The sequence below is a fragment of the Microtus oregoni genome, unplaced genomic scaffold, assembly GCF_018167655.1.
Source record: "Microtus oregoni isolate MIOR12 unplaced genomic scaffold, Mior012 000003F_ref0000135, whole genome shotgun sequence".
In the NCBI taxonomy this organism is placed as follows: domain Eukaryota; kingdom Metazoa; phylum Chordata; class Mammalia; order Rodentia; family Cricetidae; genus Microtus; species Microtus oregoni.
Genome location: NW_024543062.1, coordinates 30,533,609 through 30,666,647, shown reverse-complemented (window position 1 = coordinate 30,666,647; position 133,039 = coordinate 30,533,609). Strand labels below are relative to the sequence as shown.

At 46.2% G+C, this 133,039-nt stretch overlaps 4 protein-coding genes across 7 annotated transcripts; 2 read left to right on the top strand and 2 right to left on the bottom strand.

Moving 5' to 3' along the window:
* The first annotated feature begins 49,208 nt into the window (after positions 1-49,208).
* Positions 49,209-52,009, top strand: Pop5 (POP5 homolog, ribonuclease P/MRP subunit). The gene is made up of 5 exons (XM_041646723.1): positions 49,209-49,281; positions 49,373-49,515; positions 50,299-50,448; positions 50,627-50,710; positions 50,793-52,009. The coding sequence occupies exons 1-5, from the start codon at positions 49,262-49,264 to the stop codon at positions 50,903-50,905; spliced, it is 510 nt and encodes a 169-aa protein (XP_041502657.1). The 5' UTR covers positions 49,209-49,261; the 3' UTR covers positions 50,906-52,009.
* Positions 52,010-52,793: 784 nt separating this feature from the next.
* Rnf10 (ring finger protein 10) lies at positions 52,794-86,757 on the bottom strand. Of its 4 annotated transcripts, none has more exons than XM_041646483.1 (17): positions 86,596-86,757; positions 74,121-74,317; positions 70,308-70,507; positions 68,492-68,582; positions 66,086-66,270; positions 65,868-66,004; positions 64,378-64,538; positions 63,806-63,931; positions 63,305-63,563; positions 62,967-63,100; positions 60,892-61,009; positions 60,618-60,719; positions 59,380-59,535; positions 57,348-57,448; positions 53,555-53,612; positions 53,309-53,470; positions 52,794-52,988 (listed from the first exon to the last, which is right to left on the bottom strand). In XM_041646483.1, exons 1-17 carry the CDS (start codon positions 86,750-86,752, stop codon positions 52,915-52,917), a joined length of 2,418 nt encoding a protein of 805 aa, XP_041502417.1. In that variant the 5' UTR covers positions 86,753-86,757; the 3' UTR covers positions 52,794-52,914. The 4 variants fall into 4 exon arrangements, with proteins under 4 accessions (XP_041502417.1, XP_041502398.1, XP_041502408.1 ...); XM_041646464.1 differs by having other exon boundaries at positions 52,795-52,991; XM_041646474.1 differs by having other exon boundaries at positions 52,795-52,991; positions 63,305-63,560.
* Positions 86,758-92,062: 5,305 nt separating this feature from the next.
* On the top strand, positions 92,063-112,338 carry Coq5 (coenzyme Q5, methyltransferase). Its single transcript, XM_041646663.1, has 7 exons — positions 92,063-92,272; positions 96,381-96,530; positions 99,536-99,757; positions 104,230-104,336; positions 109,991-110,079; positions 111,411-111,522; positions 111,601-112,338. Exons 1-7 carry the CDS (start codon positions 92,071-92,073, stop codon positions 111,700-111,702), a joined length of 984 nt encoding a protein of 327 aa, XP_041502597.1. The 5' UTR covers positions 92,063-92,070; the 3' UTR covers positions 111,703-112,338.
* Positions 112,339-114,599: 2,261 nt separating this feature from the next.
* Positions 114,600-116,990, bottom strand: Dynll1 (dynein light chain LC8-type 1). The gene is made up of 3 exons (XM_041646753.1): positions 116,833-116,990; positions 116,539-116,676; positions 114,600-115,022 (listed from the first exon to the last, which is right to left on the bottom strand). The coding sequence occupies exons 2-3, from the start codon at positions 116,668-116,670 to the stop codon at positions 114,885-114,887; spliced, it is 270 nt and encodes an 89-aa protein (XP_041502687.1). The 5' UTR covers positions 116,671-116,676; positions 116,833-116,990; the 3' UTR covers positions 114,600-114,884.
* Between the last annotated feature and the right edge of the window lie 16,049 nt (positions 116,991-133,039).

Genomic DNA, 133,039 nt, shown 5'->3' with positions numbered 1-133,039 from the left:
AACCAGGATAGCCCAGGAAAGCAATTGCACAGGACCAAAGGAACAAGGAAAATTTTACAATTTGTTCCCAGTTCACTTAATATGACTTCCAGAATTGCCTCATCAAAGTGGATCAGGTTTTTTTGTTTGTTTTGAGACGGGGTTCTCTCTGTTGCCCTGGCTGACCTGGAATTCGCTGGTAGACCAGGTTGTCCTTGAACTCAGAGATCTGCTTGCCTCTGCTTCACTAGTGCTGGGATTAAAAGTGTGCACCACTACTGACCAGTATGAATGGCTCAGGTTCTTAACAACCAGTATGGAGGATTGGGGTGGGGATGAGAGGTGGGGGTGGGGGTGAGGTTGTGGGGGGCAAGAGGGGATTGCAACCCTAAAAACGCTTGGGACGTCTGATGGGAAAAACAGGGTCTACCTAACAGAACTATCCTTGGGCAGTATCTAACCTGCTCCAGACCTCAGAATAACCAGTGCTTGGAGGATTAAATACAATGTACACGCAACATAAACCTCAGGAGGTGAACTGAGCAGAATCTCTCAGCAGCCAATGAGCAGCAAAGGGCTGATTCTAAATCCCTGCCATGCCCATCACTAGCCTTTCTGAAACCTAAGCACTCCTGAGAAAGACCTCTGCCTGCCACTCATCTGAAAACCCTAAGAACCTGGTTGTCACACGATTATTAAAGCAAGTGAAATAAATCAGAACTAAGCTCATAGAACAAATGGCTGAGACATATGTATTCACAGCTCAGATAATCCTGGATGTGAGCTGGAATTAAGATTTGTGAATTTGTTAGGTATCTGATACATGTGTATGCGACCGGGTGTCTGCACATGTGCATACAGGGAAACATCTACTCAACAAGCACTGTTCCTTTGTTAAGCAGGGCAAGGGTTAGAATTTGGGCCTAGCATGTGCTGGCGAGCATTTGCCAATGCACTATGCTCCCGTTTAGACAGCTGCCAGGGAAGACATCCCTGCAAGGGGAATTTTATTTTTTATCAGAAAACAAACAAACAAACAAAAAAAAGCAAGTCATATATCCACCTGGGAAAAGAGTTTTCACAGAGGAAGAGATTCAAATGTCCTGAGAACAGAGCTTGTGCCCAAGAAGGCCAAGAGGCAGGAAGGTCTGCAGTGAGCCAGAAGTGGTGGGCAGGAAGGTGGGGGCCAGATACTTAAAGACCTTTGATCATAGGATGTCTTATCACCACGGATGGTGTCCCCATAGGTGGGGAGCGTGGAAATACGGCCGCAGGCGGGCAGGTGTTGTTTCACAGCACTAGGGAGAAGCGATGGCTGCTGGGACTGGGTGACGGTTGGTGGAGGTGGTAAAGAAGAGGTGAGGTGACCTAGCCAGGCAGGGTGCCACGTGCTTTAGCCCCAGGGCTCTGGAGGGCCAGGAGCTCAGGATTATCTGTGGCCATGCAGAGTTCAAGATGAGCTTGGGCTGCAACAAACCCTGACTCACAGCAAAACAAACAAAATGTTAACACCCAGTCCCTGTAAACTGTGCTCTGGGAACTTGCAAAAAAGAACCCCAAAACACAAAACAAACAGAAAGGAGAAAGCCAACTGTAATAGAACGGGAAGCAGGCAATTAGAGAATTACAGGCTGGGTTCTACAGAAGCTCAAAGCATGGGAGTAAGAGAAGGCTGCAGAGGAAGTGACATTTGAGTTGTGTGTCTCTGTGTCTGGGTGTGTCGTATGTGTCTGTGTGTGTCTGTGTGTGTGTCTGTATATGTGTCGTGTCTATGTCTGTGTGTGTCTGTGTATGTCTATGTGTGTGTCTGTATCTGTGTGTGTCTCTGTGTGTCTGTGTATGTATCTGTGTGTGTCTGTGTGTGTGTCTGTGTGTGTGTCTGTGTATGTATCTGTGTGTGTGTCTGTGTGTGTGTGTGTGTGTCTGTGTATGTATCTGTGTGTGTGTCTGTGTATGTATCTGTGTGTGTGTCTGTGTGTGTGTCTGTGTAAGTATCTGTGTGTGTGTCTGTGTATGTCTGTGTATGTATCTGTGTGTGTGTGTCTGTGTGTGTGTGTGTCTGTGTGTGTGTCTGCGTGTTGAAGGGCAAGTGAATGCTATCAACTGAAAAACGAGGTTCAGGGGAAGGTTGTTCCCCACAGAGGGAATAGTGTATATAGATGGCCAAGTGCTCTTGGGAAAGTTTCTGGCAACTGAGGAGGAGGGGAGAATAAAGGTTGTGACACAGGCCAGGAAAAATGGTTTGGAACCAGACCAGGAAAGACCTGGAATGTGAGACTGGAGAGTTTGTAGCTCATCTCACAGACAATGAGAATTCTTGAAGAAGCTGAGGTGGGGTGCGATGCTAGCAGAACTGCATTGTTTTCTAAGAAAACGCAGCTATTTTGGGGAAGCTAAAAAGACAAGAGGATCAGATCAGCTGGATTCATTCATCGAACAGAAGTGAGTGAGGTTTCCTGGTCTCCATCAGGGCAGATGGGGTGAACTCTGCCTGTGTCTGTCTGGAGGGCAGGGCAGACAGACAGCTTGCAGGCCAGCCTCCTCCATGTTCTTCAAAGCTAGATATACTGGCATCAGAGAGATAAAAGGATTGCGGTTCACACGGAAAAGCAGTGGGGTGGGGAAGGAAGAGGTTCAAGAGAAGGGGCTAAAGGTTTGGTGTATGACTTAGGAAAGACTCAGCTTCGGCTTTGAGACCCAGGAAGACAGTCACCTGAGCATCAGACATGACCCAAGTGTTGGTGTCTCTGGCCTGGGCTTCCATGTGGTGATGAGCAGGCCAGGTTTCACCACGCGGACAAGAAGCACAAGCAAGCTACGCTGAGGCCAAGCAGAGTCAACAGAGAGGAAGCCATGTGCTGGTTCCAGTATGCTAGAACGTTCTTCCAGGGGGTAGGGTTATATTCCAAAAGGCCAAGGAAGAACTGGAGAGATAACTCAGCCACTAAAGGCCGGTTCACACTTCTAAATGTCAAGAGTTTGGTTCCCCAAAAACTAATAAAATGTTTTCATTGAGATGTACAGAACCAATAACAGCAAAGCATTAATTCATGCCCACATTAACACATGCCCACATTAACGCATGCCCACACTAACCCATGCCCACACTAACCCATGCCCACACTAACCCATGCCCACACTAACCCATGCCCACACTAACCCATGCCCATATCAACGCATGCCCACACTAACCCATGCCCACATTAACCCATGCCCACATTAACGCATGCCCACATTAACGCATGCCCATATTAACGCATGCCCACACTAACCCATGCCCTCATTAGCGCATGCCCACACTAACCCATGCCCACATTAACACATGCCCACATTAACGCATGCCCACACTAACCCATGCCCCACATTAACACATGCCCACATTAACGCATGCCCACTGTGTAACAAGCACCGGGAATAAAATAGCAAGTGAATATCATGCATTTCTTCATAGACTTTGTATTATTTATTACATTAAAGGTTTTTTATTTACTCTATTTGTACCTGAGTACAAATGTGCCACATGTATGCAGGAGTCTGTGGAGTTCAGAAGTGGCATCAGGTCCCCTAGAACTGCAGCTATACATGGCTGTGAGCCACCATGCGGCTGCTGAGAACCAAACTTGGGTCCTCTACGAGAGCATCCAATGCTCCAAAACGCTGAGTCAGCTCTCCAGTCCCACATTTGATTTATCTGTATAAAGGGGAGTGCACACTTGATGATCAAAGGTCTCTCCCTCTACCGTGTGAGTCCGGGCCATTCAACCACTCTGTGAGGTTTGGAGGCCTTTATTTGTCTAGCCACTTTACCCACCGCTCTGTTTAGAGACAGTATCCCATACTGCAGGCCAAGCTGACCCAGGATTCCCTGAACTGCAGCCCAGGCAATTCCCCTTCCCCAGCTTCCTCTGAGCTGATATTATAATCCTGACCCACACCTCGGTTAGCTTCTTCATGGATTTTTAAAAAGTCTGAATATCAGGTAATATGAATTTAATGAAGAATTTAGTTCAGGGAAATTAGTTTAGTTTAGGGAAATTACAATATTAAGAAATGGGCAAGTGTAGATGTGGGGAAAAAATGGTTGTCTCACCAGCGGAGAGACGTAACGGGAAAAAATGGTTGTCTCACCAGCGGAGAGACGTAACGGGAAAAAATGGTTGTCTCACCAGTGGAGAGATGTAACGGAAACGCAGTTACTATAAAGCACCCTGCCTGCCATGTAGAGACCATCTTAAACTAACCCTTTGGATTAGGCATACCTCTATAGATTTGAAAGTACTTTTTTAAAAAAAAGATTTTATTTATTATACATATTATGTTTTTCCTTCATGTATGCCTGCACGCCAGAAGAGGGCACCAGATCTCATCATAGATGGTTGTGAGCCACCGTGTGGTTGCTGGGAATTGAACTCAGGACCTCTGAGCCATCTCTGCAGTCCTCAAAGTACTTTCACATGAAGCCTTGCCCCACAGGGTGTTGCCTGATGTCATTGTTAAATAATCACACGCTGCTCTGCCATTTGACTGTATAACCCGTCAGGCGAGAAGTATGCAGAAAGGAAAACTGTTCTTGGAGTTCAGGAAGGACATCTCACCATGCCAGGGCAGTGAGATGGGGACCAGGGGCTGGACCCCAGCGTCAGCCCAGAAGAAATGCATTTGACTGTCTTACAACTGGAGAGAGCCCATGAAAGAGCTTGGTAGGATGAAGGGCCGCACTCCCAGTGTGTTCATGGGTCTGTCTCTCAAGGACCTTGCTGCCGGATGATGGACAGCTAGCAGACTCCTCCGGAAACTGCTCGTGCCTGCTGGAGTCCTGCAGGCTGTCCAGCATTTCCACAGTGGACCTGGGTTGATGCTCTGTGGATGGCCCTCACCTACGCTTGCTTCTTTCTCTTGTCAGAATCACATTCTGCACGTAATCTCCCCTTGTTTCAAATCACACAAATCTCTCCGTTAGGCTTCAGAAATCTGGGATTACAAACTGTGCTCAGGACTCTCGGTCCTGTGAATTGATTGGTGAGCACAGGAGAATTTTCTCTTGGGAGGCAGAGGGGATGGTCGGTATGCCAAATAGAGGATTCCTTCTGAAAATCTGCCTTTGGTCATAAATGTTCATCACTTAAGAGGATTTCAAGATTTTCCAAGGAAAATGGAAAAGAGCGTAGCTATAAAAATGCGTATTTGGGTCAAAACCAAATGTCACACTTAAAGCCAAGCACCTCATGGCATGCAAGTCCTTCAATAAAAACCACCAAGCAAGCAGGAGCAAAAATAATTGATCCTGACAAGAACAAACTATTGGAACAGCCTAAGGACATGAACTGTGGTTTTCAAAACAATGGCAGTACAACTCATTTGTTACATGGATGAAGGAGAGATTTTTGTGTGTGTGTGTGTTTAAGCAAAAAGCTTTCTCAAATGAAAGAAATTCTGGCCGGGTGGCGCACGCCTTCAATCCCAGCACTTGGGAGGCAGAGGCAGGTGGATCTCTGTGAGTTCGAGGCCAGCCTGGTCTACAAGAGCTAGTTCCAGGACAGGCTCCAAAACCACAAGAGAAACCCTGTCTCGAAAAACCAAAAAAAAATAAAAAAAATAAAAAAAAGAAAGAAATTCTGTCCCATACAGATTATTGTTTTTCTTTTATTATATTTATTTATTTACTGTAGGGAGTGTGGAGGGCTTTGCACTTACAGACAAGCACTAGGGGAAGCCAGAACGTTAAGCGCTCACTGTTTGTTGTTTCTTCAAGGGAAGGAACACAAAACCTGTTTTCTGCCCAGAAGGCTGAAGCGGACTCGCTTTCTCGCTTGGTGACCGTGGTGACCTTGGTGTCATCTGTGTGGCCAGGGACTTTCTGGCCCACACTTGTACACTTGGTTTTCCTCAGTCAATCTATAGAACCTGTCCTTCACGGAAAGTGCCAGGTCCAGCCTCCTTTGTTCCTTTGAGATTTAGGTGGGCTTTGCTGGGCATTGAGATCATCTTCACAATAATGGTTGTCACCAGGTTTAAATATGCCTAAAACAAACAACTCCGGGTCAGACTCTCTCACTTTGAACCAAAGGGCCGGCTATAACACACAATGAGTGCATTTGCTTGCGGAGGTCAGAGGTCACGTTCTTGGAGTCGATTCTATCCAACCTGGGCAGTGGTGACGCACGCCTTTAATCCCAGCACTCAGGAGGCAGAGGCAGATGGATCTCTGTGAGTTCAAGGCCAGCCTGGTCTACAAGAGCTAGTTCCAGAACAGGCACCAAAGCTACAGAGAAACCCTATCTTGGGGCGGGGGGGGGGTGGGGGGGGGTGGGGGGTGGGGAGAGGAGCCATCTTGCTGGCCCTGGTTGTTATTTTTGTAGAAATGCCCATCTGAGCAGTGTTGTGTACAGCTCAGTGGTATAAAGGCTGCCTAGCACGCATTAGGTCCTGGTCCAATCCTCAGCGGTGTACACCTGATCTCCAGCTGTCATTGCTCACCACCTTCATTACCCTATGTTCTATTTCCCCATCCTTTCCCCTAAGGAGAATTCTTCTAACACTGTCTAGAAACCTAACATTTCCTGACTGGTTCAGGAAATGACGATCCCCAATGCCTCCCCTTCCCCCAGCCCTTTTGAGACACTATACTGCCCAGGCCAACCTGGAACTTCTTATGTGCAGGCCAGGCTAGCCTCACACTCATGATTCTCAAGTTTTAGCCCCCAGGGGCAGGAATTCCAGACACACACCACCATGTCCATCTCCTTAATTCTTCAATCCTGATGTCATATACCCCAGGGTCGAGTGGTGACACATGTGTGAGCCGTGCACAACACACAAGTCACCATTCCATCCGACAAAATGCAGCCCAGGTTCAGATGACCCTGCTGACACTCTCGTCAGGGTGGCCCCTTGCTGTGTGTCTCCCCGTCTAGTCACTATTGGACACTCAACTCCTAACACAAGGACTAACCCTAATGGCATCATGGGTACTCGTCTAATATTTATTTTATTTTATTTTTAAATATTTATTTATTTATTATGCACACAATATTCTGTCTGTGTATATGTCTGCAGGCCAGAAGAGGGCACCAGACCTCATTACAGATGGTTGTGAGCCACCATGTGGTTGCCGGGAATTGAACTCAGGACCTCTGGAAGAGCAGGCAATGCTCTTAACCACTGAGCCATCTCTCCAGCCCTTTATTTTATTTTTTTAAAGATTTGTTTATTATGTACAGTGTTCTGTCTGCGTGTATGCCTGCAGGTCAAAAGAGGGCGCCAGATCTTACTACAGATGGTTGTGAGCCACCATGTGGTTGCTAGGAATTGAGCTCAGGACCTCTGGAAGAGCAAGCAGTGCCCTTAACCACCAAGCCATCTCTCCAGGCCCCTAACATTTATTTATTTATTTATTTATGGATTTTTGAGGCAGGGTTTCTCCGTAGCTTTTGGTTCCTGTCCTGGAACTAGCTTTTGTAGTCCAGGCTGGCCTCGAACTCACAGAGATCCACCTGCCTCTGCCTCCCGAGTGCTGGGATTAAAGGTGTGTGCACCACCACCCGGCTTAACATTTCTTTTTTAAGTATAACTTATCTTTATTTTCATGTGCTTTGGTGTCTTGTCTGCATGCATGTCGGTGTGAGGCTGTCAGAAGCCCTGGAACTGGAGTTCCATGTGGGTGCTGGGAATTGAGCTGGGTCTTCTGGAAGAGCAGCCAGTATTCTAAGCCGCTGAGCCATCTCACTAGCCCTAATATTTATTTCTAAATTTATTACATTCATTTGTTTAGTGTATGTGTATACACATGCGCGTGTGCCATGGCAATGCAGAGGTCAGAGGCCAACTCCTGAGGGTCGGTTCTCTCCACCATGTGCACCTTGGGAATCCGACTTGGATTGCTTAGCTTGGCAACTGGTTTGTTTACCCTCTGAGTGAGCTCATCAACTCTCACTTAGTGCTAGAATAATAAATGAAAAGAATTAAAATGAACATGGGGAGGTAGCGCACACCTGTGATGCCAGCATCTGGGAGGTGAAGGCAGCCCGAGGTTATCCTTGAAGTTCAAAGCCAGCCAGAGCTACATGAGAGACCCTGTAAAACTGTGGTTAGTCTTAGGGGCTGAGGTGTAGCTCACCGATAGAGTGATTGCCTGCCACGCACAAAGCCCCAGAATATGTAGTCCGGGTGGAGTGGTCTATGTGTACATCTCAACATCCTTAGGTAGAGGCAGCAGAACCAGGGGTTCAAGGTCATCCTGGACAAGATGACAAGTTCCAGGCCAGCCTGGAATACCTGAGAGCCTGTCTAAAGAAAAGAAAGTTAGTCTCCTGTACTTAGATTCAGTAGAGGAGGATCAAATTCAGAAGAGAATCCTGCATAGCTATTTTCCTCCCTTTGCCTATACAAGCAGGACCCTGAGTGACCTGCCAGTCCAGATGACCTTCAAGGATCAGCCATGATTTTTGCCACAGGCAGGAGGGTTTTATATTTCAATCGCCTGTAGGTTCCATCCAAACCCAGAGTCAGCCAACAGTGCGGTCTGTGAACGGGCGGTTACATCTGTGGCCTTGGAGCGGCGCCTGGCCCTGCACCAAGCCGACAGACCTACTGGTTCTGAATGGCTGGAAACGAAGCCCACAGTGCTTCATGGAAAAGCAGGTCGGCTTGAAATTTCCTAGAACTGGGGCTTCTCGACAGACTGAAGTGTTAGCTGAGGCACCTAAAAACTCGAGGTGTGTTTACCGCTGGGCAGGGAAGCATTCCGTGTTTAAGTAGGCACAAAGCCGGGCGCCTTTGGTTGAGAGCCGGCAGGGATCGCAAGAACATCTAAACACACCGTGGTTCTGTCTGAGGGCCTAGCTGGGAGCTTCTCACCTACAGAGCATGCGAGAATTTTTCCTGAGCAGGGATGACATCACTGGTATAAGGGTGGACCCCAAGTAACTGCCCTGTCTAGGGAACAATCATTTCTACAGGATATGTCTTGCTTTGTGAGACACTTTCGAGATGTCCCTGGGCAGATCTCTCTACCCTCTGAGCTCAGGCAGCCCCATTCTTACCCTCCTTGTAATTTAACAATCTAGAACGACACAGGGACCAGGCTGAATGAAGCCTTTAGCTGAAATAGAGGAAAGCTTTGGTGTTGGTTGGGGGGTGGGGCAGAATCCAACATATTTTTCTCTGCCCTTTTTTCTTTTTATGGGCTTTCAGCGTTTTCAATTAATCTTGGAATGGTCGCTGAAGGCAAGAAGCCAGCGGTGCCTAAGGAATGAGAAGCGCAAACTGATCCCCGAGAAGCAAATGCCAGCGAGGGACCCCACGGCAGAGAGACAGATACTGAGCCTCTCTCAAGAGGCCGGCGAGGCGTGTGCGCGGGTCTCCGCATTGGCACCATCTGCCGATTCCTCAGGAGGACAGAACAACCCAGCGAGCCATGAAGATCCGATTATGTAACGCTGGAGATTGCTTGTTTTCAAAAAAGGAAACAAACGGAACAAATTGATTTGTTTGTCAAAGTCATGTCCCTAAAGGAGACCAGTCCTCCCCTCTTCCTAGAGGACCTCACGTAAGAGGGGATTCCGGGTACTCAGAAAATAGGGGACCAGGACAGGAACGGTCGGCTCAGAGGGTAAAGGCGCTCGTCCTCCGGACCAACATGGTAGAAAGAAAAAAAACCGACGTCAGCAAATTGTCCTCGGACCTCCCATGTGCACGCAGTGACAAACGCATACCCTCCCCCACGGAATAAATAAATGTATAAAAAAAATCAAGACCACAATTCATTCCATTCATAAAAACAAGGCCATTTCCAGAGCTGTGCCAGCAAATCCTTTTCTGGTTTCTCTGCTTGAAAAATAACTGTTCCCCTGCTACCTAAAGGGCACAGCCATAGGAAGGAACGTAATTGCCATTGGCCCTCAGAACTGCGGAACCTGCCCACTTTACCTGGTCTCTCTTGCTTTCATGGAAGTAACATCTAATCTTGGGATCAATGAGGTCATATTACTATTCAGAACACTGAACAAGTACTTCCAGAGAATAAAGAAGCCTTCCTTTTTTTTTTCATTAAAAAAAAAATATATATATATATACATACACACACACACACACACACATATATATATATATTGATTTTACTGAGCTATACATTTTTCTCTGCTCCCCTCCTTTTTCCCCCCTTCCCCCTCAACTCTCTCCCAAGGTCCCCATGCTCCCAATTTACTCAGGAGATCTTGTCTTTTTCTATTTCCCATGTCTTTCTGGGTCTGGGTTACCTCACTTAAAATGATGTTTTCTAGCTCCATCCATTTGCTTGAAAATTTCAAGATGTCATATTTTTTTTTCTGCTGTGTGATACACTCCTGCATTGTTGGTGGGAGTGCAAGCTGGTACAGCTCCTTAGGATATCAGTACGGCGATTTCTCAGAAAATTAGGAAACAACCTTCCTCAAGACCCAGTAATACCACTTTTGGGTATATATCCAAAGGATGCTCAATCATGCCACAAGGACATGTGCTCAACTATGTTCACAGCAGCTTTGCTTGACATAGCCAGAACCTGGAAACAACCTAAATGCCCCTCTACTGAAGAATGGATAAGGAAAATGTGGTACATTTACACAATGGAGTACTACACAGAAGAAGCCTTCCTTTTTTTAAGATTTCTTTTATTTTTAATTCTCTCTCTCTCTCTCTCTCTCTCTCTCTCTCTCTCTCTGTGTGTGTGTGTGTGTATACAACTTGCTGAAGTCAGTTCTATACTTCCATCATGGGCCAGGCACCAGCAATCTCTGGTCATCACCAGGCGTGGCAGCAACCACGTTACCCATGGAGCCACCATAGTGCCCGCCCCTCCATCATCTTTATCCAACATGGAAATTAAACCTACAGCCTGGGATCTTTTCTCTGCACTCCTCCAGCCCTCCAGATCCACCTTCCTGTTCTTCACCACTCTGCTTTCTGCCCTGAGGCCCTGCTCCCTCACCCTCCAGCTCTTGGAACAGCAGGAGGGGACTGAGCATGGACAGAGTGGAGATTAAATCCCCACAGCTGCTGCGCAGTGGTGATGTACACCTTTAATCCCAGCACTCAGGAGGCAGAGGCAGGTGGATCTCTGTGAGTTTGAGGCCAGCTTGGTCTGTCTACAAGAGCTAGTTCCAGGACAGCCAGGGCTACACAGACATGAGACAGAGAAACCCTCTCAAAAAAAAAAAAAAAAAAAAAAAAAAAAAAAAAAAAACAAAACAAAAAGCAAACAAACAGAACAACGACAAATACCCCTCAGCTCTCTTCCTAGCAAAGTGCTTCAGGTTGGTGATGTCTTAGCATAGAAGGTCACCCTTCCTCAAAGGAGCTTGGCCCCAGAACCCTCTCTTTCTGGGCTTGGGCATTGTACCTATCCTGTGGTTCCCTTGTACTCTGCCCAAACCTATTAAACCCTCCCTAATCATCCAATTTGAGAATGCCATCTGTTTCTTTCTTTTTTTCTTTTTTTTCTTTCTTTCTTTTTGTTTGTTTTGTTTTGTTTTGTTTTGTTTGGTTTGGTTTTTGGAGACAGGGTTTCTCTGTGGCTTTGGAACCTGTCCTGAAACTAGCTCTGTAGACCAGGCTGGCCTGGAACTCACAGAGATCGGCCTGTCTCTGCCTCCCGAGTGCTGGGATTGAAGGCGTGCGCCACCCGGCTGCCATCTGTTTCTTAGGTAGACCCTCTCTACACATACCGCACCACATCAACCTGTCCTAGGCTCTACGCCATGTTAAAGGGGGAAAAAAAAAGCAACACTAATAATATAGCATGCTATGGCTTTGTGTAGTTAGTTCATGCATTTACCTTTTCCCAAAGCTATAATAACAACGTAAAAAGAAAGTCTAATTCCTCTTTACAACATAATTGTGCAGTGGAGTTTGTATGAGCTAAATATAATTCAGAGAACAAGTTTTTTCCTGCCATCAGAATTCATGTTAACAGCTCTAAAGAGAAAACTCCAGAGCCTGATGCCCCTGAGTGAATATTTAATGGAAAATATGTTTCAGTATTTAAATCAATCCACCAATATTCGAGAGTCCATGTGGCCAGTGAGTTGGGTGTGTGTACGTGTGTGAGAAACAACAGACATGAACTAGGTGGGTTCAGGTCTTCTTTGTAGTAAATCAATGTACTTTCTCAGAGGTGAGTTTGAGCTGGTGAGGTGGCTCCATGGGGGAGGGCATTTGCCACCAGGCCTGACAACCTGAGTTCAACACTTGGCGGAAGGAGAGAACCTGCTCCCTCAGGCTGTTCTTTGGCCTCCACAGGCGTGCACAACACCCCAACCCACACATGCAAAGATATGTAAAAAACAAACAAACTTCAAAAAGGTGAATGCGGCAGGATGTGGTGCTAACAGGAGCACCCTCACTCTGAATCAGAAAGGGTGAAAGTTTGAGGCCTGGCTGGGTCACATACCAAGACCTTGTCTTTCAAAACAAAAACAAGTTGGGGCTGGGGAGTTGGCTCAGGAGTTAGGAAAGCTTTGAGAAGGTCCAAGTTCCCAGCACCTATGATGGATGCTCACAAAGACCTACAACTTCAGCTCCAGGGGAACCGACACCTCTGGCCTCCTCTGGCACCTGAACTCATGTGCACATACCCCGCCAACACACACATATAATTTAAAAATAATATTTTAAAAAGTTAGATGCGAATTTCATTTCCATAAATCAAACGGTATGTTTCATGATCATGAGGAAGCTTGCTATTTGCATAATAAGTTAGTAAAACAAGCACCTTTTGATGTTCTGAACCAATCAGATTGCGAGGCACATCGACTCAGTGTCCTTCCAGTGAAATTTATCTTCAGTCTGCAGGGAGGCTTGACCGCCTTCCATGCTTCTGAAATAGCAGAAATTATGGAATGGAATTTAGAGGAAAGATAAGGGAATTGCCGTTTATAGACCACACAGAAAACGCAAGGCAGTTTGCCTCTGTTAGGCACATTTAACCCTGAAAATAAACACGATTCCAGTGCTTTCTTATTTTCTACATCTGAAACATAGATGGAGAGAGAGAGAGAGAGAGAGAGAGAGAGAGAGAGAGAGAGAGGAGGAGGAGGAGAGAAAGTCAGTATGGCAAGTAGAGAAATCAAAATCCACGTTTTTCAAAGCAGAAAGCAGTGTGAAAAGATTATTCAGTGCGGGATTATCAAATTCACATCCACAGCTTCAGTGGCTTCCCACTGCTTTTGGGATCAAGTCCAGATTTCTTTATACAGCCTGGCTCCTCAAGCATCCTTACTCTCAGCTCTCAGTGTCTGCCTTGAAGGTCTGAGCGTTTCTGCCCTGCTACACAATCTCCTCCACATTCAAACTTGGATCCATCCGTGCCTTCTCCGCGCAGTTTACACGTCCTGGAGAATGTGTCCTTATGGCCAAACACCAGAGAAAGGCTTGCTGCTCTGCCTGATGGTGGCCACATGCCACCCTTCACCTCCTTGGTCCAGCTTCCTCTGGCCCCTCAAGGGCACACTGCAGAGCCTCTCAAACACAGGGAGAGTCTAAACTGGGTATGATGGTGTACATGTATAATCCCAGCATGAAGAAGGGGAAGGCAGGATGATCAGAAGTTCAAGGTCATCCTTGGCTATGCTGTCAGTTAAAGGCTAGCCTGGGTTATTTGAGACCCTGTCTCCAAAAAAATTAAATAAACAGATAAAATAAAAATAAAACATGAGAAAGTCAACAAAGCTTTCCTGGAAGATCTACAAACTCTTTCCCTCACTGGATTTTTTTGCCTTCACACATTCACACCCACACCAAACACACCCATGCATACTCACATTCACACCCACACCAAACACACCCATGCATACTCACATACACACACACACATACATACATACTCACACACACTCACACACACATACATACATACACTCACACATGAGCACACACACATACACACACACAGTGGCTCCAGGAAGGAACTTCCTGCTGAGGCCCCCGGGACAGTGGGAAGCCCCTCGGGCCTTGCACCTGTAGGTTTGTGGAGCACCTGCAGGTCACATGACGATGAAAAAAACGGTGGCTCTGCACATGCAGGACACATATGCAGTGACATTGCTTCACCTGCTCCAGGATGTCACAGCCACACAGTTGAACTGGGCCAGCTCAGGGGCAGCAGGTAGTGAGACCTTGGTGAAGGTGAGTGTGCCATGTTGAACATTGCCCACCGGATGGCATGGCCCTACACTATTCCAGTCTCACCGAATACACTACTAACACTTATGAATAGTAGGGATTGGTGAGCTCATTTTACAGAGGGGACAACTGAGGCACTTGTGGTTTTTGTTCTTGATTTTAGAGTTTATCCAAAGGTTCAGGTCACAGTGTTGTGATATCAGCTCAAATTTCTCTGCTTTTCAAATGTCTATGCAATCTGAGGCTCATATTTATAACTTCAAAAGTAATGTTCTAGTGTGGGTTGATGGCTCCATTGGTAAAAATGTTGGCTACAAAAGCCCAAGGACCTGAGATGATTCCTTGGCTTCCCTGTAAAAGCAAAAACAAAAACAACAAAAAAAATCAAACCCAAACAAAAAAACTCTTGGGCCCTGTACACCCTTGAAATCCTAGGACTGGGAGGTAGAGTCAGGCTACTGGCCAGTCAGGCTGGCTACATCAGTGGGTTCCAGGTCACTCAGTGACAACAAGATGGATGGCCCCTGAGGAGGGACACCCAAGGAATAGGAGCTCTCTCTTCCACAAGCACATACACACCTGCACACACACAAACATGCACACCTGCCTTTTAAAACAAGAAAAGAAATAAACGGCCGGGAATTGGAAAAGAAGTCAAACTCTCATTGTTTGCTGATGATATGATAGTTTACATAACTGATCCCAAAAATTCTATCAAGGAACTTCTACAACTCATAAACACTTTCAGCAATGTAGCAGGATACAAAATTAACTCAAAAAAATCAGTAGTCCTCCTGTACACAGATGATAAAAGGGCTGGGGAAGAAATCAGAGAATCAACAGCCTTCACAATAGCCACGAATAGCATAAAATATCTCGGAGTAACTCTAACCAAACAAGTGGAAAACTTGTATAACAAGAACTTTAAATCTTTGAAGAAAGAAATGGAAGAAGACATCAGAAAGTGGAAAGACCTCCCATGAGCTTGGGTAGGCAGAATTAACATAGGAAAAATGGCAATCCTGGGGGCTGGAGAGATGGCTCAGAGGTTAAGAGCACTGCCTGCTCTTCCAAAGGTCTTGAGTTCAATTCCCAGCAACCACATGGTGGATCACAACCATCTGAAATGGGGTCTGGTGCCCTCTTCTGGCCTGCAGGCATACACACAGACAGAATATTGTATACATAATGAATAAATGAATATTTTTAAAAATAATAAAAATGGCAATCCTACCAAAAGCAATCTACAGATTCAACACAATGCCCATCAAAATCCCAGCAAAATTTTTCAAAGACCTCGAAAGAATGGTACTCAACTTCATTTGGAAAAGCAAAAAACCCAGGACAGCCAAAACAATCCGGGGCAATAAAAGAACTTCTGGAGGCATCACAATCCCTGACTTCAAACTCTACTACAGAGCTACAGTACTGAAAACAGAATGGCATTGGCATAAGAACAGACAGGAGGACCAATGGAACCGAATAGAAGACATGGATATCAATCCACACATCTATGAACACCTGATATTTGATAAAGAAGCAAAAAAACATCAAATGAAAAAAGAAAGCATATTTAACAAGTGGTGCTGGCATAACTGGATATCAACATGTAGAAGAATGAAAATAGACCCATATCTATCATCATGCACAAAACTCAAGTCCAAATGGATCAAAGGCCTCAACATAAAGCTAGCCACCCTGAACCTTATAGAAGAGAAAGTGGGAAGTACGCTTGAACGCATTGGCACAGAGAACCACTTCCTAAATATAACCCCAGCAGCATAGACACTGAGAGAAACAATTAATAAATGGGACCTCCTGAAACTGAAAAACTTCTGTAAAGCAAAGGACATGGTCAACAAGACAAAACGACAGCCTACAGAATGGGAAAAGATCTTCACTAACCCCATATCAGACAGAGGTCTGATCTCCAAAATATACAAAGAACTCAAGAAATTGAACACCAAAAGATCACATAATCCAATTTTGTTTTATTTTATTTATTTTTTCGAGACAGGGTTTCTCTGTGGCTTTTTGGAGCCTGTCCTGGAACTAGCTCTGTAGACCAGGCTGGTCTCGAACTCACAGAGATCCGCCTGCCTCTGCCTCCCGAGTGCTGGGATTAAAGGCGCACGCCACCATCGCCTGGCTACATAATCCAATTTTAAAAATGGAGTATAGACCTAAACAGAGAACTCTCAACAGAGGCTGAAAGACAAGGAAATGTTCAACATCCTTAGTCATTAGAGAAATGCAAATCAAAATAACTCTGAGATTTCATCTTACACCCCTAAAAATGGCCAAGATCAAAAACACTGATGACAACTTATGCTGGAGGGTTGTGGGGAAAAGGGGGCACTCCTGCATTGCTGGTGGGAATGCAAGCTGGTAAAACCCCTTTGGATGTCAGTGTGGCAATTTCTCAGGAAATTAGGAAACAACCTTCCTCAAGACCCAGCAATACCACTTTAGGGTATATATCCAAAGAATGCTCAATCATACCACAAGGACATGTGCTCAACTATGTTCATAGCAGCTTTGTTTGTCATAGTCAGAGCCTGGAAACAACCTAAATGTCCCTAGATCGAAGAATGAATTAGAAAAATGTGATACATTTACACAATGGAATACTACACAGCAGAAAAAATGACATCTTGAATTTTTCAGGAAAATGGATGGAGCTAGAAAACATTATTTTGAGTGAGGTAACCCAGACACAGAAAGACAATTATCACATGTACTCGCTCATAGGTGGTTTTTAAACATAAAGCAAAGAAAGCCAGTCTACAAACCACAATCCCAGAGAACTTAGACAACAATGCAGACACTAAGAGAGACATAGATATAATCTACATGGGAAATAGAAAGTATAAAAAGACAAGATCTCCTGAGTAAACTGGGAGCATGGAGACCTTGGAGGAGGATTGAAGGAGGGAGGGGAGAGACAGGGAGGGAAGCAGAGAAAAACGCAGAGCTCAATAAATATCAATAAAAAAAAAAAAAGAAAGAAACGGCCAGGTGGTGGTGGTGCACGCCTTTAATCCCAGCACTCGGGAGGCAAGGCAGGCGGATCTCTGAGAGTTTGAGACCAGCCTGGTCTACAAGAGCTAGTTCCAGGATAGGCACCAAAACTACAGAGAAATTTTTTTTTTTTTTGGTTTTTCAAGACAGGGTTTCTCTGTGGTTTTGGAGCCTGTCCCAGAACTAGCTCTTGTAGACCAGGCTGGTCTCGAACTCACAGAGATCTGCCTACCTCTGCCTCCCGAGTGCTGGGATTAAAGGCGTGTGCCACCACCGCCCGGTTTACAGAGAAATCTTATCTCAAAAACACAAAAAACAAAAAACCAGAAAGAAAAGAAATAAAACTTTAACTGCCTCCCATTACTTATAAAAATCAACTTTATTTTTTTTATTTTGCTATGCAGTTGTCTCAAACACTTTTGATCCTAGCATTCAGGAGGCAGAGGCAGGAGGATCTCTGTAAGTTTGAGGCCAGCCTGGTCTATAGAGCTATTTCCAGGACAGCCAGGGCTACACAAAGAAACCCTGTCTTGTAAAAACAAAACAAAAACAACCCCCTCCAAAAAAAAAAAAACCACTGAAAATTTTTTACTTTATGTGTATGGTTGTTTGCCTGCATGTATATCTATGTAGCACATACATGCCTGGTGCCTATGGAAGCCAAAATAGGATGTCAGATCCTCTTGGGTAGAAGTTAAGATGGCTGCTAGCTACCCTCTGGTGATGGGAATCGAACCCAGGTCCTCTAAAAGAGCAACCAGTGCTCTTAATCACTGGAAAGATAAATATCTTTCCAGCCACTGAAAATTAACTTTTCCCAACACAAATGTAGTGTTGTCTAAATAAATGGCAAACACAGTGTTAGGCCTTGGGGTTTGCTTAGCTCTGTGTGACTCTGGCTGTCCGGGAACTCACCCTGTAGACCAGGCTGATCTCAAACTCAGAGATCCACCTGCCTCTGCCTCCCTAGTGCAGGGCTTAAAGGTGTGCACCACCACTGCCCAGCCAGCCAGTCTGCTGTTTGATAGGACCCAGGACCACCAGCTCAGGGAGGCAATGAGCTGGGCCTTCCCCCATCAATCACTAATTAAGAAAATGCCCCATACCCTTGTCTACAGCCTGATCTTGTGGAGGTGTTGTTTTTCTCAGTGGAGGCTCCATGTTTATGCATTTGTGTTTATGTCCGTGCAGATAACGGCAGGAGGATTCCTAGAGCTCGTCTGCCACACAGCCTAGCTGAACAGTGAGCTCCAAGTACACTGAGGAACCGTGTATCAAAAAATAAATAAAAAATAAGGTAGTGCTGTCAAGAAAGACACCAGATGTTGGCCTCCATGATACACGCATGCACAAACGTGTACACACATACACCACATACACATACATACATACAAGCATACTCAGATACATACACATGCACAAACATGTACTTACACCACATACACACACATATACACCTACACACACACAGATATATACATACATACAAACATTTTTAAAGAAGATAAATTCGGGCGGTGGTGGCGCACGCCTTTAATCCCAGCACTCGGGAGGCAGAGGCAGGCGGATCTCTGAGTTCGAGACCTGCCTGGTCTACAAGAGCTAGTTCCAGGACAGGCTCCAAAACCACAGAGAAACCCTGTCTCGAAAAACCAAAAAAATAAAATAAAATAAAAATAAATAAAAATAAAAATAAAAAAAATAAAGAAGATAAATTGGGGGCTGAAGGGTAGCTATGTGGTTAAGAGCACTGGCTGCTCTTCCAGAGGTCCCTATTGCTATTCCATCCCCAGCCCCAACATGGCAGCTCACAACCTTCTGTTACTCCAGTCTCAGGATCTGATGCCCTCTTTTGGCCACTGGGGGAACTGCATTCACACACACACACACACACACACACACACACACACACACTCTTGATTTGGATGCTGGAGGAAGGTGAGTAGAGAGGCCGAGGAAATGGGACATGCAATGCATGGTGGGATGTGATGTAGAAGGACCATGGAAGGCCTCGTGGAGAAGTCGCTGACTGTGCGAAAACCTGAAAGAGGACTGGGAGAGAAATGTCTCTGAAGGGAGAATGTCCTTGAACGAGGAAATAGAGCAAAGCTTGAGGCCATGATGTGTTCCTAGGAGGAAAAAGGAGGATGCTGGAGCAGAGGGTGAGGATGGTACAGTTGGCGGACAAGGGAGGGAACGTAGGCACTTTGTGGGCACCATAAAGACTTTGGCTCCATGACTGGACATGGTAGAATACACCTTTAGTCCCCATACTGGGAGGTAGAGGCAGGAGGATGTCTGTAAGTTTGAGGCCAGCCTGGTCTACTCAGTGAGACCTTGCTTAAAACAGAAAACAAGTCTTCGGTTTCAAAGAAGTTAGGAAACCCACAGGGAAAGCTAAGCTAGAGAATTATCTAACCAAGTAAAAGGCAGATACTATTTCTGTCCATCCACCCACCCACCCACCCATCCACCCATCTACCTATCCTCCATCTACCCACCCACACATCCACCCACCCACCCATCCATCCACCCATACATCCACCCACCCACACGTCCACCCATCCACCCATTCATCCATTCATGCCACTTAGAAGCCACCTGCCTAGGTAAGCTGGACATCCCCAGAGTGACCCTGGTCAGTTGAGTGTGTTTTCTGTGCTGCTTATGGAGCCAGAGCAGAGAGGACGGATTCTTAGCTTTTACCTTGCCCACACCTCCCTGCAGCCCTGGAGAATGGCCCCAGGTAGCTGCAGGAACCTGCAGGAGGCTTGGGAACCTGCAGGTTATAAATAGCCTCCCCTGTAGCAGGGAAGGGAACCGAGAAGCTGTGTGAGTCAGTGCTGCAGAGCCAGAGCGCCCCTCCCCTCCCCCCGCAGCTGCAGCAATGCTCCCACTGTCAGATACCCGCCTGGGACATCCCAAGGCAGGGCCTCCGTTTCTAACCATGACCCCCGCCCCCCCCCCCACTTCTTCCTTCTCCCAGGTCCTTTCTGGAGCATCAAGAAGACGACTGTCTCTTAGATCTGGGGCACACAGTGTTGTATAATATTTCAACTCAGTATCTACAGTTGGTCCTGCCTGGATTTCAGGCCCAAATTTTGACTTCTTTTTGTTTGTGCTTGTGTTTTGTTTTGTTTTGCTTTGTTTTGTTTGAGACAGGATTTCCCCTGGCTGTCCTGGAACTCACTCTGCAGAACAGGCTGGCATTGACCTCACAGAGATCCACCTGCCTCTGCCTCCGAGTGCTGGGATTAAAGGTGTGTGCCACCACTGCCCAGACTTTTTTTTTTAATTAGGGTGTGTGTGTGTGTGTGAGGTGGGGGATGCATTCTTATGTCGCAAAACACGTGTAGAGGTCAGAGGATAGTTTTTGGGAGTCTTCGCCACCCATGTAGGTTCATGGATCTAACACAGATCCTCAGGATCGGTGGTGTGTGCCTTAAATCACTGAGCTGTCCTAGCTCGGCTCTGGCAGCTCTGCAACCCTGTGACCTTCGCCTCACTCATAGGAGCCTCTTTCGGAAAATGATGATGACCTCACCTGCTCTGAGGAAGTGTATGATGTCAGAATCCAATGTGCAGCCCGACTGTGGCAGGCAGTAGCTGCCCAACTAATGGAGTAACGGCCCCTGTGCTCAGTTGTATTATAATCCAGACATAAATGACAAGAAGATAATAGCCAGGTGGTGGTGGTGCATGTCTTTAATCCCAGCACTCGGGAGGCAAAGGTAGGCGGATCTTTGTGAGTTCGAGGCCAGCCTGGTCTACAGAGTAAGTTCCAGGGTGTGCTCCAAAGTTACAGAGAAACCCTGTCTCAAAAAACTAAAAAGATAAAATAAAAGTGTCCATTGGTCCTCTCACACCTGCCTTGACCCTGAAGCACAAAATCCTGATCTCAAATATTTCCAGTCTGCTAGACGGAGTCTCACAGTCCACCATATACAGGAACATGGAAACCGAGTCTGGGAGAGAACTACATGATTTGTCTGAGGCCACACTGTACCCCAGATGGTGGAATCTGTAGTCAACAGAAAGATACAGTCATATTGCCGGAGGCCCAAAGACACAAGCAGATACTGTATGCGGAAGTGGAAGACTACAGCACAAAAGGAGTGGGTGTCTTCGGCTTCCCTGGCCGCAGCACCAGCCTGCAAGGTGAGAGGCTCCCCGCTACTCCACTATGGCCTCAAGGATTGGGTTCTGTTGTTTATTTGTTTTTTTTTTGTTTTTTTTTTTTTTGGTTTTTCAAGACAGGGTTTCTCTGTGGTTTTTTGGAGCCTGTTCTGGAACTAGCTCTGTAGACCAGGCTGGTCTCGAACTCACAGAGATCCGCCTGCCTCTGCCTCCCGAGTGCTGGGATTAAAGGCGTGCGCCACCACCGCCCGGCTGGGTTCTGTTGTTTTAAAGACAGGGTCTTCTGGAGCCCAGGCTGACCTTGAACTCATGATACAGATGAGGAACCTGGAACCTCTGATCCTCCTGCCTCCAACTTTCAGAGAACTGGATAAGGAGTGTGAACAATCTTGTCTGGTTTATGTGGTAATGGGGATAGAAGCCAGGGCTTCACTAATGCTAGGCAAGCATGCTACCAAGGGAGCTACACCCCCAGGCTTCCCATAAAGATGACTAATTCAGGCACATTGGCTCAAACCTATATTTCCAGTGCTTAAAAGGCAGAAGCTGGAAGATTGGAGAGTTTGAGGCACACGATGAAACATCTCAAGTTTTTTTTTTTTAAAGTTTATCATTTCTTTATATTTTTAATTTATTTTTATTTAGTTGTGTGTATTTGAATGTGAATGTAGGTACCCTTGGAGGCCAGAAGAGGGCGACAGAGGCCCAGGAGCTGGAGTTACAGGCAGTTCTGAGCTGCCTGATGTGAGTGCCCTGAACCAGACTCCAGCCGGAGTAATGCAAGCTCTTGCTAGCTGAGTCATCTCCCCAGCCCCCATTTCTCTGTATCTGGTGCACTGCCACTTTTCCTTTCTCAGTTATGTTGATTATTCATGAGAGTGATGTACGCGTGCCCTGAGGTGTCTATGGAAGCCAGAGGACACTTGGAGGACCATGTGGGTCACAGGGGTTTAGTGCAAGACTTTCAGCTTGGCAGGAAGTGAGCCATCAGTCTCACCCAGGGATTGTTTTTTTTTCCTATTTTTTTATTTGTGTGGTTTTTTTTTTGTTTTTTTTTTTTTTTGTTTTTTTGAGATAGGGTCTCTCTATGCAGCCCTGGTTATCTTTGAACTCTCTCTGTAGACCAGGCTGACCTTTAACTCACAGAGTTTCACCTGCCTCTACCTCCTGAGTGCTGGGATTAAAGGCTTGTGCCACCAAGCCTGGCCCATCCACATTATTTAAGGAGAAATGTTTTGGTAAGAATTTGGCTTCACTGGTTCCAATACCCTTTGCTCTTCCAGGGTTCTGTCTGGTCATTGCCCTTTCTAATCTGAACATTCCTAACGAATCCCCTTAAAGTCCCTCCACCATGTTAGAGGCCTGACGGAGTAGAAAGGTATACATTTGGGGTATCAGACGAATCTGGGTCCTCACCTGGCTCTGTCATTTTCTAGCTGTGTGACCTTGGGCCAGTACCTTCCTCTCTTTGAGCTTTGTGCAAGTCCATATTAAATAGTCCCTATTGCCTGCCACAGGACCAGGCACTATGCGGTAGGTGGTCACAGCCTCTGTCTTTGGGAACTTTTACTTTGGTGAGGGGACACACAGAGACATAACAAGCAAACATGATTTCTGAAGGGCTATGTTAATTAAAAAAAAAAAAACAATGAACAAGGGGCTGCGATTCACACTGCAGGAGAAGGGGGCTTCTTTTTTTAATAAGGCAGCCAGTGACATTTGAGCCAGGGTGTGGGGGGTGCACACTTTCAATCTCAGCATGCAGAGGTAGAAGGGGGTGTATCCCTGTAAGTCTGAGGACAGCGTGGTCTACACGGTGAGTTCTAGGACAGCCAGAGCTACACAGAGACCGTTTCAAAAAAACAGACAAAAAGTGCCCTTCATTTTGAGTGATGGGTGATAAGAGCCCGCTGTGAGGTGGGTGCAAGCCTCGGGCGCAGGATGAGTTTGGTGGTAGAACTGGGGACAGAGAGCAAGGGAGAGACGGGAGAGGTGAAGTCAGAGGATAGCTGGGGCAGATCGCACAGCTCCGGTGGCCAAGAACTTCACATCGTTGGCGCAGGGACCAGGCGGAAAGCTAGCGCAGGCCTTGGCATCGGGCGCTCAGCACACAGTAACTGTTAGGGTTGGTAATCCTCGCTCCTCTCCTCCTCCTGCCGTGGACCCTCCTGCGCTCCCCTTACCTCTCTGCCCCTCTCCTCGCCACTGTCCCTCCCTGGTGGCAGGAAAGGGATGGATCCCGGCAGCAAGGAAGCCGCATCCCCCACTCTCTCCCCTCCCTCCCGTCCTCCTCCGAAGCCTCCCACCGCAGCCCAGTGATTTTCCTGCCTCTTCACAAGGCGATTTTATTAAACATCTCGAAAAAATATTCTCTCACTCCCTCTCTCTTTATTTATAAAAATCAACTTAACACCCTGCTCCTTTGTTCTATTTGGATTCTAGAACAGCCTGGTATATATTTAGCCGAAATTCCGCTCCTTTCCCCACGGATTCCGGCTCAGCCCCGACTACAGGGGCTGCCGGAGGAGGAGGGGCAGGAGCTGGGAGGCAAAGTGGCACTCAGGGTCCGTTCCCTGCAGGCAAGGAGAGCGTCCTTCCCGTGGTGTTAGCGATCCCAAGTCCAGGCTTGGCTACCTTCTCGGCCATCCTGACCCCTCTATCCTATACAGATGTCCTCGAGGAAGAGAGAACAGGCAGAGAGCAGACGGGGTAGAAGACCTGAGCCCTGATCTGTCGGCCCCCAGCATCCACGTCCTGACCACTCTCACGGGAATTCCGGAGACGATGAGCAGGGGCCTCCCAGGACCTTAAGGTGAGCAGGAAATCTGGAACTGGACAAAGCTGAACTTGTTTTCATGGGTACACCGGCCTGTTCGTTACGCCGACCTGTTCTCTTTCTCCACCAGAACCAAACATGCGCTTGGCACATAGGAATCCACACACAATAGTGTCTACAGCTGTATGTGGGGGTTGGGGGACAGCACCGTGACATGTTGATTTTGCAAGGCCAGGCTCCATCACTAGTACAAAACAGAAGGGGGATGCAAATAAGTTGGCCTGAGCCCTAAAACTGGGAGGGGGGATGTGTTGCGAGGTCCGAAGGATCAGGGAATGGATGTAATCAAGACACATTATATATGTCTTATGAAGCTGTCAAAGAATCAGTTAAAGCTTAATAAAAGCAAACTCGGGCTGGAGAGATGGCTCAGTGGTTAAGAGCACTGCCTGCTCTTCCAAAGGTCCTGAGTTCAATTCCCAGCAACCACATGGTGGCTCCCAACCATCTGTAATGAGGTCTGGTGCCCTCTTCTGGCCTGCAGGCATACACACAAACAGAATGTTGTATACATAATAAGTAAATAAATAAATATTTAAAAAAATAAAATAAAATAAAAGCAAACTCCACAAAAGATATGCAAATAGCCAATAATCACATGTAAAGATGCTCAGATGTCCAGGTGATGAAGTACAAATTAAAATCACAAGATACTACAAATTAGAAAGGCTAAGCAAATGGGTAAACTAACTATGGTATATCCATACAGTTGAAGAGTGTTGAGCTATGAGAAGGAATCAAATGCTTATATATATCAGAATGTGGATGAGCCTCAAAAATGTATGGTTTTACCATTTGTAATGACACGTGCCTGTAATTCCAGCATCGCGGACAGAGCCAATCCTACCATATAGTGAGACCCTGTCTCAGGGGGCAAAAAAATTAGGGCCTGAGAGACAGTCCAGCAGTTATGGCACAAGCTGCTCTCATGCAGAGGAGGACCTGAGTTCAGGTTCCAGCATCCGTATCAGGTGCCTCCAGCCTCAGGGTACCCAACATCTCTGGGCTCTACAGGCACCTGCATTCATGTGCACAAACACAAATACAGGTATACACACACATATACAATTTAAAAATAAAAAAAATAAATTTTAAAAAAGAAAAAGATTAGTAGAAAAGTATTCATTATATATAGAGATATATATGAATACACATATATGACAAAGAATCTGTGGGAGTTAAGATCCCCTTTTACTTTGCCGGGTGGTGGTGGTGCATGCCTTTATCCCAGCCCTTGGGAGGCAGAGGCAGGCGGATCTCAGTGAGTTCCAGTCCAGTTAGGACTAAACAGAGAAACTCTCCGTTAGTACCTGAGACAAGGAAAACAAACTCTTAGCAGACAAGGTCTGCAAGATGGCTCCAAGAGTAAAGGTGCTTGCCACACCAGTGTGGCACCCTGAGTCCGGCTCCTTCAACCATGTAGAAGTAGAGGAGAGGACTGACTCACAAAATTGTTCACTCCCCTCCCAATCCCCCTAAACTGTGGCTTGTACACATACACACACAGTAATAATATTTTTATTTTATTGTGTATATGAGTGGTTGTCTGCATGTATGTATGCACACCTGGTATCATAGGAGGCCAGAAGAGAGTGCCACATTCCCCTGGACTAGAGTCACAGATGGCTGTGTGCCACCATGTGGGTGCTGGGAACCGAATCTGGGTCCTCTGAAAAAGCAGCCTGTGCTCTTACCCACTGAGCCATCTCTCCATCCCCATTAATCATATTTTTTTAAATTACAAACCATTTGGCCTATTAGCTCAGGCTTATTATTAACTAGCTCTTACAACTTCAATTAACCCACTTCTATTAGTTTATGTTTTGCCATGAGGCTTGTAGCTTCTTACCTCATGTCTTGCTTCTCAGATGGCTCTGACATCTCCCTCTATTCTGCCTTCTTTTTTCCATGTATCTTTGCTTGGATTGCCCACCTTGTTCTATTGTGTCTATTAGCCAAATCAGCTTCTTTATTAACCAATAGTAATAAAACGTATTCACAGCATACAGAAGGGCACCCTATATAATCTCCCCTTTTTTGTCTAATTAAAAAGGAAGATTTTAACTTTCACATAGTAAAATTCAAAGCAGGTATCAAGCAAGAATTACAGTTGTAATATTTTGTCTATTTGTATTTGACAAAATTAAAGAAAATATTCTATCATCTATTGTATCTGTCTTTGTCAGTCTAAAGTTTCATATCTAATTTATTTTTTATCATAACTAAGGAAAACTATAATTATAACTATCTAGTTTTCAACTTTATCAAAAACCCCAGAAGGGTAATATTACCTAAATAAACAGGAAGCACATTGTAAGCAATTTCAAATACTCTAGAAATGACAGAGATATCTGACTACCTGGACAGTCACCCAAAGTTTTTCTTTAACATTGGAGCATCTATCTTCAGCCTAAAGGCCTAGATTATCTGGCAGGCTTCTCAGTGATGCAGGAAATTCGAAGCTATCCAGCCTATCTTGGCAGTTTGTCAGTCATTTTCTTCTGTGTCCCACAGAATGTCTGGCAGACTCTTCCATGAAGCAGGAAATTTGAAGGACTGTCCCACCTATTTAGGCAAAATTCATCAGACGCTTTCTTTTGTGTGCAGCAGAATATCTGGCAAACACTTTCATGAAGCAAGAACCCTGAAGGACTGTCCCGTCTTATTTTGGAAAGTTCAGCAGCCATTTTCCTGTGGGTTCTGCATGTTCAGTTCATGCAGCATACTGTCAAGTGGCCCAGGAAAGAGCAGTCTCTTGCCCAAATGGATAGTCTTGAAACATTTAACACAAACTCCATAAGGAGCCTCTTCGATTCCCATCAACCTCTTGAAGCTATTGGTACCACCAGGAACAGACACATCTCATTGGTCAAACCGTCTCAGCCTAGGAGGAATCCACAGCTTCTCATCTTATTTGTCGAGGCAGTCACATCTTGCTTCTTCTGTGACTGGGTCAGGACTGGAGAGGAATGGGCTTTCCTCTTCCCAGAATTCTCCCGTTCTTGTCGACCTGCCTCTACTTCCTGTCTCTAATCATGTTTTTTGTTTTTTTAAGTAGGCAAAATGACTGAACAAACAAGAGAACAAGAAAAGATCTCAAAACCTTTAGCTGGCAGGGAAGTGCAAGTTAAAACCAAAATAAGACAGCCCTTCTCATGCTAGAATGAATTTCTCAGATGAACCAAACTTCTAAACACACAGTACTGGTGAGAATACAGGGTGTAAAAGAGCAGCTCTGTTGGGAAGACTGGCAGAGCCTCTCACAGTAAACATACACCTGTCTACGGTCCCTTGATTCTAGTCCTAGCCATTTACCTGAGACAATGGGATGTGTATTTATACAAACGCTGGCCTGTGAATTTCAGAGCTTTATTCTTTTTTAAAAATAATTTGATGTATATATGTGTGCACCTGAGCATGTATATATGTGCACCACATGCATACAGGAGCCCAGAAAGGTCGGCAGAGGGTATCAGATCCCTTGGAACTGGAGTTACAGGTGGTTGTAAGCTACCATCTGGGTGCTGGGAACTGAACCCGGGTCCTCTGTATGATTGACAAAAGCTCTGACCCCTGAGCCACCCCACTAGTCCCTCTGGCTAGTTTTTTTATTGCATTCTTGGCACAACCTTGAATCACCAGAAGAGCAGGAAACTCAACTGAAGAATTGCCCAGATCAGATCAGCCAGTGGTTTTGTCTATAAAACTTGCCCAGAACTCGCTCTGTAGACCAGGCTGTCCTTGAACTCAGGGGTCTGCTGCCTCTGCCTCTCAAGCGCTGAGATCAAAGGCGTGCCTCATAGCAGCTTGTGAAACGCTGTCTTCATTGGACATTGGTGAGAATTGAACTCCTGGTCCCTCCTGCCAATACCTACTGAGTGCTGGGATTACAAGAGCACACTGCTGCGTCTGCTGCGTCTGTTGTTGTTTTGTTTAGAAGAAGACCTTACTATGTAGCCTTGGCTGGCCTGGAACTCGCTGTGTAGATGAGGCAGGTCTCAAACTCACAGAGATCTGCCTGCCTCTACCTCCCGAATACTGAGATTTAGAATGTGAATCACCATGCCTATCCCCTGCTTTTGAGATGGGGTCTTGCTGCGTTGCTCCAGCGATCAAGCAATCTTCCTGGACGCCAGTTGTATCTGGGTCCTCAGTTTTTCAAGGTAGGTCGTGGATGGGTCCCGCTTCCTGGCCTCCAACCCCAGTGAAATGCCCTTCTCACTGAGCAGGGCTCACCTACATAACTAGTAGGACCTTGTGGAAATGACAGTCTGTAGGTTTTTAGATAAGCCCACTAGACACACCAAGATCTTGCTCTTGGATGGGTTTTTCTGTAGAAGCCAGCTCCAGGTCCTAAGGACACATGCACAGCCCTGGGGAAAACCACCAGCCTCCAGGGCAGCCAGTGTCACCCAGTCAAGCCTTTAGAACACAGACTGTCAGCCGGGCGGTGGTGGCACATGCCTTTAGTCCCGGCTCTTGGGAGGCAGGGGCTGATGGAGCTCTGAGTTTGAGGCCAGCCTGGTCTACAGAGCAAGTTCCAGGACAACCGGGTCTACACAGAGAAACAAAAGCAAATAAACAAAGGCTGGCCGAATGAAAAGTAGAAACCATGCAAGGTAATCCATGTTCTTGCTCCGGCCAGGCTCCGTACCAAAGTTAGTCCCAGTTGCTCAGGAGGCTGAAGCAGGAGGATCCATTGTGCTGAGGAGTTCAAGGTTAGCCAGGGCAGCATAGCAAGACCGTGTCTCATAAATAAGTAGCTGCCGCCGCTGCTGCTAAAAGCCATTGCATTGGGGGTAGTTTGTTCTGCAGCAGTAACGACATTAGCTAAATCACAGAGCACTTACCACGTGGTTTCTCTCGGCTGCCTGTTTGCCTGTCTAAAACCACTTCCTCCAGGTTTGGTGGCACACACCTGCACGCAGCATCGGTGGAAGCAGGTGGTAGAAGCAGGTGGCTCTCTGAGAGTGCCAGGGCAGCCAGGGCTTCATAGTGAGACCTTGTTTTAAAATAAATAGGAGCTGGAGGGTTGGCTCAACTCAACTGCTAAGAACATGCACGGCTCTTCCACGGGACCTGAGTTCAGCACCCATGTCAGCTGACTCACAACCAACTATAACTCCAGAAGGATCCATTGCCTTCAGCTTCACATGCACATCGCCTACAGACATGCACACTGAGACTGTCAGGATGGCTCAGTGGGGAAAGGAGCTTGGCACCAAGCCTGATGACTTAGAGTTTAAAACCCGGGACACTCATGTGGTGGGAGGAGAGAACTCACTCCTAAAGATTGTCCTCAGCCCTTCACATGCCCTGTGTCATGTGCAGACCAACTCACAGAGGAAGGGGATTGCTGTGAGTTCCAGGCTAGCCACAGTAACTAGTGAGACTTTGTCTCAGAATAAATAGGAGCTGGCCACACAGCTTTGAGAGGAGAGAGAAGGCCAGACTTGGTGGCACGTGCCTTTAATCCCAGCATTTGGGAGGCAGAGGCAGGCCGAGATCTCAGTGAGTTCAAGGCCAGCCTGGTCTACAAAGTGAGTTCCAGGACAGTCAGAGCTGCTACACAGAGAAATCCTGTCTTGAAAAACAAAAGAAAGAGGGAAGGAGGAAGAGAGAGAGAGAGAGAGAGAGAGGAGAATTCAATGATATTGTCCCCAGCTATGTAACAAGTTTGAGGCCAGCCAGGGCTACATAAGATCCTGAGGGTACAACACTCAAGAGGCAGAGGGAGGGGAATCTGTGAGTTTGAGGTCAGCCTAGTCTACATAACAAATTCTGGGTTAGCCAGTGTTAAATAGTGAGACCTTGTCTCAGAGGTGGGAGGAAAAAAGAGACCCTGGAGAGGAGTGGAAGAAGATAAAATGGGGGGAAAATCCCCTACTTTAGACAGGGAAGCAGATATTTAAGAGAAACAAGGAGAAAACAGCTAACTGGAACCAAGGGCAAGTTCCTGTGCTCTGCCGGTCCAGGGCACTAGCGTGAAAGCGGGACCTGATGGGACCGAGGACATCTGCCTGTCCTTCCTCCTTGACGGTTAACAGTGGCCACAGTAATACAAGACCTACTCCAGCAGACGCTGAGGTTCATCAGCCGGGCCAGAGTCAAAGCTGGTGAAGTTCTGTGCTGCAGGGATCAGCACAGCCCCGGGACACCCAGGAAGCAGCCCCGGCCTCCGTGAGAGACTCGAGTTATTTTTGAAAAGCAAGCGAGGCCTGCAGGCGGCCCTGGCAGAGCTCGGAGCTGGAAGATGGGCGAGCCAGGAGCAGAGGGAAACAGACAGACAGCTACTGCAGAACCCACGCCGGTCCCTATGACGTCAGCCCCACGCATTGTGACATAAGACAGTAGCGGTGGCGGCAGGGGATGGGGGGAGGCATCCTTGCACCCTCTTGGGTGCACTTTTATAAATTGTGGTAAGATATTCATAACCTAAAATTCATCCTTGGTAATTTTTAACAACTCCCCCCGTGAAGGGGGGTGCTGTGTGACATTGAAGACTGAGCTCTTGCTGAAACAGGGAATGTGGATGCCAGCCAAAAGTATTGGTTCGCCAAATGGTGCAGGAGGTTTTGCTCTATTGGGGAAGAATTCTTAAATCGAAGGGCAGGTCATTACTCTGGGGCAAAGCTGGGGCCAGGGATCAGGGTAGAGTTAAGGGAAGCTGGGTGGGCAAGGGAGCGGGCAGGAGGGCAGGTGCTCAGACTGGGAGCTGACGACAGCTGCAGGGGGCAGAAAGCGGCAGAACTGCTTAATGAAGCGTGCACTGTGAGGGAGAGGTGTTTGCAACTGGGCAGGAGGGTCATGGGCAGCCAGAGGGAGCCATCAAGTCCCCAAAATAACTCACCGCTTCTGCGGGAGAGGCTGGGATGAATCAAGGTGGGAATAATTCGGAAATCCAGCCAAGACTACCGGGAGCATCGGAACGGGAGGACAATTAGTGAAAGATGTATTTGCCCCCGCAAGGGGTTGTGGTCCCAGAAAACTGTGCCGAGCTAGCCGGGAGATCTTCCTTGGGTTCCATCATAAGGGCCCCAGTGGCTGGTGCGCATTCTTACTGTGTTGCCCTGTGCTGTAGCATATGGTTAAGCGTATGGGCTCAGAAGCCAGGCTGCTGAGATGTGAATCTTCTCCTTCGCCCCCCCACCCTTTGGTTTTCTGAGACAGGGTTTCTCTGTGTAGCCCTGGCTGTCCTGGAGCTCATTCTGTAGACCAGGGCTGGCCTCGAACTCAAAGATCTAAATTCAGAGACTAAAGGTGTGTGCCTCTCGCTGTGGGTTCCTTACTCCGAGCCTCTGTTTTCTCACCTGGAAAATGGGATTCAATGCATACTTGTCCCACAGGGTAGTTGAGAACAAGAAGTAGTGTTTGGTTTTTTGGTTTTTGTTGTGTTTTATTTTTTTAATTGTGAATTGGCCTATAATTCTCTTTCTTGGTTGGGTCTTTGTGTGGTTTTGGTATCAGGGTAACTGTAGCTTTATAAAAGGAATTTGGCAATGACTCTTCTGTTTCTATATTGTGAAATACATTAAGGAGTATAGGTATTAGCTCTTCTTGGAAGTTCTGGTAGAATTCTGCATTGAAACCATCTGGTCCTGGGCTTTTTTTGGAAGGGAGATTTTTGATAACAGTTTCTAGTTCTTCGCGACTAACAGGTCTGTTTAGATCATTCACCTGGTCTTGGTTTAGCTTTGGTATATGGTACTTATCTAAAAAAATGTCCATTTCTTTTGCATTTTCCAGTTTTGTGGCATACAGGCTTTTGTAGTAAGATCTAATGATTCTCTGAATTTCCTCTGTGTCTGTGGTTATGTCCCCCTTTTCATTTCTGATCTTATTTATTTGTGTGTTCTCTCTCTGTTGTTTAATTAGTTTGGATAGGGGTTTGTCAATCTTGTTGATTTTCTCCAAGAACCAACTTTTTGTTTCATTGATTCTTTGGACTTTGGATTCAAAATCACACAAAGACCCAACCAAGAAAGAGAATTACAGGCCTATATCACTCATGAATATCGACACAAAAATTCTCAATAAAATACTGGCAAACCGAATCCAAGAACACATTAGAAAAATTATCCATTATGATCAAGTAGGCTTCATCCCAGAGATGCAGGGCTGGTTCAACATATGCAAATCTATCAATGTAATCCACCATATAAATAAACTGAAAGAAAAAAACCATATGATCATTTAATTGTGAATTGACTAGTAGCTCTGGGGCAAAAGGAGTTACCTTTCTCTCTTCTTCTCTATCAGGGGAATGGACAAAGGCCTGCAGAGATGATATAGAAATGTAAGTCTTGGGGCTGGAGAGATAGCTCAGAGGTTAAGAGCACTGGCTATTCTTCTAGAGGTCCTGCGTTCAATTCCCAGCAACCACATGGTGGCTCATAGCCATTTGTAATAAGATCTGGTGCCCTCTGCATACATAATTAATAAATAAATCTTAAAAGAAAGAAATTTAAGTCTTATGTTTCCAGTTCAGTTAGATGCTCAACAGATGGTGGTGCTTGCTGTATAACCTGAGTTTGATCTCATAACCTGTAGTGGGAGGAGAGCAGAGATCCAAAAGTTGTCCTCTGCCCTGCTACTTGCATGCTGTGGTGAGCAGCAACCCCCAATTAGAATGAGAGGTGGCTGGGGAGGTGGCTCGGTGGTGAAGAGCACTTGCTGTTCTTGTAAAGGACCCATGTTTGGTTTCCAGTGCCCACCTTAAGAGCTCACAACTCCAGAGTACCAGCTCTGTGAGACACAATGCCCTCTGCTGGCCTCTGTGGCACCTGCACACATATGGTGCACATAAACTCAGGTAGGCACATAAAAGTATACATAAAGAAAAATAATAAATACATGCTTAAAAGAAATTTAGATTTTGATACAGCCTAGCTGCCCTGGCCCCTCCCCCACAGCCGCTCTCCAGGCCCTGCAGATGGCAGATCCAATAAGGACACTGGAAATGGCCTCAGGTCTCAAGTGAGACATTCAGGGCTCAGTGAGGACACTTTGCTATGGATTCACTACAGTCCTTGGTCAAAGCCTTTCATTTCTCTGAGCCTCAGTGGGAGGATTTTTTCTCTCACAGGTAGCCCGCTGAACGTGGGCTCATCTGTTCTGAGCTCTCTCTTCACCAAGTGGCCAGGTGAGTCAGATCATGAGGCTGAGCTCCAGCCCTGGCATGAGACACAGTCACCACATGCAGTAAGTATGAAAGACAGAGGTCAGCTTGGCCACATAAGCTTGCTAGTCTGCTTGGGGGGAACACCCCCCACCCTCCCACCCCCCACCCCCCACCCCCCACCCCCCCCAACCCCCGGTTTTACAAAAAGGAATCGCCTGGCCGAGCTGCTCTGACTTTGTTGGTTCCCTTGTGAGATGAGGGAATTCTTTTTCCACTCTGTTTCCCTGGCTGCTGAACAGGGGGCAGTAGCGGGAGCGCCCAACCCTGGGGCGTCTGCTTTTGTTCCCTGACTGTAGGGATCTTGGGGGTAGAGAGTGGAAGAGGGATAAACATGGAACCCAACACCAGCAGGCAGATCTTCTTCTTCCTGGGGAAGAGTTCCAAGTAGAGGGAGCGGCAAAGGCCAGGGAGTGGAGAGGCTGCAAGCAGACGGCCACAGCCTGTCGTTCTCCTCTGTGCGGGGCCCTGTCCCGAGACGGCAGAGACGGCAGAGGCGGCAGAGACGGCAGAGACGCTACTGCACAGAGCACACCAATGTCTTGTCCTCATAGGACTCTTTTTCTTTTGGAGGAAACAGAATCAAGTAATAACAACTCAACAGCAGAATAATTTCAGGATGGGAAAATTGCTCTGTGAGCAAAATCTCACATTGTTAAGACAGGGTCTCACGTAGACCAGGCTAATTTCAAACTATTATCTTGTTGAGAATGACCTTTAACTCCCATTCTGTTTCCATCTCCTAAGTGTTGGGGGGGATACAGTCATATGTCACAACACTGCTCAAAAAAAAGGTCAAATCTTTATAAAGCACATCCTGTGGACCAGTAACTGCTAACAGAAGTTAAATAATATAACTCCTTATGACAGTCCTATGTGATTCGAGGTAATATCGCCACCCTTATTTTATACCTGGGGGAATGGTGGCAGAGAGAGGTGAAGTCATTTTCCTAACGTCACACAGCCATTAAGCAGTAGAGCTGACCTTTCTACCCAGGCCATCTGGCTCCGTGTGCTGGTTGGTAGGGGCAGCATTAAGTAGGGCAATTTGTCCAGAGAGAAGTCCTGTGAAGAGGCCGGCATCTGAGCTGAGATGCAATAAGACAGGGAAGTCCAGGAGGCAGAGGGTTCCAGATGGCGAGAAAACTGGGCGCAAAGGCCCCAGGCTGAACCACAAGGAGACTAAGCTTTAGCTGTAGTGAAGACAGACAGGTTGGAAGGGGCTGGCACCAATACATGGGGGCCATGTGGCACCTCCTCCCGCCTCTAGGGCATTCTGGATCTTCCTTGCTATTCTGAGGAAAGCTCAGAAGTGTGGCCTAAGAGCTTTTGACACAGTAAGGGCCCTTTTCTCCACAGTCAGGCCAATTAAGCCCAGGACAAGCTGATCCTCTGCCCTGTACTGTTAAACAGTCTTTGTAAGCTGCATGCCCGCTGTCCAGCCTCTGCCCACAGTGCTCCCAGATGATGGCCTTGCTGTCTGGCGGGGTGGGAAGTGGCTCTGCACCCCCTCACCCGGACACAGGAACACAGAGGATTCCTAGCCAGAGACCAGTCATAGCTCAGTGAAGAGCTGCAGCCTCCCAAGACCGACCGGCCATCCCGGATGTCAGGAGGACTGGCAGGGACAAGGACTCCCTCGTGCTTTAGGCTGACCCTGCGGTTGTCTGCAACGTGGCTTCCCTTCTGTTAGTATCAGGAAAACTAAACAGAACATATGTGAGAAGGCACAGTCTGGGGGCTGAGAATGTTCTAGAGCTTATCTGGTATGTAAGATGTGATGAGCTGTGTGTCTTACTGTATATATATATATATATATATATATATATATATATATATATATGTATATATATATATATATAGAGAGAGAGAGAGAGAGAGAAATAGATATAGATAGTATCTATTTCTATATATATTATGGCTCAATTTTTTCCAGCATGCAAAGCCCCTGGCCCTTGGTCAATACCACATAATGTTAGCCAGCATTAGTATGGAATGTTCCATAAATATTTGTTGAGTAGACCCAGAACTTTCCACACAGCGCTTATCATTTATTTGATCCACAGCGCTCTTGAGGCCTCCCACTCAGCACTGTGTCTAGGGCTGAGTTCTTCTGTTTATCTTTCCCCAGGCTGTCCTAGCCGCCACCGCTTCAGCTCAGAAGGGATGGCTCCCAGCACTCAGGGGGCAGACCAAGGTGGATCTCTGTGAGTATGAAGCCAGTCTGGTCTGTATAGTAAATTCCAGACCAGCTAAGCCCGCTAGCCAGCCCTACAAAGTGAGACCTACAACAACAACATAATAATAATAATAATAATAATAATAATAATAATAGAAGAAGAAGAAGAAGAAAAAGAAGAAGAAGAAGAAGAAGAAGAAGAAGAAGAAGAAGAAGAAGAAGAAAAGAAGAAGTTGTTGTTTCAGATTTCCAAATTTTCATGAAACGTGTATATCTGTCTCGGCATAGCAGCCCACCCCTCTAATGCCAGCCCTTGGAAGGCTGAGAATATGCCTGCCTCTGCTTCCTGACTGCTGGGATTAAGGGTCTGTGCCACCACACTCAGTCCCAACTCTTTTAAAAATTAAAGGTGGGACTGGAGAAATGGCTCAGGGGTTAGGATACACTCTTCTGGTATCTAGGGGAACCCCTAGAACCTCCACAGACACATGCAAATGATTTTTCTTTTTTTTAATTAAAAGAGATCTGGCGAGATGGCTCAGTGGTTCAAATCCCTGTGACTAAGCCTGAGGATGCAGTTGGATCCTCTGGGCTGTGATGGAGAAGCTGGCTCCTAAGGTTGTCCTCTGACCTCCACATGCATGCAATGGCATGCAAGTCCTCCCTCCCCAAAACACAGGTACATACGCACACATAAATAAAACATTTGCAAAAATAGTTCGGGGCTGGAGAGATGGCTCAGTGGTTAAAAGCACTGGCTGTTCTTCTGGAGGATCCGGGTTCAATTCCCAGCACCCATGTGGCAGCTCACACCTGTCTGTAACTCCAGCTCCAGGGATTCTGACACTCTCACAAAGACACACATGCAGGCCAAACACCAATGAACATAAAATAAAAATAAATCAAGAAGAACAATTCAATATTACTGTTCATTAGTTAATCTCAAGATTCCTAAAAGTTAGGAGAGGGTGATAGATAAGCATTGGTAGGGAGGGGAAAGAGCAGGGAGGGGAAAGACAGGGACCATTGTCATCCTGACCAGTTAGAACGGCTGTAATAAAGCAGGGGCTGTTGTCACCCTGACCAGTTAGAACGGCTGTAATAACCGTAGGCTGGGTGGAGTGGCCTCTAGCCTACTGCTAAGTCTAGAAGCTAGAAGTCTGAGGTGAAAGTGTCCCCTCAGCCCATTTCTGGCAAGGGCGGACTCCTGAGACAGACCACTGTCCTCACATGGTAGGGAGACAGCGGGAGAGCACTCAGGTGCCATGTTTTAGAGTTTCTACCACGGTGACACAGCAGCATGACCCAAAGCAATCTGAGGGGAAAGGATTTGTCTCATCTTACACTTTAGAGTCCATGATCCAGGGAGGTCAGGCAGGAACCAAAGGCAGGAACCTGGAGGCTGGAGCTGACACAGAGGCCATGAAGGGGTGATGCTCATTGGCTTGCTTGCTTCCCGTGACTTGCTCAGCATGCTTTTATATACCTCCCAGGACCACCTGCCCAGGGATGGCCCCACCTGCAGCAGGCTGGCCCTTCCCCATGGATCACTAATTAAGAAAATGCCTAAAGGTCAGTATGAAGGGGACATTTTCTCAATTGAGGTCCCTCTTGCCGGATGACTACAGTTTGTGTCAAGTTGAGAAAAGACTTGCCAACACAGGGACCCTAAGCTATTATTAATGGTGCGTGTGTGCATGTGTGTATTGTGCGTGCCACAGCGTGTCTGTAGAGGGCAATTTTGTGAAATCAGTTCTCTCCTTCAATCTCTGCATAGGTTCTAGAGTGATCAATATGCCGGGTTTGCATAACCAGCACCTTCACCCCCTCAGTCACCTCACCAGCCCCAAAGTCTCTCATTTTGTAAATTTCATGGATATGGGTTTTTGCGTGTGTGCAAGTCTGTGCATCGCTTGTGCCAGAGGAAGGTGTCAGATTCTCTGGAAGTGGAGTTACAGATGACTGTAAGATGCCATGTGGGAACTGAACCTGAGTCCTTTGCAACAGCAGAAAGCGATCTTAAGCACTGAGCTTCTCTCCAGCGCCACTGAGGGCTTTGTGTTTGTTTGAAGCAAGGTATCACTAGATAGCTCTGGTTGTCCTGGAACTCACTATGCAGACCAGGGTAGACTTCAACTCCCAGAGATTCGCCTGCGTCTGCCTTCCAAGTGCTGGGATTAAAGGTGTGCGCCACCATGCCTGGCTCCACTGAGGTCTTTTCTTTTCCTCTCTTTTTCTTTTCTTCTTTGACTCCTTTATTGATTCTTTGGGAGTTTCACATCATGCACCTCAACTCTGCTCACTTCCTGATCCCCCATATCATCCCCTCACCCCTGCAGTGCCCCCTACAAAAGAAAACAAAACAAAGTAAAAGTAAACAAAAACAAGAACAGCAAACAAAACAACAAAACCCCCTCCTGCTTCTCCAACACCTCTTCTTTCATCCTGGTGACATTGGGGGCCTCAGTGTGTGACACAGTACACCCTTCTGTCCTATCAGCTTTACTAGTAAATGTTCATTGCAATGAGCCACTGGTCCGGTCAAGGCCTCTGGTTTCTGGTCACCATCCTCACTGGATCCTCACGGGAACTCTTCTCTGATATCCTGTTGCTGCCCCCAGTCATGGAGACCCTGCAGGTAGTGTTCCACAGGACCAGTCCCTTCACGAACCTCAGCAGGTCCTAGATGCTAGGGTGGGCCAACCCAAGGCCTGGCTGTGGGCCTGGGTGGTAGCTGAGCTAGTCACTTGGGCCACTGGGACCACCTGCCCCAGGCAAGGGGGTGGAGTCAGCTCCCCTTTGGGGTCAGTTCACCCTCACTTGTGGTGAGGGGTGGGGGCCACCTCTCTTGCTGTAGTGTCCAGCGAGAGGCAAGGCCAGCTTTCCCAGGGCCAGTGAACAGTGGGCCGGCTCAGCACGGCCCTCTGATTTCATCTTGCATAGTTCCTAAGGCCTCCTGAGGTGACGTGGGCCACAGACCTCAACACAGACTCCAGCTGGACCACGGACTCAGACATGGCCCTTGTTAGCGGCCTGGGTCCAGAAGACATCAACTCGGGATGGTTCTGGCAGACACCACTAAGGCCTCGGGCTGTGGCCCAAACCCTGGGCTTCTATGTGACCTTTGGTGACAATATGGGACTCAGACTTCAGCCACTGAGGCCTTCAGGGTACTTATCCCACTCAAGAAGGCTGGAGAGCAGCTTACTCTCCTAAGATCTACCTCCTCGCTGTATCAAGCTGAGTGTTCAGATCTTAATAAGTGAACTGAGTCCATTGCGTCCGAACATTGCCAGTGGGTGTGTGGAATGGTGTAGCTGCTGCGAAGCAGTCTGGCGTTGCTCAGAAAGTTAAACATAGAATTACTTACTATACAACAATAACTCCATCTCTAAAAGAACCGAAACAGGAGCGCAGGCCTTTGTTCACCGCTGTTGACAGGTGAAAACATTCTAGGCTTAAACTGCAGTGGTGGTGCACACCTTCAACCTCAACATCCAGGAGGCATCGGCAAGTGCATCTCTGGGAATTTTGTTTTTTTTCTGAGACAGGGTCTCACTATGTGGCTCTGGCTGTCCCGGAACTCACTCTGTAGACCAGACCGGCCCTGAAGTCACAGAGATCCACCTGTCTCTGTCTCCCCAGGTGCTGGGATCAAAGGTATACACTACTACACCAGGCTGATCTCTGGGAGTTTGAGACTAGCCTAGTCTACATAGCAAATTCCAGGACAGTCAGGGCTACATAATAGAGAGATCCTTTTTCAAAAGGTAAATTAATTAAAAAAAGAAAGAAAATAAAAAAAAAAGATACTGTAGTCTACAGACATACAATGAAGCATTATTCAGCCCTCCTGCCCCCTGCTATGGGATAATTCTTCTGTATGCTATGAATACGTATTCCTTTCGCCAAGCAATGGTGATGCATGCCTTTAATCCTAGCACTTGGAAGGCAGAGGCAGGTGGATCTCAGTGAGTTCCAGACCAGCGTGGTCTACGGAGTGAATTCCAGGCCAGTCAGGACTGTTACATAGAGAAACCCTGTCTCCAAAAACAAACAAACAAAAAAGGTAATAATGATATGTCTTATAGGTTGGTTAAACCTTGTGAATCCTGAAGATACTGAGCTAAGCGAGAGATGCCAGACACAGAAGGTCACATAGGATTTCTTCTATATGAAATACTCAAAATAGGTAAAGCCATGGACACAGAAGCTGGATTAGTGGTTGCAAGGGCCCGAACAGAGTGATTGCATAGATTGAAAAAAATTGTTTTGAAACCAGGAAGGTGGTTACTTAATTCCCCAAACCCTTGCAAATGTGCCAAATGTCATTTAGTGGACACTGTGATCAATGCATACACAGAACAATCATAACAGAGTGTATGTCCCCTGCCTTGAGTCAGGCTGCTCTGGGGACTGTTGTTGGTGATTAGGCTACACAGAAGTGGTCTTCTGAGACCAGAAAAGACATGGTAGTTCTGGTGTGTGTGTGTGTGTGTGTGTGTGTGTGTGTGTGTGTGTGTATGTGTGTATAGGGGTGCCTGTTGTAATACATGTGAGCGTGTGTCCATGTACACATGCAGAGGCCATCTAGGATGTCTGGATACTCTTTCCCTGAACTGAAAGTTCTCTGTTTTGACTAGTGTGTCTGACTCTTGAGATCTGCCTGTTTCTATCCCAAATGCTGGTGTTGCAGGAATGCAAGCCATGACCATCTTCCTACGGGGGTGCTGAGGATTTGAACTCAGGTCTTCAGCCCAGCTTCCTACGGGGGTGCTGTGGATTTGAACTCTGGTCTTCATGTTTGCAGGACAAGTGCTTAACCACCGAGACATCCTCAGTCCCTGCTTTGTTTTTGGTTTGAGGCAGGGTCTTGCTATGTAGCACAGGTTGGCTTTGAACTCTTGATCCTCAAGCCTCCACCTCCCAAGTGCCAGGCTTGCCAGCATGTGCCACAGTACAGGCCCCATGGCTTCTGGGCTGGAGAGGTCACATGGAGGTGTACTGAGGCTGAACTGTCCCAACCAGGGGTCCAGCTCACAGGATGACTCTCACTGCGAAGGGAGCCATTCCAGCTAGCCCAGCATCCCGCGAGACCGCTGTGCAGATCTGTACTCAGTACATGCAAGAGAAGCTGCTGTTTTAAGTTACAAAGTTTCTGGGTGACCTTTGGTGCTGCAACATGTCATCAGTGCTAGTTTTACAAAAATCACTTGTGAGCTGGGCATGGTGGTGCACACCTTTGATCCCAGCACTTGGGAGGCAGAGGCAGGCAGGTCTTTGGGAGTTCAAGGCCAGCTTGATCTACAGAGTGAGTTCTAAGTCAGCCAGAACTACATTGTGAGACCCTATCTAGAAAAAGAAAACACAATAAATTACTTGTGTGTGTGTATGTATGTGTGTGCGTGTGTATGGGTAGGTGTCTGTAGGGGGTGTGGTTGTGTATATGGATGGGTGTGCATGACTGTGTGTATATGGGTGTAAGGTGTGTGTATGTGGGGGGTGGGTGTGTGCATGCATGTGTGTATATGGGTGTCTGTGGGGGGTTGTGGTTGTGTATATGGGTGTGTGTGCATGCCTGTGTGTATATGGGTGTGGGGTGTGTGTATGTGGGGGTGGGTGTGTACATGGATGTATGATAATGGGTGTCTGTGGGGGTGTGGTTGTGTATATGGGTATGCATGCATGTGTGTATATGGATGTATGGACCACAGTGCATATGTGGAGCTCAGTTCCAAGAGTTGGTCCTCTCCTTCCACCATGTGGGTCCCAGGGATTGAACTCAAGTCTTCACACTTGGCAACAAGAACCTTTGCCCACTGAGCCTTCTCACTGGCCCCACCAATGTGACCTCCAAACACTTTTCAGAGCCCCTGTTTCTATACCTACTTCCCCGGTCTGTCTCTCTTTTCCCGGCTGGCTGCTGAGCTTTCCTACCAGGTCCCCATTCATAACGCAGCGTCCTGAGCTCTGCCCTTCCCTGCAACTGGATGGAAACGTCTAGACCCTTTCTCAGTCCTGCAAACAGGAAGCAAGCGCCGTAGTGTGGGCAGCAAGCTCCTAAAGGCCTAACCCCAGGGCATCTTTATGGCCTAGATGCCCTTTCCTGCTTCCACCCTATTATTCGGTTTCTGGAACTCGGTCCTTTCCCTGCCTGCAGATGCTGTTCCACTACCTATGCCTCTCCTACCACCTTTCCTCAGCTGAGACTCTGCCAGCTCCAGGAAGCCTACTCTGATGTCGCAGGCTGATCCAGTCTCCAGACTTCTCAGCAGCCAGTCTCTTCCGCCACAGATGGGACAGGGACAGTCATGGAGACACGCGAGGGAGGCAGAGACTGGAGCTTCTGGCTGAGGCTACCTCATCCAGGACGCCGTGAGAGACACAAGACTGGGGCTTCCCGTCCCAAGAGACTGCAAAGCACACAGACCTGGGCAGAGGTCTGAGAAAGCAGGGCAGAGCGGTAGCGAGTGCAAGCCCTTCTCCGTGCACCTGACACCTAGTGTGAACTAACAACACTAACAAAGGAGCCGCTTGTCCGCCTCCCCACAAAGAGCGCTGGACAGGAAGCCTTTCACATCCTGCCTCTTCTAGCTTCCGGCTGTGTGGCTTGAGGTAAGGATTTCAGCTCTCTGATCCTTTCTCCCCACTTGTATAAAAGGGAACTGTGGTAATGGCTCCTCAGGGGTGAATGTGAAGAATAAAATGAGGGAATGTGTCTAGCACAGGCTTTTAATCCCAGTCCTCAGGAGGCAGAGGCAGGGGAATCTCTGTGAGTTCCAGGTCAGCCTTATCTACCCTGTCTCAAAACACATCTAGCATAGTGGCTGATTCAGAAGAGGCTTCTGTGTGAGCTACATTAATATAGGCTTCGTAGTGGTACCCAGCACATAACATGCTCACCCGGTGCCTTAAGATTGAAAAGTGTGATAAGAAAACACCAATCATAATGACATTGACATGTCAACTCATCTGGCCATCACAACCACTCTAGCAGGCGGGTGTTTCTTGTGCTCAATATTTTAATATTGTTTGGTATGGAAGGGATAGAGTCTTCCAGGCTGGCCCTGAACTACACAATTCTCCTGCCTCAGCCTCCCATGTGCTAGGATTATAGCCATCCATCACCACATCCAGTTTATTCTACTCACATTACAGGTCAGGAAATTGAGGCCCAAGAGCATGCAGGACACAGGATGTGGAGGCTGGAGATAGACCAGGCAGGCTGAGTTCTCCGTATTCCACCTCTCTAGAGCCAGGAGGCTACCTCACCATTACTCTGGCCTCTGCCTGACCATGTGACCTCAATCATGTGACCCTGGATGCCTGCTACAAGAGGACTGCAGGAGGCAGCAGTAAAGGACACTTGGAACCCACCAGGCCACGGCCGTTGTCTGACCAGAGCTAGAGACAGACCAGTTGAGACAGAGGAGCACCTCTGACACTTGGACTGTCACAGACAGGTTACCACATGAAGACACTGACATACCATGCCAGGGGAGGGGTCTGGCCTCTGTCTATTCCCAGCCCCCAAAGGCCCTGAGGGAGGCTGAGGCAGCCACCCCCAGATGTCTATTCCTGTCTCTGGCCTAGCGCCGGGCTGGGGAAGCAACAGCTATTTTGAGGCCCTTCTCCCTCCAAGCGTGAGCGGTGGGAAGGTGCTGGGAACATCCCGAACCCGGAGGCTGTCCGTCACAGACATGCCCTGGATGTTGGCCACCCCAGGCTTCTGTGACTCTGCCACTTTCTCCAGCTGAGGCGATGCACCAGCTCTGAACACAGCCATCATCACGCTGGGGTAAACAGAGAGGACAGATTCCAGGGAGGTTCTGCTGGAGTCTGGAGCAGTGTGACTGGCCCTGCCCTTTGGAGCAAGAATGGGAGTCGGCTGGACCTGCAGGTCTCCGAGGGCTGCTCTGAGCTTACACTCAGAAAGGATGGGATGGTGAGCCAGATGCCTTCTCAGGGACGACAGAAACTGTGTAATCATCATAAAGGGAAAAAAAAAAAAAAAACATTCAGGGAAGACAAGGAAGCAGCAGGGTGTCTTGGCCCATCTGTAATCCCAGCATTCCCTTTGCCAAACCAGTCAGGTCACCTCAGCGGGCTCAGCTCTCTTTCCTCAGCTGAGGTGAATATTAGTGATAATGTACTTTGGGGGACTGGGTCCAGGAACTTCTTTAACTTAGGAAACTGACCCATACATGTGTCTAGCCATTTGTTCAGATCATCGTGGCAAAATACCACATTGTGACTTAAACAATGAGCGTTTCGGGAGGGGAGAGTCAGGGACAGGAGCAGAGGAAAATGGAGCAATCAATAAAAAATTTAATCAACAGAAAAAAAAAATGAGCGTTTTTTTTGTTCACGATTCTGGCAAGTCCTACTTGGTGTCTGATTAGGACCCACTTCCTGGTTTGTACGCAGCTGTCTTCTTGGGGTGTCCCCCGCACGGCTCTCTGGATTCCTCTCATAGGGACACTATTTCCATTCATGAGACCCCAACCTCATAACCTAATCATTTCCAGTCACCTCCAAAGCCCTCCCTACCCGCCACACATCCCGGTGAGGTTAGGACCTTAACAAAGGGAGGCAATGACCACACAGTGCCCAGCATCAAGAGAAAATAGGACAGAAGGTCATGGAGCTGAAGGTCATGGCTCCTATCTGCAATCCTGGCGAGGAATTTGAGGAGTTCCAGACCAGCCAGGACTATGCAATGAGTTACTGTATTAAAACACATATGAAGGTCAGCCTGCGCTACAGAGTGAGACCCTGTTTCAAACTAAGAGGGAGTTGGGGCGGGGGGCATGGATAGAGATGTAGCTCACTGAGCAGAGTTCAGTCCCCAGCCCTGCAGTATGTGTGTATGATGTCATACACCTGTGATTCCTTCACTCAAGCGAAGGCAGGAAGATCAACACCACCTTCGGCTGCACAGCAAGTCAAGGACAGCCTGGGCTACACACACACACACACACACACACACACACACACACACACAGCAAGTCAGGGACAGCCTGGGCTACACAGCAAGTCAAGGACAGCCTGGGCTACACGGAAAGTCAAGGACAGTCTGGGCTACACAGCAAGTCAAGGACAGCCTGGGCTACACAGCAAGTCAAGGACAGCCTGGGCTACACTACACGGAAAGTCAAGGACAGCCTGGGCTACACAGCAAGTCAAGGACAGCCTGGGCTACCACAGCAAGTCAAGGACAGCCTGGGCTACCAGAGACTTTAAAAACAAATCACAGGATGAACAGCGAATCTCTCTTCCTACTTAACACTTCTAATTCCTCTCTCCAGAGGCAGTCACCATCAGCAGCTTCCTGTGTCACCTTCTGGAAATCTCCCATGCAGATAAAGACAGAAAAGCTGTATGGATTGTAGCTGAACATGCTATCTAGAGTTGGATATGTCCGTCCAGGCCTTTAATCCCAGGACTGGGGAGGCAGAAGCAGGCAGGTTGAGGCCAGCCTACCCCCAAGTTCCAGGCCATCCAGGGCTATTCAAGGAGACCTTTTCAACCATTCCCCTAAAACAAAAACCAAGCACACCTTCCACCAAACTGTCTGGATCAAGCACTGCTCCTGAGCCTGCCTGTGAGCAGATGGACAGGTCACTGTTCTCCTGGCACCCTGCCTCACTAGGTAAACTAGGCTTGATAACACCAAGCGCACACCTTACGAGGCGGCTGTGATGGTTAGGGCAAAGTATTTAGCCCTTTCCTGGCCCATGGCTGCCCAGTCCCACAGACACACATCGACTCTTCCCAATAGACACTGAGGTGCCTTTTGCCAGGTCAAATAAGCAGTTATAATAATCACTGTGTGGGGGCTGGAGAGACTACTCAGAACTTACAAGCACTGGCTGCTCTTCCAGAGGACCCGGTTCTGTTCCCAGCACCCACATGGTGGCTCACAACCATCTGTAACTCCAGTTCCAGGAGAGCTGATGCCCTCTTATGGCTTCCCAAAATACTGCATGCATGCGGTACTCAGATACGCAGGCAAAACACTTAAAAAAAGAAAGAAACTCTGTGCTATAAATTCCTGATGGAGAAAGAACTAAATGAGAGTTCTGCACTTGGGACCTTACATTAATCTGGGGAGTGACTTGTAGTCCCCAAAGCCAGGGACTGGAACAATGTCCACAGGGCAGCGAGAACTGGTTCCTCAGGCCCCTGGCCAAGCAAATGGGACTATCTAAACTGTCCCCATACCGGTGTCTTTTTGTTTGTTTTGTTTTGTTTTGCAGAAAATTGGTTGATAGACTTAGAGGCAGGAAGTAGTGGCACTGTAGAAACTGTCAAGCAGGTTCAAGTCTCCTGGGTCACCATCCTCCATGGTTGCATCTTGACTCCAAAAGGGACTCCCTCGATACTGAAAGCACCCAAGAGTAACACTGGGGCTGGGGATGTACCTTGGCAGTGCAGACTTGCCTAGCACCCACAATGCATTCCCCAGCACCTCAAAACAAAAGCACCTAAAGCCGAGTATAGTAGAGCACGCACTCCTAGTACCCAAGAGGCTGAGCCAGGTGGACCTCTGGGAATGTGAGGCTGATGTGATCTACATAGTGCACTCCTGGCCAGCCAGGGTCACACACTGACACCCTGTCTCAAAGAGGAAAAGGAGCAAAGGCTAGGGGCATGTGCGCGAGCATACACACACACACTCACCCCCCCACACCTTTGTAGCTGCCTTCTCGCCTCCATCTAACTGCGATTTTTAAATTTATTTAGGGGAGACACGTGTATGCATTTGGAGGTTAGAGGACAACTTTTGGGAGTCCATTCCAGGACTTCCACTATATGAGTTCCCAAGATTCTTCAGGCTTGGCGGCAAGCTCCTTTCCCTACTAAGCCATCTCAATTGACCCCTATCATTTTAGCAACTACCCCAACCACTTCCCTAGGGAATTCTCCAGACTTCCAGTCTCATTTATGGGTTATGTGAGTGGTTTCAAAACAGGCTTTTAAAAATGCATTGCTGGAGCTAACCTTCCGTCCTGTCGTTGATCAAAAAAAAGGGCCAACTTGGGAGTGGGAACCGTCAGACCCGAACAGGAGGGAATCCAAGCTCCACTCACCACTCGCATCTGACCATCTGACCTGGTTTTGGGGCCGGTCTCTCCAAGACAACTGTAATAATAGTAAGCGCCAGCACCCCACGGATGCAGGCGGTGGGTGATGAATGGGCTCCGCGCACAGGTTTGGACTCAGCGGGGATTAGGCTCCATCCCTGCGTGAGTCATGCCTGCGTGCGTCCGCCTCTAAGCCTCAGCCCCTTCCTCGGCCTGACGCTGGCCCAAGACTCCCGCCCCCGCGCGGCGGAGACCCGGGTGATTGCAAACAGCCGCCGGCCTCATTAGGAGACGTGTAATTATCGGCTGGCTGATCCGAGAGCGGGGGGGGGGGGGGGGGGGGCGCTAATGACTACCGGGAGAGGCTGCGCCGTCGGCGGCCCCATCGTCGAGGTGTTTTCTCCTGATGTCAGTCATTCATCACTATTTACTAGTTCCCTAGGAACTCACTGTGCCGGCCCGTGCCAGTGAATCCTATCTACGCCTCTAGCCTAACAATTCCTAACAATCGGGACTAGAAGGGAAGCTGAGCTCTAGGGACTTGGTGTCCTCCCTGACAGCACCTGCTGCCGTTGTACCAAGACCGGGGATCCGAACACAGGCCTATGGTTCTGTTACACTAAGTGGGCAGTGAGCACAGGAGTGGACTGGAGCGCCCCAGCGCTGGGACTTTGGAGACGAATGGTTCCAAGGTTGAATTCTGGGCCTGTTCAGTGTTAGGTAGGAGACACTGATCTGGGCCTGAACCGCACCTATAAAATGGGCGCAGGGCTGGGATTGAGACCGACACCAGGAAGTGTCAGGGACGCTATTTTTAGGGAGGCAGAAGAGTAGTGAGGCTGTTGTTCCCAGGCTAGGTTGAACTCGGGCACACTGTGGGTCTCTGGCACTCCCTACTGGCCAAGGAGGACGCTGATCTCGGTGGTTCTGGATAGTTGGTTATTGCAGTGTGCGAAAGAGAGAGTTCTTTGGTTCCCTAAACCTGTGGAAGATTGCGAATTTATCACGGATCTTGCAAATAGCTGTGGAAGATGTCTTGTTTTATGTTACCACATCCGGTCAGACGACGCCCGGACAGATATACAAATAATCAAGGTCATAAGGGGCTGAGGGCTTTAGCTGCAAGTCTGATCCCTGGGTTTGATCCCTGGGATGCACACGGTAGGAGAGAACCGACTCTTAAAACTCCAGCCGCGGTAAGTACATACCTACACACTTATACAACAAATAAATAAAACTAATGCAAAAATGACCTCGCTACAAAGTCAAGCACCAAGAACCCCGTGACAAGAAAATCAGTAAAAAATGTGTATGTGGTCCACCAAAGAATACTGACCGAATTAGTGGTGCATTTAAACACTACAGCACTGGGCAGATGAGGAATCAGTTTGTAGCAGAACAGATGGAATGAAAATATAGTCAAGAAGCAGACTTATAGCCATGTTGCATGGAACAGGCATGCTGTAAAATATATCCATCAAGGCCCAGGTCCAGCAGCACCTATCCCTGGAGAAGTGGGAGCGGGGGCAGTGGCTCCTCCTCGCTAAGGACTTTGTGAGGGTCTAGGACCTGACCGAGTGTAGAGTTATCTATGTCACACAAGGCTTCAGCCAGTCGCACCCGAAGAATACGTGCTTTGCCTTTAACCTCAGGGCTCATAAAGGCAGACGATCTCTGTGAGTTCGAGGTTAGGCTGGTCTACAGAGTGCATCCAGGTCAGTTAAGGCTGTTACACCGAGAAACTCTGTCTCAAAAAACAAAAATAACAACAAAAAGAATATGCACTTTACATAAAAGATAGTGAAGTGAACCAAGCAAGCATGGTGGTCCCCAGCCCTTGGGAGGCTGAGGCACAAATGCTTTGAACTCCAAGCCAAACTGAAGTTAAAGACCCTGATTTAAACACACACACACACACACACACACACACACACATTCAAATAAATAATACCCATCTCCCCTTTTGTTTCTCTGTGTAGCCCTGGCTGTCGTGAGCTCACAATCCCTATTCTTAACAAAATACAAAGGGCCTGGGTGTGGTGGCGCGCGTTGGTAATCCTGGCTATTGGCAGGAAGAGACAGGGAAATCAGAAATTCGGGGTCTTCCTTGGCTGCAGTCAGTCTGGGGTTATCTTGGGCAACATGGGACAAAAGAAATAAAAGAAGGAGGGGAGGAGATTGACAAACCAATGGATAAAAACCGCCACACAACTGTCGAGGGCCCCTAAAAACATTAGCGTGTTTGGCTGTATGGAAAAACCTCTGCTCTGACTTCTTTAAAGGCCCCAATTCCCGCGATAGTCTCAGTGTTTTTTGTTTGTTTGTTGTTTTGTTTTTCAAGACAGGGTTTCTCTGTAGCTTTGGAGCCTGTCCTGGAACTCACTTTGTAAACCAGGTTGGCCTCGAACTCACGGAGATCCACCTGCCTCTGCCTTCCGAGTGCTGAGATTAAAGGTGTGCGCCACCACTGTCCGGCTAGTCTTGGGCTTTAAGTGCAGGACTGGCCTCAAAATTCACCGTTCAACGTTGGGGAATACAAATTAATCCAGACATTCAGTGAGAAATCCCCGCCTGAGGCGGACGCATGCGCTCTTACACTCTCCGAGGGAGGCGGGGCGTGGAGATTGACAGGGCACTCGGCCTGTCGGGCCCAGTCCCGCCTTCCTCCCGGATCCGGCGCGGACGCCATGGTGCGGTACAAGCACAGGTAAGAAGCGCTTCCCCCCCCCCCCCCCCCCCCGCGCCCTCGCGGCGGGGTCGCGTGCCCCGGTCGCGCTCACCGCTGCCGTCTGCCGCAGGTACCTCCTGTGCGAGCTGGTGTCAGAGGACGCGCGCTGCCGCCTGAGCCTGGACGACCGCGTGCTCGGCGGCCTCGTCCGCGACACGATCGCCCGGGTGCACGGGACCTTCGGCGCCGCCGCCTGCTCGGTGGGCTTTGCAGGTACAGGGGCCCCGCAGCCGGGGCGAGGGAGTTGAAGTTACTAGGCTAACTGAAGATGTAGAATCCTTGTAAGAGCTATGATTTGACAGGTCACGTTAGCACGTTTTAAAATATGCGATTTATCCCTTTTTAAAAGTTTAAAGCGCCTCTGACGGACGAGTGCACAGGAATTCTAAGGAAAAGTGGGATGAACTCGAAAGCCTTTTTTCTCCGAATGCCACATTTCAGCCCTTTACCGTACGCTTAAACTTGAATTCTGCAGATTAAATACGGTGGAGCTTCTCTCTCACTCCATTCGTTGACCTGAGTGGTCAGTGACTGCTTGACATTGGAAGGTCTATCCTAAAATTCCCTTTCAAGCTGCGCACCTTGGCCATGAATTTGTCGTAGCACTCGGGAGGCAGAGAGTGGTTGTAGTCCAGCCAGGATGACATAACAGGGCCGTATCAAAGGAAAAACAAAACCTTTCAAGTATGTATGTTTTTTAGCAGGACTGGTGGGACTGGAGAGGGTTCAGCAGTTAAGAACATTTGAGGTTTTCAGTGGACCAGGATTCCATCCCCAGCACCACATGGTGATTAACTCTGGTCCCAGAAGATGACACTCAGCTCATACGTGGTGCATATACATACATGCAGGCAAAACATCCCAAAATTTAAAAAATATTACTCAGTGATGCATACTCCCATTGACTTTTGTCTAAAACAGTTCCTGGCACATACTAGGGTTTTTCTGTTTTTTGTTTTAATGGGGAGTTTTCCGATTGTTCCCTTCCTACCGTAGTTCGCTACGTCAATGCCTACACCGGAGTAGTGCTACTTCGATGCCGAAAGGAGTTCTACCGGCTTTTGTGGTCAGCTCTCCCTTTCATCACGCATTTGGAGAGCAAAGGACACCGGTACTCGTGTTTTCTCAACACACTGCACGTGGGAGGTAAGAGTGGTGGTAGCTTGTGTGCGGTGGCTGTTTTCTTAAGTAACAGTTCAGAGCTCAGTGGGGACAGTTGCCAAGTCTCCTGCTGTCCCATAAGATGTCCTTCTATCCGCTCCTGCCCCCGAAAGACAGCGACTGTTTCACAAACTGTTGTCCACAAAAACTCTTCATGTGCCAGGTACAATTAGAACCTGTCAGAAATTCCTGATAAGGTACAACCGGAGACAGCTGTTGCCGTTGCTGCAGAATTGCACTGATGAAGGTAAGCAACAGTCGGCCAGGGCAAGCAAGGACTGAGGCTCAGCAGGTAAGGTGATGCCCAAGGACATCTTTCTCTTCTCTAGGGGAACAGGAAGCCATTAAGAAGTCTTTCTCGATAAGCCGTCTACTGGAGAAAGAGCCGTCCGAAGAGCTCTCAGACATTGCTGGTGAGGACGCTGCGGAAGCAATAGAATGACCCTGTTTCCAGGCCCACTTGTGGGACCAGGAAGTTGGAGTTGGCAGCAGCGCCCCACAGTTCTCCAAACTATGAGCCAGAGCACAGGTCATGGCTGCCTTTACCATCCATGGTCCTAGAGGCTCTGTACAGAAGTTTCCTATGTAACCACTGAGCCGAGTGGGTGGAATAAATATTCTTGGCTTCCAAAGCAACATTCCTAAACTACATAAAGTATATAATTCATGCTTGGCCAGGTCTCTGCTATCACACTGGCCTTGAATGTGCTTCCGTGTGGTACTAGATGAATTTTAAATATTCCTAGTCCCTTAATATAAGAATTCAGGCATGGTAGTACATGCCTTTAATCCCAACACCAGGCTGGCTGAGGTAAGCAGATGTTTTAGGCCAGCCCTGTCTACAGAGTGAGTTCCAGAACAGCCACAATTACAGAGAAGTGTTGGTGAGGAAGACTCGTGTGAAGCAGAAATACTGGTGACTAACCACCAACTACAATGACATAATCTAGGGTCGGCCCAGTATATTTTGGGACTGCAGACACCAGGATACCCGCCTGACCACTGATCCGGCGGCTTGATAAGAAATGTAGCTTTCAGCTGGCCCAGTGAGGCAGGATAGCACTTGGGAGGATTGCTGGCTTGAATGCGGACGGTTCCCAGGTGGCGGGACTGTCTGGGAAGCCTACTGTTCCCAATTAGCTCTCTGCCTCCTGCTAATGGATCAAATGTAAGATGCCAGCTACTTCTCCAGCACCATGTCTGCCTGTCTACTGCCATGCTTTCCGTGATGATTATGGACTCACCCTGTATGGTGGTTTGAATAGGTATGGCCCCTGTAAACTCCTGTATTTGAAAGCTTGGTCATTAGGAGTTGTGGCCTTGTTGGAGGAATTGTGTCACTGCAGCAGCAGGCTTTGAGGTTCCTGTGCCTCAACCTATACCTAGTATGGCTCACAGTTGCTTCCTCTGCCTGTGGATCAAAATATAAAATTCACAGCACCATATCTGTTGAAGCACTGCACTGCCATGCTTCTCACCACGAAGATAATAATGGATGAGACCTGAAACTGTAAACCAGACCCAATTAAATGTTTTCTTTATAAAAGCTGCTGTGGTCATGGTGTCTCTTCACAGCCATAGGAACCCTAAGACACTCTTAGGGTCCATTAAACGACTGTCACTTAAAAGAAGCTTGGGGACAGAAGCTAAGACTATTCATCATTCTTCCTGAGGATCTGGGTTCAATTCCCACACACACTCATTCTCACAAACACATGTGAGGTAACTCCAGTTTCAGGGGGATCCAACACACAGACATGCTTGAAGGCAATTTTTTTTTTTTTTGAAAGCTATTAGGGGGTGTGACAGGGTCCAGAGCTTTCTTGGTGAAGCTTCTCTTAAAGAATCACCAGGCAAAACTCATATCTAAGTGCAAAGGCTAAGTTACCCTAGGGCTAGCTGCCAGCTGAGATCTGGTCAGAGTAGCCACTTCCTATAAGAAAAACTTCCAATTTTGCTTTTTTTTTCTACTGTAGCCACCCAGCCTTGAGCTCACAGCAGTTCCCTAAACCTAGGTATTAAACCAGATATAGATATCCTAATCCTGCTTAATCCTAGTCCTCTGGATCTTTGACAAGGAGAATTTAACATGTAGGAGAGATTCAACTATTTTAACCGACCACAGAATTGTGTTGGCAAGCCAGGAAGCCCAAACAAGACCACACAGACTTTGGTTGAGAAAATTAACATCTGAATCAAAAAGACTAACCTACAGATGAACTAAGGTCAGGAAGGTGTCTCTCGTGAGTGTCAATACTTTATTTTGGTGTAAAGACTGGAAGCTGGAAAATACACTGTATTTAAAATTTTCTTGGTTCCCCTCACATTGTGGAACCCCCCCTCCCGCCCCAAGCTAATCAATCTGTTCAAACTCAAATACTTAAAAATTACAGCAGCAAAACAAAAGCACAGAAAAGAAACCAGATGGAGAAGGTGCCTGGGTGAGTAGTGTCACTTGGTGTGGACAACCGAGGTGCTGAATAGGAGCTTCTGTTTCTGCTTCTTCCGTTTCTTTCCTCCTCTGTCTTCTGAAAGAAACAGCAGTCTTAGCCCACACCGCCACCCCAGCCTGCTTCACTCACAGCAGAGTGAGCAGGCTTTGGAATCTCTCTGCCACCCCATCCCTGCCTAATGACATGGGTGTCAGGTGAGCACTGAGGTTAATGTCTGCACCACCCTCAACCAACTCAAGTGTCTACAGCCTAGGGGCTGGAGGGATGGCCCAGTGGTTAGGAGCACTTGTTGCTCATACAGAACACACAAAACCCAAAACCTCAATACCAGCAGGAATGGCAGCATATGTGGCTAAGCCTGAGCCCAGCGCTAAGGGAGTTTCCGCCGTTACCAGAGAGAGGGTCTGAAGTAGCTGGTGTGTCCAACTTCATGAAGGCTGCTTCAATAGCTTGGCTGAAGGAATTCTGGAAACTGGGCACAGGAACACGGTCAGAGTTATCACTCTCCCCATCGCTGTCCACAGGGGCAGGAGGAACCAAGCTATTATTCTCATCTAAAAAACAAAAGTTAAAATTCTAGAGCTCTTTCTTGTTTAAAGGAGTTGGTCCTAAGTTGCCCTTTCCTGTCCAGCTCTCACCTTTCTTTGGAGCGGTTTTGGGCCACACATCTGCTTTTGCTTTCCCGACCCTCAGCATCTGCCAAGTGGGGACAAAAGGAAGAACGTAAACGTCTGACCAATACCCTTTTCCAGCATCAGCCTCCACAAACTCTCAGCCCCTCTCTAAAGTGTCATGTCTTCTCTGCCATGACTAAAGAGACAGTGGTGTAACCCAAAGGACTTTACTCCTTAGGAAACAGGTGAAGAATACTAAGGATAGCACAAGAGGTGCTTACAGTTTTAAATCAGGAATACTATTTTTGATGTTCTCTCCTGACATTCTCAAGGCACTTCAAATGTACCTGAGCTGGCATTGTGGATTATACCTATAACCCCAATATTTGGGTGGCTGAGGCAGGAAAACTACCTACAATTCAAAACCAGTCAGGACTATATATGAGTTTAAGGCTAGTATGGAGCCTAGAGATGCCAACTCAAAAAAAACAAATTAAAAAACAAAATTTAGGGGGCTGGAGAGATGGCTCAGAGGTTAAGAGCACACTGGCTGCTCTTCCAGAGGTTCTGAGTTCAATTCCCAGCAACTACATGGTGGCTCACAAACATCTATAGTAAGATCTAGTGCCCTCTTCTGTGCAGGCAGAACACTGTATATATAATAAATGGATAAATCTTTAAAAAACAAAATTTAGGGTAAGTAGCATATACAGTATACCTTTCCTATTTTTTATTTTTTGGAGGTGGGTGGGGGCAGGTCTCCCTACATAGCCCTGGCTGTCCTGTTCTGGAACTTACCATGTAAACCAGGCTAGCCTTAAATTGACAGAAATCTGCCCGACTCTGCTGGGATTAAAGGCATTTGCTACCACACCCAGCCTACCATCCATCTTTTTTTTTTTTTTTTTGGTTTTTCGAGATAGGGTTTCTCTGTGGCTTTGGCGCCTGTCCTGGAACTAGCTCTATAGACCAGGCTGGTCTCAAACTCACAGAGATCCGCCTACCTCTGCCTCCCGAGTGCTGGGATTAAAGGTGTGCGCCACCATCGCCCGGCCCCCTACCATCCATCTTAACGAAGCATATATATGGATAACTGAGCCTCCTACTCTGTAAAAGCCCAACAGTGCTTTTTACCCCTTGTTACTTTCCAAATATCTCAATTATCACTGTTTAAATGCGGCCATAGACCGCATCTTACTTAAGTATAGTAAGTCACAACAGTCCCTCTGCCCTTAAGGAACTGTCTTCATTTACATGGCAAGGCCAGCTCTAACTGTGGTCACTGTATGTATCCTATCAGTATTTGTTCTTGTTTTTATAGCCTGGGCTGAGCTGGAATTTGTACTGGGATTATAGGCATGGGCTTCTGCACTGAGAAACCTACAGAGGATCTCTCTACTCCACTCTACCCACACTCGGCACAGGGTTCCAGCGAGCCTGCCTTAAGTTAAAGCTTGTGTCCCAAAGAGCGACACGAATATTCAGGACAAGTTGTGCTGTGCTAGCAAGTGCTGGTTTCCCTGGGTAATGTTTCTTGTTGTTGTTGAGGGTCTTCTATACCCCAGGCTGGTCTTGAATTCTTGATCCTCCTGTCTACCTCCTAAGTGCTGGGATTTCAGGCATGCTCTTAAGTAACCTTTATCTTTTTACTGTGGTGATCTTCCTAGAATTCATGATTTTTAAATCTGAATATTATGTCATCTGATTCTACCTTTTTAAAAAATGGTGCTGGGGTTCAAACCCAGGGCTGGACTCTTATTTTTAAAAGACAATTTGAATGCATCACCAATATTTATTCTCCAAGAAATTTTTATGTGTTTAATCTTAAACTAGTCATGAGTAAACAGACAAATCCAAACTATAGGCCAGGAGTGGTGGTGCACACCTGCAATGCCAGCACTCAGGAGGCTGAGGCTTGAGAATCCAAAGTTCAAAGCCAGCCTGAGTTAGATGGCAAAACTACAAACTGGTCTGGATGTTTCAAAACCACTCATTCAAGGGGAACAAGACTATAATGGCCCAAAAGAGGCTGAAGACGCTTAAAAACTAGATGTAAGGAATCTCTGAGAGCATCCTTAACTGAGAATGAGGAAGAACACTGGAACAAGTGGGGAGAGAGCAATACCCTGGAGTATTAGACATGGTAACAACTGCATTTACTGGATGTGACATTGGTTGTTCAGAGAAAATACTACTGTCCTCAATATGCCTCTTCTGGGTATGGAATGAAATGCCACCGTGGTATCTGCAACTCTCTACACAGAAAAGAGAAAGCATCTTGGCTCAGGATCACTCAGAGACTGAGCTATGCTGCAAGTTACAGAATAGCCTGCACTCCTATGCGAGACCTTTCCCAAACAAAACAAAAAACCCACAACCACAGGGGGAGAGAAGGGGGAAAAGAAGAAAAAACACAATTTGTGACTCCAGGTAAAATATAATGTTTGTGATACTATTCTTTCAACTTTTCAAAAGTAAAACTGAGAAGAAGTAGTGTCAGTAAAACAGTTTTCAACAACTTAGCTGGCTCACTAATAACCCCTCTGAGGCGGGAGGATTCAAAGTTCAAGGTCACTCTTGACAGAGCTAGTTTTAATGAGATCCCAGCTAAAGGAAGCATATAAAATTAAGCAAATGCCTATAATCCCAGTACCAAAAAGGCCATGATAGGAAAATACAAATTCAACACCTCAGTCTGGCTTACCACGCCATTTAATTCTGGTCTACGCCTCAGCACAGACGACCATTATTATCAAGTCTCCATCTTTTTCCTTTCGAAGGTGTACTCATAACCATCCTCCTTATCCCAGTGCAGCAGCTAATGGCATGAGGCATTTACCATCAAATCTATCTTTTACTTACTTTCAACTTAGGAGTTTACCAGATGTAATCTCATTGTAAACTGAGAAGCAGCTAGACGACTGGGTCCCAACCTTCCTAACGCTTCGACTCTAACACAGTTCCTCATGTTGTGGTGACCCCCAACCATAACATTATTATTTTTTTTTTTTTTTTTGGTTTTTCGAGACAGGGTTTCTCTGTGGTTTTGGAGCCTGTCCTGGAACTAGCTCTTGTAGAGCAGGCTGGTCTCGAACTCACAGAGATTCGCCTGGCTGGGATTAAAGGTGTGCGCCACCACCGCCCGGCCCATGACATTATTTTTGCTGCTACTTCATAACTGTAATTTTGCTACTGTTGTGAATTGTACTGTAAATATCTGATCTGCGACCCCCAGGTTAAGAACTAATGATCTAAACTAAAGCATTATTATTAAAGATTCTAAGGTCTGTCTTCCTATGAAGCTGTCCACCCACCTGTCTCAATTACCTGAGCACAGATCGACAATGTGTTTGCTTGTTGTCTTCCTACCTGACCACCAAGGGATGTGGCGGTGGCTAGTTACAGGGTAACCAGGATGACCTTTCCCTCTCAAGATGTAGAGGATTTAGTCTACATTATATAAATATTACTTACACCCAAGATCCTAGAACCAGCTGAAATTAACTGATGCAGCCCCTCACCTAGGACACTGTCCACTCATCTTAAATAATTAAAACTTGGATTCTCAATAACTAGTAAGAACTCTGTTCTTGAGAAAGTCCCCCACCATAGTGCATCTGACAAGCAATCCAACTGGTGGTTGGCTGCCCTCTCCATGCATCTGCCCTCAGCTACTTCTTGCTGCTTCAAGTTCCACTACACAGGAAGCTCTCACCCATCAGGAGGCTCTCTGTCCAGCTGTACTAGGCTGAGGGGCAACGATCCCTGGATGAGGTTCCTAGACAAGCAGCAGAGCTCATATGGGCAAAAGATTTACCTGGGCAAAGGAAAGGAAGGGAGAGTCTTCTTCCAGACTCCCAACGCAGAAGGAGGGACTGCCCTGACTGGTAGTGGGTGACAAAGGGGTCAGCAGAAAGTCTGAAAGGGAATCAGAGACCTCATTACATGAGTTATGTTCCAAAGAATGAGCATCCTCTTAACAATAGCCATGAAAGCCAGGCATGGCGGCACATGCCTGTAACCCCACAACCCTGAAGGCTAAGGCAGGAGGGTGTTTGATGTCAGCTCCGGCAACGTAGTGAGTTCCAGATCAGCCTGGCTTGAGAGCACCTTACCTCAGGGAGGGAAAGAGGGAGAGAAGGAAAGACTAAGTCAGGGCTGGATAACAAAAGGTAATCCTTGATTCAAGTGTTTTTTAAAAAAAATATTTATTTATTATGTATAAGATATTGTCTGCACATATGCCTGCAGGCCAGAAGAGGGCACCAGATCTCATTACAGATGGTCGTGAGCCACCATGTGGTTGCTGGGAATTGAACTCAGGACCCCTGGAAGAGCAGCCAGCGCTCTTAACCGCCGAGCCATCTCTCCAGCCCAATTCAAGTGTTTTAATTCTGACATGTTCTTACACAACAAAAACACTGTACATCAACCTACACCATGAACAGAGAAGGGATTTCTTCACGTCACTGCAACACTGGGATGCAGCCCTTCCTTGGAAAGTGTTTACACCGTCCACACAGGCTGGCTTTCAAGCTAGGGTTGCTCCTGACTGTAATCCTAGCGCTTGGTAAATTGAGGCAGGTGCATCGTGAGTTCAAAGTCAGTCTGGGCTACATAGCAAGCCTGTCTCAAAATATAAAAACAAAAGGCTAGCTCTCAAAGATTAGTTGTTTGCTATTGACTGGTTTTATGTGGGCAGACAACTTCAAGAAAAAAACCCATTCAGATCCTCCTTTATGGCCGGCCACCGTGACATGGAAACACTGAGGATTTAAGACACACACCAAATTAGTCTTCCTCTCAAGAGTCCTAAGTAGTATTCTGTCCTTTCTCACACATCAGTCTCTCCACTGGCTCGGGGACTGCTAGGCAAGGGCACCATGTCTCTCCTAGTAGCAGGCTTCCACACTAATCCAACATTAGTTGGCAGTTTCACTCTGAGGACCAAACTATTCTTCCTGATGCCTTAGAAGCCCAAAATTGCAAAACAAAACAAAACCTGTCAGATGAAAACATCCTCTACCCCTCAGTTAATGTAACCGGTGAGTCACAGCATTCTTTCATGTAGCAATTTCCTTCCCAGTTAACTGGAAAAGCATCATAGACTGTCCTCAAGAACCAAGTTCTAGCCCCAGTTCCTACCACTAAAGTTCCTGTACATTATTAGTCTCAGGATCTATGCTGGCTAGTTTTTATGTCAACTTTACACACACTAAGGTCACCTAGGAAGTAGGACTCTTAACTCCACTGAAGCAATGGCTTCCTAAGAATGGCCTATAGGTAAGTCTGTAGGACACTGATGACTGAAGTGGAAAGGCCCAGTGTACCACAGCAGGTGGCCCACATACAACCCATAAATTTTTAAATGAACCATTTCCTACTGTGCATTTAGTAATCTTATTTTTCCCCTAATTACAATCAATATTATAACAGAGACAGTAACAAACATGCTCAAACGTGAAAACTAGAAGAGGAAAATAAAACAAAAACAAAACCCAGAGCAGATGGGTCCGAGGAAACAAACTGCTCTGAGGTTGAGAAGCCAACAAGGTCTAAGCCAGCATAACCAACAGGCAAGGGCGATAAAATAACAATCAGTGTAACTCAGGACTATCAAGTTTTTCACTTAAATGTCACATTATACCAAGTTGGTCAGAGTTGTAAATTCAGACACCAGGACTTTGTTTAAGGTCTAGGGCATGGAGAGTTGGCTCAGTGGTTAAGAGCACTTGTTCTTGCAGAGGACCTGGGTTTGGCTTCCAGTAACCACACACACACACATTTAAAAATTAAATCAAATTAAAGCTCTAGCCAGTGGCAGAATTCACTAAATATCAACTCTTTACCTGCATGAGAACCTGGACTTCTGCTAAGAGGAGAAAGGGAGAGGGCCCCATGGCCCTCTGTGCTGGTGGGACCCAAAGCAGAATCAGAGGAGCAGGTATAGGAATTGAAGGCAGGAAACTGCTGAAGGTTCTCTAGGGGAATGTGGACTTCAGGATCTGCAAAGCAAAGGTTAAATAAGTCCATTACATAACTGTTTGGAATTTTTCTAGAGAAGGGCAATCTGGAGGGCCTAGAGGATGCAAACAATTATGAATCTATGCCTTTGCTTTCATACAATAATCCATGCTATGTGTAATCCAGAATAAAGGAGGCTGGAACAGTAAGAGCAAATTTAAGGCCATCCTAGGCTATATAAACCAGAGCCATACCCCCACTCCCTCAAAAAGAGAAGACTAGCTATGGTGCAAGCCTAGACAGCTTTAGCCCTTAAGAGACAGCTCAAGGTCAGTCAGGTCTACACAGTAAGTAGGTTCAGGCTAAACAGTGAGCTGTTGTCTCAACAAAACACAACAAAAAAAAAACTTTAAATGAAATAAGAAGAGAAAAAAAGACAATAGAACTTTTTTTTAAGACATTTGTTTTCTTAAAGTTTAGGGTGTATACTTGCTACAAGGTTCTAAAAGCCCAAGCATATACTCACTTCACTTTACCAAGCCAACTTTTATTTGCCATAGTAGATGGAACTGGGAGAGCTTAGTCCTTTCCCCAGTCCTCAGTTTGTCTGCCCCCCCCCCCCCCCTTTTCTCTGAGACAGGTCTTCTCTGTGTAACAGTCCTACCTGTCCTGGAAATGGCTCTGTAGACCAGGCTGGCCTCACAGACACCCTCTACCTCCTGAGTGCTGGGATTAAAGGCATTCGCCCAGCATTTTTTTTTTACTTTATCTCTGCATCTAAGTTTTCAGTCTAAGTCACCAGACCCTACTCTAGTGCTTGTTTTCTAGTGGATAATGAGGCCCTCAAGTCACATTAATCCCCTGGACTTAGTGACTTATTCTAGAGTCAAATCAGAAGATTGCATCCTGATCAACAGCTCTCACGCCCAAACCCTGCACATGTTTTCCATGGGTCTGAACAATCATGTCTAAGGCAGGCAGCTGCCCCAGCACTTTGAACAGCACTCCAATTCCCTACCATGGAACAAATGGCAGAGCATAAGCAAGCAGCCTGGATTCTGCAAGGAGCCGCATAGATTCACACACAGCAAAGCTAAGCAAACACAAGAGCTCCTGAACTTACACCTGCCCTGTCTCTTGTTCTCCTCCATTTCAATTCTGCGTTCTCGGCGTCGCTCCTCTCGAGCCTTCTTTTGGCGCTGACGCTTTCTTTTCTCAATGTCATCTGTGGGTCGGTCAAGTTGTAAGAAAGCCAAATCACCCATCATTAGCTACTAGATGACTAGTAGCCAGTGGGTCATCTAGCCTAGACGAATGACTCTTTCAGGATATAGCTTAAGCCCTTCCTCCCATACTAGGTTCCCAGTACAAAGAGAAGCAAAACAGTTCTTTCTCACCTGAGAACATCTCGAGAGTTTCCTTAGAAACCACAGGAGGCTGCAGAGCCAGTTCACAGATGCTGAACTCACAGGTGAGTGGCAAGTGAGAGAGATACCTATGGCGCTGTCGAACATCCTACATTGAAAACAGAACCAATGCTCAACAGCTCTTAAGAGCAAAGGATCTCAACCCAACATCCCAACAGTATACACACTCAGTGCTGTGACTCAGAAGAAGAATGCCACTGTTACTGCTCTTTTGAAAGGCAGATACTATGGGCAACCTACAGGTGGAACATCCATGGGGGGCGGAGATGATAGAGAGATGACTGAGTGGTTGCTCTTCCAGAGGTTCTGAGTTCAATTTCCAGCACCCAACAGTGGCTCATAACCATCTGTAATGGGATTTGATGCCCTTTTCTGGCCTACAGAGCACTCATACCCCTCACCGCGCAGAAAAAAATAAACCATTCATCAATTCTTCAGACTCAGGGTTCCTTGGATTGAGCTGTAAGTGAGTAAATTGAGCCCAGTAACAAACTGATCTAAAGCTGGCCATTGTTTCTAACTGTCTAGGGTCCACTATCAGAGAGCGAACAGGAAAAAGCAAAGTGTATGTACTCAATGACAGTGAAACAAAAAAAAAGCCTGGAACTGGGAACCACTGATAGAATCAATGACAATGGAAAGGAGGAAGGGTAAAGCAAGACCTGCTGAGTGGAACACAAAACCAAAGTCAGTTCACTTAAGTTTCTATTCTTTTTCTGGATTTCATGCAAAGTTTGGCTTTTTTTTGTTTGTTTGTTTATTTTATTTTATTTTATTTTTTTTGAGACAGGGTTTCTCTGTAGCTTTGGAGACCAGGCTGGCCTCGAACTAACAGAGATCCACCTGCCTCTGCCTCCCAAGCACTGGAATTATAGGCATGCACCACCACCGCCCGTCACCCAAGGATCTTTTATTTTACATCTACAATTCTATAATCAACACAGGCATATTTACTGAATGACAAAAAATTCACATATGTAAACCAAACCATAATTCAAAGGTACCTTTCAAAACTAAAAACATACTCCTGTCTGTGTGACCAAGCATAAAACACTGAAAGACTTTGGGGTTTTGAACATTTCTCTCAACGGTAAAAAGAGAGAAAAGGCGAGGGTGTGGTGGTGCACAGTTGGCCAGCCTGGTCTATACAGCAAGTTCTAGCATAGTCAGAGAGCTACATAACAAGATCTTGCCTCAAAAAATAAATAAAAATCAATTTAAGCCGGGCAGTGGTGGCTCACACCTTTAATCCCAGCACTCAGGAGGCAGAAGCAGGCAGATCTCTGTGAGTTTGAGGCCAGCCTGGTCTATAAGAGCTAGTTCCAGGAGAGGCTCCAAAGCTACAGAGAAACCCTGTCTCAGAAAAAGAAAAAAAAATCAATTTAAAGGAGGTGGGTGGGTGGGCCAAGAACAAATGCATATGGAATGAAAAAGAAGATACTAATACCCCAATCGCAGAAAATGACCCTGAGAAGCAGGGCAGTCCATCTGACACTGAGACCTAGCACGATCTTAAAGCAGCATCTAACATTTAACACAATTCATTGCACCATCACTAACAAAGAGATATAAATCAGGTCGCAGGACAGAGCTGTAGCTCAGTGACAGAATGCGCCAGCACACACACACTGCGTTGTTACCCAGGACTACAATAAGCTTAAACAAACAAAAAACAATTTAAACAAACCATAGCACTTCTGTGATAGAGGTAGGAGGGACACAAGTTCAGATATCCTTAGCTATAGAGCCTAGGCTGCATGAGACACCCTCTCAAAAAAATTAATAACGGTCAAGTGTGGTGGCACACACCTTTAAACCCAGCACTTGGTAAGCAGAGGCATAAGGCCAGTCTGTTCTAAGTAGCAAGTTTCAGGACAGCCAGGGATATAAAAGAGAAACCCTGCCTCAAAAATAAATAAACAAATAAACCACAACAAACTTACTAAGGGCCCCAAAGGTCTCTATAGTCTTACTCTAGTTAGGCCTACCCCAAAGAGATTAGACTAATGTCACGTCCTGCTATTCCCCTCTACAGAAAGCCTTACCTCAGACATGGAATACCCAGCAATCTCTACCACTGTCGCTGAGATCTTCTCTGGGCTCTGCTCCAGGCTGCCATACTCCCGCACAAGGCAGCGCACATTGACTGGGTGCAGGAACATGTGTTGTCCATCCTCCGCTAAAGACAAGAGCTCTGTCACACAAGCCCAGGCCAGCCTTCAGCAGGGACCTCTCCCAGCTAGGCCTGCCACTCCTACTTGCTGCTGGAAAGCAGTCAGTCAACCCCCAGGATCTGGTAAAGACGCCTCCCCCTGTTCAGAGTACCAAGTCATCACTTTCAAATACCTCTTAAGGAAACCAGCCCTCCTCCTGGGGCCCTCACCTTGGTAGAAGTAGTAACAAGGAGAGCTGCTCAGCTGGGTGAAGCCTGGCATAGTGATGGGTTCCTCCTGGCTTGACTCAGTACAAATGGTCCCCTCCCCAAGATTGTCATCTGCTACCTCTGACTCCTCACAGGCTTCTGGCTCAGACACTGCTTCCTCTTCTTCTACCAAAGGGAGAGCAAGAGGACGAGGGGAATCCAGAGAACAAACTTCTGCAGTTTCTTCATCAAAAGCAGACAGATACTCTAGCACACCCTGCTGGAACAAACCGTAGGTCAACAGAAAGTACTATGCCCTGTTCCATGAAATGATGTGGCAAAGATAGGCCTAAGATCCCTGGATGCTCATCTGAGCTCTCATGGCCATCCCCATCCTTGGAAAAAGCTGACAGACCTGGTCACAAGGACACAGCTAACAGTCACCATCTCTTCCTACACCAGCCCCACAGCCCACAGCAGTCTTAAGAACGGCAGTCACTCAGTTCTAACAGGCACACTGACCTTCCTGGGTTGGAAAACAGACTCCTTCGCCAGGGGAGCCATCAGCACCAGTTGTTCCAGAGCAGCTACAACTCCAGGGACCTCCCCTCTGCCTCCAGCTACTCCAGACAGAGCCTCTTCCCGAATCTAAGACCACCAGAGAAAAGACCAGAAACATACTCATTTTGAAGGTCAAGCAAGTGAGTGATTCTCACGGCTCAAGTTGAAGAATCCCTGTTTTAGAGGATACAGTAGATACTGAATTCTTTCTTTGGCTAATTCAACTTACTCCAACTTCTTAACAAGTTCTTAACAAGGCCTGGCAGACACTCCACAATGTCTCCCAAAACACCTTCATAACTCTAAGTATTTTCCTAGACAAGGACAAAACTAACTTGCTTATTAACTGAGAATACAGCTCAAAAAGAAACCCATCGTGACAGTGAGTCACAAAAACACTCTGAGCAGTTACTTTTAGTTCTCAAAGAGTCTGAAAGCTCTCAAAGTCAATCCTTCCTTCCTCTTACCACTTAAATAACGTTTTCAGTCTCCTGGATCTGCGGGAACTTGGTTTTCCGTTCCCAATGACTTACCTTAACCTCCTGGATAGCAGCTTCGATAAAGCAGGACTCAGGAGTGTGCTTCTCCTCTGCAAGCTGCTGCTCCAGGGCTACTTTCTCTTCCAGAACTACTCGGTGCAGCACCTGTTCCTTAGAGGCCAGCAGCAACTTGGAGTACTGGCTGTGCTGTTCATCTGCAAGAAAGGCAATGGATCACAAAAACACAGCTCTCAGGTGCTGTGACTGAATAAAACTGTCTCACACATTTTCTGACCTAGGAAAAAATGAGACTAAGTATATCTTCCTGAAAACATTAACAATAATCTTAAACTAAGTTAATTCAAGAAGTCTAAGAAACCAGAAAAAAAGGGCTGGGGAGATGGCTCAGCAGTTAAAAGCACTGGTTGCTCTTCCAGAGGACCCAGGTTTAATTCCCAGTACCCACATGGCAGCTCACAACTGTCTCTAACTCCAAGATCTGACATCCTCACACAGACATAAATGTAGGCAAAACACCAATATACATGAGAATAAATAAATTATTTTAAAAAATCAGTCTAATATCTACTAATTAGATAGAACATTAAGCCTAACCATAAGGAAATGCTTAGAAAGGTGTTTTCTAAGAATGAGGCACTAGTGATGTGAACAAGCACTGTATCGTCCATCTACTGTGTAAGGGCTGGCGACAGCTCAGCAGTTAAAAGCATTTAAATTATTTTTTTTAAATATTTATTTATTTGTTATGTATACAATATTCTGTGTGTATCCCTGCAGACCAGAAGAGGGCACCAGACCTTATTACAGATGGCTATGAGCCACCATGTGGTTGCTGGGAATTGAACTCAGGACCTTTGGAAGAGCAGGCAATGCTCTTAACCGCTGAGCCATCTCACCAGCCCCAATAAATAAATCTTTAAAAAAGAAAAAGAAAAATCCAACACCATACAATATACAACATAACAGTTGTCAAACTAGTATAGCTAACCCCAATCTCAAAAGAATGAGTGAGCTGAAGAAGCCTAACATTTTGGAGGTACCTTTAGGAAAAAGACTCATGGATGGCTTATTTCCTTACTTCCCTAATACTTTGGTTTTTTGAGACAGTTGTCCCATGAAGCTCAGGATGGCTCCAATTTGTTATAATCAAGGGTGACCTTGAACGTCTTCTGGTCCTTCAGTCTCAGCCTCCAAGTGCTAGGATTACAAGTGTGCATAACTCTGGCTAGCTCTTCCCTTGTGTTTCTGTTCTGTCAGTGCTGGGAGTTGAACCTATAGATTTGTGCATGCTAAGCTGCCCCTGTTTAGGGACAGGTTCTCATTATATGGCTAAAACTGGTTTAGCCAAAGGATGGATTTTTATTGTTGCTGTTGTTTTTGAGACAGTATTTCTCTGTCTAGCCCTGTTGTCCTAAAACTCACCCTATAGGCCAGAATGGCCTTGAACTCAAGAGATCCTTCTGCCTCTGCCGCCTGAGTGCTGGGATAAAAGGTGTGCACCCTCTAAATGGACTCATGCTCACCTCCTAGATGAATAGGCTGGTCTACATTCATCCACTTGGATTTAGGCAAGGCCACCAACACTCCTTTCTCTCTCTTCATCAGCTGCATTGTAATGGTATCACCCACCGCGTACTGGCGTGACTCTGTGGCAACAACACTGAGACAATGATGTTTAGCAGAGTAAGATGAAGCAGAGTGAGGAGGCAGCAGGCTAGGGTCTAATGACTCTCAGTCTTACCTCTTGAGATCCTTCTTATGCACAGAACTATAGCAGATGGGACATTTACTCCAGGCTTTCTCACTGAGTGAAAGATAGTGCAGGATGCATGCCCAGCAGAAAATGTGTCCACAGCGGGTTATCTTGGCTGCAGTAGGTGGATAGAGGCATATTGGGCAAGATGGCACTTCATGGCTACAGATGCGCTGAAACACAATGACAGCAGAACATCACTGCTTTCAGAACTGACTATGGAGAGGCTGAGAAAGTCTCCTGTATCTCACCACTTCTTTACCAGACTGTCTAACAGAAGAGTCGGCTAGAGAGCCGGCTCAGCAGTCAGAGCACTTGCTGCTTCACTGTGTGGTCTGAGTGAGAATGGCCTCCATGCATTCCCAGTTAGCTCTGTCTCTGCTTGCTGGGTGTTGTTTCAACATGTAAATTCTCAGCTACTGCTCTAGTACCATGCCTGCTGCCGCGTTCCCCTCCAGGACAGTCATGGACGTATCCTCGGAAACTGTAAGCAAGTGCTCAAACAGTTTCTTCTATAATTCATGTCTCATCACGGCAATAAAAAGACATTGCTCTTGCAGAGGACCCAGATTCAGTTCCCAGCACTCACAATATAATATAGCTCATGACCCTCTGTAACTCCAGTTCCAGGAGATCTAACGCCCCTTTCTGGCCTATACAGGTACCAGGCCTGCACACAGTGTACTTACAAATACATAGGCTCTGGGCAGTGGTGGCACACACCTATAATCCCAGCACTGGGGAGGGAGAGGCAGATCAATCTCTGTGAGTTCGAGGCCAGCCTCGTCTACAAGAGCTAGTTCCAGGACAGGCTCCAAAGCTACAGAGAAACGCTGTCTCGAAAAACAAAAAAAGAATAAATAAAACCTGTTTAATAGTAAAAGTATAAGGATGCACAACACATTTTAAGGAAATTAAGAAAGCCATAATCATGGGTTAATCAAATAGGACAGTTAACCAGACACTTGGAGGGTCTACATTACAGGGAAAAATGACATAAATTACAGCATTCCATTTACATTTTTCAAGACAGGGTTTCCAGTAGCTATGGAGCCTGTCCTAGAACTCCTTTTCTATACCAGGCTGGCCTTGAACTCAGAGATCTTCCTGTTTCTATTTCCGAGTGCTGGGATTAAAGGTGTGCAACACCACTGCCCGGCTACAATAATTTATTTATTTTTATTTATGACCAGTAACTAGTGTTTTGCCTGCATGTATGTCTGTGTAAAGAAGTCAGATCCCCCAGAACTGGAGTTACAGACAGTTGTAAGCTGCCATATGGGTGTTGGGAATTGAACCCTGGTCCTTTGGTTCAACAGCTGAGCCACCTCTCTACCCCGGCTACAATTTTTTTTTTTTTTTTTTTTTTTGGTTTTTCGAGACAGGGTTTCTCTGTGGTTTTGGAGCCTGTCCTGGAACTAGCTCTTGTAGACCAGGCTGGTCTCGAACTCACAGAGATCCGCCTGCCTCTGCCTCCCGAGTGCTGGGATTAAAGGCGTGCGCCACCACCGCCCGGCTCCCGGCTACAATTTTTAAATATATATTTAGTAGAGGCATAAAAGTTCACATTTAATTTACTAATCATCTTCCAATAGAGTAGTGAAGACCTTCACTTTACGTGTGTTTGCTTTTTAAACAATGTATACAAAATATTTTTTCTTCTAAGGCATTCTATGTCATTCTTAGATGACTGTATAAATTTTTAAAGTAACAGGAGTCCAAATTTGTCAGAGTAACATACATAAAAAGCAATAGCACTTATTATTTTAAAGTAACTAGATCATATACCATTAGGATCAGCAAGGAGACACAAGTTCATAACCTAACTAGAAAAAAATGCAAGCATGGCTTTGCAGAAAATGCAACCACTTGATAATCTGATACTACTTACAACAAGTGGCTGCCAGTAAAGAAAAGTCTATGTAGCTGAGCTCAGCCTGGGTAGGAAGGTAACGAGAGCTCCTCTAACAGAGTCCTGGTTACGACTTCCTTGACGAGTGACTGATAGAAAGGAATGCTTACATACCCTTGGAGCAGAGCCTTCCATAACCCAAGTCCACTTGGTAACCAAATAAACTCCAAGAGGAACAAGAAACTGACCTCAGTAAAATATGTGCCATAAGGCTAGTCAAAAATTGATATCCAGCCGGGCGATGGTGGTGCACGCCTTTAATCCCAGTACTCGGGAGGCAGAGGCAGGCAGATCTCTGAGTTTGAGGCCAGCCTGGGCTACAGAGTAAGTTCCAGTACAGCTAGGGCTTAGGGCTACACAGAGAAACCCTGCCTCAAAAAAAAAAAAAAGAAAGAAAAGAAAAGAAAAAAAAAGGTATCCTAAGTTAACGCTGCTTGCTAATGACTTTTCTTTAGCTCTCCCGCTGACGCTGCTCCACTCACCACTTGTTCCACAAAGTCCCAGTTGACTAAGGTGTCAGGGTCAGCAAAATGAGCTGTGTAGTCCTGGTCTTCAGACACCACAAACTGGCAGCTAAAAAGAACAGGAAAGACAGAGGGTACGGAGACTGTCAGAATCACCAGGGCCTCAGCACAAACTCGTCACCTCTCAGAGGCCATCATGATGCTGGTGAAGAGCAGCTGAGGCGAGGCTGTGGCAGCATGACCCCAGACATTTGCCACAGCTCTGAGCCTTGGCTCCATGAGGAGTCTAGACTCAGTGGGCAGATGCCCAAATCCATTAACTATTTCTTCTGCTTCCAAGTCCAGCCAAGTTCCCTGCTGTTCTCCCTTGAACTAAAATTAGCTCAGACTGAGACTTCCTCCCTCAACCCTTGGACCCTATGAATACAGCTCATCTTCCAGGCAGTAGAAAGCTATTCTCAATCATTTGAGAGCAGTCTGCATTTAAGTACACAATGATGCTTTGGTCTATACCCAAGAGCCAATCTTCTATCTAATGACTCACAAAAGCAGAAGGGAGGGTTAAGGGCAGCTTTCCTGCCTACTCCATCTTTATCAGTTCTTAGCAATGAGCCTTCCTAGAACTTCCTAGAACATAACAGTTGGCCTCCACATGTGCGCGAGAAACACACACACATGCTGGAGAGATGTCACTTTAAGAGAAAATACTGCTCAAGCAGAGAACCTGAGTTCAGTTCCTAGCACTCATGTCAGGAGGCTCAAGGCTGTCTAAAACTCCAGTTCTGGGGGAACTGAAAGCCTGTCCCACTTTGAACACCAACACTCATGTGCACACACAGTTTAAAATAAAATCTCTGAAAAACAGGGTGCATACTTTTTTGTTTGCTTATGTTTATTAAATAAAAAAAAAAGGTTAACATAAATTTGTGTGTATGGGTGTTTTGCCAGCCTGTGCACCAGCTGAACGTAGTGCCCTCAGGGCTAAAAGAGGGCATCAGGCACCCTGGAACAAGTTACAGATGGCTGTGAGCTACTATGTGTGTGATGGGAAAAAAACCTGGGTCTTCACCAGGTGATGAGAACGAATGCCTTTAATCCCAGCACTCGGGAGGCAGAGGCAAGTTTAAGGCCAATCAGGGTTATACAGAAAACCCCTGTGTCAAAAAATAAAAAAACAAAACAGGAGTCTGGGTCCTCTAGAACAGAAGCTAGTACTCCAGCCCCCAGAGTGCTAACTTTGTGCAACCATTTGATCAAAAGTGCCTGGTAACTAGAGTTAAAGCCTTGAGAGAAAAAGCCAAGGCATGTTTCCCACTCGCAATGGTGGCTCCAGCTAGAATCCACAGCCTAAGAAACATTGTATGAACTGCATAAGGGAAAGAACCACAGCACTCAAAGTCAAGTGTGCCCTGCAAAGCATAGGGTCTGTCCAATTAGAGCTGAGGAAACAGTGCTAAACCACACTGGCCTTTCCAAGGAGAGCTCACCATGGAAGATCTTTGCTTGCACCTCAGCTCTTCCTCTACTAAGCTAAGCACAAACACTTAAGTCAAAACTGTTCTTCTTTGGTCCCCACCCTCCCTGGACCCATGATTTCTTCCCAGTCCACTACATAGCAAGGCTCAGACCACACACCATTCCTAGCCCCGGAAGTAACACCAAGCACTATGTTCTCTAAGTGCTTAGAACATTCACTCAGAAACATGACAGGAAAAAAAGACAACATCAATTTCTTTTCTATTTTTTCCCCCATAATAGTTTAGAGGAAGTTTCCTTCACAGAGTTCAACCCATCTAAGTAGGTTCAATTTCATTTTAGGAGTGGAAATACTCACTTGGCCTGTAAAAAAAGTTCCTTGTTAAAAGGCTTATGTCCCCACTTGTTTCTTTTTCCCCAGCTGCCATGTCCACTGCCTTCAAAGTGACCTGCCTGGCCACGGGGTTCAAAGGTGAAATTCAACAAGTGGTTCAGGTTGATCTTCTTAGGGCCAGAGAACTGGGCAGGGCTAAACTCTGCCCGTTGAGCCTCTGCTACCTAGAAAGAATGACAATATTTTAGATTGAAAGAATTTTCCAACTGATAGCAGAAATCAACACAATCCTGCTTCCACATGGCTGAAGACAATAGAACACTGGTTTAAATGCTTGCCTAAGATATGTATGGAAGTGAAAAGAGGAAAACGCCTTTAGTATGATTTGGGAGCTGACTGGTGGTCCCAAAAGGAAAAGCCTGGTGGGGGCTGGTGAGATGGCTCAGTGGTTAAGAGCACTGCCTACTCTTCCAAAGGTCCTGAGTTCAATTCCCGGCAACCACATGGTGGCTCACAACCATCTGTAATGACGTCTGGTGTAAAAAGAAAAAAAAAGAAAAAGCCTGGTATAGCTTATCTTTCCATCTTTCTAATGTGACAACTAGAAAATCATGCTACTGAAGCTGGGGACATAGCTCAGTGGTAAAACACTGACTAGCATGTACAAGGCCCTGGATTTGATCAGTAGATCTGCTAAAAAAAAAAAATAATAATAATTCCCCAGGTGTGGTGATACATGCTTTTAATACCATTACTATTCAAGCCAGCTCCTGGTCTACAAATCTCTAGGCCAGTCAAAGCTATAGAATGAGACCATTTCAAAAAATAGCACTTGTTTCTGATGCAGAGGTTCAATTTCTAGCCACCATATAGCATCTTACAAGAGATTCTAACTCTAGTTCCAGAGGATCTGACACCTTCTTTTGGCCTTTTCCAGTATCTGGCACAAGGACTACTGCACAGACATACATGCAGGCAGAGCACTCACGCACACACACTCACACACACAATAATAAACAAATACATGGCTTTGGGGAGGGGGCGTACAGGAGCACTGCATCTGAGGCAGTCTTGCTGTAGAGCCTTGGATCCATGCTCCTGTTTCCCAAACGCTGGACCACAGGCCTGCAGCTTGCTTTCCACTAGACAGCACCATTCTACAGTTCAGACCATGCTGTTGTCAAACGTATCTCTTCACTGTCATACCTGAGCATCACTTGAACCAGAAACTCACTGTGCTCACAATTTTGTTTGTGGGTTGTCTATGTTTGAGACAAGTCTCACTATGTAGTCCTGACTTGCTTGGAACTCTAGAGACCTCAGTCCACCACCTCCACCCCACTCCCATCTCTGTCTCCAGACAAAGTAAAATTAAAGGTATGTATGTGCTTCCACACTTGCTTAATTCCAATTTTTTACCTCTACCCTCAGGTCACTGAACCAATGATTCAATCTCCCAAATTCCCTTTCCTTATCTGTCTTAGTTCCTAGGATTCCTTCTTCTATCTGCTGAATTTAAACAATAATACCTCCTTACCCCTCGACCCCAGCAGCTCCAGTGCAGAAACATGAATACAGTCACACAAGGAAGTCTCAATAGAGTAGCCCCTTACATTGCTAGCAGCCATACTGCAATTACACTTCAGCCCGTTGATCCTACTCTCCCAAAAAAACCCTTCACCCCTCAAGCTCCCAAACCCACTCTCAGATCACCTTACACTGAGAAAATAAGCACCATGAATTAAGAGCACCACAGCCTGCTGCTACGCCCTCTCATTACTGTGGCTGAATCAGCAAGACTCTCATTTATGCCAACCCTGTTGCTTCTTCCTACATGTCTAAGTCAAGTGCACCGTGAAGCCCTCAACCATTTTCCCTGAGTGATTTTTTTTTTTGCTCTCATCAGCCTCCCTGTTAGGAGATACGCTGTCACTTCCCTATCCCTCACTAGAAAATCTCTCCTGCACTCATACTTTAAAAAAAAAAAAAAAAAAATTAAAAAGGTTTTACTAAGCCAGTTGTGGTGGCTTACATGCCCATAATCCCAAGTACTCAGAAGACAGAGGTAGGCAGATCTCTGAGAGTCTAAGCCTAGTCTACATATACGTTCCAGACCAATCAGACAGCTATCCAGTGAGACCCTGCCTCAAAACAAATGAATTCTAGGTAGTTGAATCTATGTAAGTTCAAGCCAGTCTGGTCTACAGAGTTCCAGGACTACACAATGAGACCCTATCTTAAAACAAGACAAAAACAAACAAACAAAAAAAAAAAAAAACCAAGATCCCATTAATATTTTTTAAAATTAAAATTATGTGTATATGTTTGTGTCTATATATGGGTGTGTGAATCAGAGTACAGTTGCCAGAGGCCAACAACAATCCCCTGGAACTGGAGTTACGGGGACTGTGAGCTCACAAAGACAGCCTTCTGCAACAGCAGAGCGCTCTTCCTGATACGCCATTTTCTCCAGCTCCTCTCACACTCAAACCACCACCTCACCGCTCTACTTCCCTTTAGAGCACAGATAGCAAATTACTGGCTATGCTGCCATTTCTTCTTCCCATCCTCCCATTGTCCCACGACTCTAGGCCAAGCACATTTTTGTCATCATTCCACTCAAATGACCCAAGGCTAATGACCTACTGACCAACCTTCACATTTTCTAGTCTAGTCTTACTCAACAGCAGTACTTGAGCAAAGAAAGCGACAAGCATTTCTCAATGGCTCTCAGTTCTTTGTACCCCTTATTTGGCTTCTTCCTATTCAGAAATCAGTGCTTGAGTCTGAGCAACTTACAACACCCTGTAATGCTCCCTACAACACGCTGTAGAGCGCCCTACAACACCCCGTAGTACTCCCTACAACTCTTTACTGCTCCCCACAACACCCTGTGGTACTCCCTGCATGGTTCTGCAGTTTTAAATTCTAGTAGTGTTCCCTTGCTTCATTCAGCTCTCTCAGAATCTACCTCTGCAGCTTGACTGATGGCACAGGCCTGTGATATACAGCAGACTAGGCCATCCAGTGATACCTCTCAAAAAGACACTATGAAAAAAAAAAGGAAGAAAAAATAAAGTACCACACAGAACAAGAGTTCCTCCAGCACTTAATTTTTTTTTTTTAATTCTTTCCCCTTTTCCCCCATCTACACTGTTTAACCCATCAGGTATATAGCATACTTGTGACTGACATGCCAGACTAGAGAATTAGCCCCTAGAGGACAAAGAGTGAATACTTTTCTAACGCTGCACTTCAAACTCCTCAGTTGTTGCTGGCACAATCCCAACAAGTAACTAATCCTTTTACAAGTACATCTACTAAATCTGTCTTGTTCTGTAATGGCTACACAGCACAGACAGTCAAACAACAGGACACTGAGCAGTGTCTTCTCCATTAGTACTTATGCTGCTTCCTAAATCCAGCAGCTAGAACACCCTCCTTATCAAGAATCTTTACTCTCAACAACAATCTAAGGAACTCCTAAAGACAGGTGTCTGGGACTAAGCACATCAGCATTTACTCTGTAAAGCAAATATCACTACAGTGAATCACTTCTTAAGTAGTCCAAAGGGCACATAAAATGCAACAGTGATAGTAAAGGACAATACATATCTGCTTTCCTTTCTCAAACGTGACTGTGAAGTGCCCCCCCCCCCCTGGAGGTTTTCATAGCCCCTAGGGGAGGAAAAGAGGCAAGGTTCCAGGTCTGGCTAACCTTCAGCTTCTAAGGACAGCTTGAATACCTGCTCTCTCCCTCTCTCTGATTCTTTCCTTCTGCAGAAGGAAAAACCAAACCAAAACAAAGCTCTGTAAGGCCATTCTTGGGTTCCATACCTCATCTCGTCTTCCACCATTAGAAGAAGAGCTAAAGGGTTTGCTGCTGCCACCACCTCTCTGAGGAGGCATCTTGTTAAAAGTTTTGCTTTTCTGTGAATTGGAGCGACGGGACTGGTTGCTAAAATTTTCATTTTTGGGGTAGGAAGGTTCACGCTTGCGACTGTAACGCTTGGATCCATTTGAGTTCTTTCCATCTGAAAGCAAAAGGAAACAGTAATAAGTTTTTATGTTTTTCCACCTGCATGGCTGATTTATCTTCTAGAAGAGTTATATTTATTAATAAATAAGGAAAATGTGCCTTACCACAACCTCTAAAAAAAGCTAAGCTTAGACCAGAGCCTTGGTGCTTTAAGAGGGCTTTGTTTGGTTTCGGGACAGTCATTCTGTACTAAAGGAATGGATCTGTTCTGGAGGCCTGACAGGAACAAGGCAGACACTGCCCTTGAGTTTACTATAGTGTAGAATTCTGTACAAACTCTACAGAAGGATGACCTAGGCTTTAGCAGATATATCCAATAAGCATATAAAACAAGGCCAGGTCCTGAAAACAGCCTGGTATTGGCATAAGAACAGACAGGAGGAACAATGGAACAGAATAGAAGACCTGGATATTAATCCACACATCTTCAAACACCTGATCTTTGATTAAGAAGCAAAAAATATCAAATGGAAAAAAGAAAGCATATTTAACAAGTGGTGCTGGCATAACTGGATATCAATATGTAGATAAATGAAAATAGAGCCATATCTATAACCATACACAAAACTCAAGTCTAAATGGATCAAAGACCTCAACATAAAGCCAGCCACACTGAACCTTATAGAAGAGAAAGTGGGACGTACAATTGAATGCATTGGCACAGGGAACCACTTCCTAAATATAACCCCAGCAGCACAGACACTGAGAGAAACAATTAATAAATGGGACCTCCTGAAACTGAGAAGCTTCTGTAAAGCAAAGGACACAGTCAAAACAAGGCCTGGCATGGTGTCATATGCCTTTACTACTACCTCTCAGTAGGTAGAGGTAGGGAGATCTTGAGGCTAACAAGGTCTACAGTAAATTGCAGGACAGCCAAGGCAAGAGACAGTTTGTCACAAAACAAATTGACAGACCAAAAGCTGAGCTCTAGGAGAACATCAGATCAGCTCTAATTACTTCCTCTCAAAAAATGTTGCTGGTTTTTTTCTTCAATTACACAAAAGAATTACATATTCATTAACATATTCGGAAGAATATAAACCGAATTATAAAAATATAAAACAACTGAAAGTACCCATGAACTACTACTTCATTAAATGCTCAAATTTCCTTTCTCCCCTTTTTGCTCTGTGAGCTAGGGCTTTACTCTACAGGCCAGACTGTCCTAGAACTCAACTTTCCTCCTGCCTCAGCCCCTGAGCACTGAGCCTGCAGGCACGCCCTCACCATGCCTGGCTTCTTTTTAGATACTTGCCACATGTCGCATACAAAATATTCTTTTGTTACTTTATGAGCAATTTCATATATCTCTAGTCTTCAGCCAGTCATGGTGGCTCATACATATAGATCTACCCATTTGGGAGGCTGAGGGCAGGAAGATCATCCAAAAGCTCAAGGTAAGCCTGTGCTAGATGGTGAATTCCAGGCAAATTTTGGTTATATAGTTATACAATGAAATTCTGGATTAAATTTTATTACATGCTATTTATTCTGCATGTGTCTACGTGTCTCTATGCACATGCCACAGCATACATGTAGAGTGAGAAGGACAACTGTGGGAATGGGTTCTCTCCTACCACTGTGCAGGCTCTGGAGAAAAAGAAGTACAGTCATCAGACTTGGCACCAGGTTGTCTTAGTGAGTCATCTCCCTAGACCAAGAATCAAAAACTGTAAAGGGGCTGAGGAGGTGATTCAGTAGATAAGAGTGCTTCACTGAAAGCTCAGAAGGAGCTCTGATCCCCAGAATCCAAGTAAAAGCTAGGCAAGTAATGACAACGCCTATAATCCCAGAAGAAAATGGCTGGCTAGACTAACTAGAAATTAGCAAATTCCAGGCCCTGCCTCAATCTATAAACAATAAAATTTATAAATGAGAGCAATCAAGGACGACATTTGACAGCAACTTCACACCTGTGCACCTACATACAAACAAGCTTATACACTTGTATACATCACACACATGTAAAAGCAAAGAACAAAATAAACAGCCAAGAGCTGTGGCTCCCTTATAACCCTAGCACTTAGGAAGCAGAGGCAGAAAACTGATGTTCAAAGCCAGTCTGAGGGGCTGGAGAGATGGCTCAGTGGTTAAGAGCACTTACTGCTCTTCCAAAGGTACTGAGTTCAATTCCCAGCAACCACATGGTGGCTCACAACCATCTGTAATGAGGTCTGGTGCCCTCTTCTGGCCTGCAGGCATACACACAGACATAAAAAAAAAAAAAACAAAAAAACAAAAAAAAACAAAGCCAGTCTGAGCTATACAAGACTATGTCTCAAAAGAAAGTCGGGTCTGGAGAGATAGGTCAATGTTAAAAGCACTTGTTGCTCTTACAGAGGACCCAAGTTCAGTTCCTGAACTCACACAGTGGCTCACAACTATTTATAACTTCAGTTACAAGGGATCTGATGCCCTTTTCTGACTTCTGTGGGCACCAGGCAACAATATGACACACACATATAAATGGCAAACACATCTCACACACTTAAAATTTTTTTGAAAGTCACCTACTATTCAAAAATCACAGTGAATGGCTACACAGTTGCTTTCCATGAACTAACAGTATAATATAACCAATACATTTGGCAGTGTCTAACTTTCTGCTAGTTTAGTAACAGTACTGGAGCTTTTTATAAAGAGGTCTATATCAAATATTCAAAATGAAATTAGCTTATGAAGTACAATCATAAAATCCCTTTACATACCCTGAAGTTGCACTGTAGAAATTAAGAATTGATTCATACCCTAACAGTATCATAAAAGAGAATGTCAGCCAGGAGGTGGTGGCGCACGCCTTTAAAACCAGCGGGGGAGGGGGGGGTAGATCTCTTTGAGTTCAAGGCCAGCCTGATCTACGAGAGCTAGTTCCAGGTCAGGCTCCAAAGCCACAGAGAAACCCTATCTCAAAAAACCAAATAAATAAACAAATAGATAATAAAAGAGAGAATGTCAAGCTCACTACATTCCTATTAGTACAATAGCAACTTTAATAAACTTTGTTCAAATGCAAGGGTAAATGATTTCTAATTTTATTTTATTTGGATTTTGGTTTCTAATTTTAAACTTGAATTTCTCTAATTAGTTAACAATACTTTTTTCAGTCCATCTGCTGACAATCTATATTTTGGGAAAAGAGCCTGCTTGGTTTGTTTTGGAGACAGGTTTCACATAGCTCCAGGCTGGCCTCAAACTCATTTCACAGGCAAGAATAACCTGGGACCGACCCCCATTCTCCTGCCACTTGCTAGAATTATAGGCATGCAACACTCAGCCTGGCTGCCCTGTTTTTTGTTTTCCCTAACTAAGAGGATAAGCCTCAGGAATTTTGTTGCCAATATCCACAAATTACTAATGGAATTAAACAAAAAACCTGGGTCAGTATACTACACATGCCCATTTACCAAAAAAGGGGGATGGGACAAGAGGCTCTGTGTGAGGACCCCAGTGTCCACATAAAGAGCTAGATGCTCTCCCAGTGTCCACATAAAGAGCTAGATGCTCTACCTGGAGGAGAGGCAGAGGTAGCTGGAGTCCATGGCTTTGATGGATATCCAGTTTAGCCAAAAAGGCAACCTCTAAGTTCAGTGAGAGATACACTCCAAAAAAAATAAGGTAGAAACAACAAGGATTCTCAACACTAACCTCTGGTGTCCATATGTGCACACCGACAAAAAAAAAAAAAATAAGGCAAAAGAAATTTTAAGAACCATAAACACTGAACATGTTAAAACTGACCACCACCAAGTCTGAGGGACCAAGTTCAACTCCCATGACCCACATGATAGAAGCAGAGAACCAACTCCTACAACCTGTCTTCTGACCTACACATGCACACTGTGGCATGTGTACGAGCCCATCACATGGCTAGGTATGATCGCACAACTTGAATCCCAGTGTGTGGAAGTCAGAGGCACGTGGATCTCTGTGAGGATAGCCAGTAAGACCTTGTCAAAAAAATGAATGAATGAATGAAAGATAATTAAAAGAACCATATACAACTAAATAGATCAAAATCAAACTGTAAGATTATAAAACACATAGCACATACATACAAAACTACCTCACAAAAACAGGAAAGTCCCCAAATCACATTATCATCCTACTGCAATATGGAAACATAGTTTATTGACTTTAAACAGAAAAAGAAAAAATTTAGCTACACATGGTTGCACAGTCCTGGCACTCTGGAGGAAGATGCAGAGGCAGGCAGGTCTCCGAGCTGGAAGCCAACCTCATCTACATAGCCAGTTCCATGCCAACGAGGGCTACATTGCTACACAGTAAGACCCTGACTCAAAGTGCAAACTTTGTTTTTCTTTAAGACAGTTATGCTGGCCAGGCAGTATCCCAGCACGTGGGAGACAGAGGCAGAACTCTGTGAGTTCAGGGTCAGACTGGTATACAAACAAGGTCCAGGGCAGCCAGGATGGTTACACAGAGAAACCCTGTCTCTAATCTAAAAGCAAACAAACAAACAAAAGATACCTCACAGTATCTTCAAGAATGAAGCCAGGGGGCTGGAGAGATGGCTCAGTGGTTAAGAGCACTGCCTGCTCTTCCAAAGGTCCTGAGTTCAATTCCCAGCAACCACATGGTGGCTCACAACCATCTGTAATGAGGTCTGGTGCCCTCTTCTGGCCTGCAGACATATATGCAGACAGAATATTGTGTACATAATAAATAAAAATAAAAAAAAAAATAAAAAAAAAGAATGAAGCCAGGGGCTGGAGAGATGGCTCAGTGGTTAAGAGCATTGCCTGCTCTTCCAAAGGACCTGAGTTCGATTCCCAGCAACCACATGGTGGCTCACAACCACCTGGTCTGGCGCCCTCTTCTGGCCTTCAAGCATACAGACAGAATATTGTATACATAATAAATAAATAAATATTTTTTTAAAAAAAGAATGAAGCCAAATGCTACACTGAGAAGACTTTTTTTTTTCTTTTCGAGACAGGGTTTCTTTGTGGCTTTGGAGCCTGTCCTGGAACTAGCTCTGTAGACCAGGCTGGTCTCAAACTCACAGAGATCCACCTGCCTCTGCCTCCCGAGTGCTGGGATTAAAGGCATGCGCCACCATCGCCCGGCCTACACTGAGAAGACTTTATCAAGATAAACTGGCACTTGGTAAGACTGTTTGTTTCTTCATTTATTACCACACTCTCAGAGAAACGATTTCCTAACACTTGAAAACCACTCAGTGATGGACAGTGAACTGCTTATTTCTAAATCAGATTACAACAACTAACTGACCATATAAGAATTCAGAATTTCAGGCCCTAAAATCAACTCCCTTCTCTTGTCTTCCAAACACCTCAAAGCCTGAAGGGAGACATCTCAAGTTAGAAACTGGCTCTTATCTCTAAACCCAGGCTGTCCTGCCTGGTACTGGAAGATAAAACAAACGCACAGTGCTATTTTTGAGATGTTTTGTAGACAGCTTCCAGGACTGGTGAACAACTCAGGTAAGAACTGCCCTCCTCTCTCTGAACAAACAAGAGGATCCACTTTAGATTCTGGAAAACAAGTCAAGTTCCTAGAAGAAACTTTTTTTTTGTCTCCTCCATTTTTATTTTTATTTTTCCATTTCTGTTATTTTGCTTTCTGGTCAAGTTTTTTTTTTTTTTTTTTTTTTTTTTTTGATTTTTCGAGACAGGGTTTCTCCGTAGCTTTTGGTTCCTGTCCTGGAACTAGCTCTTGTAGACCAGGCTGGCCTCGAACTCACAGAGATCCGCCTGCCTCTGCCTCCCGAGTGCTGGGATTAAAGGCGTGCGCCACCACCGCCCGGCTCTGGTCAAGTTTTAAACCTCAGAATGGTGGTTCCCAATTCCAGCTGTACATCAGGGTCATTTCTAGAGTTTATGAATGCTGCCGGGCATTACAATTCTTAGGGGACTAAGGGCAAGAAGACAGAAAGACGAGAGTTCAAGGAAGCCTAAACAAGACCAAGACTAAGAAAATAAAAAAAAGAGGTAGGAGGGGGAGGCCAAGCAAGATAGGACTGGCAGCACAGGCCTGTGACCTCAGCTACTCAGGAGGTCCAAAGTCCAAGGCCTGCTTGCTTGGCTGCAAACTCAGTTTTAGCCCATCTCAGTTAATTCTCAAATAAAATAAAATAAAATAAAATAGGCTGGAGATGAAACTCAATGGTCAAGTCCTTGCCCAACATGCACGAGATTCTAGGTTCTGCACCCAGTGCCAAAAATAAACATATAAGAGGGCTAAAGATGTAGTTAAGAGTCCCTCATGCTCTTGTTCCAGAGGACCCAAGTTCTGTCCCTAGCAACACTGGGTAACTCACAACCATCTCTAACTCTAGCTTCAGGTAATACAATGTCCTCTCCTGGCCTTCTTGTATGCACGACACACACACACACACACACACCCTTAAAATAAAACAAGGAGTCAGGTGTAGAGGCACATGACTAATCCTGGGAAGGGAGAGGCAGGCAGATCTCTGTAGTTCAAGTTCAAGGCCAGCCTGGTGTACCAGTAAGTTCCAGGTCATCCTGGGCTATCAGAGAGACCCTGTCTCAAAAAACTAAATTAAAAATAAGTAATAAAATAAAAATGAAAAGAATGTCTAGGACCCAGGGGACCCAAAATAGAGAATCAGGCAAGGTAGCTCACCTTGAACCCTGGTCTTCCAGAGGTTGCAGAATTTTTGTGTGCATTTGAGGCTAGCGAGGATTAAACTGCAACACTTGAACGGGGTGGGGGTAAGAGGTACTGAAGAAACTGGAAGAAAAAGGCCGCACACCTTTACTCATGTAAAGGTCTTCAAGAGAGTCTGACATACAGCCAGAACTGAGAACTACCAAGAAATACTATCAAGACATAGTCCTGAACTGATAAAACCATTAATTAGATGGTGCAAATCCAGAACCTAAGATCTAAGAATCAATAAACAAGAGACCTAAAACTTTAATCCAATGCCTTAACTGTTCCTTATTTTCCAAATGGGAAAGTCCCTGCCAAGGACAGCAGACCACTCTCCATCTCTCCTGCCCCCTCACCAAACCAGGGTCAGTTTCTCACAGGTGGGGAAAATCATCAACATTTCCAGGTCCAGTTCTAACACGCAGCACTGCCAAGGTCAGAAAAACAGCCAAAGTTTCTGCTGCTGGTTCATGCTGTAATTGCAAATAAGTTGTTTATCCACCATCCAAGCAGTTGACAAGCGTCTTCAGAGGAGCTGGCCTTAGTTACACACTCAACTGACAACAAACCAGATCCTGCTGGAATGAAATATTCTAAATGAAGAGAGCCATATCAGTATCTGGGCCACAGCATGTGCCAGCGAGCTACCTGCTATCACTGCAACACTTGCAACTCTTCATTTCTGTATGGATATAAACAGCTCATACTATACCCTACTTCCTCAGAGAACCTTCAGCCGGGCGGTGGTGGCCCACGCCTTTAATCCCAGCACTCGGGAGGCAGAGGCAGGCGGATCTCTGGGAGTTCAAGGCCAGCCTGGACTACAAGAGTTAGTTCCAAGACAGGAACCAAAAAGCTAGGGAGAAACCCTGTCTCGAAAATTTAAAAAAAAAAAAATTGAGAAAAAACATCTAAAATATTATCTTCTATAGTAGTGGCACATATGATTAGAAAAGTCTACTATACTAATAACAGACACAAGCATTCTCATCAACAGCACCCACTGGAGGCTGGACATGGCTCAAGAGGTTAAGAGTACTGGAGTTCAGGAAGCCTAAACAAGACCAAGACTAAGAAAATAAAAAAAAGAGGTAGGAGGCGGCAGTGCTCTCAGATGCAGTGTTTCTCATTTGGCTTGGTAAAGGGTCTTATCATGTAACCAGGCTACCCTGAAGCTTGTTTATAGCCTAGTGTGGCCATCGAACTCATGGTGTTGGGTTATACACTGTGCCCACTGCACTCGGCTTCATTTACAGTTTGCAATTCGTTTGTTTTGTTTTCTTTCTGTAGCGTTGGAGCCTGTCCCAGAACTCACTCTGGAGATAAGACTGTCCTAGAACACAGGTATCTGCCTGCCTCTGCCTCCCAAGTGCTGGGATTAAAGGCGTCACCACCTTATTTTACTTTTTATGTGTATATGGGTGTTTTGCTTGCATACATGGCTGTACACATGTATGTTTGTGACTATGGAGGCCAGAACATTGTGGGGCTGAGGACCAAACCCAAGTCTTCTGTACAGCTGGACAATGGTGGCACACATCTTTAATCCCAGCACTCAGGAGACACAGGCAGGTGGATCTCTGTAAGTTTGAGGCCAACCTGGTCTACAGAGCAAGTTCCCTGAACTCCAAAGTTACACAGAGAAACAGTGTCTTGAGAAAAAAACAACAACAAAAAAAGTCTTTTGTAGTCTCTCCAGTCTGGCGATCAAAAGTAGGGCCAGTTTTAATTCCAGCTGTCAAGGTGCTTGAAACCAAGCCTGACCACCTATCCCAAATAAATAAACGTAGGAAAAAAAAATTTATTATGCCAGTGAGGTAGCTTAGTTATTAAAGGCACCCACTGAATATGCTTGAGGACCTGAGAGCTGAGTTTGATCACTGGAACCCATATTTTAGGAAAGAAAAAGCTGAGCAGAGCCAAGTGGATCTCTGTGAATGATAGTAAATAAATAAATGTCCCTCTCATACATGGCATAATAAAAAGGGAGACTAAAACAAGAGGATATTAACTCTCCAGCAAAAATGTACATAACTAAATACTGTATGTGTGTGTGTATATATATATATAATATAAATAATTCTTTTTTTTTTTTTGGTTTTTCGAGACAGGGTTTCACTAGAACTGTCCTGGAACTAGCTCTTGTAGACCAGGCTGGCCTGGAACTCACAGAGATCCGCCTGCCTCTGCCTCCCTAGTGCTAGGATTAAAGGCGTGCGCCACCACCGCCTGGCTAATATTTAAAGTTAAACTACATAAAAACATTTCAGTTGGGCAGGCTAAGTGTAAACCCAGCAATTCCAGGCTGAGGAAGGAGGAGGGTCTGAGGCCAACCTCAGCTGCACAGTACCATCCAGACTAAAACAAATAAGCAAGCAGGTGTGGTGGCACACACCTTTAATTCCAGCACTTCTGAGGCACAGACAGGTAGCCCTCAGAGTCTGAGACCAGCCAAAGCTATGCAGGGAGACCTTATTTCAAAGAAACAAGAGTTTTGGCAGATCTTGAGTTCAAGACCAGCCTGGTTTATGGAATGAGTTCTAGGACACCCAGGGTTAAATAAATAAACTGTTGACACTTGAAGCAGAGACTCACTCTGTAGCCCAGGCAGTCTGGGACTTCCTGTTCAGCACAAACTGGCCTTGAATTTGAGGTAGTCCTTCTCCAGCAACTGAGCACTGGGATTACAGGTGTGAGCCACTAACTACATTCAGTTGAAATCTTAACTGTGTTTTAAGTGTTTTATATAAAGTATTTAACTGCAAGAAAACAGAATGAATCAGCACCTGGGAGGCAGTCAAGCGACTAGAGTCTCCTAGGCAAGCCTAGCCTACTTAATGAGGCTTTTTTTTTTTAAAGATTTTATTTATTTATGATGTATACAACATTCTGCCTCCATGTATGCCTGCAGGCCAGAAGAGGGCACCAGATCTCATTACAGATGATTGTGAGCCACCATGTGGTTGCTGGGAATTGAACTCAGGTCCTCTGGAAGAACAGTCAATGCTCTTAACCACTGAGCCATCTCTCCAGCCCCCTTAGTGAGACTTTTTAAAATTAAAAAAAAAAAAAAAAAAAAAAAAAAAAGAGAGACCGACAGTGGTGGCACATGCCTTTAATCCCAGGACTTGAGAGGCAGAAGCAGGTGGATCTCTTGAGTTTGGGCCAGTCTGATATACAGAGTGAGTTCCAGGACAGTCAGAGCTGTTACACAGAGAAACCCTGTCTTGAAAAACCAATTCATTAATTAAAAAAAAACGAAGGACAAAGTCAGAATGTCCTAAACCACCACCACTCATCACACACAGCTCTGCTGAAATGCTACCACTGACAATTACTTGTTTTGGTCCAGCTACAACGCCGGGTAGCACACTGCTAGATAATTTCAACATTTTCCTCTACAGGAATGTCTTACACACATCAGCTTTTTTTTTTTTGGTTTTTCGAGACAGGGTTTCTCTGTGGTTTTGGAGCCTGTCCTGGAACTAGCTCTTGTAGACCAGGCTGGTCTCGAACTCACAGGGATCCGCCTGCCTCTGCCTCCCAAGTGCTGGGATTAATGGCGTGCGCCACCACCGCCCGGCACACATCAGCTTTTTAATTTCTAAAAATATATCATAAAAAAAAATATATATCATAATCATGTATGTGCACTGAGTACTTGTGAGGGAGAACGTGGAATTGGTTCCTTCCTTCCACCTGCCCAGTAGTGAGCCCTCTTTGGCCCTCTGTTATTTGTTTGGTCTATCACAGCTTTGGCCTGTGGTTCACTAAACAACAAACAAAGCATTTATTGCAGCTGACTCATGCATGAATGCATTTTAGTGACTTAAATAGGGCCCTAAAAAGTTAGTTGAGAATTCTTGGGTAATCAAAGCTTAACATCTCCAAGCAGCGTGCAAAAGCTAAGTCCATCAATTTGAGATACATCCTAACAACAGCCAAGAAAAAAAGATTCGTGATAAAGCTACATGTTGGCGGAAGACTCCAAAATTAGTTTACACAATTCCTGACTTGGCCTGAAGTTACACTAATTCCTCCTTAGATATTTAAAACACTAGTATATCATGGATGGTGACCACTGGTCTCCGCAGGCAAATTCTGCAAACCCTCAACTGGTAAAGGAGTTTGTCACACCCTGCAGAGAAACTCTCAAAGTCAGTAAACCTTAAAAATTTGGTGAGTGTGTTTTTTTAATGGTCTTCCTTTTAATTTAAATCGGAGGGGTGGAAAGGATCAAACCCAGGCCCTTGTATACTCTAGGCAAGTATACAAGTAGCTCTACCACTGACCCACATCTCTGGCCTACAGCTTTTTGAATCAGACTGTTACTTCCAAAGGTCCCCTGTCACATACACCTACTCTGAGTCCATATAATGTTACTTGCACTTACGGTTTCCCAGGGCTGATTGTTTGAGCACTGACAACCAGTGTTCTTTTCCCTGGGGATCACCTCTCCTTCTCCCAGTTTTACTAAGTTGCCTGTAGTCCTTTGTGTAGGGTTGAGGCCTTGTAGGCGTCCCCCATCTAGTCTGGCATGTTCACTGACATATTCGCACACAAAAATATATACATACATACACAAAAATACATATATGCAAGCAAAAACAATTAATGAAAAAAGAGGCCATGAATTTGAAGGAGAGGGGGCAGGTTATATGGGAAGCTCTGGAGGGAGGAAAGGGAAGGAGAAACACTGGAATTAAAATTACAATCTCAAAAACAAACAAAACCCCACATTGCTATTATAGCTAATATGTTGAAAGTCTAAAAGAGAACAAGGATTTGTACATAGTTCTGAAACATGATGGAGAAGGCTGGACTGAGGATTCTGCCAATTCCCAACAACCTACAGTCTCAGTTGATTCTCTAAAAGGGAACAACTCCACCTTGCTACACTGGATAAACAATTAGAATAGCGACAACAGAGACAAAAGTTCAGCCCAGTACTTTGTGCATGATCGTTAACTTATCATACGCTATGTTTATATTAAGCACATATTAATGACATATTTCCCCGTGAAAGCAAAACACCTATAACCACACACAAATTGGCATAAATGTTTTTGGTGCAAGTAGTTGTCGAGTACCCCAAGTACTTTGCTCATTTACTTCTTGCACTCTTTTACAGGTAAGGCAAACTCAAGGACTGAACCTAAAAAGACTGAATATAGACTCCGCACGCTTTACCATTCCACGATGAGTCCTCTTAAAGGAGCAGCTCTGGAGCCAGATGTAAGTCTGAAAACCCTCGGGCCTCAGCCTCTCTTATTTAATCTGGAATGCTACCCAATGTTAATCCAACACAAACTCAGTGGTTTTGGAGCGTGGACTGATGAGTCACAAAAACCACCTAGGTCTTAAAGCCTGCTGTGAGGTACTTGTTACCTGGATGACCTTAACCCTTTCTAAATCTCAGATTCCTCGCCTGCAAAATGGGGCTAAGAATAGCGCCTACTTCAGCCAGCTGCTTTGAATATGAATGCAAGGGCCTAAATTAACCACGCGGTGCAGAGCAGCTTAATCTTACACACTAGACCTCAGGACGAGGGAAGGGAGGGTCGTTTGTCCCCAAGTGACCCCGCAGACACGACCTCCGCTGGCTCTTACCGCTCTTGGGTTTAGACTCGCCGGCCGGCCCCGCCGAGGCGGAGCGGGGCGGCTGTTGCCCTTTGCTGCTGCCCGAGGAGGCGGAGGAGCTGTTGGAGCCGCTGTTCTTGTCCATGTCGGAGGCGGTGGCGGCGGCGCTGGGGGAGCTCTGCGGCATCAAAGGGGGCCTCGGCGGCGACGGCGGTCGGAGCGGAGCGGGCGCGGCGGGGACCCAGGCTCATGGCGTTCAGGGCCGGCGGGGGTCGGCGGCGGCAGCGGTTCTCGGCCTTCATGGCGACATTTTTCCTTGTTTCCTTCCTCAGCTTCTCAAAATGGAAGGAGAAGCGACAGGTGGGGCTGTGGGCCCAGCGGCGGCGGTGACTGGAGGAGGAGGAGGAGGAGGCCGGGGCTCGGAGGTCCGGGCCGGGCCTGGCGGGGCGGAGGCTGCGGGGGAAGGGGAGGTGCGGGAGGGTCGCGAGCCCCGCCGGCCGGCCGGACACGCTCTCCCGCCGCGGGGCAGGAGAGAGGGCTGGCTGTCTCGGTGCCGGGGACCGGAGTCTCCGACACAGCGTCCGACACTCGCCTCTGGGCCGAGGCCGAAGTGCTCCGGGAATGGCGACGAGTCGCCAAACAGCATCTGAAAGAACCCGGATGGACTATTTATATAGTCGCCGTGTGCGCGTGGTGCATTCCGGGAAGTGTAGTTTTCGCCAACATCCGGGTCCAGGAATGGGTCCCCAGGGGAGGGACCGATGTAAGACTTGTTATTACTATTGATTTTTCTCTCTTCCCTTTTTTCCTTTCTTTCCTCACTTTCTCCCACATTCCTGTTTTTGAGACAGTGTTTCACCAGATAGCCCTAACTGTACTCATTATGTACTCATTGTGTATACCAGGCTTCAAATTCACAAATTTTCCAGCCTCTGCCTGCCAAGGGCTGGACAATTTTTTTTTTTTTAAAAAAAAAAAAGGTGTTTGGGTGTTTGTCTGGTACCAAACAAACACATGGTGCACAGATATACATACAGGTAAAACACCCATACACAAAAAAATTATAAAAAGCCAAGTGGAGTGTGATGGCTCGCCTACAATTCCAGCGCATAGGAGGCAGAGATGGGGAAATGTCCAGAGCCGACTGGCTAGCCAGACTAGCTGAAATGGCGAGTCCATCTAGAAACCCTCATTCAGTAAAGAATGTGGAGAGTCATGGAGGAAGACACTCAGCGTCAGCTCAGAACTCCATGCACACGTGCATATGTGGGAAAACATTCATAATGCATGCAAGCTGCATCATATGTAAAAATCAGTAAGAAGGAAATGACGTGGTATAGTTAAGTGAGGATATGCTAGTTATGCAGAGGACTTCTTAAAAATGCTGCCAAGTGGGCTGGAGAGATGGCTCAGTGGTTAAGAGCACTAACTCTTCTTCTAGAGGTCCTGAGTTCAATTCCCAGCAACCACATGGTGGCTCACAACCATCTATAATGAAATCTGGTGCCCTCTTCTGGGGTGCAGGTACACATGCAGGCAGAATACTGTATATGTAATAAATAAATAATCTTTTTTAAAAAATGCTGCCAAGTAGAGGACACACGACACACAGAAAAACTCCATTTTTAATTTTTTTTAAAATGGTGTTATGGATCAAATTCAGAGCCTCATACACACAAATAAGTTTTCAACCTATGAGCTACTCCCTCAGAAGATTAGTGGAATTTTAGCAACCAGATTGGTACATGCCTGTAGTCTTAACACTCAAGAAACCAAAACAGAAAATATAGAATGTAAGGGTAGCCTATGCTATATAGTGAGATTAAGTCGCATATGAGAGAGAGAGAGTATAGCTTAGTGGGAGGGTACTTGCATGGGCAAAGCTTTGAGTTTGATCCCCAGTATCATGGGGCGGGGGTGAGATGAGGAGAATAATAAAGCATGGCTGGAGAAATGGCTCAGTGGCTAAGAGACTGTGCTGTTCTTCAAGAGGACCTGAGTTCTGTTGAGTTAGGCAGCTCCCAGCCACCTGAAACTGTGGCTCCAGGGGATCCAATGCCTTCTAGTCTGTAGAGGCACCTGCACGCATGTGCACAGACCCACACACAGGTACACATACACACGATTTATAAATAGTAAAAATCCATCTTGAGGCAGAGGCAGAGAGCTCTCTAGGTTTCAGGCCAGCCAGAGATACATGGTGAACCCCGTGTCAAAAAAAAAAAAAAAAAACAGGAATCAAATTCTAATTTGAAACTCTCTGGTTTTTTATTATCATATAGTACATGAGCCATTATATAGTATGGGAGAAATCACAGTTAAAGTGGAATGCAGACCAAGAGGAGCATACTTTTCAATTTTCATTTACTTCATTTTTAAGTGTATGTCTGCACATGATGCGCGTGCCTAGCACCTCTAGAGGCCAGAAGAGGCACTGGGTCTCCTGGCACTGGGTCTCCTGGCACTGGAGCTATTGCACCATGGGGGTGCTGGGAATCAAGCCCAGGTCCTCTAGAAGAGCAGCTAGTGCTCTAATTGCTGAGCTGTCTCACCAGCCTCTTGGAAGCAAAGGTGTATGTATACCACCATAGCCAATCTTTAAAGACTGCTGAATTTATGTGTGTGTGTGTGTGTGTGTGTGTGTGTGTGTGTGTGTGAATGTATGGGGCATGCGCCATAGTTCACATGTACAGTAAGAGGGCAACTTGTGGGAATCAGTTCTCTCCTACCAGGATGGAATTCAGACTGTTAGCCTTGGCAGGGAGCACCTTAAGGCTCTGAACCATTTCACTGGCCTGCAAGCATCATTTAGAAAGGTTCTCCTGGGCTGGAGAGATGGCTCAGTGGTTAAGAGCACTGGCTGCTCTTCCAGAGGATCTGAGTTCAATTCCCAGCAACCACATGGTGGCTCACAGCCATCTGTAATGAGATCTGGTGCCCTCTTCTGGCCTGTAGGCATACATGGAGGCAGAATGTTGTATATAATAAATAAATGAAAAAAAAGAGAGATGGCTCAGTGGTTAAGGGCATTTGCTGCTCTTGCAGCTGAGATTTGGTTACTGGGTGGCTTGCAACCATCCCTAGTTTCACATGTCGGATGCCCCTTTCTGGCCTCTGAGGGCACCAGACACACATGAAGTACACTTAAAATCACTTAAATACATGCAGGCCAAATATTCATACACATCAAATAAACCTTTTTTTTTAAGTTCTGGAGGCACCAGATGTCATTATAGATGGTTGTGAGCCACCATGTGGTTGCTAGGACTTGAACTCAGGACCTCTGAAAGAACAGCCAGTGCTTTTAACCTCTGAGCCATCTCTCCAGCCCCTGACCTCACACTCTTACTATTCCTGCCTTGGCCTCACAAGCAATAATCTCCCAGTTTTTGTTTGGCTTTGCTCTTTTGTTTGTAGGGCAAGGGATCCTCGGTACTGAACTTAGGGCGTTGGACATGCTGGGCAAGGACTTGACCTCAGTCTTTTTCAGCCTTTTACTTCGAGATAAGGTCTCACTGAATTGTCAGTACTGAGCTTGAATTAGGATTCTTCTACCTCAGCACCCCGTCAAGTATCTGTGATTACAGAGCTTCTCCATCAGGTCCTGCTTTCTTTACACTTTATAGTCTCTCTCTCTCTCTCTCTCTCTCTCTCTCTTACACACACACACACACACACACACACACACACACACACGCACACACATGCACACACAGAGCTTCAGTTAGAAAGTGTAATGTGATGTCCAAAAGGAATAGCCCCAAATCCTGAGATCCATTCTTACACACAAGTAGATGAGCTGGGAGTACTAAAATTCTGTGATGAAATTTTATTGCACATAACAAAGACCGGAGAATTCTAAGTGTGTGGATGAATAGTTTCTTCCTTCTGCCATTCATAAAAATGGAAGAGAGGGGCAGAGACTCCCAATGCAGTAGGTGTCCATCTGTTGGGCTATATTAAACCAAGAAGAGACTTTTCATTTCAGATTAGTTTTTTAGGATCCTTGGCACTTTCTCCTTGTTGAAATATTTACAGAAAATATACATTTGAAAGGGGAATTAAAACAGAAACAGAAATTCAAGAAAAACTTCGCAGCCTCTATGCTCGCTTTTGTACAAGATGGTCTGTAATGCCTTGTCCTTTCCGTTAACAAATAAATAAAATTAAAAGGAAGCCATGCCTAGTGATGCAGGCCTTTAATTCCTCCTCACAGGAAGGTCAAAAGTTCCAAAGCCTGTAGGGTGACAGAGTTCAAGGCCTTGCCAACTTAGTGACATCTATCTCAAAATAAAAGATAAAGGCTGGCAAGGTGATTCTGCAGGTCAGAGTGCTTGCTGAGCAAGCCCAAGGTTCTGAGTTCAAGTCCCAGAGCCCATGGAGAACTGACTTCTGAAAATCATCTCCTGACCTCCAGACATGGACCTTGGCGTGTGTGTGCCTGTGCGTGTGAGACACAAATAATGAAAATTTAAAGATCAAGTACACTGGGTGGTGGTGGTGCACGCCTTTAATTTTAGCACTCAGAAGCTGAGGCAGGCAGATACCTGAGTTCAAAGCCAGCCTGGTCTACAGAGCGAGTTACAGAACAGCCAGGGCTGCACAGAGAAACCCTCTCCCAGAAAACAAGCAACATCAACAACAACAAAATTAAATACATTTAAAAAGCACCAGGATGTAGATCGCTGGCACGACCTTGGCCAAGCGTGCACAAGGGCCGGAGTCCAATCCAAAAGACACTAAAAAGGGATGGGAGTAGCACAGGCTTATGTTCTCAGTTCTCAGGATGAAACTGAACCAGGGATATTATGAGTTCAGGTCCACCCTGGACTATGTAAAATAGTTCCAGATTTAAAAACAAAAATCAAAACCAAAACACGTAGGCAGCGGAGAGATGGCTCACCTGTTATGATGCCTATCACTCAGGCAAAGCGCAGGAATTTAATCACCAGCACCCAGATCAGTAGGCTCACCTGCCTAGAACTACAGCACCAAGAAATCAGATGCCTCTGGGCTCCACAGGCACCTACACTCACATACACATACCCTCAGAGACACACAGTAATATGTGTGTGTATGTGTGTGTGTATACATACACACACACATACATACATACATATATACATACACATATAATTAAAGCCAAAACATTTTTGATCACGTAATCTTGGTCTTTTAACAACAACATGCCCCAATTTCAGTCAGATTCTGCACCAGAAAACATAAGTGGAGCACTCTAGCACGCGGGATGCAGAGGTACTGGTTTGGCAGCAGACACAACTAGGGCCTCACTCCGAGCTCTCCTCATTCTTGGTGAATTCTAAGTTCTATTAGGGAACACCAGTTGTACACTTGTTCAAGTTTTCAAATCCTAAACCAAACATGACGTCTTAACAACGGGCGTTTTCGGGTGCGTTCTACTAATACTGACTCCTGCCGGTCGCCGTCACCCGGCTGGTGACGCAACCCGACCTGCCCTCCGCCCGCAGTCGTCGGGATATCAAGATGGCGGCTCCCAGAAGCTGTGGTCTATGGCGCTACTGCTGCCGCGGGTGGTCGCGGGCAGCGGGAGACTCCAGGCTCCCCGGGTTTCATAGATTCTGGCTCGGAGCCACGCCGAGTGCGCGGTCCTTGTCCCAAGAGAAGAGAGCCGCAGAAACGCACTTCGGGTTTGAGACTGTGTCGGAGGAGGAGAAAGGGGGCAAAGGTGACCGGGCGAGAGGGCGGATGGAGGGACCTGTCTGTCGTCGATTTGGTTTCCTTCACCCATCTGCGGGCTGATTTAACGTCCTGTTAGCCCTAGAGCTGTGGTCCTTACAGTCCTACAGTCCTGACTTCCGAGCAGTACCCGACTCCCAGACTCAACTTCCCACTATTGGAGTCTCATTTTCTGTAACTGGGGAGTGTTTCTTCTGTTTTTTGTTTTCGTTTTTCCAGGCAGGGTTTCTCTGTAGCTTTGGGGCTGTCCTGGAACTGCCGTTTGTAGACTAGGCTGGCCTCGAACTCACAGAGATACACTGGGAATGCAGGCGTTTGAGAGGCTACACCACGCCACACACCCCCTTGTGTCCCTCAGTGTCAAGGTTGACGTGTGGAGATCACCTGCCTCTTGAATGCTCGGATTAAAGACAGGTGCCACCAAACCCGACTTGCCCACTCTTTTAAGCACAGCATGTCATCAGTTTCGAGGTTATATGCCAGGCGCCTTGTAGACATTCCCCCACCCCCATTTCTCACTTCAGTTTCCCACTAGTGGCTAATGTTAATCCCTTTCTTAGGAAACAGTTAAACAAGAACTTGCAGAATTTAAGATGGTAGTCGGGTGGGGAACGGAGCTCAGTTGATAGAGTGCTTGCCTCTCCCTTGCGCGGCTCAGTTCGATCAATAGAGCCCGGTAAATTGCGTGTGGTGGTGTAAACATGTGATCCCAGGATCCCAGGGAGGTGGATACAGGAGGGTTAGAAGTTCAAGGTAATTATCCACTATACCTCGAATTTGAAGCTAGCCTCAGATAGTGAGAGCCTGTCTCTACAGAGACAAATTTAAGATTACTAAAGTGGGAGAACTACTATTTTAACACCATTTGGTTTTCTGGCTACAGAGTCCCCATTCTTAGTTTCTTACTAAAGAAAGACACCATTCCCTCCCCTTAAAAAAATACACACATAAGTTGGGCTGTGGTGGTGCATGCCTTTAACCCCAACACTCCTTTAACCCCAGCGTCCGGGAGGCAGAGGCAGGGGGATCTCTGTGAGTTCAAGGCCAACCTGGTCTACAGAGCAAGTTCCAGGACAGGCTTCAGAACTTCAAAGATAAACCCTGTCTCGAAAAATCAAAACACACACCATACACACACACACACACACACACACACACACACACACACAGGAGCTAGAGGCAAGTGGATCTCTGTGAGTTCTAGAATAGCTAGAGCTACATAGTGAGAGACCCTATCGCAAAAAAAAAAAAAAAAAAAAAGAAAGAAAATTGAATGTAGTGCCCATACTTATAATTCCAACATTCAGGAGGCTGTGGTAGTATTACAAGTTCAAGGCATCCTGGGCTACATATCAAGACCCTTCTTCAAAAATAAATAAATCAGGTTGGGGAGATGGCTCAGAGGTTAAGAGCACTGGCTGCTCTTCCAGAGGTCCTGAGTTCAATTCCCAGCAACCACATGGTGGCTCACAACCATCTGTAATGAGATCTGGTGCCCTCTTCCTGACTGTAGGCATCCAAGCAGACAGAATACTGTATACATAATAAATAAATAAATCTTTAAAAAATAAATAAATAAATCAGAAAATGGGCTAGAGATAGATAAATCAATCAATCAAGGATCTAGAGAGATGGCTTAGCAGTAAAAGCGTTTGAGGACCCAGTTAATTCCCAGCGTTCACATGATGGCTCACAACTGTCCATAACAACACAGCCTGTGGGTTGCTATGACCCCTTTGGGGGTGGAACAGCCCTTTCAAAAGTGTCACCTAAGGCCGCCAGAAAACACAGATATTTACCTTATGATTCTTAGCAGTATCGAAATTACGGTTATGAAATAGCAATGAGATAATTTTTATGTTTGGGGTTACCACAGCAAGAGGAGTTAGTTGTATTAAGAGGTCAGAGTGTTAGGAAGATTGAGAACAACTGGTCTATATCCAGTCCCAAGGGATCTTAGATACCTTCTTCTGGCCTCCATGGACACCAGGCACTCATGTGGCACATAGACATATACGTGCAGGCAGATACTCATACACATAAAATAAAAATCAATGTATTTTAAGGGTCGGATGTCCTAGTGCATGCCTTTAATCCTAGCATTCGGGAGGCAGGTGGATCTCTGAGTTTGAGACGATCCTGGTCTACAAAGTCAATTTCAGGATAGCCAGGGATATTACATAGAGAAACCCTGTCTTGATAAAAACCATTATACACACACACACACACACACACACACACACACACACACATCATTCTTAAATATATATATTTAATACATATTAAATATAAATATATATTTAAAAGCCCACAAATGGGATTTAGCTCATATTTTAAAGTTTAGCTTAAAACGTTTAAATCCTTTTTTTTTTAAATGTTTATTTTATTTATTATGTATACAATATTCTGTCTGTGTGTCTGCAGGCCAGAAGAGGGCACCAGACCTCATTACAGATGGTTGTGAGCCACCATGTGGTTGCTGGGAATTGAACTCAGGAACCTTTGGAAGAGCAGGCAATGCTCTTAACCACTGAGCCATCTCTCCAGCCCCAAAACGTTTAAATCCTAAGAAAAATTCCAAACACTGAGAATAAAATTGTTTTAGTTTAATTAAAATGAACCAGGAGCAATTTGAACACTTTGCCCCTTTGTCATGGTGTTTACAATAGAGATTAAGCATGGGTCCTGTGACTTGGCAAATTGCCTTTAACCCCTTTCTAAACTTTCTGTTGGGGCATGAAGAGGTGACTTGTGTTCTCACCATCATGAAATACCTCTAAGAACCCCTTTAATGGAAATTCTAAAACAAATCTATTACATCTGTATTGATTTTGTGTGTGTGCGTGTCTGTGGGCTCCGGGGAGGTCAGAGGACAAATTTCAGGAGTCAGTTCTCTCCTTTGCCACATGGGTCTTATGGGTCAAACTCACATCTTCAGGCTTGGAGGCAGGTGCTCCACCGCTGAGCCCTCTCCCTGACCCTGTGGCAGGTGTTCCACCTGCTGAGCCATCTCCCTGACCCTGTGGCAGGTGCTCCACCTGCTGAGCCATCTCCCTGACCCTGTGGCAGGTGCTCCACCCACTGAGCCATCTCCCTGACCCTGTGGCAGGTTCTCCACCCGCTGAGCCATCTCCCTTACCCTCTAATTTTTATTTTCTACCACTTCTGAGTCATCTTGAACCCGGTTGCCACAATCCTTACGCCTCGCCCAGGTTAGAAAGTTTGCCCTTACAAAGTTCCTCTGCTGTGGATCTAGAGGCTCTTGGGCCAGCCACATCAGTGTCTGTGTCCCCACAGTCACCTCTTCTGCTTGTGACTGCACTGACACGCATTCTCATTCTGCTCCACCATTTCTGTGATGAACTCTTTGTTGTTGCTATTGTTGTTTGCTTGCTTTTTGTTTTTTTGGTTTTTTTTTTTTTTTGGCAGTGCTGGAGATTAAATTCAGGGCTTTAGTCACGCTCACTAATCTTTACCCTTATTCCCCTGGTCACTCATCTTTGTTGCTCAATTTCCTCTTTCATTTATTTAAGTATAATGGGTTTGTCACCAAGAGACAAGGACACAGTAGAAGCATTGTAGTCTGACATGAATGAGTGTACGCTGATTAACTGATCCATGATGACACATAGCAGCCTGCAGTCTATAAAGTAGATGACATAACTGGTTACTGATTATGACATATACTTCTTATTTTCATAATGAGTCATGGAATAAAAACTGCCTGAAGCTTGTATTTCATGCTCACACTCACAGTTAATCCAGCACTGAGTTTGAATGGGGATGCTGGGCGTTAGGAAATAGGTTGGTTTCTCTAGTGAACCTTTAAGCATTTAATGCAGGGTAGTGTTGGGGTCTGCGGAAATCACTCGCTGATGGGCTTCTTACCTAGCATGTGCAAGACCCTGGGTTCAATCCCCAGCACCATGAGAAGGGAAACATAATGTTAAGGTGCATCTTAGGTTTAATGTTAAGCATTGTGGCTTAGCATCACCTTGCAAAGACAGACACTTTCAAGAGGGAAAGCATCCCTTTGTTTCTTCCTTTAGATTTCCCCCACATCAGTCCCGTTGATAACTGTGTCTGTCTCATGCCAGTCTATCAGGTGTTTGAGAGTGTGGCCAAAAAGTATGACGTGATGAATGACATGATGAGTCTCGGCATCCATCGTGCTTGGAAGGATTTGCTGATCAGGAAAATGCACCCATTGCCCGGGACCCAACTGCTTGATGTGGCTGGAGGCACAGGTAATACCCTGCTTGGTGTCCTTGGGAAGGCTGAGTATCCTGTTAGACCTGTCTGCTGGTGAAGTGGCTACTGCACCTGCCATTTGGCTAGCGGTGGTGACTGAAAGATCCCTATGCTGCTGACTTCTGATAGAGGGTAAGCGTGTCGCTCCAGGGCAGCTTCGTGCCTGGTGCTTTTTCTAAGAAAAGATTTTACCAACTAAAAAGTGTTCTGTGACATTTCATTATCTGAATGACTGCTTTATCTCTTTGGATTTTTGTTTTTTTGTATTTGAGACAGTGTGGCTCTGGCTGACCTTAAACTCCCTTTGTAACAACCCAAGCTGGCCTTAAAACTCCTTACGGCCTGTGATCCTCCTGCTTCTGCCTCCCCAGTGCTGGGATTACCATGCCCAGCTTGTTTTTTGTTTTGTTTTGTTTTTCCTCCTCAATGCTTGGGAGTAAACCATGGCTTCACAAGTACTGTAGAAAAATTTGTGTCATAAAGCTTTGCTCCAGCCTGTTTATCTTCCGTATGGCCTTTAAACTCCTTTCCTTCTGTTTGGAGAAAGGCCTTTTCTCACACGACATAAGCTGTTCAGGACATAAGCTATTTAGGCCGCCTTCCTGCCTTATCCACTCCCACATCAGGCATCAAAGCATACTGTAGGCCTTTGTTCCTTATTGCACATTGAGCACCTGCGGAGAAAAATGCTAAGAACGTGTACATCTCTGCCTTTAATCTCAGCATTTGGGAGGCTGAGGCAAGAGAATCCAAGCCAGCCTGAATTCCATAGTGAATGTGAGGCCAGCCTGGGCTACAAATCAAGACCCTATCTCAAAAACCAAACAGATAGGGGCTGGAGCAATGGTTCAATGGTTAAGAGTAAACACGGCTCTTGCAGAGAGCTCTAGTTCAGTTCCCAGCACCCATGTCAAGTGGCTCACAACTGTCTGTAACTTTAGCTCCAGGGGTCCAACACCCTCTTCTGGACTCCACAGGCACTGCACAAACCCACACACAGATGCAAAAATACACATAATAGAAACAAAATCTTAAAAATAAATTAATACACCGGGAGGTGGTAGCACACACCTTTAATCCCAGCACTTGGGAGGCAAGGGCAGGCAGATCTCTTGAGTCTTGAGTACAAGGCCAGCCTGGTCTACAAATTGAGTTCCAGGACAGACAGGGCTACTCAGAGAGACCCTTTCTCAAAAAAAAAAAAAAAAAAAAAAGAAGAAGGAGAAGAAGAACAAACAAATAAACAAACCTAATAAGAAAAGCAAACAATTAAGAGCTGGAGATGTGGCTTAGTTGGCAGAGAGCTTGCTTAGCATGCATGAATGCATGAAACTCTGGATTCAGTCCCCAGAACCACAGAAACCAGGATCGGCCATACACACTTACAGTCCAATCCTTCAGAAGGTGGGGGCCAAAGGAACAGAAACTGTCACCCTCTGCCACATAGCAAACTTGAGGACAACCTAGACAATGTGAACTCCCTTCCTGTCTAAAACAAAGCAGCAATAATAACACTGACAGAATGTGTGCTGGGTTGAAGTGTTGCTTGGTGGAAGAGCGCTTGCTTAGGCTCCTGCTTCAAACCCTTGGTTGAGCGCAATGCCACATGGCAGCTACAGATGCCAGGTGAGCTGCTGTTTCACTGTATTGTTTAGGGGATGATGACAAAGTCTGTGGGTTTGGTAGGCCTCACTGCCTAGTGGTCCATAGTCACGTATGTAGATTGGAACCTATAGAAGCAGAGAGCCATTTTGTAGTTTTTTGTTTTTTAGAGAGGGTCTTACTATGTTGCCATGTCTGGCCTGGAACTTGCTATGTAGATCAGGCAGGCCTTTTAACACAAAAGTCCACGTGCCTCCCTAGTACTGGGCATGTGCCGTCATAAGTGGCTTTTTTTTTTGAGACAGGTCTCATGTATCACAGGCTAAATTTAAACGCATTACATAGCTCTCCTCCACTTCCCAAGTGCTGGGATTGCAGGCATGCACAGCCATGTTTGGTTATTTGGTATATGCTCTGCTAGGTGTGGGGCCCCTTAATTTGTTCATGCTAGGCAAGCACTCTCCCCACTGAGCCTCACCTGCAGCCCTTAATGTGAAAATTACTTTAAACCCCAGTTGTGTGATGTATACATATAATCCCAGCACCCAGGAAGTGTAGGCATGAGTACTAGGACTTCAAAATCATCCTTAGCTACTTAGTGAACTCATGGCCAGACTGGGCTACATGAAACAGTATCAAATGAGAAAATAAGAAAGGAGGAAAGGAATGGATCTTCGTACCAAGAGCACCGGAGGAGCCCCCACCTTCAATGTCACTGTCACCATGACTACCAAGACGCTAGTCCTGCTGATAGGCAAAGAATGTGTCCACGGTGGTTTGATCAACAAGAATGTTATGAAATGGCCTCCCACCTGCGGCGTTCCCAGTACTGACCTCATCTGTCCCCTTCCCCACCGCTCCCTTCAGCTTTTGCACCCTTTCTTTCCATACACACACATACCATTATTTTTTGAGCCATTACCCCATTTCCCTTATTGCTACCAAAACCACATGGGCTGGGGGCTGGGGCTGGACAGACAGATACCTCCCCTTACCCATACCCCCTCCTGTGTGTGTTTGGAAAAAAAATTGTTTTTTTTTTTTTTTCCTGAATAAAAAAGATTCTACTAACAAAAAAAAAAAAACAAAAAAAAAAGGAGGGAAGGGAAGGAAGAAAAGAAGGAAGGAAGGAGAAAGGTTTCGTGTGACTCAGGCATGGTAGCATGCATCTATAGTCCCAGCTCAGGAGGCTATATCAGGAGGATCAGGAGTTGAAGGCCTGACAACACGCCTAGACAACACGGATGCATTCTTTTGTGGGGTGGAGGGAGGAACTGCTCTGTTGAAAGGAGCAGAAGCGTCCTTCCTCCATCACATGCCTCCTGCCTCTGCTCTTTGGGGCTTTGGATACTTTTTGCTTGGTTTCAGTCTTATCTGTCCTTCTGTTGGCTTCCCGCAGGTGACATTGCATTCCGGTTCCTTCGTTATGTTCAGGCACAGTATCAGAGGAAACAGAGGAGACAGTTACGGGCTCAGCAAAATTTATCCTGGGAAGAAATTGCTAAAAGGTACCAGAATGAAGAGGACCCCTTAGGTGGTTCACTCGTCACGGTCTGTGACATCAACAGGGAGATGCTAAAGGTTGGAAAGCAGAAAGCCGTGGACCAAGGACATACAACTGGTGAGTCCCTCAGCCGACGCAGCATTGTTTGCCGGCTTCTGAAGTAAGGCGATGCACATCAGTTCTCAAGTGTTTATGGTCCAGCCACTGGCCGTGTAACCAGTCAGCAGGGACTGAAGATGGTGGCTGAGCCCTGCTTATAGGTGTGTTCCAGAATTGGAGCAACGGGCTAAGCTTGGTGGGCGGTGCTGTGTGGCCCAAAGAGCTTAAGGATCCTCTTTTTTGTTGTTGCAGTTTTTTTTTTTTTAATCTATATAGTGTTTAGATTGCATATATGTTTCTGCAGCATGTGGGTGCCTGGTGCCTGCAGAGGGCAGAAGAGGGCATCAGATCTAGAACTGAAATAACAGATGCTTGTAAACCTGCTGGGTGCTGGGAATCAAACTCAGGCCCTCTGGAAGAACAGCTGGTGCTCTTAACCTCTGTGTCCTCTCTCCAGCCCAGTCATCTCTCCAGCCCCATTGTTACTTTTTAAAATTATGTTTTTATTTATGGGGGCTAGAGGAGATTATACTGGTGCCATAGCACGTGTGTGGAGGTCAGAAGACAACTTGTGGGAGTTGGTTCTTGCCTTCCACCACGTGGGTCCTGGGAACTGGGCTGTGTTGTCAGGGTTGGCAGCAAGCACCTCTAACCATCTCATGCCCTAAAAATCTTCTTCAAGTTGTTGGTTTTGTTGTTGCTTTTTTTGAGACAGGGTCTTAACTGTATAGCCTTGGCTAGCCTGAAACTCACTCTGTAGACCACGCTGGCCTTGAATTCATAACAGGAGCTTCTTAAGTCACACAATTTTCTTTTTCTTCCTTTTTTCTTTCTTTCTAAAAACCTTTTTAAGTACTGGAGATTGAACCCAGGTTCTTGCACATGCTGACTATGTTACCTTGCCACTGATTTTACATCTGACCATTGAATATTTCAAAATACTTGCCCTAGACAACCAAGCTTCATACCTTTGGAGCCTGTCCTGGAACTCACTTTGTAGACCAGGCTGGCCTTGAACTCAGAGATCTGCCTGCCTCTGCCTCCTGAACCCTGGGATTAAAGGTGTGTGCCACCACCAATGACTTGTAATACATACTTTTTTTTTTTCAAGACAGGGTTTCTCTGTAGCTTTGGAGCCTGTCCTGGAACTAGCTCTAGTAGATCAGGCTGGCCTCAAGTGATGGGATTAAAAGCGTGCGCCATCACCACCCGGCTGCAGTACATACTTTAATTCCAGAATTTAGAAGGCAAAAGCAGGTAGACCTTTGTGAGAGCTCTATGTAGTGAGTTCCCAACCAGTTCAGGCTACGCAGTGAAACCATCTCAAACAAACAACAAAGCTTGCCCTCTTGACTTAGCTCTCCGGGACTGCCAGGCTGCCCTCTTCTGTGCCTTTAAGGCAGTGCAGGCAGCCAGAGAGACAAGGGCATGTCACAAAGAAGGTCCTCTGTCAACACTCTGGGCAATGTCAGCATTTCTCTGTCCCCCCCTCCCACTTGAATGTCTGGTTTTTTTAGGCCGATTATTCTCTTCCTCCTCCTCACACATCAAGAAGAAGCTGCCTAGACGAACTACAACCCACTTGGCTTTCATGATGAAGGTCCTTTGTTCGCTGTCCACGCTAGCCAGAAGGCAGTCTCTGGACAAAGACACTAGCATTTTACTCCTACTGATAAATGCATTTCCTTTGTCTGGTGCTCAACCATAGAGAACAGAGAACAAACAGTGAAATGATAGGTAATGTTCCATTTCTGGAGCCATCTCCTCTACAGTGTGGCTATGAACCTGCTTAGGAATTCGCTGTTGTTGGAGACAAAATGTCACATTATCCAGGCTAGCAGCTAGGGCTGGTCCTGAGCCCCTGATAGTCAGTTCTACCTCTACTTGCCTGATTAAGCAATGAAAAGTAAAGCCACTTACGGTCTTTAAGCTAGGGGCTGGAGAGATGGCTCGGTGACTGAGAGTGGACGGTTCTTGCAGTGGGTTCCCAACATCCAAATGGCAGCTTACAACTGCCTGAGACTCAGGTTCCAGGGCTCCAGCACCCCCTTCTGACTTCTTTCTGTGGGCTCTTGTACATGTGTGGTGCACTTACATACATTCAGTCACACATACACACAGAAACAAACAACAAAAATCCTTTGAGCTAAATGGTTGGAATCTGTCCTTTGCTGACATTATTCCAGATGTAGTCAATTAGGCGGAAACTCTCTTGGGAGGAAGTGTCAGGTGGGTCTGAGTTCAAGGGCAGCCTACTCCACAGAGGGAAGCAAAATGTTCTGATGGCCAAACAAGGAGGTTGGTTTTATGAAAAGATAAAGACTGGAGAAAACAGAAGGGAAGAATCAAAAGCAAACTGGCTGCTTCAGAGTCTCTGTCTTTGTAAACGAGCCCAGAAGGGCATGAGTGGCTATCAGCAGAGTGTTTCTAGTTTCTTTCTTTTTGTAGGAGTAAAGTCAGAGGGCCTGTGCTAGTCCTCAAGTTTCACAGGTCATTTTCCACATGGATGTAGGAACTTGAGCACAAGACATCCACTGTAATTTTCAGTCTGGTCTCTTGGACCTAGTGCAAGAGCATAATCCAAAATAGTGGCCTCCCATAATGTTTATTTGACAGTGTTGGAGTTTTTACATTAATTTCCATTGTGTGCCTATATGTGTGTGTGCATAAATGTGTTTTTGTGGAGATCAAAGAACAATTTGTAAGAAATGGTTCTCTCCTTCCCCTTCCCCCATGTAGTTTTGTTTTTGTTTTTTTGTTTTGTTTTGTTTTTTTAGTATTTCGAGACAGGGTTTCTCTGTAGCTTTGGAGCCTGTCTTGGAACTAACTATTGTAGACCAGGCTACAAGAACTCACAGAGATCCACCTGCCTTTGCCTCCCAAGTGCTGGAATTAAAGGCGTGCGCCGCCACCGCCCAGCTCCCCCATTAGGTTCAAACTCAGGTGTCAGTCTTGGCACCAGCACCTTTTCCTAGGAGCTGCCTTGCTGGTCCTTAGTAAATGGAATCGAAGTCACTGTCCTTCAGGACACAGCTATACTGATGAGGAGCCACTGTCGTTTGAATTTAGAACCAGACCAATCACTCAGACCTATAATTCCAGATATTTGGGAGGCTGATGCTTGGAGAATCAAAAATTCAAGGTCAGCCTGGTCTTTAGTGAGTTTGTTTTATGGTCAGTCTTGAATAATTTAGCTAATAAAAAGTTGAAAGAAAGTTGGAGCTGGGTGGTGGTGGTAGGTGACTGTCTGTGAGTTCAAGGCCAACCTGGTCTACGTAGTGAGTTCCAGGACAGCCAGGGCTACCCAGACAAACCCTGTCTTGAAAACTATTTTTTTTTTTTAAAAAAAGTAGTAAGTAAAACCTTAAGGCCGTAACTCTTTATCACAGTGCTAACTATGAAGCACTTGGTTGGAAAAACATTGCTTTAAGGTAGGGCCAGATATGTAGTGCAATGGCAGCATTTGCCCAGCACACAGAATGCCCAGGGTTTGATCTCTAGTGCTGAAACAGAAATGCTGCTGGGTAGCTGTCCCCACATAAATTAGTGGGTGTTTGTTTGCTTTTTCTAGACAGGGTTTCTCTGTGTAGCTTTGGAGCCTGTTCTGGAACTTTCTCTGTAGACCATGCTGGCCTTGAACTCACAGAGACCTGCCTGCCTCTGCCTCCCGAGTGCTGGGATTAAGGGTGTGTGCCATCACTGCCCTGCTATAAGTTAGGTTTTTAAAATTGGAGGACACCAGTGAAGGCAGCCAGGAATACAGTGGAGAAGGCAGGTGTTTTCTGACACCGAATCTATAGTCTCCATGACACCAAATGTAGCAGACTTTCTCAGACCGCCAGCCCCCAAATCATGACATGGAGATATTATTATTAGTTATGAATGTTCGGCCTTTCACTTATGTTTGTCCCACTAGCTCTTATAACTTAGTTTAACCTGTTTCTATTCATCTACATTTTGACTTGGTGCTTTTTAACCTTTCTTTCATTCTGTATGTCCTACTCCATGTCCCTCTGGCTGGTGTCGCCCTCATTTCCTCTCTCATTCTCTCTTCTCTTCTCTTCTCCCTCCTACTTATTCTCTCTGCCTGCCAGCCCTGCTTATTGTTCTACTGCCTGGCTATTGGCCATTCAACTTTTTATGAGACCAGCCAGGTGCCTTAGGCAGGCAAGGCAACACATCTTTACATCGTTAAACAAATGCAGCATAAACAAATGTAACACACCTTTACATAGTTAAAGTAATATTCCATGACAACCAAACAGTTCTTGAATTCTCTCACTTCAACTCTGGCATTACCCAGACTTTGCATCATGGGCTCTATGCCAGTCGACTCCCACCCCCACCACAAGGCCACACACATTGATGCCTAGGGCACTTACACTTTTATTTGGCTTCCTACAGAATCCTCAAATTCACTACTTCTGTGGTGCGGTGGGAAATAGCTACCTAGACCTAGACTTATATCCAGAACTGATTTTGTCTTCCAGGACTTGCATGGGTACTGGGAGATGCTGAAGAACTGCCCTTTGATGATGACAAATTTGATGTTTACACCATTGCTTTTGGGATCCGGAATGTCACACACATTGACCGGGTATGAATAGATCTAGCATCCCTGGGATGCATGTGATTTTCAGGATAGCAGTTCCCCTGGAGTGGAGCTATCCCAGGTGAAGACAGGGAAGATTCTTTTCTGGGCCCAGTAGTTAAGAGGAGTGACTATTTAAACTTAGAGGTTTCTTCCTTCTCTTTCTCATCTGTGTGTGTGTGTGTGTGTGTGTGTATGGTGTGTGTGTATGCTGGTATACTGGCCCTGAGAAGCATGGCTTTTACATGGGTGCTGAGGATTTGAACTTAGGTTCTCTTCCTTCCACAGCAAGTGCTCTTACCCACTGAGCTATCTCCATAGCTCTTCTCTTAAAAAAAAAAAAATATATATATATATATTTTATTGATGTATATATGTATGTACCTATGTGAGTCTTTATGCACTGTGTCATGCAAGTGCTCTTGGAGACCAGAGAATGTTGGATCTTCTGGAGCTGGAGTTACAGGAAGTTAGAAGCCATCTGATATGGGTATTGCAAACTGTAACCTGGGTCCTCTGTGTGAGCAGTAAGTGCTCTTAACCACTGAGCCATCTCTCCAGCCCTAGGGCTTTTTTGTTTCTTAGTTGCCACAATGTTAAGCCAGAACCAGTTCTTGGTTGATCGGGTTGGCACTGACATTCTCTTCATGGTTGGACCATGGCATTTCCTGTTTCCTTTTGTGAAGCTGTGTGAGTTTGCAGGTCAGAGGCGTGGTCAGACACAGAAAGAGGCACTCGGATGCTGTACAGGCAGAAGGGAACATCATGGTTCCAGTACAGCGGGAAGAGAATGCTCATAGCTCAATAGGATTCAACTCTTCATTTCCTCCTGAACATTCTGTCAAACATTTAAAGACCATATGCAAGAAACTGGCTTCTTCTCTGTGTTGTGGGCCCCCACTGTCTGACTCCTCTATTTCTAGGCAAGACTTTCTTTGTAGGGATTGCTCTGGTCTGAATAGTACTCTCCAAGAGACCTGAGGGTAATGCTGTTGAAAGGTGCTGTGAACCTTTAGGTGGGGCCTTGTGGAAACCCAGTAGGTCAGTTGAGTGTGCCCATGCCTCCTGGCAGTTAGGGACCTTGAGCTGTCTAGCCTGTCTAGCATTTCTCTAAGCCTTCTTCCTTCCCTGCCCTTCTCTCCCTGTCCTGTTTTTATTTTTCTCTCTCTCCCTTACTTCCCCCTCTCTCTGCCACCTCTATCCCTTTCTCTATTTTATTACTTGGAAACCAAGATCAAAAGTGCCAGGTAAGGCCGGGCGGTGGTGGCGCACGCCTTTAATCCCAGCACTCGGGAGGCAGAGGCAGGCGGATCTCTGTGAGTTCGAGACCAGCCTGGTCTACAAGAGCTAGTTCCAGGACAGGCTCCAAAACCACAGAGAAACCCTGTCTCGAAAAACCAAAAAAAAAAAAAAAAAAGTGCCAGGTAAATGCACTTGCTACCAGACCTAATGGGTTGAGTTCAGTCCAGGAAATACACGGTGGAAGAATCAACTCCTGCAAGTTGTTCTCCACGTGCATGCTCATGTGCGCATACACACATGCATACTCATATATAGGTGTAGGTATAGATATAGAGAGTGTGTGTGTGTGTGATTTGTTTTTGAGACAAGGTTTCCATATATAGTCCTGACATAGAATGTACTGTCTGTGACTTCATGTGTAGACCAGGCTGCCCTTGAATTCAGAGCTTCACCTGCTTCTGCCTCCCAAGTGTTGGGATTAAAGGTATGTATCACCACACCCAGCTATATTTTTTAATTAAAAAAAAAGCACTTTGGGGCTGGAGAGATGGCTCAGAGGTTAGGAGCATTGCCTGCTCTTCCAAAGGTCCTGAGTTCAATTCCCAGCAACCACATGGTGGCTCACAACCATCTGTAATGGGGTCTGGTGCCCTCTTCTGGCCTGCAGGCATACACACAGACAGAATATTGTATACATAATAAATAAATAAATATTTTAAAAAAAAAAGCACTTTGTAGGCAGGTGTGGTAGCATATGGCTATATTCTCAACACTCCTGCAAAGGCAGGAGGATTGCTTTAAGTTTGAGGCCTGTTCTACATTGTGAATTCCAGGCCAGCAAGACCCATGTAACAAATCATGTCTTGAAAAACAAATCCTCATTTTGTTCTTTTGAAGCAGGGTCTCACTCAATAGCAGGCTGACCTAGAACTCACTGTGTAGTCCAGGCTGTCTTTGAACTTGCAGCAATCCTGCCCCAGTTTCCCAAATTCTAGAACTACAGACATAAGCTACTACATCCAGCTTAAAAACAAAAATAAAATAAACAAAAACCCTCCCTTGGGCTGGAGAGATGACTCAGAGGTTAAAAGCACTGGCTTCTCTTCCAGAGGTCCTGAGTTCAATTCCCAGCAACCACATGGTGGCTCACACCCATCTGTAATGAGGTCTGGTGCTCAAAACACTGTACTCATAATAAATACATCTTTAAAAGAGAAAATAAAAGAAATGTAAACATAGGGAGCTGGAGAGATGGTTCAATGATTAAGAGCACTGGCTGCTCTTCCAGAGGACCCGGGTTCAATTCCCAGCAGCCACATGGCAGCTCACAATTGTCTGTAACTCCAGTTCCAGGGGATCTGACACCTTCACATCAATGTACATAAAGTTAAATAAATTAAAAAAAAACAACAACAACTCTTTCTGAAGAGACAAATTAATCATGTAAATAATTACTTTGCTACTATGAAGGGAAAATTTTCTGTCTTTTCCACATTCTGCACTATTTGTGACACCAGGCGTGGGCACATAAGCCTCTGCAAATGGCCACATGATTGCCCTCCAGTTAGTTAGGATACTAGCTACTGGAACATCCATAGATTCCTCCAGGCTAAGGTTCCGTCCACTAAACTGCACTCCAGTTCAGATATAATTTCTCCCTGGCTACAGGCCAGAGGGTCTTTGCCACTCTCTCTCTGGGTTTGATAATTTGCTAGAATGTAGTTTCCTAAGCCAAGCATGTCAACATATACAGCAATTACAGGATCTGGGAGGCTGAGCTAGAGTTGCAGGCCAGTCTTGGCTGTATAGCTAGAGCCTATCTTTGTTGCCGTTGTTTTGGTTTTTGTGGGCTTGTTTTGTCTGTTTTGGAGAAAAGGTCTCATGTTGTTACCGTGGCTGGCCTTAGACTCATTATGTATGCTTCTGGCTGTAGCGTGCTAGGATTAAAAAAGGCACATGTCTTCTGGCCTGATAGATCCTATTTAAAACAACCAAGGCCAGGTATTACTGCTTCTTGTATGAGAGTTTGTCTCAAAAAATAAAACAAAAACTCACCTTATTTGTAGTTGGAGGCTGCCCAGACCCAAAATAATCACACAGGAACTGTATTAATTAAAACACTGCTTGCCCAATCACTTAGGCGTATTGCTAGCTAGCTCTTACATCTTAAATTAACCCATCTTTATTAATCTATGTATCATCACCATGAGGTCGTGTGTAGAAATGACCAGGCTAGCTAAGGATAAAACAATTATATTTATTATAAGGGGAAACTAATGAAATAGGAAACGAGAAATCCAAGCACATTCCTGTGGGAAAAGGTGCAGGGAGCATGCACACAGAGGTGCACACCTTTTATCCTGGGTCCCAGCGAAGCCACGCCTTAACTAAGACCCACCTCTTAAAGACGGTTGGCTAACAAGGTTCCCCATTAGTTGTGGCCTACTGGAGGGAATCTTTCTCCTGCAGTTACATGGCTTCTCTCTGACTCTGCCTATTTTCTCCCAGCATTTAGTTTAGTTTTCCTGCCTAGCTCTGTACCACCCTGCCTTTGCCCAACCAGCTTCTTTATTCATTAACCAATAAACACAAAACATATACAGAAGGACTTCCCACATCACTTCTTTGTTGCTTCTTGACTTCAAGGTGAAGGTGAGCAGTTTACCATCCTGTACCTCTTCACCAGAGTCTGCAGGCAAAGGTCTACCCTGTTCCAGCCTGGAACCTATCAGATTGTAAGCGAGAATGAGCCCTTCTCTCTGCTGCTCTGTGCAGTTTGTAGTGGTGCTAGGCAGCCAGCACCCACTCTGTAGCTTGGTTTTTATGGCCATCCCTTTCTCTATAAAAGGTTTATTATATGCTCTGACTGAAACGTGTTTTTGCCTGTTGTTGTGGCTCACACCTGTGATATGGCACTCAGGAGGCAGAAGCAGGAGCATCATTGCAAGTTTAAGGCCACAGGAGTCTTATGTGATGAGTTCTTGTCCTGTAGCCAGACCCAGTAACAACTGTATCTTACAAAATCAAAAAAGTAAGATTAAAATGAAATACTTTTGAATAAGATCAAAGTTGAAGATTGTGTCAGTGATAACCTCACACTCACCTCCCAGCATTTGGTGCCTTTTAAGTGTGTCTGTTAAATTGGGTGTGCTGGCAATGCCTATAACCCCAGTGCTTAGGAAGGACTGGGGAGATGGCTCACCCAGTAAAGTGCTGGCTATACAAGCAGGAGGAGCTAACTGTGGGGCACACATTTTCAGTCTGCACTCAGGAGGCAGAGGCAGGCGGATCCCTGATTTCAAGACCAGCCTGGTCCATAGAGCAAGTTCCAGGGAAAAGGCCAGGTGTGTACTGGGGTTGCAGTTAAGTGGCAGAGAATTTGTCTAGCATGTGCAAGGTCCTGAGTTCAGTCTTCAGCATTCTAAAGAAACACATGTACGGGCTGGAGAGATGGCTCAGAGGTTAAGAGCATTGTCTGTTCTTCCAAAGGTCCTGAGTTCAATTCCCAGCAACCACATGGTGGCTCACAACCACTTGTAATGGGGTCTGGTGCCCTCTTCTGTCCTGCAGGCATACACACAGACAGAATATTGTATACATAATAAATTAATACATATTAAAAAAAAAAGAAACTCATGTATACACACGCACACATAAATCAGTGATTTTGTATGTGTCTGTGTTGCTTAAGAGCTTTTTATAGATACTCATTAGTAGTCTCATTAAGTTAGGCTGGCCTTGTGTGGTCTCCCAAGTAGCTGGGGTTATAGGCCTGAGCCATTGTTTGGGCTTATGTGGTGATCTTTCTCCATGTTATCACATAAAACTCTTAGTTCCTCCTTTGACAATAGCTAAGTAGGTTGTGTTTGTGCAGATTTCCCATGATGTTCACCAGCTCTCAATGGGTAAAGTTGTGCTGCATTCTGTGCCATATAAAATGAATGATCCACATGTGTCGTTTTCTGTCATATTCCTTTAATTAAAATTGTTATGTTGGAGTCTGGAGAGATAGCTCAATGGCTGCTCTCCCAGAGGACCCAGGTTTCCATTCCCAGCATCCACATGGCAGCTCACACCTGTGTCTAACTTTAGTTCCCGAGGATATGATGCCCTCTTCTGCCCTCTGCAAGCACCGGCACACAAGTGGTGCACAGATACACACGCACTGTGGCTCTAACGCATGATTCTAAGCTTCATCTTCATGGAGCTGTGCCCGTCTGCCTGCATCAGCAACTTTCTCTAGTCACAGGGCAACAAGTGCCTGAACATGGGCTAATTTCTGCATTATAAATCCTAAGGATGTAAAAGGGAATTTATGGGGAATGTTTCATTCAGTGCACATAGAAACTAAACGAGCCTCTGACCCTTGGAATTGTGGAGAGGTCTGCTGAGGATTTTCTTCTCGCTCTTTCTCTCAGGCACTCCAGGAAGCCCATCGGGTCCTAAAGCCAGGAGGACGGTTTCTCTGTCTGGAGTTTAGCCAAGTGAATGATCCCCTCATATCCAGGTTAGCATTGATAGCAGAGCTTTATGAACTTGTCTAGCTAAAGGTTCCCCACCCCAAAATAGAAAATAACCAGTAAGCTACAGGCGTCTGACTTTGTGAGTTCAGAGGCACCAAGGGGCAGGGATTCTTGAAGAGGTCAGTGAGTTCTTAGTGAAAATGCTTGGGCCAGAAGAGCCTCAGCAAACACCCAGAGGCCATGCTAGCCCACACGGTTCATTTTATTTGACTCATATGGTATTTTTGTTTGTTTTTGTTTTTGTTTTTCGAGACAGCGTTTCTCTGTGGTTTTGGAGCCTGTCCTGGAACTAGCTCTTGTAGACCAGGCTGGTCTCGAACTCACAGAGATCCGCCTGCCTCTGTCTCCCAAGTGCTGGGATTAAAGGTGTGCGCCGCCACCGCCAGGCTCACTCATATGGTATTTTAAGAAATTTAATCCTAGGTGTGGTGGCTTATACCTGTAATTCTAGCACTCAGGAAGCTGAGGCAGGAGGATCACTTCAAGTTTAACCCTTGCTTGTGTCTGTATGAGTTCAGGCCAGATTAGTCTACAGAATGAATAAGATTATCTCAAACCCACCAGCTAGCTAAAAACGTAAAATCAGGAAATTAACATGAAACCTGGATTTCCAGCTTCACTGGAAAAAATCAGATGTGCCACTGCTTGGTAGGGCGAACTCCTCCAGGCAGGCATCAGAGGCAGTTAACTGCCTTTCCTCCAGTTTTACACAGCCGTCACTCCCTGTGGGCCTCTTGGCCTTGCTCTTGGCCTACTTGCCTTGTTTCAGTCACTTGCTTGACCCCTGTAGACATCTGAGTCAGCGACTCCTGGCTTGCACTGTCCCACTTACTATTCCCCCCCACACACACGGTTTCTCTGTAGCTTCGGAGTCTGTCCTGGAACTAGCTCTTGTCACCAGGCTGGCCTCGAGCTCACAGAGATCCGCCTGCCTCTGCCTCCTGAGTGCTGGGATTAAAGGCATGTGCCACCACTGCCCGGCTCTCCACTTAATATTAAGGAATTGATCCAAGCACATTTTTGTAAAGATTGTTTGTTTGTTTTGAGACAGGGTCTCACTATGTAGCCCTGGCTGTCTGTCATGGAACTGTCTAGATAGACCAGGCTGGGCTTAAACTCAAAGAGATCTGCCTGCCTCTGCCTTGCAAGTGCTGAGATTAAGTGTGTGCACTACCATGCCCGGCTACAGAGAGCATTCTTAACCGCTGGGCTATCTCCCTAGCCCCACACTTTTCTTTATGTTATTGGTACAGGGAATACACCCAGAATCCACTCTAATCTTAATCTTTGCCCCGTTTTTAAATTTTTTTTTTAGGCTTTATGATCTGTACAGTTTCCAGGTCATCCCTGTCATTGGGGAGGTCATTGCAGGAGACTGGAAGTCCTATCAGTACCTTGTGGAAAGTATTCGGAAGTTCCCAAATCAGGTACAGAGCTTTTGTAATTTACAGCCAACACCCTGAGATCGAAACCCAAGCATCCCATGTGCTTCTCTTGTGTTTCAGGAAGAATTCAAGGAGATGATTGAAGATGCAGGCTTTCAGAAGGTGACCTATGAAAACCTGACAACAGGAATCGTGGCCATTCATTCTGGCTTCAAACTTTAGCTCCTTTCTGTGTGCAGCACAAACCGGTCGTTTGAGCGGAGGTCTGGAGCTGGAAGATAATCTCCCCGATGAGACGGTAGCTGAGCATCTCTCTTCTATTGAAGGCCATCAAACCTTGGATTCATGTTCTGCATTGACCAGTCTCAAAAAGGAAGAAACAAATCCCTGCTGACTTTTGCAGCTCTCATTAGTAGCTGTCCGGGCCACCAGGCCTTCTCCCAGAAGTGTCTGGTCTGGTTTTGCTGAACTCCTGCTAACATTGGCTGTGCAGTGTGGAGTCAGGTAAAACCAGCACTCACACAGTACTGAAACTTCCTCATAGCTCGTCTGTCACAGACGCCTTCCAGAGGGATAATGGATCACTGGAACCCAAGGATGGTTTGAACCAGCCCTTCAGACTAGTGTTGAATCTAGGGCTAAAAGCCCAGGTCCACGTCAGAACGCTGGCAATATTAGAACCCTGGGCTGGTGAGGTGCTCAGCAGTGAGCACATACTAGACTAACCAGGGGCTGAAGGTGCGGTTCAGTGGGAGAGCACATGCTTAGCCTGTTGAGGGCTTGGGTTTGGTTCTCATCACCAGAAGCAAACAAACAAAAGTAGGATTTTGTAAAGCAGTAAAGTTTACATTGTGGGTACTATTTGTCCCTTTTTCTTGGGGGAGGTGAAACAAAGGCAGTGCATGTCAGCATCCTTCTGTCAGTCTTGTCGCCAGGCACCATCCTCGTGTCCATCAGGAAAGCAGTCTTAGTAAACGGGGCTTGTCAGAATACATTTATACATGTTTATAGTAAAAAGAAAGGAGAGAGAGTGGGGAAGGAAATAATTTATAACAGGGTTGGGGGATGACTCAGTGGGTAAGTGCACTCGCTATGCTTGCAAATTGAAGTTTGATTCCCAGCACCCACGTGGTGGTTCACAACCATCTGTAGCTTATGCTAGGGGACCCAATGCCTCTTTTGACCTCTGTGGGCACTGTGCACACACATACATGCAAACAGTGATACACATAAACAGTAAAACAGATATAAATCTAAAGAATACATGTACTTATGAGCCTTGAATGATGGCACAAAACTGCAGCGTCAGCACCCAGGTGGTTGGAGGACGGCTGCAGGCTGAAGCCAAGTCTGCACAGCAGGCTCCAGGCCAGCTAGGGCTGCTCACCGAGCTCATGCTTACCTCAAAAAACTTAACAGACCATTACTACAGGCTGCCCCTTCGGTATTCCTTATGGGTCTAGGCAGAGCATGTACTGTACAGTCCAGTGTGATGCTAAGAGGCTTCACGTGTATTTTGAACATGACGTTTAGTATCAAGACTTGCTAAGAAACTGCAGAAGCTGGGCGGTGGTGGTGCATGCCTTTAATCCCAGCACTTGGGAGGCAGAGGTAGATGGATCTCTGTGAGTTCAAGGCCAGCCTGGTCTTCAGAGTTCCAGGACATCCAGGCTACACAGAGAAACCCTGTCTCCAAACACAAAATCAAGACAACAAAATAAATAGAGCTACAGCACACTAGGAGTCACTAACAGATCACATAAGACCTTGTCTGTCTCCAAATGGCTCCCAGACAGCCAACTGCAGATGTCTCAGAACAGCAGGAAAGAGCAGCTGACATGCTAAACTACATTTTTTTTCTCAGCCAGCTGGAGACTATTGGCTTTTACATTAACAGGAAGGAAGGAGCAGGCACTGATAATCCATAAACCATCCAGCCAATTTTATTTCTATAAGCAACATGTTTTCTTGCATCTGAACCTGAAAATGAAAGTTAAAAGCTACCAGTCTATTGACAGAAAGCATGGGCCAGATCAAATAGATCAAAACCCTCAATGTCTAGTCTAAGGAGTGTTGATGGAGACCATCGTCTGCTTAGCGCACTACAGCTTTGATGGTCAATTCCAGTTGGGTTTCAAATAATATACAGCTGGTCATAAAGAGGGAAAGGGACTCAATTTATGGAAACATTTCTACCTGTCCAAATAGATACAAATCTGAAATATCCTAACTGTAGGCTCCTACTCCAAAACACCCCATCTTTTCATGCCAACTATCACAAAGCGGTAAAACGACCTAGAGATGGTGTATATCTGCAACCCCAGGGCTTGGCAAGTGGTTCAAGATTAGTTCGAGGTTATCCTCAGCTAGAGCAAGTGAAGTCAGTCTGGGCTTCATAAGATAGTCACAAAAGCCAACAGGCCTGTAAGATGGATTATGGAATAGACTTGCTGTTGAGTCTGAGTCATGGCAGGCACAAGGTAGAACCTACTGCCCAGCTGCCCTCCACAGGCATACATCAACAGTAAAGCAGTCTCACAGCCTCTAACTTCAGGTGCAGAAAGTGTTTTAAAGCTGTAACTGGCCTGATGCTACCCAGAAGATCTTGGTCAGTTCAAGTCTGCATTCTATTCTGTGAAGCAGCAAGGCTTTATCTTGTGAAAATGGTAAACGGGCAGCCCTGCTGGGACCCTTGTACTTCCATAAAGTGTGGGTTGGTTCTCAGCCTGTAAGGAGTCTCATATATGCTTTTCTCTGAAATTGTCAACAGGAAGCTCTTGGTGACCAAGCTTTAATCAGGTTGTTCCGTGAAACTGATTCATTTACTAATTGATTTCTGAGCACAGCCCAGTGAGCTAAGTCCCAAGGCACTGTCCCTCTGATCTAGGCCCACCAGGAATCTACAGTGCTGCTTTTAGCTTCCTGAGTGCTGGGGTGACAGGGATGGGTCCTAATAGCCCAAATAATCTGGAGAAACCAGTGTGGCCAGTCAAGCATTACATTCCAAGAGCACTAAAATGTCTAATCCCACACAGTGAGTCCTCAACCCTGCAGTCCCAGTAAGCTGCTCCAACCCTATCTTACCTGAACAAACTAACACACACACACACACACACACATACATCTCAAACAGATTTATTTTTAAAGGAATGGCCTAAGGAAGGGAAAAAAAGGGGGGGGGGTACAGAAGTATGGCATAGAAAATAAATACAAATGTAAGCTGTTTTACTAATTATTTTATAACCACAAACTCGTACAGAGGATGATGCTCCGCACAAAACACAACAGATTCAAACGAGGTGTTCCCTTAGCAAAGCTAAAGAGTCAGTCTCTGGTATTTGGAATTTAGGATGCAGTCCTTGTTTTTGGATGGATCACTGGGGTATTTGGCACAGTCCATGCTTTTAACCAGATTTGAACAGAAGAATGGCCACCTGACCCAGGTAGAAGTAGATGAAGTGTTTGGTTTCATGTGTCACATAACTACCGAAGTTCCGCCCCACAATGCAGTGCCAGGTGGGGTTGTACTTCTTGTCAAATTCCTGGGAAAGAATAAAACAGAATTTTAGTGGTGTACCTGGAGAATTCACTTTCTAGAAAAACCAGAGCCTGTAAGACCAGAACGGGCAAATGCTGGCATCTTCAATTGTTTTCACACTTGGGACTGAATCCAGGGCCTTGGGCATGCTAGGAAAGAAAGCGCCCTACCACTGAGCTATACTCACAACCCTAGCAAATTCCTAGGGTAAAAGAATGTTCCCCGACTCTAAGTCACCTACAGAGAACAGAACTGCAAACATGAAGGGTCATTTTCCAAGACATTTCTGTCAGTGATTGCACCTGACTTCTTGGGGGGGGGGGGTCCTTTGTACATAGCCCTGACTGTCCTGGAACCCCACATGTGGACCAATTTGGCCTCTAAGTCAAAGAGACCTGCCTGCCTCTGCTGGGATTAAAGGCGTGTACCACCATGCCTAGTGCAGATGACTTCTCATATTCGATGGCGGTAGATGACATCAGCGCTTGTAGTCTATCAGGTTATTCCTACCATCTACCCGAAATCCAGGATGACCAGAAAGACCTTAATGACACTTGTAGAAAGACCAAAGGTCAAAGCCTAGATTATCTAAATCAAGCTGGACTGAAAAATAAAAATGCTAGCAACATAATCTGACAGCTAGCTAGGCCAGACTCTAGCCTTTAAAATTGCTCTCCTTTCTGCAGCTATTACCAGGTCTTAAAGATTAGCAAGTTAGAGTATCTGCTCCCCGCTTCCCCCATCCCAATGGGCACCAGAACTGGAAACGTTAATTTCTTCACTAGTTAGATCGAACCAGGGCCAAAGACAATGTAAAATTCTTTAAGGCTCCTCATATCTCATTCTGCATGCAGTATGAAAACCTCGTCTGTTAAGCCGAGTGCCTTTCTTCCAATCTAGATGCACATACTGCTGCGTTTGTCAAAAAAGGTATCATTTCTGATCCATATGAAGCCTTTTATCTTCCCGTTCCCACTGGAACCCTCCCACGGCTTCGGTTCCAGTTTCCTTTCCTTCCAGCAAACACAGCTTGAGAAGTTGGCAGTCTTGCCAGCTTTCTACAAACTGCCATTTACCAAGCCTCCACTCATGCCCCCAACCACCACTGCCACCCACTTTCCCTGAACTGCCGACTAACTCCCGGCTGGAAGGCTGGCAAAATCTCCTCCTAGCCCGGCTGGAAACACCCACGCAGCAGACCCCCCCACACACACCCAGATGGATCCTCGGAGCAGGAATCCTACAGTAGGGGGAACTGCTCGCTGCTCCCTAGTCTTGGAAACCGTTGCTAGGTGGCGCTTTCCCCCAAGGAGCTGGGATTTGAAAAAAAAAAAAACAAAACAAAACAACTTCGGGCTTTGAGGGTCTGGTCTGGTCTTCCCAAGAGAAACGCAAAATCCATTTACGTCCTTTCTAGAACTGTCTATACCGAGCCGCCCTGCGTGCCACAGGAAAACTCTGCCAAGCGACCAGAGAACGCGGAACAGGGGAGAAGGAACTGTGCGGTGCCAGGTCCTCACCTTCTTGATATGGGCCGCAATATCCTTTTCTATGTTGTACTTCTCCAACGCCTGAGTAGCGCACTCCACCGAGTCCTGTTGCATCTCTTCCGACATGTCTGCATTTTTGATCACCGCCTTCCGGTCGCACATGGTTGCCTGTGGAACGAGGCGCGGGAGAGGTAAGGGTCGGTGCAGGCCGCGCTGCCCTCCGGGCCGGCCCCTGAGGACGACGCCCCCACCCGCTTCCAAGGTGTAGCTCCCACGGCCCACACCGCGGGCCCCGGGGCCGGAGGACCCCGAGCCCTCACTCACCGTGGAGCAGGGGCCAGCCGGCTGCTGCGAGCTCCCGAGGAAGGTGCTGGCGCCGCTCAGGCAGCAAAGAACAGCCGGTCACTACCGAAGCCGTGGCGCATCTAAGGAGCCCCACGCCAGCTGCCGCCGCCTAATCCCTAGCCCCGCCCTGCGCCCGCGGCCCCGCCCCCGACACACGCCGCTATTGGCTGAGCGCAGCCAGCGGCCTCCTCCTATTGGCTCATGCATTCAATGGTTCCTTCAGGATCTTTCCCCTGCATTTTGTTGCAGACCACAATGCACCGCGCACAGCGTCGGTTGCCCAGGCGATGCGCCGCACGCGGGCAGGCCCACACACCCTGAAGGCGGAGCCCGGGTGGAGAGGCCCGCTCGGACCACCCAGCTGTCTGGAAGGGTGCGAGGGCAGCCCTGCCCACCGAGGGTAGCCTAGGGTGTGTTCTCTAGCCGCAGTTTCTAGAAGACGGGGAGTCGCCACCCCAGGCGCTCTCAACTTCCACCCCACCCGGGGTCAGCACACTTTACGGCCACACAAGTGGCCTCTGGCCTCTAGAGATTCTCCCAAGCACGGGCGAGCCACCGATTTAGTTGCACTAAGGGTCGTGGCTCTGCTGTCTCATTCTTTAAGTTTGCGTGCGCGCGTGCGTGCCTGAGGAGGCCTCGGCTTGAGAGCAAGTGCGACGATCTCCCACAGAACCCTGTTTTTCTGTTCGTCTTCTCCCCACCCCCACCATAGCATGGTCTCCCTAGGTAGCTCAGGCTGGCCTGAAATTCGCAGTTCTGTCTAGGTCTCCCCATGCTTTATCACACCAGCGTAAATTCCTAAATTTTCTTTCTTTCCTTTTTTTTCTTTTTCTTTCCCCGAGACAGGGTTTCTCTGTGTAGCCCTGGCTGCCCTAGAACTAACTCTTGTAGACCAGCCTGGCCTCGAACTCAAAAAGATCTGCCGGCCTCTGCCTCCAGAGTGCTGGGATTAAAGGCGTGCACCACAATCGCCTGGCTGTAAATTCCCAATTTTATAACATAGCACTACATGTTTGTTTATTTCGTACTGTAGTCCCTGTGTAGGAGCGTTTGGGAAGGGAATCATCCCCAGCAGGTCCAGTCTGTGTGCCAGCCAGTGCAGATCTCAGGAGTTGGAATGTGGGTGGCTGTGGGGTGTGTACAGGTGAGGCTTTTTCTCATATATGTTGTCCATTTGGGGAAAACTTCTTAATTTAAGATTTATTTCTAGAAAGGAAAAACTAGCTGGACGGTGGTGGCACACGCCATTAATCCCAGCACTCGGGAGGCAGAGGCAGGCGGATCTCTGTGAGTTTGAAGCCAGCCTGGTCTACAAAAGCTCGTTCCAGGATAGGCTCCAAAGCTACAAAGAAACCCCGTCGCAAAAAACCACAAAAAAAAAAAGAAAAGAAAAAAGAAAAGAAAAGGAAGAACTATCTTAATAGACAAGAAAGTGATCCTCAAAGATATTTTCTCTGGCATAGGTACATTTATGACTAATGCTACCTAAATAAGTAAATTGATAAATAAATAGATAATAAATAAGTAAATAAATAAATAAGGTCTCTCTAATAGGCTGATGGCAGAGCTCTTACCTAACATGCACCATATCCTGATTCATTGCCTCAGAATGAAACAAAAAGGTAGTCAAAAGCAAGGTGTTAGGGAGTGGAGTCATCCCCGCACTATTTATACCTGTTTTCTTTTTATTTGCCATGGGGGACTAAGTATAAAAGGAAACCTCTTGATAGATGCATGGGAGCACTAGATGAACGAATGCTTGTAGATTCTCCGCATAGTTATGTATGGCTTATAGTGCTAAATGAATCTTATTGGTTACTAGTGTTGAACCATCAAACCTTAAATGCCTGTAGCATATCTTTCAAACTCCTTTAATAATTTTCGGGTTGTAGAATTTCAAGTTTTCTGCTTCCGTTTCTGCATTTTTCTCATCACTCACACTCATTAACCTAGAACCTTTGTTTTGTTTCGTTTAGAGAGCGTCTTTCTGTCATGTAGCTCTGAGCCTCAAACCACAGAGATCCACTGTCTCTGTCTTCAGAGTGCTGGGATTAAGGGCATTCACCACCACACAGGGCTTACCTAGAACCCTTTTACACTAAGCTGTCCAGAGGCACACCGCTCCAAAGAGAAAAAGATGACAGTAATGGAGACTTCCTTACCTAAAATGTCTGTGTATCAATCAAAAGCTTTTCCAGCTCCTCCTTGATCTTAGCTAACAGGCCATGGAGCCATTCCGGCTCCGTGTGTGTTTCTAATGGCAGGACTGGAGGTGAGGAGCTAATATTGAGACAGACTATTTGACAGGTTTGTCAAATGAGACTGGTCAGGGTACTTTCTGCCTTTGCCCTCCCACTGCACTGGGGCATTACTGACAACCCTGGAACCTGAGCTGCTCTGCCGATACACTTATGCTTTTCTCGGTTCTATGGCTGATTTTGTTTACACTAAAGAGCTGAGTATCTAAAGCAGACAAAGTAGGTAGGACTGGGGGGAGTAGGACGGGGAGGGGCGGAGTAGGTAGTGGCAGTGTTTGCCTAGTATGTATGAGCCCTTATCTTCAGTCTTGACCACTGCAAAGCAAATAAATAACCGAGAACGGGTTATTGCTACAGCACTTACCTAGTATGAGTCGGGCCAGAGGCCATATAATTGATTCCTAGCAGGCTAAGGGAAGGGAGTCAGGCGCTTGGGAGATGGGGTCAGGAGGATCAGAAATTCAAGGTCAATTTTGGATGGATGGTTCCAGGGCCAGCTTGGGCTAGATGGACCCTGTCTCAGTACACCCCCAATAAATAAATAAAGTAGAGGAGGTGGGAATAAGAGCAGCAGTGAGTGGGTGCTCAGTCCTCCTCGTGCTGCTGTGTTTGAGACCCTCTCCTTCTCCTTTCTCTTTCTCTCTTTAAAATGTTTACGGCTTTAATCCCAGCACTTGGGAGGCAGAGGCAGGCGGATCTCTGTGAGTTCGAGACCAGCCTGGTCTACAGAGAGAGTTCCAGGACAGGCTCCAAAGCCACAGAGAAACCCTGTCTCGAAAAACCAAAATAAATAAATAAATAAATAAATAAATAAATAAAATAAAATAAAATAAAATAAAATAAAATGTTTACGGGTGTTCTGGTCATTTGTGTATCTGTGCAGCACATTTGTGCCTCATGCCCACTGGGGCCGGAAGTGGGCATTGGATCCCTGGGTCTGAAATTAGACAGGTGGAAACTGCTTTGTGGGTGCTGAGAGCTGAACCTGAGTGCTTAGGAAAATAGCTAGCGCTCTTCACTGCTGAGCCATCTTTCCAGCCCCAAGGGGACCCTCTTTATTTATCCATTTAGCAAAGCTACATAGCTAAGGATGACCTTGAATTTGTGATCTTCCTGTTTCCACATCTCAAGTGCTTGGATTTTAGTCATGGGCCACCATACCCAGTTTTTGTTGTTGTTTGTTTTGTTTTGTTTTTCAAGACAGGATTTCTCTGTCTAGCTTTGAAGCCTGTCTTGGAAGTAGCTCTGTAGACCAGGCTGGCCTCGAACTCACCATACCCAGTTTGATGGGATACAAGGAGTTCAAGCCAGGGCCTTGTGCAAGCTAGATGAGCACTCTACCAGTTGAGCCATCGCCCCAGCCCTGTCTCGTTGGCTATCAGCTTAAGTGTCTCCTTCCCCTGACCTCTGTTTGCCTCTGTCGCCGTCATACCATTAAGTTCTGTGACACTTAGATTCCCTTTATGATATCTGCCTCGTGTATTCCTCCAGATGGATTATTAGCTCACGTATTGCCCTTCTTACTTAATGCCTCTGCGTTCCTTCCTCCCTCTTTGGTTCCCTATTCCATCTTCAGCATCAAGTCACTGCCTAGGGTCAGGGATGCAGTAGAGTCGTTGCCTAGCATAAGCAAGGCCGTAGGTTTTCCTCTGTTCCAGGAAAGAGAACGTACTTAGTAAATATGACTGAAATTTTAAAACCACTAGGTCTTATGCCCCCCTCCACCTTACAAGATCAGGAGATTTAAGAGAGGCAGCAAGATGGCTCAAGGGTGAAAGTACTTGGGAGGCAGAGGCAGAGGCAGAGGCAGAGGCAGAGGCAGAGGCAGAGGCAGAGGCAGAGGCAGAGGCAGGCAGAGGCAGAGGCAGAGGCAGATGAATCTCTGAGTTGGAGGCTAGCCTGGTTTACAAAGTGAGCTCCAGGGCTATACAGAGCAACCCTGTCTCAAAAAAAAAAAAAAAAAAGCAAATCCTGCAAACTGTCCTCTGACCTATGTGAATACATGCACACACAAAAGAAAAAGGGAAAAATGGATTTCCCCCTTTGAGACAGGGCCTCACTATGCACCTCTGGCTGTTCTGAACTATGTATGCCAGGTTGGTCTTGAACTCACAAAGAGTATGCCTCTGCCATCTGGGTACTGGGATTAAAAGTATGCTCCACTATGCATGGCTGGAAAAAGGTCTTAAAGCCAGGTTTGGTGGCAGCATGACTGGAATGTTAGCACTGAAGCAGTGGAGACAGGAAGATCAGGAGTTCAAAGTCAGCCTGGGTTATGTGAACCTTGTCTCAAAATAAAACTCGCTTCACAGACGTGGACTGAGTCTGCACGTTCCTGACTGTCTCAGATCTCACACCTTCTGTCCCAATGCACAGGCCACAGAGCAGGCAGAAGGCTCTAGTTTCCTTTCTTTTTTTTTTTTTAATATTTATTTATTTATTATGTATACAATATTCTGTCTGTGTGTATGTCTGCAGGCCAGAAGAGGGCACCAGACCTCATTCCAGATACTTGTGAGCCACCATGTGGTTGCTGGGAATTGAACTCAGGACCTTTGGAAGAGCAGGCAATGCTCTTAACCACTGAGCCATCTCTCCAGCCCTCTAGTTTCCTTTCTGTTGCTGTGGTAAGTAACTAGTTATCAGGAAACGGGTTTCTTCGCTGCACAGCTCCAGGGAAGTCAAGTCAGAACGTAGAGTGGTCACATCACTCCTACAGTCCAGAGCAGAGAGGAGTGTGCATGCTTGCTTGGGTGACTGTGTTCAGCTTAATCCCTCCACTTCAGCTTAGAACCCCCTCGTAGAGAATGGTGTTGTGTTGCCCAGAATAGGCTGAGTCTTTTCACTTCAGTTAAGACAATGCCCACAGATCACATTAACCCCAGCACTGACTATGGGAAGAACCTGTAGTCTACGGTAGGAGCCTAGGGGCCCAGATGACTTAATAGGTGACCTCAGTATTACTCTCTAATTATGCAAAGTGATCCTCAGTCAACCTAATTATTCTAGGATTCTAAACAAAGGAATAGGTACTTGGACTCTGATTCTGGCATCTCTATTCTGATTCACTGGGAGAAAATCTGATTCCAGAGTAGTTCCTAAGACCTTCAATCAGGGTGCCTGGGAGCTGTCTAAAGGGACTTGGTACCAGGTGTACTCTTCTCTGTGCTGCAGAAATCAAGAGAGCTGCTGGACACAGTGGCTCGTGCCTTTAACACAGCACCTGGCAAGCTGGGGCAGAAAGAGTAACCATAAATTCAAGGTAAGCTTGGGCTACAGAGGAAGACCCTCAAGACAACAAAAGAGAAAGAAATCTAAGGCCAGAGCGTATTACCATGGCAGAGCTTATGTGTGAGGCCCTGGGAAGCAAAAATCTCTTTCCTCCAACTTGTATTATAGCAGAAGAATATAAAACTAAAAATATACAGACTCAGGGCTGGAGAGATGGCTTGGGGTTAAAGGCACATGTCCCTCTTGCAGAGGGTCTGAGATTCATTCCCAGCACATCAGACAGCTCACAGTTGCCTGTATCTCCCAACTCCAGGGTATCTGATGCCCTCCTGGGACATGACATACCCCCCAACCCAAACACACACACACACACACACACACATACACACACACACACACACACACACACACACATACACACACACACACACATACACACACACACACACACACACACACCATATATATGTTGGTTCTTTGAGACAGGGTTTCTCTGTATAGCTTTGAAACCTGTCCTGGAATGCTCTCTGTAGACCAGGCTGGCCTCAAACTCAGAGATCCACCTGCCTCTGCTTCCTGAGTGCTGGAATTAAAGGTGTACACCACCACTGCCTGACCACACATATATAATTAAAAAAAAACCTTTAAAAGTAAACAAACAAGTGAATATAATGAATAAAAACAAAGTAGAAAAAGTGAAAACTCACTGTGAGGGGCATGCTTATGTCTGTAATTCTAGCTTTCAAGATGTGGAGGCAGGAGATCAGGGTCACAGCTTTGGGGGCCAGCCTGAGCTAAGTGACACTTTGGTGGCTTGGACCAGGACAGCAGTGACGGGTGGGATGAGAGGAGGAGAGAAGGATAGATTCTGGCTGGACCTGAGAGTGGAGCTGATTTGCTGATGAGCTGTAGGGTGTGCATAAGGGAGACAGGGCCCTCAGAGATGATGCCAGCTGGGCATGCGGGTCACACCTGTGTCCCAGCTGCTGCTGCGGAGAGCATAGGATCGCTTGTGCCCACAAGGAGATTAAGACTAGCATGGGTTACATGGTGAGACCCTAAATAAATTAAGATAGCTTCAGCTACATGGCTTGAACAGTAAGAAGGAACTGAGGTGAGGAGGGCTGGCAGAGGAAGCAAGTTCTGTTTTACGATGTGTAGCTGGAGATGCTGCATAGACCTCCACAAGAGGTGCCGCTGGATGTGTGAGTTCTGGGGAGAGGTCCAGACCAGAGCTGTAATCTGGGGAGTCACCAGCTTATCTTAGACATTTAAAGCCACGGGCCTGGATGAGGTCACCTCTAAGGGAGGCGTCTGTGTAGACGAGCAAGTGCAGGATACAGCTGAACTTCATTTGGCCCCTGTCCAAAACAAACTCCATTACGTTCTGATTTGTTTCCCTGCCTAAGTGCCTACCGTATTTAGTCGATGGGCCTCCAGTGTTTACCCGGCCACTTAGTCCTTCCACCCCTTTAATTTTGGGTGGTGCTGAACACTGAACTCAAGGCCTCCTGCATGGCTGGCAAGTGTTGAACCACAGGACTCTAGTCTCATCCCTTCGTGCTTTATTTTTGCTTTGTTTTTTTGTTTGTTTGAAATATGATCAAAATAACTCAAATTGGCCTGAACTCTGTGGATCCTCTATATAGCTGACACTGGCCTTTAACTCTTTAATTTTATTATTTATCTTGTCTTTTTAAAATTATTTTTATTTTATTGATGTTTTGCCTGCATGTGTGTCTGTGTAAGGGCATCAGATCCTCTGGGACTGGAGTTACAGGCAGGTGTGGAGGTGGGAATTAAACCCGTGGTCCTCTGGAAGAGCAGCCAGTGCTCTTAACCACAGGCCATCTCTCCAGCTCCTTATTTTGGTTTTTTGAGACAGAGTTTTACTAGGTGGCTCTGGCTGGTCTGGAACTGTGTGGACAAGGCTGGCCTCAAACTCACAGAGATTCTCCTGCCTCTGCCTCCTGAGTGCTAGGATTAAAGGCGTGTTTCAGTACACCTAGCTGAACTCTCTTTTTTAAAAAAGAAGCATGATGATTGGGTGCATGTGTGTGTTTGTGCACTTTGTGTGTGTGTGTGTGTGTGTGTGTGTCCAGACACACAGCATGGGTGTGGACAGTGCACATCTAGAGGTTAGACAGCTGGGTGATGTGGTTCTTTCCACCACGCGGAACCTGGGGATGAAACTCGTCATCAGGCCTGATAACAAGTACCTTTACAGTGGAGCCATCTCCTCAGCCACGCTTCCAACCCTTTTTCTTCCTGCCTCCACCTCCTAACTGCTGCAATTACATGTATGGGACACCACACCCAGCTTTATTAATTCTTTTCAACATCTCTTAAGCACCTACTTGGTATACGCTTCCCACTAAGGCATTCAGAGCGTGAAAGGACAAAACCGAACAGTCCCTTCCTGGGGAGGGAGCAGCAATCGAACCCGGGTGTGCAGTGCATGTGGCTTTCACCGACAGAGACGATGAAGGAGAGGACAGGCTAGTGTGCAAGCCAACAGTGAGGGTTCTGCTCTACCGTGGGAGGAAAGGAAAGCTGTTCTAGGAAGTCTGTAGCGCCTGCACTACAGGACTGTACACGAGCCGGGGGAACTAGGCTGGAGACTTAAACACATAAAGACATACAGACAGAGACACAGGGACACAGGTCATCCTTGATACAAGAGCGCCAACTTTATTGTGCTCCAGGGAAGCTTATATAGGGATCCTTAACTGATAGCCACGCCCCAGCTCCTGGGCTTTCAGCTGTAAAACCCACCAGAAACCACTCCCCTGCCATCAGGATGGCACGAGGGTCTCGTCAAGGCAGCTGCAGGCACAGGAAAACAAGTTGTTTACTCCGTTCGCTCCAGCAGGCAAAGGGTCTGAGGCAGGCAACGAAAGTCAAGGGGCCAAGGGTCTGCCGCCCCCAACAGAAGTCTTTCTAGAGAAGCAATCAGAGCAGGGAACCAGGCTGAGGGGTGGCACAGAGAACCTTCTGGATGGAACAGCATATCCAAAGGCCTGAAGAAGGGATGGCTGAATAAACCACAGTAACTCCCATTGTGTGTGTGGTCGGGGAGAGATGAGGACAGAGGGATGGACATTAGTGACACTTCGGGGTCTTGGGAGTCTGAATAAGATATGTGGCCTCCATCTTCAACTACCAATAATTCTAAAAGGCTACATGAGCAATTCAGAAGAGAGTGGGTCACCAGAGCCCATGAGGGCAGCCAGTATGCTACGGAAGCTCTTGTCTCATTCTCAGTTCCCTGATTATATTTCTATTTATTTATTTGGTTTTTTGAGACAAAGTTTCTCTGTAGCTTTGGAGCCTTTCCTTGAACTAGTTCTTATAGACTTGGCCTGCCTCTGTCTCTGGAGTGCTGGGATAAAAGGCGTATGCCACCACCGCCGGGCGTTTACTTAAAAAATTTTAAACAGTCTTGCTAAGGTCCAGGTTCCCCTAATACTGGGTAGCAATTAGGTCTTTAAGACAGAATTCCTAATGGGAGGTGGAATACTCCATCCTACAGGGAACCCCTTAAACTTGGCAAGAAACAACTCAAAGCTTCAGGAAGTCCTTGAGACTGACAAGACTCACTGGGTCCGTTCCTCCTGAGCGTACAGAAGCTGTGTGGACTGCTGAAAGGTATTCTTGGAGGAGCTGAGCTGTGTAGAACAAACTGGAAGAAGGCAGCCCAACTTGCCAAGCTGCTAGCAGGCTGCGCACATACCAGGTCCCCGGCTTTGATGAGCGATCTTACCCCTGCTCAGAGGACGTTGGTGATGCAACTGTCTGTAGTCGTTTCTGCTCCTGTGAACGACCCTCACCCCTACTGCTCTAAGTAACCCCAAGAAAACGCAGTCGGTCTCTAAGCTGACTGCAGTGGTGTTCTCGCTTCGGTCTGCGGTAGGTTCCCTGCGTGGGGCGAGCTGGCGTTTGCTCGCATCTCCTCCCACTTGAGGTTCTTCTGCTTTAGCCTCCCACGTGCTGAGACTACAAACGCATGCTACCATGCCCAGCTACATCCTCCATTTCAAACACCTGTGTGTAGAGTCCCAGTTCTTTTCGAAGGCAAGGAAGGGGGTGCATGAGGTTCTTGGGCAGGAACTCCTGGCCCCTCAAACTTGTCATCTGGCAGACTGAACTGCTCTCACTGTACTGCTTACCCCGTTGAAGAGGCGAAGATGCAGGATTACTTTCTTAGCGGGTGCCAAGGAGTTCTGAACAAAACCTCTGTGACCCCGTGACCCCGTTCTAGCTGGGTTGATATAAATCAACCTCCCAGGCAGGCCATAAAGCAAAATAATGTGACCAGCGCAGCCAACTGGGGTCATTCTCAGATTCAATGTCATGACTGTTCTATATATGGAATATTTATTGGGATTTTAACCAGTTTTCTTTCCTGAAATATATATATATTTTATTAAAAAATACGAAAGTAGGGCCTGGAGAGCTGGGTCAGTGGTTGAAAATACTGGAAATTCTTGCAGAGGATGTGGGTTCGATTCCAGCACCTACGTGGCAGCTCACAGCTGTCTGAAACTCCAGTTCCAAGGGACCTCATGCCCTTTTCTGATCTCCCCAGGCACCAGGAATGTACATGGTGCAAAGACATATTTTCAGACAAAACACTCAGACACATAAAATAAAAAGGCTGGAGAGATGACTCAGCAGTTAACAGCTCTTACTGCTCTTGCACAGGATTGGGGTTCAGGGCCCAGCACCCACAGAGTGGCTCAGAACTATCCATAACTCTAGTTCCAGGGAATTATGCCCTCTGTGGCACTAGTTATACACACACAACACAGACATACATGCAGGCAAAAGACTCATATACATAAAACAACATTTTTTAAAAAACTTAAATTGTTAGAAATTTTTTCTTTTGAGAACAAAATGGCACATAGTACCAAGTACACAGGGCCAAATGTTGCAAAGAAAAATTTCAGTCTTGGGGGCTGGAGAAATGGCTCAGCTGTTAAAAGCACTGACTGTTCTTCCAGGGGTCCTGAGTTCAATTCCCAGCAACCACATGATGGCTCACTACCATCTATAATGAGATCTGGTGCCCTCTTCTGGGGTGCAGGTACGCATGCAGGCAGAACACTGTACATAATAAATAAATAAATCTTTAAAAAAAATTTCAGTCTCAAGTTTCAGGTTTTGCGTGTGTGCATGAATGTACATGCACATCAGTGTTCATGTGTGTGGGTGCCTGTGTGCACCTAGTGTGTGGAGGTCAGAGGACGATCTTGGGTACTGTTCTCAGGCTCTCCAACCTTTTGAAGAAAGTTTCCCAGTAGCTTGGACCTTCCAGAAGCAGGCTGGGCTGGCCAGTGAGCATCGGGGTCTCACCTGTCTTCTCTCCTCAGGCAGGGATTACAGCAAAAGCTGGCTTTTTAAAGGGTATAGTTTATTTGTAACTATGTGTTTTGTAGCTGTGAGTGCAGGCTATCATGGAGGCCAGAGACATTGGATCCACTGGCCTTGGAGGCAGTTGAGAGCTCCTGATATGGGTGCTGGAAATTGAGCTCAGGTCCTCTGGGAAAGCAGCAGGTGTTCTTAACCACTGAGCCATCTCTCTAGCCTTATCATCTGGCTTTTCTGTTTGTTTTTAAAGACAGGGTTTCTTTGTGTAGCCTTGGTAGACCAGGCTGACTTTGAACTCACAGAGATCTGCCTGTCTCTGCCTCCCAGGTGCTGGGATTAAAGGTGCGACCCATCACCATTCAGCTCTTCTGGTTTGTTTTTAATCTGGGTTCTGGAGCTCCTGGGAGGTACTGACTGAGTCATCTTAGCAGCCTATAATTCAGAGTGCTTGTTAGTTTCTGCTGTGTTGGGTATTGAACCCATGGCATTGGGTGTGCTGAGCAAACTCTCTATGCTGAGCTATGTCTCCTGCTCTAATTTAACATAGCTTCTCACCTAGCCCAGGTCACACAATCAAGGCTGACTTCAAAATCCTGATTCTCTGGCCTCCAAAGTGCTGGGATTACAAGCTTATGTCTCTACACCCAGATTTCTGGCTTTTGTTTTGTGTTTAGAGACAGGGTTTTTCCTAGAACTCATGATTGTCCTGTCATAGCCTCTAAAGGGATGGGCTTACTGCCCTTCACCACTGTGCCCAACTCCCAATTTATATGTTTAATATCATTTAATATCAACAAAATGCCACAGAGAACTGGGTAAGATGACTGTGTTAGATAGGAAGTTCGGAGAAATCCATGGGCAGAAGTGCTCAGGATAATAAAGGAACAAGACCTTCAGAGATGCAGACCTGGAGGACAGCTTTCAGAGTGGCCGCACAGGTCTGGCCACTAGGTTCAGGACCTACAGACCGAAGAGAGCTTGCCAGGCAAGTACTGGGGAGGCAGAGGTCCAGAGTGGGAAATCAGCTGCTGCAGAGATGCGTCCAGCACAGTCACTCAGAGAAGCCAGAAGGGAGGGGCAGGAGATGGGGAAAAGCTGCTGGAGGCGACTTATGAATGCTAAGGTAAGCATGTGGAGATCAATGGGGTCCTCTCCAGGGAACAGGCACTCCCTCTCCTCTGCTGGGTCCCTAGCATCTAGCAGTGCAAAGAGACTTCCATAAATATATTGGACATCTTTTCACATATTCATATATGGCCATGGTCTTTCTGAGGTCCACACACTTCCTCTCTAGATGGGCCCTAAGGTTTCTTCCAGTTTGGGGTGGATCACAGTTCTTAATATGCATCATTAGTAGCATTGAGCTCCCGCTGCCCTAGCCTTTTGGTCAGTTTGATTTTGCTCTCCTCTGGCATCTTCTAAACAAGTCCCCTTTTGCTATTCACTGCTCCCTTTGCAGACTCTGAGACCAGACTCCAGTCAGGCTTCTTCCACCCCCACACCTCCAGCCTAGGCCTCAAGTCCCCTTTACAATCATCCTATTCAGAGATACACAATAAACATTTGTATGGTAAAGGCAACTCATGCTGACTTCTACTGAGTAGCTGAAATACTTAAAGACTTACACATATAATCTACCCCAGCTGGGTTCTCATTTGCATTAGGGAGTTCGCCATAAAACACGTGGGTCTCTAAGTAAGACTGATTACCCCCCTCCACTTTAGGGACCGTTTAGCGTCCTCGGGCGTCAGGCTATCCTCCACGTCTCAGCTTTCTTCGCGGACAATTTCTTTCTATCTGGAAAGCTTCCCCCTCTGCCCTCATTTCCTGCCTAACACCATCTGGTTGTTCTGGTCTCCAGGAGAAGCCACGCCCTCCAAGAAGCCTTTCTTCCCTGTCACTTCCCTGCAACTAGGGTGAAGACCTATTTACTCCGTTTCTTGTCATGACTATTTGCTCTAATTAACTTTCTAGTTGTCTGTGAACCGGGTGAGGACAGACATTGGGCCTTAGCCACTGCTGTATCCCCAGCATTCCCCAGCATGCAGCACCCGGCCAGGCGTGACACTGGGGTTCAATAAATGTCACGTGAATGTTGAACAGGCAAGGGTGGAAGAGCCACTCATGTCCCAGATGCCATAATCATATCTTGGCCTCTTGGAGCTGGGGCCACAGCATGCTACCGGAGAAATTTCTCCTGCGTTTGCCACACCTTCGAGTAATGTTGCCATAGCAAGAGAAACCTGAAACCGCAGAGGACAGAATAACAATAAAAAACCTAGGTCCCTAGCTACCTAATTCCAGGGAATGTTTATTAGTGTGACAATCACAGAAGCCCTGCACACATGTCACGTGCCTGCGGAAGAGGAAAGTTAGCCAGTTAGTCTCAGCTAGACACAAGCCAATTCAGCCACTATTCATATGTTCCTGCCCTCCGACCCCTGCCACCTCTGTGTGTGTGTGTGTTCGCCCATGTTAAGTTCAGGTACACATGTGTGTATCCTAAAAGCTTGACTTTGGGTTAACTTTTTTCTTAAAAAAAAAATAATCTTGGGCTGGAGAGATGGCTCAGTGGTTAAGAGCACTGACTGCTCCTCCAGAGGACCCGGGTTCAATTCCCCAGCACCCACATGGCAGCTGGCAGCTGTCTGTACTCCAGTTTCAGAGAATCTGACATCGTTATACCAATGCTCATGAAATAAAGTTAAATAAAGTTTAAAAAAAAATCTTAGGCCGGGCGGTGGTGGCGCACGCCTTTAATCCCAGCACTCGGGAGGCAGAGGCAGGCAGATCTCTGTGAGTTCGAGACCAGCCTGGTCTACAAGAGCTAGTTCCAGGACAGGCTCCAAAACCACAGAGAAACCCTATCTTGAAAAACCAAAAAAAAAAACAAAAAATCTTAAAAGAGGGGCCAGCAAGTTATCCCACTTGGTTAAGCAACATGCCACCAAACCTGAGCATGTGAGTTTGATCCCTGGCACCCACATAGTAGTGGGAGGGACTCCATTCCCACAAGTTGTCCTCTGACCTCCCCATTCAAGCCATGTCATGCCCAGAGATGAACACACACGATAAATTAATTTTTAAAGAATGTAATTTTATACTATTGTTTGTTACTATTTTATTATTATTATTCTTTTCAAGACAGGGTTTCTTTGTGTAGTCCTAACTGTTCTGGAACTTACTCCATAGACCAGATTGGCTTTGAACTTATAGATCCACCTGCCTCTGCCTGAGTGCTGGGATTAAAGGCTTGCACTGCAGCCGCTGCCACCACCACCTGCAGCATTGTGCAGCAAAAATGTAAGTTTAAAACAGTCTTCAGAAGCCGGGCAGTGGTGGCGCACGCCTTTAATCCCAGCACTAGGGAGGCAGAGGCAGGCGGATCTCTGTGAGTTCGAGGCCAGCCTGGTCTACAAGAGCTAGTTCCAGGACAGGAACCAAAAGCTATGGAGAAACCCTGTCTCGAAAAATCAAAAAAAAAAAAAAAAAAAAAAAAAAACAGTCTTCAGAGTAGCTGGGGACACAGGTGGAGCATTCATCCACAAAGTCCCAACTTCGATCCCATCACAGAATAAAACAGGTATAGTGGCCCAGGCTGAATCCCTAGGACTTGGGAGGTAAAGGGAGAAGGGTCAGAAGTTCAAGGTCATTCTCAGGTCTATAGGAAATTCAAAGCCAGCATAGGTTAATGATCTAGTTTCAAGTCAGCTGGGGCTACAAAGTGAGCTCTGTCTCAAAAAACTAAACAAAAAACAAAACATGTAAAGAAAACATGCTGGGGAGATGACCGCAATGAAGAGCACCGGCTGCTCTTCAGAGGACCTGGTTCCAGTATCCATGTGGCAGGTCACAAGTATCTGTGACTCCAGGGGACCTGAATGTCCTCTGACCTTGACATTGGCACAAGCATACAGGCAGACAAAACACATACACACACATAATTATAAAATAAAACCTCAAATTAGGGCTGGAGAGATGGCTCAGAGGGTAAGAGCACTGGCTGCTCTTCCAGAGGTCCCGAGTTCAATTCCCAGCAACCACATGGTGGCTCACAACCATCTGTAATGAGACCTGGTACCTTCCTTGCCAGTAGTACATTGTATGCTTAATAAATAAATAAATCTTAAAAAAAAAACACCTCAAATTAGTTAAGTACAATTAGGCATAATATAAAAATTCAGTTTCTCACTGCCACACTTTGTGCACACGTGTGTGTGAGCGTGCACACATACAGACTAACGGTTGACTTCAGATGCCTTCCTCAGTCATTCTTCACTTGAGTTTTTGAAGCAGGGGCTCTCCCATTGGAGATCACTGACTAGGCTGAACGGGCTGACAGATGAGCCCCAGGGATCCTCCCATCTGCACCTCCCCAGGATGCCACACAGGAGCTGTGGTTACCTGAACTAAGGTCTTCAACCCTGGGGGCAAGCTCCAGCACCGCATAAACCAGGCACGATGGCACCATGCCTGTAACCCCAGCACTTGAGAGCTGTGGAGCCAGGGATCAGGAGTTCAAATTCAACCTCAAGTGCCTATGGAGTTGGAGGCCAGACCGGGTTACAAGAGAACCTGCACCACAGAGAAACCCTGTCTTGAAAAAACCAAAAAAAAAAAAAAAAAAAAAAATATATATATATATATATATATATATAAAAATATATAAAAAAAAGAGAACCTGCATCAGAAATAAATACTCGAGTCAGTGCACTGGCTCAGCAGATGAGGTCTCCATAGGTTCCCACTGCACAGAAGCACAGACATGTGACATGAGTTCAATCCTCGGAACCCACATAAAGGCGGAACGAGAGAACCAACTGCATAAAGTTGTCCTCTGACTGCCACGTGTGTTTATTATTTAAATAACAAATACAATTTAGAATAAAAGACCAGGCATGGTGGCACATGCCTTTAAACCCCAGTACTTGGGAGTCAGATGAATCTCTGTAAGTGAGGCCACGGTTACATATTGTCTATATCTGATCTATGTAATGAGTTCCAGGTTAGCCAGAGTTACATAGTGGGTCTCTGTCTAAAAAGTAAATAAAAGTCAGGTGTGGTGACCCTTGTACTCCAGAGGCAGAGGCCAGCATGTTTCCGTGAGTTACAAGTCAGTTTGGTCTACATGTCAAATTCCAGGCCAACCAAGGCTAAATAGTGAGACCCTGTCTCAAATTAAATAAATAATAAATAATTGAAGATTCCGTTTACTTATAACAAGCTAGCAAAAACAAGGCAACAGCTGCTACAAATTCAGTATGCTCCTTGCTTTAAATAACCTCATGGAAAACCAGGCTCTCCTCTTCCCACCTGTTCGGCCA

Coding starts and splice junctions, on each gene's coding strand:
- Pop5 (XM_041646723.1), top strand. CDS start 49,262: ATGGTGCGGTACAAGCACAG. Junction 49,516..50,298: donor CTGCTCGGTGGGCTTTGCAG/GTACAGGGGCCC, acceptor TTCCTACCGTAG/TTCGCTACGTCAATGCCTAC. Junction 50,449..50,626: donor CAACACACTGCACGTGGGAG/GTAAGAGTGGTG, acceptor TTCATGTGCCAG/GTACAATTAGAACCTGTCAG.
- Rnf10 (XM_041646464.1), bottom strand. CDS start 86,752: ATGCCGCAGAGCTCCCCCAGCGCCGCCGCCACCGCCTCCGACATGGAC. Junction 70,508..74,120: donor ATGGTGGAAGACGAGATGAG/GTATGGAACCCA, acceptor CATTCTTTCTAG/GTAGCAGAGGCTCAACGGGC. Junction 53,471..53,554: donor CAAAACCGCTCCAAAGAAAG/GTGAGAGCTGGA, acceptor TTTGTTTTTTAG/ATGAGAATAATAGCTTGGTT.
- Coq5 (XM_041646663.1), top strand. CDS start 92,071: ATGGCGGCTCCCAGAAGCTGTGGTCTATGGCGCTACTGCTGCCGCGGG. Junction 92,273..96,380: donor GGAGGAGAAAGGGGGCAAAG/GTGACCGGGCGA, acceptor GTCTCATGCCAG/TCTATCAGGTGTTTGAGAGT. Junction 104,337..109,990: donor ATGTCACACACATTGACCGG/GTATGAATAGAT, acceptor TCTTTCTCTCAG/GCACTCCAGGAAGCCCATCG.
- Dynll1 (XM_041646753.1), bottom strand. CDS start 116,670: ATGTGCGACCGGAAGGCGGTGATCAAAAATGCAGACATGTCGGAAGAG. Junction 115,023..116,538: donor TTGCGGCCCATATCAAGAAG/GTGAGGACCTGG, acceptor ATTCTTTCCCAG/GAATTTGACAAGAAGTACAA.